Here is a 144,179-nt window from a genome sequence, read left to right as displayed (position 1 = left end):
AGTGTGTATGACTTCTGAAGAAGGCTATATTATTATAGCAGAAACCATTGTCAAAGTTTAAAATAAACATAATTTAATGCAACTGTAGGCTGTTTTTCATTCGAGACAATCAAACAAAAACCTCAATTTGTGGAATAAATTTCTGAAATGTTCGTTTGGAGCACAGCATAGGATGTAAGTGAACTACAGACTGTGGAAAAACCGGAAAAGAAGAGAATCGAAGCATTTTGTATATGTGTGACGTCTCTCCTTTTGGACGTGTCCGAAAGAGCAGACACAATTTTTAGTCCTGCAGCCGTACATAGAATTGATGAAATGAAGTGAAAATTATGATGTTGGCCAAAATCGGGCATTGAAATGAGCTCAATGGGACAAGTGAAAATTTGTGCTGGACAGGGACTCAAAGTCGGATTTCCCATTTTAAGCGAGCAGTCGCCTTGACCGAAATGGCTATCCGAGCACATTTTCCGTTCAACCCAAATCCCAGTCTTCTGTACACGACTCAGATAGCGCCCCGTGTCCACCATACTCATTGCTCACAGCCTCCTAATGATTCCCGCAAGAGTTCGGGAGAGAGAGGGAGAATACACCTGCAAGAAAATGAGAAGTGGACATGTCCGAAACAACCGACACCATACGTAGATAAATATGTAGGCCTAGATGATCATTAATATCATTTCTGCGACAAAACAGTCTCTCACCCGAACTCCTTTGAAAATCAGCGTGAGGCTGCGACCAATGAGTGTGGTTTACAGGGACGCTACGGAAGTAGTGTGCGACAGGCGAGGATTTGGGTTGGAAGGGAAGTGTGTTCGGGTACCCTAAACAGTTCAGGCGAGTGCTCACATAAAGCAGGTACGAATCCCGATCCGGCACAAATTTTCTCTTCGCGCCATTCAATTCATTTCGGCTGGTGTCAATGTCTCTGTTCCATCATGAAGCTGTTTAGATGGGGTGCTACGGAAAGCTGCCGAAGGTTAAGCGGAGTGATAAGACGAAGAAGATATTCGTAGAATCCACAATGAAAATAATACCTCGAAATCACTGTTAGGGTGATGGACATTTGTATCAAGGATTAACGATGATGTAAGGGCAGTAATGGGCAAAAGACAGAGATTAAAATATATCCAACAAACAATCGTGGAAGCTGGGTAAGATGCTCCTTTCAGAGGCAGTGGTGATACCAGCAGAGGAGACGTGTACAATTAGGAGTACAATATTAAATACGTAATCTCAAGTTTGTAGACTGTCAAACATGTCAGAGATATCTGCATCGCTACTGAATACCTTCTCGCCCAGCACCACTGCGCGTCCCTGGCACGTATTTTCTAAGATATCGATATGTGTTTAAGCAAGTTAACTCGGCTGACTTCTTCAAGTCGTATCGCCTAATAGCAATTTTCAAATCATCCTGATCGCATTAGTTAATGAAAAGTGTCAGATCAGAATTATCTGTTGTTTTCTCAACCACCTACTATACGTTATCACAAAGTTTGAGGATGTGTGTGTGTGTGTGTGAATTCCTAAGGGACCAAACTGCTTAGGTCATCGGTCCCTAGACTTACACATTACTTTAACTTATGCCAAGAACAACACACACACACACGCGTGCCAGAGGGAGGACTCCTACCTCCGGGTGGGGGGCAAGTTTCTACATCTACATTTTGCATCTACACTTATACTCCGCAAGCCACCCAACGGTGTGTGGTGGAGGGCACTTTACTTACCACTGTCATTACCTCCCTTTCCTGTTCCAGTCGCGTATGGTTCGCGGGTAGAACGACTGCCGGAAAGCCTCCGTGCTCGAATCTCTCTAATTTTACTTTGTTGATCTCCTCGGGATGTATAAGTTGGGGGAAGCAATATATTCGATACCTCATCCAGAAACGCACCCTCTCGAAACCTGGACAGCAAGCTACACCGCGATGCAGATCGCCTCTCTTGCAGAGTCTGCCACTTGAATTTGCTGAACATCTCCGTAATGCTATCACGCTTACCAAATAACGCTGTGACGAAACGCACCGCTCTTCTTTGTATCTTCTCTATCTCCTCCGTCATCTCGACCTGGTACGGATCCCACACTGATGAGCAATACTCAAGTATAGGTAGAACGAGTGTTTTGTATGCCACCTCCTTTGTTGATGGACTACATTTTCTAAGGACTCTCCCAATGAATATCAACCTGGTACCCGCCCTACCAACAATTAATTTTATATGATCATTCCACATCAAATCGTTCCGTACGCATACTCCCAGATATTTTACTGAAGTAACTGCTACCAGTGTTTGTTCCGCTATCATATAATCATACAATAAAGGATCCTTCTTTCTATGTATTCGCAATACAAAACATTTGTCTATGTTAAGGGTCAGTTGCCACTCCCTGCCTATCCGCTGCAGATCTTCCTGCATTTCGCTTCAATTTTCTAATGCTGCAACTTCTCTGTATACTACAGCATTATCCGTGAAAAGCCGCTTGGAAGTTCCGAACTATCTACTAGGTCTTTTAAATGGTTATAAGTTTGAATACCTACAACTAAAAATTACATAGACGGTTTACGCTTTTGTAGCACTTATGCGTAACTGATTTTTTTCCCGCTTTTCGAAGATCTCAACTTCCTCTATAGGATTAACATCTACTTCAGTAGATGCTGTAACACAGTAAACTGAAAATGGCTGAAAACTAAATCTATGCTACTCTGTTGCATCTTATTCAAGTCTCAAATAGAACAGAAAAGTGTTTGACAGTGTAAAAAAGTACGCAAGAAAATTGTCGCATCGGATTCACACTTGAATAGCAGCCATGAGAAGTCCTCCATATCTTTCACAACGTTGAAAACCACTTTCCAGCATATGATGGCCGATTAGCTGAACACAAATTTATTTATTAAAAAAATTCATTAACTTTTACCGGATACACTGGATTTTGCTATAAAGAGTTACTGCCAATATCGACCTGAAAAATTAAATTTGCTGTTATTCACAACCACAATAAAAGCAAGCAATAAACAATAAAATGTCATTGTGGAGTAGACTGTAGTTCCTGTGACTCCTGTCAGACTCTTGTCTCCATTTTGTCATTTTTAAAATGAGATCTTATGAATTCAGTTTTCTAGTGAAGAACCGTTATATAATATAAAATGATTACAGGAAAGGTAATCTAGAGAGCTCTTAGGCGTTTTAAGGGCTGCTTACTAAACCAACCGTGACACGGCACAGCAAAATTTCCTGGATATAGCTGACTTCAAATTTCAAGTACGTCAAGCAATAATGTGGATACAGACGTAGACGAAATCAGTACTTTACTACACAATAATTTTGAGTTGGACGTGATCAGTTGCAAAGGATGGGTTATTATTCGTGTATTGTGTCACATTCTGCAGCTTAACGTTTGGTTCTAGCGCTTAAAGAAGTGAATTTAATGTATGAGTCTGTACTATTAATCTTAAAGGCTCTCCACCGCAAAATGCGTTGTTCGAATATTGTTGATAATTTTTGCTATAGAAAGAGTAGATAATTCAACATCCTGTCACGTAAACGTCCTGGAAAGTCTTCAAACAGGAAAATAGGTGTCTAATGACCCCAAATTAGGCATAAATATATCCAGAAGGTTGCGCACAGCATTCCACTTGATATTCAGTTGACAACTGGAAAAATAACAACGTTCTCGTGTTTATGCTGCAGAAGGTGAGAAACCAACATCATTTCATGACGTTTCTGGAACACAATACAAAGGATGTGGACGTCATTTCAATATTTTATTCTTATCTCCCTCGCTAGTTGTAAAACAGTGATATTTTTCGAGCTCTGAACACTTGCTACCTCTATCTCAACAAGTGCCCTCACACGCCGAATAATATTTCCGAAACTTCTCTGTCTCTTACCATTCTCCAGTTTTATCAAAGCCTATTGGTATGAATTCGCAAAATTAATGTAGTTATGAATAATGTAAATTTATTGTTGGATAAAGTAGAAGTCAGATAATCTGACAAATAATTGACATTTGCTATAAAATAAGAATTACAGGAGCTAGAAAGCTAGATGTTTGTGATGTTGAACCAGGTCAGGTCAACAGTACTGCAATGAATTGACACTATCCCATCATTAAGTGTATCTACAAATGGCGTTAAGCATTTCTGAAACCTCTTCAATGATGTAGATCATCGCCATTAATAAAATCATCATATGGAGAAGCACGCTATATTTCAGTAGTCTTCAGACGTAAGGGTAGAAAAAGGTAAATTGTTTGATGAGTACTGTGGTGTAAATTTTATGAAAATAAAGTAATTTTACTAACAAATCAAAGACTGGTGTCAGCGAGAAAATCAGGTATGTTTTATGTGTTGTTGAAATCAGTGTTGTGTCTCAGGTGTATCTGAAGTTCCACCACATACGAAGAGAGACTGTTTTCCCTAATAAGAGCTTTGAGGCAATATAAAGAAGTTTGAAAATGTAAAAGTTTTCATGAAAATAAAGATTACTGATGTTAAGGTTTCTTGTGTGGATCTGTACTGTTCGACTGGGAATGGTAACAACCTTCTACGCAAAATATATATGACTTGAAAGTATTGTTCAAGTATGTAGAAACCTACTCTGTCATCTGTAGTCCAAAGCATGCTACATTTTCCTTGATATATATGCTGTAATCCCATAATGCCATTAAATAAAATAAGGTGGACTGCACTACAGAAAATTTAATCAAGCCCTGTTTTTTGCTCTCCTCTCCTGTATTGTTTACGTAATATTAACTGCTTGCGTATGAGTCGAAATTACTATGAGAACAATATGGAAACTGATTTTTTTATATTCGTCTATAGTGTCTCAGGATAACATTTGCCACACCAGTTCACCTATGTGAAGAAACCAGATATTCATCAAAAGGAGAAATGTAATAAATTTGATTTACAGATACCATTAATGATAATGGCACGTCTCCATGATCAGCAGACTGTGCACTGTTGTGACAATGAAAACGTATCTTCTGTACTTTCAACACATATACGTTAAAATCTCTACACGTTTCGCGTACTGTGAGTTACTGTGCACTAGTTTTCCAGCCTATGGGATCCTTTCGACACACATTATTTGATTCTTGGCCGTATTTTGAGTGGTACGGCTGACATGCCAGATGTTTCTGGTTAGAGTTTGTTTCAGAGTAGCATTTATGAGGTCCCTAATTTTACACGTAATTTTTTCTTACACCCGCAGTTAACATGCTGCATGCAATTCATAGCTCCTTCACGGCTGTATTTCACAGAGAATGACACAACAGAGAGTTAATTTTTTTTTTTTTTTGGCAAAGATGTTCACGTTTTAATCAGTATCAATGATATTAGGTTGTTTGGGCTCATAACAGTTTAAGAGAAATAAAAAGGGCCCTTGGATTAAGATTACAAATCTTGATTTAAAATCCTGTATAAGTAATGATACTACTTTTATTCGTACCAACATCTGCTGTCTTTACATCGAACTGTCCATACCTGTAATGACTTTTGGTTCTCACTTTTTTTTTAAATAACGTTAGGACATCAGTTCCTTTTAAGAGTAAGTGAGTGAAATTTAGTATACAATGATGAAAATAAAAAATGTGCTTTTTGTTCATTTCAAGTTTAGCTCTGGAAGCCTTAGGTTGTTAACGGAACGCAGCGGAAAACTTGTGTCAGAGAGTGTGGACATTCGAATGTTGTCAACTTTTGTAAATACACAATACAATGGCGCAGAAGACTCTTTAGAGTCATTTGTGTTGAATGCCGTTATATATCTTGCAGCGTTACGTCTGAAAATCCTGTAGTTTCTAGGAAGGAACAAATAAGCTTTTGTTATCTCTACAGGCCAGTTTTGGAGCAACAGTTACTCGGAAAAAAAGAAAAAAGTATCATGTGTTAAGATATATTTCCATAATTGTATGGGTGAGATGTCGTTTTCTTACCTTTCTTCTCCCTTCTACCTTCGGTTATTTGTTCGCTGGATGGAGCCTGTTATCACCCTTCTTCATTCCTTGCACAAGGTGAAGTTAAGACTAGGCTTTCCGATTCTTGCTAGCATCACTGGTATAACTAAATAAAACATGAACAACTTTCGACAGAATTTATCGACTGCCTATTATTTTTAAAGTTCTGTGAAGGACATTTCAAATAAAAGTTACTTAGCAGTTCCAAAATAGATGTTGCCTAACGCTTACAAGCCAACCCATTTCGGGGTTTCTCATAGAAGAAAGTGACTCCTCAGACTGTCAAGTTTTATCTGTTCAGTTTTATCTGTTTCAGTATTTCTCTTACATTACTTAATAGTATGGCAGACTGAGAAGTGGTTGGTCAGGTAGCGTCCATGATAAATCAATAAAGATGTAACAAAACTGAAAAATATGCTGGTTTAGGTATCAAAGCAAATAATTACTAAGATTGTAACTGCAACGGTTGAACAGTCATGACAAATGATCTAACTGATAGAATTCTGGCACACTGGCTGCTACTGGATGAATTAATATGTTCCTTATTTTTCTTTCATTAGCACTACTAGTTGGTGTACTGCCTCCCTGACATTCCAGTATCGATTAGGTATTATATTTTTAACTGCGAACTGGGTCGGTTGGGTCGCAGTTCAAGTCTATCCATTTTCATGTATTGTTGTTGTTGTTGTGGTCTTCAGTCCTGAGACTGGTTTGATGCACCTCTCCAAGCTACTCTATCCTGTGCAAGCTCCTTCATCTCCCAGTACCTACTGCAACCTACATCGTTCTGAATTTGCTTAGTTTATTCACCTCTTGGTCTCCCTCTACAATTTTTACCCTCCACTATGCCCTCCAATTTTTAAATTGGTGATCCCTTGATACCTCAGAATATGCCCTACCAACCGATCCCTTCTTCTAGTCAAGTTGTACCACAAGTTTCTCTTCTCTCCAATTCTACTCAATACCTCCTCATTAGTTATGTGATCTACCCATCTAATATTCAGCATTCTTCTGTAGCACCACATTTCGTAAGCTTCTATTCTCTTCTTGTATAAAATATTTGTTGTCCACGTTTCACTTCCATACTTGGCTACACTCCATACAAATACTTTCAGAAACGACTTCCTGACACTCAAATCTATACTCGATGTTAACAAATTTCTCTTATTCAGAAACGCTTTCCTTGCCATTGCCAGTCTAGATTTTATATCCTCTCTACTTCGACCATCAACAGTTATTATGTTCCCAAAATAGCAAAACTCCTTTCCTACTTTAAGTGTCTGATTTACTAATCTAATTCGCTCAGCATCACCAGACTTAATTCGACTACACTCCATTATCCTCGTTTTGCTTTTGTTGATGTTCATCTTATATCCTCTATTCGAGACACTGTCCATTCCGCTCAACTGCTATTCCAAGTCCTTTGCTGTCTTTGACACAATTACAATGTCATCGGCGAACCTCAAAGTTTTTATTTCTTCTCCATGGATTTTAATACCTACTCCGTATTTTTCTTTCGTTTCTTTTACTGCTTGCTCAATATACATATTGAATAACATCGAGGAGAGGCTACAACCCTGTCTCACTCACTTCCCAACCACTGCTTCCCTTTCATGCCCCTCGACTCTTATCACTGCTATCTGGTTTCTGTACAAATTGTAAATAGCCTTTCGCTCCCTGTATTTTACCCCTGCCACCTTTAGAATTTGAAAGAGAGTATCCCAGTCAACATTGTCAAAAGCTTTCCCTAAGTCTACAGATGCTACGAACGTAGGTTTGCCTTTCCCTAACGTTTCTTCTAAGGCGAGTCGTAAGGTCAGTATTGCCTCACGTGTTCCAATATTTCTACGGAATCCAAACTGATCTTCCGCAACTTCCGCTTCTACCAGTTTTTCCATTCGTCTGTAAAGAATTTGCGTTAGTATTTTGCAACTGTGATTTATTAAACTAAGAGTTCGGTAATTGTCACATCTGTCAACACCTGCTTTCTTTGGGATTGGAATTATTATATTCTTCTTGAAGTCTGATGGTATTTCGCCGGTCTAATACATCTTGCTCACCAGATGGTAGAGTTTGTCAGGAGTGGCTCTCTCAACGCTGGCTCTCCCAAGGCTGTCAGTAGTTCTAATGGAATATTGTCTACTCCCGGGGCCTTGTTTCGACTCAGGTTTTTCAGTGCTCCATCAAACTCTTCACGCAGTATCGTATCTCCCAACTCATCTTCATCTACATCCTCTACCATTTCCATAATATTGTCCTCAAGTACATCGCCCTTGTATAGACCCTCTATATACTCCTTCCACCTTTCTGCTTTCCTTTCTTTGCTTAGAACTGGGTTTCCATCTGAGCTTTTGATATTCAAGCAAGTGGTTCTCTTTTCTCCAAAGGTCTCTTTAATTTTCCTGTAGGCAGTATCTAACTCCTAGTGATATGCGCCTCTACATCCTTGCATTTATCCTCTAGCCATCCCTGCTTAGCCATTTTGCACTTCCTGTCGATCTCATTTTTGAGACGTTTGTATTCCTTTTTGTCTGCTTCATTTATTGCATTTTTATATATTCTCCTCTCATCAATTAAATTCAGTATATCTTCTGTTACCCAAGGATTTCTATTAGCCCTCGTCTTTTTACCTACTTGATCCCATGCTGCCTTCACTACTTCATCCCTCAAAGCTACCCATTCTTCTTCTACTGTATTTCTCTCCCCTATTCCTGTCAATTTTTCCCTTATACTCTCCCTAAATCTCTGCATAATCTCTGGTTTAGTCAGTTTATCCAGGACCCATCTCCTTAAATTCTCAACTTTTTACAGTTTCTTCAGTTTTAACATACAGTTCATAACCAATATATTGTGGTCAGAGTCCACATCTGCACCTGGAAATGTCTTACAATTTAAAACCTGGTTCCTAAATCTCTGTCTTACCATTATATAATCTATCTGAAACCTGTCAGTATCTTCAGGCTTCCTCCATGTATACAACCTTCTTTTATGATTCTTGAACCAAGTGTTAGCTATGGTTAATTTATGCTCTGTGCAAAATTCTACCAGGCAGCTTCCTCTTTCATTTCTTCCCTCCAATCCATATTAACCTGCTAAATTTCCTTCTCTTCCTTTTCCTACTATCGAATTCCAGTCACCCATGACTATTAAATTTTCGTCTCCCTTCACTATCTGAATAATTTCTTTAATCTCCTCATACATTTCTTCAATTTCTTCATCATCTGCAGAGCTAGTTGGCATATAAACTTGTACTACTGTAGTATGTGTGGGCTTCGTGTATATCTTGGCCACAATAATGCGTTCACTATTCTGTTTGTAGTAGCTGACCTGCACTCTTATTTTTTTATTCGGTATTAAACCTACTCCCGCATTACCCCTATTTGATTTTGTGTTTATAACCCTGTATTCACCTGACGAAAAATCTTGTTCCTCCTGCCATCGAACTTCACTAATTCCCGTTATATCTAACTTTAACCTATCCATTTCCCTTTTGAAATTTTCTAACCCAACTGCCCGATTAAGGAATCTGATATTACACGCTCCGATCCGTAGAACGGCAGTTTTCTTTCTCCTGATAACGACGTCCTCCTGAGTAGTCCCTGCCCGGAGATCCGAATGGGGGACGATTTTACCTCCGGAATTTTTTACCCAAGTGGACGCCATCATCATTTAATCATACAGTAAAGCTTGCATGCCCTAGGGAAAAATTACGGCTGTAGTTTCCCCTTGCTTTCAGCCGTTCGCAGTACCAGCACAGCAAGGCCGTTCTGATTAGTCAATCATCCTCACTGTGGCCCCTGCAACTACTGAAACGGCTGCTGCCCCTCTTCAGGAACCACACGTTTGTCTGGCCTTTCAACAGATACCCCTCCGTTGTGGTTGCACCTACGGCACGGCCATCTGTATCGTTGAGGCGCGCAAGTCTCCCCACCAACGGCAAGGTCCATGGTTCATGGGAGGAGGCATTTTCATGTATTGAACCAATAATAATTTGCAAATCGGTTAGCAGCTGAAAATACACAAAAATAAAAGTTTCATAAAGGAATTATTTGCCTTTTTCAGTGCCAGATAAGGAATCTAAATATCAACATTTAGACGAAATAATTACTACCATACACATACAAATATCATCCAATACGTGACACATTTCCATACAGTCGACAATAGAGTGCTGTAGTGGTGGTAATGCAGAATGCACTCAGTTTATAAGCATTGTACGTTAACTTATTAGTGAGTTGATTATGTTAATCATTACGTTAAATTTAGAGGACTTGTATTTGAAATCCCAGTCCGGAAACGAAAGTCGTTTCTCTAAACATTGATTATCGTCTAAAAACTCTAATGTTCAGTTTTGTGGACTGGCAAGACAGCCAATCCACTACGACGGGAGGCCGAAGGGCACGCGTTTAAGCTCACGCAGGATGGCGTGAGGTCTGGAACAGGACAAGGTCTTTATAGTAGCAAAAATAGTACGTAGCTTCTGGAATACTTAACTTTAATCCATAATTGGTGAACATCGGTCTGACGGTACATGCATCACAAGACAAATAGCAATTGATAATGGTGCCTTGCTAGGTCGTAGCAAATGACGTAGCTGAAAGCTATGCTAACTATCGTCTCGGCAAATGAGACAGTAATTTGTCAGTGAACCATCGCTAGCAAAGTCGGCTGTACCACTGGGGCGAGTGCTAGGAAATCTCTCTAGACCTGCCGTGTGACGGCGCTCGGTCTGCAATCACTGATAGTGGTGACACGCGGGTCCGACGTATACTACCGGACCGCGGCCGATTTAAAGGCTACCACCTAGCAAAAGTGGTGTCTGGCGGTGACACCACATTCAGAACAATTATTATCTTGCTTGCAACATTAGGAAACGATTCGAGAAACAGTATTTCAAGTATTTATGTTATATTATTAAACAGATGTTTGTCGGTATGATCTGCCTCAAGAACACTCTTTTTTCTATGAAATGACGTATAATACGCGAATTTCGCTTAGGCATGAAAACTATTTCTAATAATAATTTTCTAAAAAAACCATAGCTAACAGAAGGTTTTTTATATTCTCTTAATTTCAGTGTTTTTCTCTGTCTGAATAGCACATGAACATATGCATCTGACAAATGGATTTTTATGAAATTCATTCGTCAAAAACTAAATACACTCAAGTAAGTCAGTGACGATACTTTTGAAGCACTTTCCCTCTTCTGATACCAGATTCTCTTTGTGCTCAGAGATCTTAACCCTTCTCGCCTCTTCTTTGCACGAGCCTACATTTATGACTGCCACGTTTCTGTTCTCAGCTCTTCTGTGACATCTCTTTCACGATAACTCAATCACGATATTAGAAGTAGGTATCAACCTATCATTAAGTGCCTCGACAAACGAACGGCTCTCGTCGGTTCTGTGCTATTCGCTTGTTGCATGCTTAAGAACTTTCTTTTCGGTGCTTTTATACGTAGTTCTCTCCTGTAATAACGAGACTGATCTGAAAAGAACTGTGGATTCTCTCCAAACGGAACGATTACTTATTCACAATCACGTTTAAGCGGTACGTCTTCCTAAAGGAAGGCTTACAGGAAATTTGTCTCTGAGTTCGTGTTCCGTTGCGCCCTCAAGGCGTTTCTCGTGATTACGTAACCTCTCTGGCGCGAATTCCGCTATCGAGTAGCGTCGCTGTTGTTGTTTCTCATTCAGACAACATCCATCTTCTATGATTCGCTTATCCGTTTCTCCAACTCGCTCGGAACATGCGGACATATAGCAGGTAAGTGATTCAAAGTTATTATACCCGAACTTTAAAATGATCACATAACTGCAGTGTTTGTACCACTTTTTATACGCTCATCGGACACTGAAAGGGAGCCGGCTGAGTAATAAAGAAACTATATTAAAGATTTGATATTACAATAGTATTTTGCGCACTTTTGCGTTTTTCTAATATGATGTTGAAAAATAACCTAGCATAATTTGTGAGACATGTTCCTAGCCGCAGTTGGCAGATGGATACGAACGTATTTTAAAACTATAATTCCTGCGTATTTACTTCTACTCGAATTAAGCATATCGTTGCAAAGAATGAGGTAGAGGGTACATTTATTTTACCGTATTTTATAGTTTCTTAGCTTTCCATTCGCGAATGGAATATTGAGGGTGTGTACTCAATGAAAAATTGTTCAAAATTTCTGCTTCGGCAATTAATTCGTGCAACATTGTACGTAGACATTAAGCGTGCTCCTTCATTTCTCTACTGGTTTAGATTATTTTTGATTATGCAGCATTTTCCTGATGCTTTCTCGTCTCTCTAAGTAACCCATGAGCAGTCTCACAGCCCGTATCTGCGTACTATCAATGGCTGCTATTGCTCCAACATGATGTAGATCCCATGTTCTTGAACAGCAGTCAATGACGCTCGTAAAAATTTTCTTTATATAGGAAATTTTTCAGATTCTATCAATACATTGAAACTTGTCATTTACTGTATCTGCAACTTACTCAGTGTGATCATTCTGCCTCTTATACAAACGTGTTATTATTATTATTATTATTTGCATGACATCTGCAGGAAAACACAGTTCGCTAACCGCAAGTGAGTTTTTGACGAGTTCCAAATTATAGTACTTTTATGCCAAGTGTTAAATCATCTGATCAAGCTTATTTGATTCTTATACCAGTTTTTCCTTCATGATTCGAACTTCGGTTTAAAGTATTAACCTTTAGACATTACTGTTACACGTTTTTCGCTCTTACTGTTCCATGCACTCACTCTCACTTTAGTTTAAGGCGAGTCACTAATCGCATACTAAATGTTTCAAGGTAAATGTAGAGTTTCAAGGCTTTGTAGCACTTATTATATTTAACTTAAATCATAAATGACGCATCAACTCAAAGAGCAACTCAAAAACTACAGGCCATTAAAATTCCTACACTAAGAAGAAATGCGGATGATAAACAGGTATTCATCGGACAAATACATTATACTAGAACTGACATGTGACTACATTTTCACGCAATTTGGGTGCATAAATCCCGAAAAATCAGTAGCCAGAACAACCACCTCTGGCCGTAATAACGGCCTTGATACGCCTGGGCATTGAGACAAAAAAAACTTGGATGGCGTGTACAGGTACAGCTGCCCATGCAGCTTCAACACGTAACCACAGTTCATCAGGAGTAGTGACTGGCGTATTGTGACGAGACAGTTGCTCGGCCACCATTGACCAGACGTTTTCAGTTGGTGAGAGATCAGGAGAATGTGCTGGCCAGGGCAGCAGTCGAACATTTTCTGTATCCAGAAAGGCCCATACGGGACCTGCAACTTGCGGTCGTGCATTATCCTGCTGAATTGTAGGGTTTCGCCGGGATCGAATGAAGGGTAGAGCCACGGGTCGTGACACATCTGAAATGTAACGTCCACTGTTCAAAGTGCCGTCAGTGCGAACAAGAGGTGACCGAGACGTGTAATCAGTGGCACCCTACCATCATGCCGGGTGATACACCAGTATGGCGATGACGAATACACGCAGTTTGCGTTCACCGCGATGTCGCCGAACACGGATGCGACCATCATGATGCTGTAAACAGAATCTGGATTCATCCCAAATATGAGGTTTTGCCATTCGTTTACCCAGGTTCATCGTTGAGTACACCATCGCATGCGCTCCTGTCTTTGATGCAGCGTCAAGTGTAACCGCAGCCATGGTATCCGAGCTGATAGTCCATGTTGCTGCAAACGTCGTCGAACTGTTCGTGCCGATGGAAGTTGTCTTGCAAACGTCCACATCTCTTGATTCAGGGATCGAGACATGGCTGCACAATCCGTTACAGCCATGCGGATAAGATGCCTGTCATCTCGATTGCTAGTGATACAAGGCTGTTGGGATCCAGCACGGCGTTCCGTATTACCCTCCTGAACCCACCGATTCCATATTCTGCTAACAGTCATTTGATCTCGACCAACGCGAGCAGCAATGTCGCGATACGATAAACCGCAATCGCGATAGGCTACAATCCGACCTTTATCGAAGTCGGAAACCTGATGGTACGCATTTCTCCTCCTTACACGAGGCATAACAACAACGTTTCACCAGGTAACGCCGGTCAACTGCTGTTTGTCTAAGAGAATTCGGTTGGAAACTTTCCTCATGTCAGCACGTTGTAGTTGTCGCCATCGGCGCCAGTTTTGTGTGAATACTCTGAAAAGCTAATCATTTGCATATCACAGCATCTTCTGCCTGTCGGCTAAATTCCGCGTCTGTAGCACGTCATCTTCGTGGTGTAGCAATTTTAATGATCAGTAGTGTTAATTGAAAAAGCGTAGGAAAGAGGACTGGTGAAGTTTGCTTTGAAATCTTCATCAAACGTTTCGAGATTATCAGTCACTTTTTGTTGTGTTTCCATGTTTGATTTTGGCGTGACGAGTCGTTGCGAACTGACAACAGAACCACGGTCTAATACATACAGTCGCGACACTCACTGGTGAGAAATCCACTACCGTCTGATAGCTGACGCGACGCTTGCGATTCCAGCGGTCAGCTAGGGTAACGTCTGTTAGCGTCATACACATAATAAGAATAATATTTTATTTTCTAACCTTTTTCTACGTCATTTACAGGTATGATTGTTTTATATTTGATCAGAAAGCTTGAATGTATTTAAATTCTACGGTAAATAATTGAACAATCTGAAGAAACGAAGTAAAATGACAAAAAAAAACAAGAAAAATTAGGAAATACCTGAGTTTGATCTCAGGTCGCCTGTTTTGTATGCAATGCGCTTGACCATTACGCTACACCATTAACGACAAAGAGCGCGATGAATAAGCTATATAGTGCTATCGGAAAAACTTTCGAGGACATATTCTCCTTTCCTAAGGCCCACTCAGGCGAAATATTTAAGGCACGTGATGTGGATACTCACCTCCTTCCACACACGCAATTTGGGCGAACTCGGCGTGTCCCGATTGGCTACCTCACCTTGTAACGGATGTCCGTAGAGCATTATGTATGGGCCAATTTTATGAGATATTGCCTGGGAACCATTACTACAACTGATCGAGGAAAGTGAACACACAAGTAGAGTCATTGCTTATGCAGACAATTTACTGGCGATAGTAGCGACCGACCCAAGATGTCACCTAGAAAGTAAATCAAACAGTCTATTAAAACAGATAAACAGCTGATGTAAGAACAAAAAATTAAACATAATAACCAACAAAACAATCTACATGATTTTAAAAGGCAGATTACAAAAACAAAGAACCTGATCACATTAGACAAAATGTTATGTCACGAAAAACTGTAAATTTATGATTTGATTTAAAGTACTATCAGTGGTCTCTAAATATGCGTTAAATGAAATAAAATGGAAAACAAAGATCCCAAACCGTCTGTTCGACGTACATCGAGAGCATATCTGCCAACGTCTTATTAAAGTGTTCTGTGAGGCCCTTCTACTTTAGACAGTGTGCAGTTGTCATCCTTGTATATGATGTCGCGGCATATTACCTTTCTTACTAACATCGACTGGCAAAATTTTTCACGACCAGCGATCATCACATGCCGTGCTAAGTGTTTCAGAATGATGTCTTCTACATGGAATTTTATAGTTTCTAGAACTTTGAAAATGGACATAGATTTGTCGACAGCATAAAAGGTGAGGTCGTCAGTGTACACTATTACACATCGACTCCAGTGTGCAGACATAGGGAACCACCCCTCGAGTCGATTCCACTTCGGTGGAATGATGCTGCTCCAGGCGGAATTGGAACCAGATCCCCAGGAGGTAACTGTAGCAAGTGCTTCCATTATTGGAATTCCCTTCAGTATCTCACATAGTGTCGAACTGATCGCCAGAAACCTAACCAGTGATCACTGCGTCTGATTCTGTCTGGATTCTGTGAATGTTTGCCTAAGCACTCTTTTCGATTTGTTGGCATTATCTAGTGCATGGGCAAATGACCACGATGGCTGCAATTATTGCTGAGACTTGAACAAGCAACCGGTGTGGGGAAATTTCGTGAATGCTGGTAAACATATTGCAGAAATGTCACTTGTAAAAGCTATGCTGCCCTGGTTGATCAGTGGATCGAGAAACTGGCTCCCTAAGAAGCGATCAGCGATAGCAGCTATACTGTGGGTCAGTGACCTTGGAGACTTGAACAGAACATCGCTGAATAAATTAATACAAAACTTAATCCAATGTAACCTTGCGTTGGTGTTCATCTTGAAGTCCTGTTAATTATGTAGCAAAATGCTAGATTTTATTACTAATGTATTACCATTCAAGGCTGGTTAGGGAAAAGCTCAGCCATGGATGTATTATGTATGAAATGTAATCGAAGTTGTGTTAATGCAGACATTTTTGCTTACCATTAGTAGCTCATTTGTATATCTGCTTGGCTGAAAGTCACGCTAAAGAGTTTTACCTAAGAAATACTGAGGAAAACTATTGAATAAGAGCTACTGTGTTTTACCCCTTGGAATTCATACATTCCTTGGAATTTGTTAATTTTGGAATTATCAGCGAGATCAGGAACTTTTCTGTAGCTGAATAAAGTCAGATTCTGATAATAATTCATGGGCTAATTCACTAATAAATAGTGATCTTTCTTAGAGGATTCAAGCCACTTAAGGGGTTGCATTTCCCTGAAGTGCCATTTGGATCGTGAAACTTCTTGAAGTTAAGTAGATCCATGGGTGGACTCCTCTAGTCTATGCAAGAGTCCCTTGATCAACCACAAGTCTTCATGAATCCCAGGTGACCAAATGTGTCACGAAAATACTTCGGGATAAATAGCCACAGATGAGCTGGGGCGATGAGCAACCATTTCCACCACTTTGTATCATAGTTCATCTTAAACAATACTCAGTTTCTAGAATGAAATTATCACTCTACAGCGGAGTGTGCGCTGATATGAAACTTCCTGGCAAATTAAAACGGTGTGCTTGCACTTGCCCGCGAAAGGCAAAGGTCCCGAGTTCGAGTCTCGGTCCGGCACACCGTTTTAATCTGCCAGGAAGTTTCATATCAGCGCACACTCCGCTGTAGATTGAAAATTTCATTCTAGAAACACCCCCCAGGCTGTGGCTAAGCCTTGTCTCCTCAATATCCTTTCTTCCAGGAGTGCTAGTTCTGCAAGTTTCGCAGGAGAGCTTCTGTGAAGTTTGGAAGATAGGAGACGAGGTACTGGCGGAATTAAAGCTGTGAGGACGGAGCCTGAATCGTGCTTGGGTAGCTCTGTTGGTAGAGCACTTGCCCGCGAAAGGCAAAGGTCCCGAGTTCGAGTCTCGGTCCGGCACACCGTTTTAATCTGCCAGGAAATACTCAGTTTGTTAACTGGAATTCTCCTTTGGTCGGTTCCTCCTCCTTCAGAGTTTCTATGGGTTTCAGCAACACTTTCATGCAGTACTGCGATGACTGACAATTCATCCACACTGCTGAGTTCCGCCAAAGTATTCCTCTTAAGGCAGTTAGCGTCCTTCTGTTTGCATCGACTTTTGTGTGTAGTCTTGAAGCCTCGGTGCCCATCTACCATCCAAACTGATGAATCTTTCAGGTTAGTCAACTAGCATAAAAAATGGTGGTCTGCCACAAAAATGGATGGTTTGCCAGATAAACGAAGCCATAATTTTTTGATAGTCAAGACAACTGCAAAGCACACTTTCTCACTCTTACAGTAGTTAATTTCAGAACGAGACAATACTCTGGAAGCATAAGGTATCACCTTCTCAGTACCTTCATGAATTTGCCCTAGAACTGCATCTAACCCCTACCCACTAGTGTCGGTGCGAAATTCCGTCTCGATCTTCTCATCACACAACGCTGAGACTGGAAAACACGTCAGAGCCTCCGTAAGGGCAGGATAAGATCTATCTCGCATCTCTGTCCAGGAAAATTTAGTGCATACCTGCAGTAGTTCCTGAAAGGGGTGTGGTTCGGTACAGAATTACTTTATGAATTGCCAGTAGTCTGAACACATTCTGAAAAAATTTCTCACACTGTGAATGTATTGAGGAGTCGAAAAATCTGTGACTGTCCCTATTTTCTCTGGATTGGTAAGGACTCCATCCAATTCACAACATGCTACTAATTTTTTATTTATTGGCTGGTAAAGAGGCAGTTCCTGTGATTCAAGTGGTGGTCTGTAGTCTGAACACACCTAAATTCCTTTGTCAGGAGCCTTAGATGCTTGTCAAACGTCTTCAAAATAGTGTCAGTCTCATTAAGACACCAATGACACATCGTCCATTGAAGGTTCAAGTAAGGTTATCCGTTACATGTTCAAAGGTGTGTGGAGTATTACGCAGTCAAAAACTTAATACTTTAAACTCAAGAGGCCATGAGGAGTTATTAATACAGTGTTTTCCCACCCAGTCTACCAATCTCGATTGGCCAGTAGTCTGTCTGCATGCCCGCAGTTGTGAAATATTTTGCTCTTTTCAGGTAGCCTAGAGTGTCAGCAATGTAAGATACGGATAGACATTATTCTTCGTGATTTTGTTCAGTCATCATTAGTTGATGGAAAGATGCAATGTCCCATCTTTCTTCTTTACGTAGACCACAGGAGAGGTGCAAGGGCTTTCTGAAATTTCAGTGATGTCATCCCGCAGCATCTTCCCCATATCATTCCGGATTATCCATCATTCAGACGGCAACACTTTATACTAGCTCTGTCTAATTGGAGGTTGATACCCACTATTGATACGGCGTTACCGTGCACTATTTGATCTGTCTATTCCCCACTTTGAAAGGTTCCGAAAACTGATGAGGGATGACTATCGCCAGTGTTGTTCCACAGTCAAACCAGATGCTATTGACAGTTTGATAGTTCCTTGCTCCTCTGTTTTATCTGTAGTGGTAGTGGAGCACAATGCCTCGTCAGTATCACTAACCAGCCCTTCCTGGACTGGTTCAGCTATCCCTATGCGCATACCTTTTCGGATGAGTTGGGGTGCAAGTTATAGTTGGTGATCCAACTATACTAACAGTACTTATGATCATCGCTGACATGTAGATTTCCTTTGTGAATATGAGTAGGTTTTTGCTACAAACAGAAGCTTTACAGTTGAAATGAGTGTTTCAGTTGGCAACTGGAATTAGCCTCGCTAACTATGGCGGAATAACAACGTCGTCAATGACAAACAACTGTCCACCCCAGTCTTTTTGTGTGTTCGTGCAGGAACACCTTCGTCGATCTGGAGCTCAGATCTAAAATCTACGACTTCTTGTGACGTCTGCAACTAATCCCACCAGTGAACAACATTACGACGAAATTCTGTTAAAACAACTAATCCGGAGGGCAGTGTTTTGTCATTGACAGAGGCCGGCGGTGGTGGCCGAGTGGTTCTAGGAGCTCCAGTCCGGAACCGCGCGACTGCTACGGTCGCGGTTCGAATCCTGCCTCGGGCATGGATGTGTGTGATGTCCTTAGGTTGGTTAGGTTTAAGTAGTTCTAAGTTCTAGGGTACTGATGACCTCAGATGTTCAGTCCCATAGTGCTCGGAGCCATTTGAACAATTTTTTGTCATTGATATTCTTATAACACATGTTCCTGTTGGCTAGCCGTTTTTCCCGTTTTCGACTTTCAGCAGACTCACTTTCGTACCACAGAACATAGTCACCTTTGAAACTTCTGGCAGATTAAAACTGTGTACCCGACCGAGACTCGAGCTCGGGACCTTTGCCTTTCGCGGGCAAGTGTTCTACCAACTGAGCTACCGAAGCACGACTCACGCCCGGTACTCACAGCTTTACTTCTGCCAGTACCTCGTCTCCTACCTTCCAAACTTTACAGAAGCTCTCCTGCGAACCAAGCAGAAAGCTGTGAGTACCGGGCGTGAGTCGTGCTTCGGTAGCTCAGTTGGTAGAGCACTTGCCCGCGACAGGCAAAGGTCCCGAGTTCGAGTCTCGGTCGGGTGCACAGTTTTAATCTGCCAGAAGTTTCATATCAGCGCACACTCCGCTGCAGAGTGAAAATCTCATTCTGATAGTCACCTTTATTTGATGATGATAAGCATCCGACCATACAGGAATCTCCTGAGTCGACTAGCGTCCAGACGGTTTGGCCGTCGATGACGATGTCACTGAGATTTCTTAGCAAATTGTTGACTGTCGTCCATGGAGGATTTGCATCCGTGGTGGCCTCTCCTCCACAGATGGTCGCCACACCTAGCTTTTCTGAGGTCAGCGGTTAAGCGAGTAGCTGGTACCTCGTTTTGCAATGTGGTATGGCTACAGTACGTTGAGGATTGTCCTTGCTCAAAGTACAGCAATGGGTTTGGTCCTGCAGGTCGACTGCAGTCGCCTCCAGTTGACTGGCGTAAGTAGAACTGTTGGGATGGTTGACATCTAGGAGCGTAGTAATCAATGAAAAGTCGCGTTCTTACTCCGCAGCAGCGTACAGCGTGTCCAGAGCGTCCACTGTGAAAAGATACTGATGTGTAGTTTTCCGACCTGAAAACATGAATTCTTGTACTTAGTGGAGGAACTGGTTCCACCTGCCTGTGTTCTTCAGATGCTGTGTTGTCGTTCGACTTTTGCGGCATGCCGGCGGAGGTTCGAGTCCTCCCTCAGGCATGGGTGTGTATGTTTGTCCTTAGGATAATTTAGGTTAAGTAGTGTGTAAGCTTAGGGACTGATGACCTTAGCAGTTAAGTCCCATAACATTTCACACACATTTGAACATTTTCTTTTCTTTTGCGACATGAGTCCGAGTTCACTGAGTACTTTCATCATGTCGGGTTCGTCAAATTGCGGAGATTAATGCTGAAGATGGATACTCCTCTTCTTCGAGTTTCTAAATTACCTCGTGTTACATGGGGTCCATATTTATGGTTGCTATCCCTTGGGCACTCCGTCCAACATTTCTGCCTGCCATACACTGCTATAATTCTCTTTCTTTTTATTGTCTGTCGTATGAAAGAGGCGAGGTTCTGGTGGTGTTCCACAATTGCTATAGGGACCACATTCGGCAGTCGGTCATACCTCGTTCGATCGACTGTCTATCGTTATGGTATCCTCTATCTCTAGAGCCTGGTACATGTTTTCTGCGACCTCTTTCATCAATTGGGAGAGTTCTGGCGTCAAACGGGTCAGCCAGGTCAGTTTCATAAATATCAGACGTACAAAACGTTCAAGCGTACGTGTTCGATTCAACACACGTATCATCCAATTCTAGAGTGGCAGTCACAAAATTAGGCACTTCAAGGTCACACCTCTGCCAGCAGTCTACAGATGCTATGCGCCGTGATTCACCCGTGTCACATTTTTTTTATTTTTTTTTTTTTCGAATGTGCTGAAGCACTTTACTGATATGGCATATTTTGTGTAAGTACATTTAGTATTTCTGTATCAACTGTATTCCATATTAGTAGTGCAGTAACGTCGGAAGAATCTCTAGATGTGAGGAAGTGTTTTGATTCTTCAAGAAAGGGATATAAATGAAACCGGAAAATCTACGGAATGTGACGATTTTGGCAAACCGTTAGTGCTTAGAACTGTACTAAGACACCACAACCAATGAGAGTATCCGATGGCCATAAAAATACAGGGTGACATTCGAGAAAAAAAAAATCTTGGCTCAGAGACCTCCCTCCGCTCTTTGTCTTTCCCGTCACTTCGTTTTTGATACAGAAAGTGTAATGGTGAACAAAACTTTTAATTGATTGCAGAGACATTGCTGCTTCAAGATCTAAATTTTGTGTGCAGTACACTTATTATTTGATGAGGATAAGGCTAGTGTATACTTCGAAGAAATCTAGCTTTCACAAAACCACATGCGCAAATGTATTTTGATCGACTTAAATGGAAGTATGGGCCTGAAAGTACTTACTTTTCTGAAGCGTATACCGGTGATTTGGGTGATGCATGCAGTGACGAAGGGTCACTAAGAGCTGCGAATAAAAAGTTTTTAGGCGGTAGATAATAGATTCACGGTCCAACTGAGGCGAGTCGTTGGAACTAAAATGCTGGTGGTGTCACGCAAGTAATCGCGTGCTGTTGTGCACGATGTCTCTCGCAAATAAAATACTTTGATAGGTGAATATGGAATTGGGTTAAGGAATGAAAGAGGAAGCCGCCTGGCAGAATTTTGCACAGAGCATAACTTAATCATAGCTAAAAATTGCTTCAAGAATCATAAACGAAAGTTGTATACATGGAAGAAGCCTGGAGATACTGGAATATGGAACTGGGTTAAGGAATGAAAGAGTAAGCCGCCTGGTAGAATTTTGCACAGAGCGTAACTTAATCATAGCTGATACTTGGTTCAAGAATAATAAACGAAAGTTGTATACATGGAAGAAGCCTGGAGATACTGGAAGGTCTCAGATATAATGCTAAAACAGAGATTCAGGAATCAGGTTTTAGATTGTAAGACATTTCCAGGGGCAGATGTGGACTCTGGACCACAGTCTATTGGTTATGAACTGTAGATTTAAACTGAAGAAACTGCAAAAAGGTAGGAATTTGAGGAGATGGGTCCTGGATAAACTGAAACAACCAGAGGTTGTACACAGCTTCAGGGAGAGCATTAGGGAACGATTGACAAGAATGGGGGAAAGAAATACAGTAGAAGAAGAATGGGTAGCTTTGAGGGATAAAATAGTGAAGGCAGCAGAGGATCAAGTAGGTAAAAACACGAGAGCTATTAGAAGTCCTTGGGTAACAGAAGAGATATTGAATTTAATTAATGAAAGGAGAAAATTTAAAAATGCCTTAAATGAAGCAGGCAAAAAGGAATACAAACGTCTCAAAAATAAGATCTACAGGAATTGCAAAATGTCTAAGCAAGGATGGCTAGATGACAAATGTAAGGGTGGAGAGGCGCATATCACTAGGAGCTTACTGCTTACAGGAAAATCAAAGAGACCTTTGGAAAAAAGAGAACGACTTGCTTGAATATCAAGAGCTCAGATAGAAACCCAGTTCTAAGCAAAGAAGGGAAAGCAGAAAGGTGGAAGGAGTATATAGAGGGTTTATACAAGGGGATGTTCTGGAGGACAGTATTACAGAAATGGAAGAGAATGTAGATGAAGATGAAATAGGAGATATGATACTGCGTGAAGAGTTTGACAGAGTACTGGAAGATCTAAGTCGAAACGAGGCCCTGGGAGTAGACAACATTCCATTAGAACTACCGACAACCTTGGGAGAGCCAGGCCTAACTAAACTCTACCATCTAGTGAGCAAGATGTATGAGACAGGCTAAATACCGTCAGCCTTCAAGAAGAATATAATAATTCCAATCCCAAAGAAAGCAGTTGTTGACAGATGTGAAAGTTACCGAACTATCAGTTTAATAAGCCACTGCTGGAAAATACTAACACTAATTCTTTACAGACGAATGGTAAAACTGGCAGAAGACGACCTCGGGGAAGATCAGTCTGGATTCCGTAATGTTGGAACACGTGAGACAATACTGACCCTACGACTTATCTAAGAAAATAGATTAAGGAAAGGCAAACCTACGTGTCTAGCATTCGTAGGCTTAGAGAAAGCTTTTGACAATGTTGACTGGAATACTCTCTTCCAAATTCTGAAGGTGGCAGGAGCTACATACAGGGAGCGAAAGACTATTTGCAATTTGTACAGAAACCAGATAGCAGTTATAAGAGTCGAGGGGCATGAAAAGGAAGCTGTGGTTGGGAAGGGAGTGAGACAGGGTCGTAGCCTATCCCCGATGTTATTCAGTCTGTATATTGAGCAAGCAGTAAAGCAAACAAACGAGAAATTTGGAGTATATATTAAAATCCATGGCGAAGAAATAAAAACTTTGAGGTTCGCCGATGACATTGTAGTTCTGTCAGAGACAGCAAAGGACCTGGAAGAGCAGCTGAACGGTATGTACAGTGTCTTGAAAGGAGGATATAAGATGAACATCAACAAAATCAAAACGAGGATAATGGAATGTAGTCGAATTAAATCGGGTGATGCTGCGGGAATTAGATTAGGAAATGAGACGCTTAAAGTAGTAAATGAGTTTTGCTATTTGGGGAGCAAAATAACTGATCACGGCCGAAATAGAGAGGATATGAAATGTAGACTAGCAGTGGCAAGGAAAGCGTTTCTGAAGAAGAGAAATTTGTTATCATCGAGTATAGATTTGAGTATCAGGAAGTCGTTTCTGAAAGTATTTGTATGGAGTGTAGCCATGTATGGAAGCGAAACGTGGACGATAAATAGTTTAGACAAGAAGAGAATAGAAGCTTACGAAATGTGCTACAGAAGAATGCTGAAGATGAGATGGGTAGGTCACATAACTAATGAGGAGGTATTGAATAGAATTGGAGAGAAGAGGAGTTTGTGTCACAACTTCACTAGAAGAAGGGATCGGTTGGTAGGGCATATTCTGAGACATCAAGGGATTACCAATTTAGTATTGGAGGACAGCGTGGAGGGTAAAAATCGTAGTGGGAGACCAAGAGATGAATACACTAAACAGATTCAGAAGGATGTAGGTTGCAATAGGCGCTGGGAGATGAAGAAGCTTGCATAGGATAGAGTAGCATGGAGAGCTGCATCAAACCAGTCTCTAGACTGAAGACCACACACACACACACACACACACACACAGACGAAACAATGCAATAATGATGTCTCAGATGTTACCAAAATAAACATAATAGTTCTCTTAATAACTTTCTCTCTGTAAGTTCCTGCAACGTCCAATACAACACTAATTCATCAGCGACGACATTTGTCGTTACACAGGCGAAAGAGTTTCACACCTTTTATGGTACTTTATTTTTTCTCTCGGAATACCTTATCGTTTCCAGGATAAAATATGCATCAAATGCATCTATCAAATTCATCTGTAAGATTTCAGATTATTCATACATTTTTTTCAGTGCAGATATGTAACTGACTCTGTTTCGTCAACAGGTTGCAATAAAAAAAATTTTTTCTTCAGAATTTCGTGCAACGTTGCTTTTCATTATTTGTTCGTAGCAGCTGTGAAGAAACTTGTTTTAGTATGTATTGCACCATATTCCAGACTTAAAATAGTGATATTTAATATTTCTTTCGGAATTTTTAGTAACTGAAAATGCTGTAAGATGATGCCTGTACCTATGTTCGTTACGACCACTTAGTAATAATGAGCCTCTGGAGATGGAATGAGTCAACCTGTTCATTTATTTCACCTATGCAAAACTTATTGGTTCCCCATTCTTTCTTATAAATGACCACGTGTGAGAGTGAATGGATGCAAGAGTGAGTGTGTTCCTAATGTTCATACAGAGCAACCACAGTTAGTAAGGCAGAGGGTTAGCGTTACCAACTTGACATGGTAGAAGTGAATCACAGCGTTGAGAGAGTGTTAGCAGAGCTGACCACTAGGTCTGGATGTCATGGGCTTGCGGTTGGCTATACTCTTGTTAATGGGAACTCACCCCCACCGCCTAACCCGGAGGCTGATTTGTCGAGTCCGGACTTTCTCGTCACTCTTCATCGGGGGTGTCATAAATACAGGTCACTCCTGTGAGAAGTACCCTTAGGACATGAATAAAGCTAATAGAATTGTATAGTTTAATTTATGATTGTATTTAATTCCTTACATTTCAATTGTAGTGCCGGCCGGTGTGGCCGTGCGGTTCTAGGCGCTTCAGTCTGGAACCGCATGACTGCTACGGTTGCAGGTTCGAACCCTGCCTCGGGCATGGCTGTGTGTGATGTCCTTAGGTTAGTTAGGTTTAAGTAGTTCTAAGTCCTAGGGGACTGATGACCACAGATGTTGAGTCCCATAGTGCTCAGAGCAATTTGAATCACTTCAATTGTAGTACACAGGGTAGTGATCGATGACCACATTTTTTTTTTCATAACTCTTTGCATCATTTTGTGTGATTGAACCTGACTTGCTATGGTGCGCTTTCTCCTATCATAGAAATCATCACTGGTGCATCCTTGTCTGAAATGATAGATTATTTTGATCAGTGTTATTACTAGCTTCACTGTATTTTCTTTCGTAAGCCGCTTGCTAAGATTTGATTAATGTCTTATGTGGGTAGCGTTCAGTCCGCTAGAGCAACTCCTGTCTGTTAGCCCGAAGTTGAACTAAACTACCCACGAATACCTATGTATCATTGCCTTATGCAACTATTCCTTCAACCACTTTTTTCAAAAGCTGAGTTTCTGTCTTACTAGATGAGCTATCAGTACTTACTCGGATTCAGAGGGCATGAACCAGTCCACACGTTCTAAATTCAATCGCTATCGTTCACTGCTGCAATTCAAGTTGTAGGGCGCAAAGTAGTGAATCTAAGGAATAACTAAAACATTTGGTGAATTTTCATTTGTTCCCAGTATTTCCATTCTAACATGATTTTTTATGCCGTATGTCCCTGGTCCAATAAGCGCCCCTCGCCCCTCTTTTTGCTCTCTCATTAGTTCATTGCTGGCAGATTGTAAATGAAAATGTTGCCTGACTTTTTCAGTAGGCGCGTGGATGTGAATTTAATGTTCATGTCCCATCTTTTGTGTTGCCTCCTCTACTCTCTGCATGGGACTGGAGTCAGTTATAACGCAACCTACGTTTCCTGGGTTCTTATTACAAATGTATCTCAAGGGACCATTCATTTAATGAGTTGTCACAAAATCCAGTAGAATGTTAAATAATATATCACTACTTGTCTTATAAATGCCCTAAGCTGAAAATAAATTTATTAAATTAAGTTTGATGAGAACTTTTTTTTAGAATAAGTTCTCATTTGTAATCAATGAATCTTTCTCTCGTGAGATGTATTCCGTATCAAGCAATCCCTACCCCATCCTGATGTATTCCATGTCATGCAATTCCAGTCCCTATCTGCTGTAGTATGGCTACTCCAAAGTAATAGCAGAAACGATGGCTGTAAGTGTCATGAAAAGGAATAAGATTTAGTTTAATGAACGCTTAATGAACTTAAATATAAAGAATAACCTGTAATGCCACCTTCCCCTTCCATGCCTACATAAACGTAAAAGGCTTGTCCCAGTTATCAGTTGAACGAAAGAATAATCGCCTTGTTTATTCCGCTTTGTTAATACCGTGACTATTACTGATGCTAGAAGCATGACCGCTGATGAACGTTGCATGTGCGGAAAATCGTGAATTTCACCACAATCAGTCGAAGGAACCATTGCAAGCGTAATTACTATCAAAACTTCCCCCATAACTGCACGGTCCTGGTCAACTGCAGCAACCTGAAGAACGAATCACCTCCCTTTCAGCCAACTTCTGTCGTATTCCGATTGATGTGCCATAGAGCCAAAACGTTCTGTATGTTTGACTTGTTTCCTTGTGACGTTGGGCCCTTTCTTTTTAATTCTTCCTTCTATAAGTGTCCTTGTTGTTGAGGGTCGTGAAAGTTTTCTTCAGTTTGGCCTGCAGTTCGTCCCAGTTACTGAACTTCGTTTCGTTGTTGTCGAACCACTGTTGGGCTCTAAAGTACAGGTAAAAACACACATCTTCCAAACACATCACGTCATTCCACCTGTGGTATTTGGTGCCTTGGTTGAATACCTTCAGCCATTTCATTGGGTCCTCATCAGTGTCTACGGCAAACATTGACGCATGCCTGATGTGCAGCTAACCTGCTGCTTTGGAATCAATTTGCCTACTGAATATAATAAGTATCTTAAAACGATGTACTGCTTATATTCCGGTTCCTGCCCATGACGGCGATTACATTGCCTAACTGGAACCGCAGTGAGGCAGATTTTTTGTAGTGCCTGGCACTTCCCCAAACAATCTTACATGGAACCCACAATCAAGTCCAAATTCGAAGGCAGGGTCGTCAATAAATACATGTAGAACAGAAGATACGTTTATTAACTGATGCCAACGTGAAGCCAAAACACATTTGGGTCGAGAGTACAGCCGCTTATAGAAACATCGAATAATCCTGTATGCTTCTATTTACACAAACGTTAAATATTAAATACATTAGATGTTTCAAGAACCTTTCAGAAATGATAAGAACTCAGTAACAAATAATTCCCTGAAGTCAGGTTTAAACTGATGATCCACAGCATGCCAGCAAATGACAATAATCACTTCACTGCACTGCATGCACCACAGATCGTGGCAATATATTACAGAGGGAATGTAAGGAATACAGTTTTCCATAAATTTTTGTTGTGTAATAGCAGATGATGGCAACAATTTGAACTGCAAGGTGATGTTCATACCACAGTATGCGTTACTATAATATTTGACTGACTTCGATGTCGCACTAGTTTCTAATAAATTTAGATTAGGGAATAACATTGTTTACTTTGGTAATCATCGACAAGCGCACTTTCAGCTGTAAATTAGGACATCGGTAGTGCCCATGTGTGTTTTACAGTGTTAAAAACCATTTTATATGTATGTATATGAATTATATGAGTTGTACTAACATCAAATTACCTCAACTAACTTACAATATATTTCAGTAGAATCAGCAAGCAAGGAGTGTGTATTTTTATGTGTACTACAGACAACTTAGATACGAAAATACTGAATTTGAAGTTCCACTGTGCATGCAAAGTGCAGCACAGATATCGAACTTCCAGTTTTAGAGACGAGATTTTGACGAACGTAGAGGTCAGAATGACTTTTTTTTTTCCTTTCTTGATTTTAGTCGACAAATGAACTTTCACCTTTAAGTTACATGAGCAGCAATCAGCATCATCGATTATATTTTTCTAGCGGGGAACATGACACATTATCTTCTTTCCCGATAAACTGGCACTTGCAAAGGTAAAACATTACTTGTAAAGCGATGACACTGCGTTCCCTGTAACACAAACAACTTACCTCAGATTGAAATGACAACACCTTTGTGTATTTTAGCTATGTATATACCTTTGTAAACTTGACAAGCATCAATGAACAATTTAGATGTCGCACTATGTAATTTGAAGTCCATTGTGACCTACATCAAGTGTAATATTAATACTTCCTTCGTAGGGCGCTATTTAGTGGTCCACATTTCTGTTAAAACTGTGTAGTCAGGAAAATAGGAATGTGTTACTTAATTTGAGCGTTCACAGTCATGACTAGGAACCGATCTCACGAATGTGTGTGTGTGTGTGTTTTGTGTGTGTGTGTGTGTGTGTGGGTGGGTGGGTGGGTGAGTGTGTGTGTGTGTGAGTGTGTGTGTGTGTGTGTGTGTGTGTGTGTGTGATAAGCAACATTGTGGTATCTGACATGATCATTCCATTTTTTTGTATTGCTGATATATTTTTGCAGGCATTTTGCATGTTGAACTGTAATAATTGACAAACATCATACAACAATTTATATGTGAAAATATTTAATTTGTAGGCCTATTGTATCTTATATCAACAGTAGACGTAAAAACTGGGGTTAATTACATTCTTCCGCTAGCTGGCAGCAATTCAGACTGCTTCCTTGTTTCTGTGTTTGCTTGCTTAGTGCCTTGTTTTAGAAACATGTTTTTGTGTAGTTATATATCTGGTCCAGTTTAGTTTTACTGCATCGCTCTATTAGGAGTGACTTGAAATGTCAACCATTTGTTTGGCATGCCATTTTTAATCATTTAGGCATGGAGATAGAATTGGGGGACCTACTTTTGAGTTCACAAACATTTCTTAGTGACCAATTCAAAGGACGTGCGTGGACGTCTGTTAAAAATAATATTTTGATACTTAACATAAATAATTATTTTTTTGTGTTGGTGACATACTTTAAATACACTTTACACACTGAATTAACATTAAGACACTTGACTAGCACCACAGAACTATCTCTATGATGGAGTATTTTCTTATCTTTATCAGTTTTATAACTATGTAGACGTGAAAAGGGTATTTGTGTACTTAATTTGAGAGTTCTAACTTTTGTTTTGGGCACCAATTTGATAAATATGAGTGTGTTAAAAACAATACTTGTCATAAACATTGTGTTTTGTGTTGTTGGCATATTTTTGCATTAATTTTTTGAAGTGACGTTCTGGCACTTGACAAGCACCACAGAGAAATTTAGGTGTGGGATGGTAATTAAATTGAGGCTTTGTTGCACTTTACACAATGTATGGTACACAGATCGAAATTCGAACACTCACTATTGCTTCTTAACCAGAGTTCTTAGTTGTCTCTCTCTCTCTCTCTCTCTGTGTGTGTGTGTATGTGTGTGTGTGTGTGTGTGTGTGTGTGTGTGTGTGTCGCTGACATGTTTTAGACATGGAAATACTGCGAAGTACTCCCTTTAAGTAATTATTTGGATAAATACTTTTGACCATGCCACATCAAATTCAGGTTGCATTTGAGCACAACCAAGATGGATAATTTGGGGCTACATTGTGATTGGTTGTTTCATTTAATGGAATGCAAAGTATGGGATGCGATTAGCTATTTCGTTTTAATGACGCCCACCTTTCCAAGAAATGAGGTGTGGCTTCGTGGAATGTGACTTATGTCATACATAATGACAGGTGTCAACTGTCACGTGATAGGTGATGTATAAGGTGAGTACAGCTGCCACCATCTTCAATTGTGACATCTTCAGTGGGGCACTGACCAGGGTCATATTACATCGCCAATGCGTTCAAACGTAGCCAGGTAGAACACATAGTTTTTTAGTAATAGTCACTATTTTCATAAAATTTTAACTGATATGTATCTTAATAACACAAACTGATGTTCATGTGGATGTCTGTCATCTGCAGTACATGTTACTTTGATACGGTTTGTCATCTGCAACTCGTAAGGCTTGCTTTATTGCACACTACTTATATTGATTGAAAATGTTCGGCCTCAGAAGAAACTATTGGTGTTAGCCTTATTCACGGTGTATGATAATACGTTAATTAACTATAATTATTTATACATTCCATTCTCCTGTCAACAGTGCTGTATTAATGAACTTTTCATATTTATTTGGTTGATTATTCTGTTTTCGTAAACATTTCTTCTTGGTTGTCAAGCCATATTACTTGTGAATAGCTTTATAAAGTTGTTACTGCCGGTCAGAGAGGGTATGCCATTTTAATTTTACATCTACTTGCATTGCGATAGCTCTATGAAAATTGTACTTCCAAACACTCTGTGTGTCACTGTTTATGGAAAGCTATAATGGCAACATATGAAATGGCAGTTAAAAGATAATTAGCAAATCAGTGTTGGCAGCACAACATAAGGTAATTACAGTGTTATAACACGACTTTAACAGAGTGGGAAAGAAGCAATAGTTTAATTTAGGACTAAGTATTAGGAAAATAAATATCATATACTATAGAGGTATCATGATTGGTTGCACATGACAAACTTGGACAAAAATAAGCTGTACTTCAAATGACAGTTAGATGAACATCAATGTGGGATATTAAGATATATATTTTGTCAATAAATACCACAATCACAAAGCTGTATATGTTATCATGCTAAAAAAATATACTTTATTAGATCGAAAATAAACTGAACACACTGACGACAGTGAAACTTCGCCAAAATAATGATTGGAATGCAAAGAGGAGATTGTGGTTGTTCAAGGCACAACCCACTTTTATTAATATTATATATTTCCGCCTAAATTTCCACAAGTTGTTTGACAGAAAATAAAATTAATCTACTGTAAAAATCAGAATCTTATAGAAACACATATAAGTGAAAAAGATCAAAATATGAGACATTGGTTGTAAATGTTGAGTAACAAATTAGTTGATTTGAGAGATTATTCAGTTAAGTTCAGTTAAGTTAATTTTATCCAAGTTCAGTTAAGTAAGATATTTCAGTACACAGTTATGTTTTATTTATTCAGAAAAGTCATTAGTTTCAAATATTTCTAGACGAATGATATACTTTTCAAATTGCGAATTTTGTACAAAATTAAGGGGTACATAACATCGTTTACTTCCAAACTGGGTACAGGTACCTTGACCTAGCATTAATTTACAACCTGTTCACTTCCCACGCGAGTTAACGAACACTCCCGCGAAACCTCTCAAAAAAAGCCAATAATACAGTATAACAGCCCAAAAATTAATCTCTGATTCCGCACAACACAAAACTAATGTTAATGCACTTAATTACAGCACATAAACGATGCTAAGAATGGCCCTTAACATGTCTGCCATCACACTGTCACATAAATACATGTAAAACTTGCCAAGGGACATATTTTAACATTGTTTCCTTGTGTAAATAATTATTCACGTTTACTTGATTAGCCAAACGTTTTGAGGCACATATGCGTTCAGGAACTTTTTCAGGGTCTTTATCTGTGTCGTAGTTATCCATATCATCATTCGTTTTGTACAAATAGTCCCTGAAAATCATATTACTGGCGTGAGCATCACACACGTTAGTACAGCTGGCAGTTGTGTTTTCAGCACTTACTGCCGTTAGCATGCACACATAATGACAAAGTTGCCAGTAGTGAGAATCTAATATTAGAAACAGAGATTCCATTTGTGAAAAGATTAACTAATGTGGATAAAGTACATCACAGGTAGTAACTCAGTTTCTCATTGAGTGTTCCTTACCACAGTTTACAGCGAAATTCTTCACTTGTGTTTGCCCAGATCAGAATCTCTTAGAAAACACATTTATTTGAAAACAAAACTCGACAAAAAGTGACGTTTGTCTTCAACACTTAGTTGCCCAGGTCTTCCTTTTGTCACACAATATACCAGGTGCGCTCTGGGTGACCCCTATATCTAAATAGACACGAAAATTGCATTCAGAAATTTCAGTGGAACAGTTGACATTTGTGTAAAAGGTTGCATTAATACCACACAAAAAATACGTACAAATAAATTTTAAAGTTAATTTTTTATCAAAAAAATGCGTTTCAGCAAAAAACTGTACAAAATGAACATAATATTACATGATAATGTTAAGGCTCTGAAAACTTGGGTACTTGTCTTGCTTTTTATCTATGGTGTCACCAACGAATTTACAAGCTTCTTCCACAATTAAAGCGGTTCTTATGAGTATTGTCTTTGTGAAGGACAAGCGCAGTCATTCCATATACGCCCAACATGCGGCAAATAATCCCATTGCCCATCGTTGCAAGAGGCTTCAACGACGAATGGTATTTGTTTCGACCCACTGTAATGTGTTTCTAGCAGAACCTTTAGCTGAAGATTTAGTTATCATACATGTGTCTTCACCACTTTTATCACTTACTTCATTCAAGGAATTCGTAGATGGAAAACATATTTGTCGTCGCATTTGCCCTGTTCCTACGCTGTATCATGTTCACTTCCAATTTCGTTGTCCAACATCGCTACCTAAACTGTCCTCAAACCAGTATCATTAAAATCAGTGTCGGTAACATCAATGGTAGACGTAGATCTGGCTACTGAATCGATGACAGAAAGTCCCAGGTATGGTCTCAGTCACAGCTAGCACGGAAGAAACTATAGGTTGCTATTGACAAAGGAAACCACGTCAGCTTTGGGAAAGGATGATTAGACAAATCTGTAATTTCCTAACCCACCATCATTCATAATCAACAGAGTAACAATACATGCCAGCAGTCTGTGAGACTGCATCTGGGACGTCAAGGGTCAAGATGAAAATCCAGTCAAATTACTCAGAGAACTCATAAAGGGAAGTGGTAGCTTCTTTTACAGAGTAACTAGAAATTAAATGTTGGAAATGAGCATATAATTTTCGAACCTGTTTTAAAGAATGGTTTGAGTTAGAAACTGAAATCAAAATGTATGATGTTGCCCATTTCATTAGAATTATTATGTAAATTCTTGTCTCTAGAATACATTTCAAGTTGCAAACCTATATCGACCGTTAAAGATATTTTTATGTTCTTGATCCCACCACCATCCTTTCCAGGGTGTTAATCAAATCAGCAGGTCATTAAGTCGGCATTCGCCACAGTGTCAGCTGCCACTGTGAGGCACTACCATCTGACCATCATCCTCATGGGACCTACTGCCAATGGCTCCAGCCGTAGTATTGACTGATCAGGGTTCTAAATGAAGTCTTCCTAACCACCAAGCAAATCCATCATCCGCCAATACCAGAAGCCAACAACTAGATGTTGGGTCAAGGTTCCCTCTTGAGAAGTCTATGCTCCAGTCGCCCACCATGGCTGCCAAGTTGCCAGTAAGTTCTACTCTGCTCTGTATTGCTGTACCAGTCTCCAACACCTTCTGCTGACGTAACTCGGGCCACCAGCCAGGAATATTTACGATTCAAAGGTATGCTGCACCTACGGTGCGCTGGGCGTAACCATTATAGGCTTTTTCACAACACTTCGCAGCTGAGATCCGTGGGTCGTTCTCCACCTTCCAGTGTCAATCGTATGTGTCCTTGAGATACTAATGGAACTGTTGGAAAGTAATAAATGGATTTTACTGTCATTTAGTGACCTTTATTCATCATGGCCGATCGTCCTAGATCTGACAACATATGCCATACTGTCTAGAAATGGTTAGAAATAGGATCGGTGAGGTACTACTGCCATCGGCAGCACAATGTTATCGTTGTGTCCATTGCTCCTGGATTTGTTCTCTTCATGTTGTCTTGTATGTCTTGATTGCGTTAAGAATATACTGGGTTGTGGTACATGGGACGTGCCCAAGGGACGAACAGATGAAACTATCTATATGTACATTGAGTAAGCTTGAGTGGCTTCATGCCGCCTGCAGCTGTATTTTGGACAAGCCAGCAAAGAGGGCAGGTTGCTGGGCAGCGTAAAGAGAGTGACATGACAGACTATGAGTATCAGGGAAGTTTAGCCTTATGTAGAAAGCAAGCGATTGAAGGTGTACCTTATTGTAAATAGTGTTGTCATGTGAATCATGAACTGAAGAGTCCTACAAAGGTCTGTGCTATTAGATTAAACGTGGTTTGGCGTCCACAGAGTGCCAGAGTCAGATGCGGAACTTACCTCTTGCACTCCATTTCTACACCACAAAAGCGCTGACTGAATAAAAAAGATCAGTGTCCCAACCATGTCTTACTATTTGGGTTTTTCTCTTCTCATCATACGACGCTAGCTCAAAACAGCGTAGCAAGGCAGTGAGGTACCACAGATGTCAGATGGGTCATTGGCTATGATGTCAACCCCTGCTTCTGATCCCTCGAAATTCAGTCCGCGTGTAATATTATTGATCAGATATACTCAGTTCACAGCTTGTACTCTTCACAATATACTATACTGCATCACTCAACTGATCAAAATACTGCTGTTGACCACCAGATCATCAGGCTGGGGCTCCTCTTTTAATCTGAAAGCCCCTGTTTATGTCTAAATTCCAATCGCTACCTAAGCCCCTGCACCTAAAATAACGGTCGGAATCACTGCAAGAAATAATGGGAGAACGTATGGGGTTTCAGGTAAATATAATGCGGAGAAAATGTTATCAAGTAATAAAAGTTTAATTAAGGGGCACATTTTGTTGCTGGGTCGGGGGTGTTTATGATGGCACGGACGCCCTCCGGCACCAGATGGAGCAGCGCGAGATGGGAGCGAGGAGTCTTGGGGTCACCAGGACTAAAGTTGTTGGCCTGATCTGCGTGCGAGCAGACACAGGAGTCAGATTCTGGGCTGTGAGCAGTGGCCATTATTGGACTTTATTCCGGTGGCAGCAAGGAGCGGTTACCTGGAATTGTTCTGCAGACAGCAGACATTCCTGACGCTGCGTGTTCCACAAGCAGGGCGGTCAAAGTAGTGAGGTTTTTGCTGGCGGAGCAGTTGGTAGTGAAAGAAGAACAACAAGCTTTCTCCGAACTGATACGCCAAGGATCTAGCTACAAGAAAAAATAAATGTCAGCGTGGAGCGTGGCCTTCGTGTTGACACAAGGAATCCAGTGGAGCGATTAGTGTATCTTTCCTGACGAAAAGGTAGCGATTCCCATTGAGACATAAACAGGGGCTTTCAGACTGAAAGAGAAGCCCCAGCTTGATGATCTGGTGGTCAAGAACAGTATTTTTATCAGTAGAATTATTCAGAATAGTATATTCTGAAGAGTACAAGCTGTGCACTGAGTTTATCTGATCAATAATATTACACACTGAAGGGCCGTGGGTACAATGCGGCCATTATTCTGAGAGTGAGGATGTTTTCTCTAATGAGTGCGTCGTTGATTTTGTTATATGTATGCTGTTAGCCTGTTTGACGTTGTGTGTGCCATTGTACAAAGATGACATTATTATTATTATTCTGTGAGCATGACTTTCTGTTAGGACCATGGTATCGAAGATTGTTTTGTAATTTTATTCTGTAACTGTTACCTGTTTTATATGTTGTACAGAATTTTATAATGAGACAATTCCGTAGGTACGCCCACAGATCGTTGGTAGTAGCTTTGCCTTAGTGACTAGTTGGGAGTGAAATTGGTAGTAGATCTATATTTCACTGAGTGCTAATGTAACTAGCCTTAATTAAGTCTGAAAGTTGTCTACTAGTTGTTTTCCAACAGTTCACTGCAGAAGTTAATTTTTCTGTCATTTTTATGTCTGTGTTCACTGGCCAGACATTGTAAGCTACTATTGTAAATTATTAGTGACCCAAACCCATCTGCTGGGACAAAGCCGATTTGAATTTTGTTTACATTGTGTTAAAGATGTTTCCTGTTCATATTCTCTTTTTGTGTCCTCTGTATTGAACTGTAAATTAAGTTGTTGTTGTTCTCATTTCTTTACTGTCAAGACGAATATTTTATGTTTTATAAATTGTTGAGATCCCAACTGCACAACACCCTTCCGGAACTCCACACCATCAAAATCGTACGCTACAAGTTTTAGATTCAATTGGTAATTCTCGTGACGTAATGATCAAAAATGTGAGTGCAGTGACGTAATCACGGATTCCTTTATTTTTTAAGTAGTTTATGTTAAGCCCATGTAGCTGATATTTTGTGATTCTTTCGCGATGTAAAGACAAGATGTAACATGCTATTAAAATAACTTATCACATGGGAAATAGGATGACAAGGCTAAAATGAAAATATTATAGTGATTTTAGGTCATAAAAAGCCTAACCCTAATCATTACTTAGGTTGAATACGTCAGGATTTTTCTATTAGTATTTCATTCTAATTAAGTACTTTCCTACAGAGAGCTTGATTAGCTGCTCCACTTGCTTTTGAATATGGAAAATCATTCAAAATGCTTTTCAAATATGTGTGTACTGAAAGAAATTATTGAAGCAACCGCGCTGTTGTGTTTGTTGCTACGTTGCACCCACCAGAGGTAAACTCACCGTGGTCGGAGTTTTATAGTTTCAGTTCAAAAATTATATATTCGTTCTACAAGCTGCTGTGGAGAAACTGTTCGACGAGGAAGAGTCAAGCTGGTTTTATTGTACCTAATCTAACTGTGTGGTTGGTGTACCAGATCTTAACGAATATTCCGTCCAAACACTCATTAATATCAGCAATATTGAATTCACAGTTGGTAAGTATGGGTGTGCCATGACAGCATGCTGTTCCGTTGGTCTACATGGTTCGCATTTATTCTTTATTTTTAGTTTTACCTTTCTCTGTCATTTCCTAGTACCGACAACATAAAGTATGTTCTCACACCTATACGAATTCCTAACGCTCTGAATGATCTGTTTGTTTGCTTGTTAGGTTTTACGTTTCATACGTAAACTGAGTTATAAGTTCGCTCTACTCTGGTACATAGTTATACGGTACTACGTACAATTAGATTCTATCGATGTTAAGTATTAAAATGTTGCCACACTGCTAAAAAGTGTAATTTATGTGGTAGTTTTTCATATGTTATATAGAGATCTTGTTATTAATATAAATTTATTTAATGTTCTTTGTATATGATTCTGAGACTATTTTTTGGACACAAATGTTAGTTTAATATTGTCTATTGCGATTATAATAAAAGCATTATTTAGAGCAGACGCCTTTCGCTTATTTTAAACCATCTTCAGCGGTCAGATTTCTCGTTTCATGTGTCATTCTTCAAGTTTTTTTGCGTACGTATGGTAATTTAACACACAACACTTTCACTAATACTAAATATATTCATATTTCTATGCTGTTAAGGTCTGCTGTCATCTCCATCACAGCATAAAATTGTGAATATATTAAGTGTTACTGAAAGTACTGAGTGTTAAAACCCACCACGTATGTATAGAAGAACGTGAATGACAAAAGAAACAAAAGTGTCTGCTGAAGATCGTTTAAAATAAAATGAAACGTGATTGGTCTTAATTAAATTTTTAATACAGCTGTGAAAGGCGCTATTGATATACATAACATGAAACGTTGTTACTGTGGAGAAAAGAGTTCGTAAAACAAGCGAGGTTTTAGTTACTTATGTGGCTTGTCTCAATGTCACTATTCGTCTGATCGTTTCCAACAAGCTGCGTCTCGTGTAGTGTTATCAGTGTAGTTATCTTTTGGATCACTTGAAGAAATTCAGCTACCAGCTGCCGCATTTTTTTCATGTAGTTGAATCCACAGCCACGCTGTTCAGCCATCATTGACATGGATATATTAATTGTTTTTTAGTGAATGGTTGTTTAACAGTTCAGTGAAACCTATGTTCGTCTTTTGCGTTAAAGTCTGGGTGTGATATACATATTTATGTATATGTGTCTATAAGTTGTTGTAACGTATCATCTACAATAGAATAAGCGGAAAAATTCTTGAAGTGGTACCGATTGAACAGGCAGGTTTTCGACCCAACCGCAGTTGCACCGACCAGATCCTCTCCCTAGCAACTCATATAGAGGCGAGCTTTCAGAAAAACTCAAAACATCAGTAGCCTTTACTGACCTATCAGCCGCTTATGATACCGTTTGGCGACAAGGCCTGATATTTAAGTTGCTGCGGGTCATACCATGTAATAAGCTGGCCAACCTCATTGATAACATGCTCACAGATAGAAGTTTCAGAGTCATAATGGGCGACTTAAAAAGTGACCAAATGAAGCTCAACAATGGTTTACCACAAGGCTCCGTTCTGGCGCCATTGATGTTTAACCTCTACATATCTGACTTACCTGAAACCACTTCTCAAAAATTCGGATATGCCGACGACTGGGCAATAGCTGCAAGAGGCAGATCAATGGAGGCAACGGAAAACACATTAACTGCGGATCTAACAAAGCTGGGAGATTACTTCCGAAGGTGGAGATTATGGCCAAACGCGACAAAAACGGAGGTGACATGCTTTCACCTCGACAATGCCCAAGCAAAAAGAAAGCTCAACGTTCATTTCGAAAACAGGCAGCTAAACCATAATAATTACCCCAGATATCTAGGCGTCACCTTTGACAGAACCCTAACATTCAAGGAACACCTACGTAATACAGCCGCAAAACTTAAAACTCGAAATAATATCATACAGAAGCTATGTGGGACCACGTGGGGCTCTTCCGCGGATGTACTGAGATCTTCGGTTCTGGGACTTGTCTACACAACAGCAGAATATGCCGCACCGGTATGGCTAAACAGTAAACACATAGGCTTGATCGATGCTTAACTAAACTACACAATGAGGATGATATCAGGAACAATAAAGCCAACGCCTTTACACTGGCTACCTATACTGAGCAACATTCCCCCACCAGACCTGCGCAGAGAGAACGCTCTCTTACGCGAGTATGGAAAAGTGCTGAACAACGAGAAACTGCCAATCCATAAGGATGTTCCTGCACTGGAGATGAACAGATTGCGCTCAAGACACCCCTCTCTAAAAAAGGCAAAAAATACGCATCCTCTCAACCCGGATTATGGAAACCTCTGGAAAATGGGGTGGAGAGAATCTGTGCCCCAAAACCTGCAGAATATGCCATGCATCAATGTCCAACCACCAGGATTCAATTTGCCAAGGAAAACTTGGACGACCCTGAATCGAATTCGGACAAATAACAGCAGATGTGCAGACAGCCTTCACAGGTGGGGTAAAATCACCACCCCGAGATGTGACTGCGGTGCGGACCGGCAGACGATTCGTCACATCGTGGAAGATTGCCCTCTGAGACGTTTTGCAGGAGACCCCAATGAGTTTCTGACCGCGACTGAAAGTGCAATAGACTATGTCACAAATCTGGATGTTTGTTTGTGAACTTTTGTTTGTTATATATACTATTTTTAAACACTTTTATATCTACAACTATATGTTACACACTGTGACTACTCTTTATTTCTGTGTCTTATGATTTTTATGTCTTTTCTATATGATGTGTTATATGCCATAAGCTAAATAAATTATGTTCTTCTTGACTTTGCCATTGTTTAGAGAATTGTTACAGAAGATTTTTGTGGGATCTACTATCCTCGTCATCTAATTTCTCTGTTAATAGAGAAATAACGTATCAGACTCACAACAGGAATTTTTTATGTTAACAGGCACTTCGTTTTTAACGGATTCTTCTGATTTTTCGCCCTAATTTTCTTCCTTTATTTACTTTTTTACCAGGAATCAGTAATTCTCCGTTTTACCTATTTATGTCTATTACGGACTACATTTCATGGAATAAATATAGTCATAAAACATATCCTCTTGAAAAATGACTTTTTTATAATTTATTTAACTATGAGTAAGCTGGAAATTGTTGATAAAAGACTAAGAAGCTCTGAGAAGTGTACTAGAGGCTAACAAACAAAGTAGATTTCCAAATTCTAAAACTTACCGTAGATGGAAAGATAACTTGTTTGGTAGCAAAGCAAAATAACGCCTAAATGGATTGTTTGTCATTTCAGAAAAAAGTAAGATCGTAATAGATTTTATATCAATGCGCTTCAGTATCATGAAGGTGTGATATGACAGATGACAGACCCTATACATTCTTTGCGGCATTTTCTCTACAGGAAGGGAATGTGTTCCCAAGATTTTGAAAAGGTTGTTCTTCTTCACCTAATGTGAAAATAATTGCACAGGAGACCTGTATGAGAAGTTCAGCAGTCTTCTAGATTAAACTAGCAGCATTTTCAACAAAGATTGTGTTTATGTTACAAATGGCTTTAATTCATTTGTTCAGTACTTGAACAAGATGTATCAAACATTTTCAAAGGAATAGAATATTTGCTTAATTTCCATGGTTTCAATGTCTTTGTGGAGCTAATCAGTTCATTTATGAAGGCTAAATGGTACGACACAAAAAACAGATATTTAACAGATTTAATCACTGATAAGAAACTGACGTTCGAACCCACGACGGGTCTTGCTTCATATACCCCTACAATTGCCTTATATACGCCTACCAGTGATGAATTCCAGAACATACCAAACAGGCTTTAAATTGTCGGCATTGTTCCAGAACATTCTACAACATTCGAGAGTCCTCTGATATGTTCCACAACGTTTTCGATGTTCCAGGATTTTAGCGAACATTTTGGAATCTTCCCGATTATTCCAAACTAATCTTGAATATTAAAGAACATCGCAGATCGTTGTGGAACATTCCGGAGCATTCTGGAATGTTGTGGAATGCTCTCAAGTGGTCTCGAGTGTTGCGGAATGTTCTCTATTAGGTGAAGGCAGAAACTGGAAATCCGATCAAAATATTCTGAATCGGGAAGGCCTTTACCCGGCTGTCAGCCTGCTCGGACATTTGGCTGAAAACAAAATAGTTCTAAAACCGCCCTCGCAACTTTCACGAGTAGGGAGCGAATAATAGAAAAAATGCGCATATTTCATACATGTAGTTCACTACGAAATGGAGCAACATTCTCATTTGTTTAATTGCAGCGAGGCAAGTACATTATACTTCAGCTGTCCGCACGCGTAGTTAAAAAAAAAAAAAAAAAAAAAAAGTGTGTGAAATCTTATGGGATATGGGATTTAGCTCCTAAGGTCATCAGTCCCTAAGCTTGCACACTACTTAACCTAAATTATCCTAAGGACAAACACACTCAACTGTGCCCGAGGGTGGACTCGAACCTCCGCCGGGATCAACCGCACAGTCCATGACTGCAGCGCCTGAGACCGCTCAGCTAAACCCGCGCGGCCGTAGTTTACAGATGAATACCACTGATAACAACTCATACAAATGTTGTTGTTGTAGTAGTAGTTGTTGTTGTTGTTGAGAGCTTCAGTCCACAGGCTGGTTTGATGCAGCTCTCCATGCTACTCTATCCTGTGCAAGATTCTTCATCTTCCAGTACCCACTGCAACCTACATCCTTCTGAATCTGCGTAATGTGTCCATCTCTTAGTCTCCCTCTACGAGTTTTACCCTCCACGCTGCCTTCCAATACTAAATTGGTGATCCCTTGATGCCTCAAAACGTGTCCTACCAAGTGATCCCTTCTTCTAGAAGTTGTGCCACAAATTTCTCTCTTCTGTCCAATTCTATTCAATACCTCCTCATTAGTTATCTCATCTACCCATCTAATCTTCAGCATTCTTCTGTAGTACCACATTTCGAAAGCTTCTATTCTCTTCTTGTCTAAACTATTTATCCTCCATGTTACACTTCCATACATGGCTACACTCCATACAAATACTTCCAGAAACGACTTCCTGACACTTAAATCTGTACTCGACGTTAATAAATTTCTCTTCTTCAGAAACGCTTTTCTTGCCATTGCCAGTCTACATTTTATATCCTCTCTACTTCGACCATCATCAGTTATTTTGCTCCCCAAATAGAAAACCATTCTACTACTTAAAGTGTCTCATTTCCTAATCTAATTCCCTCAGCATCACCAGACATAATTCGACTAAATTCCATTATCATCGTTTTGCTTTTGTTGATGTTCATCTTACATCATCCTTTGAAGACACTGTCCATTCCGTTCAACTGCTCTTCCAGGTCCTTTTCTGTCTATGACGGATTTGCAATGTCATCCGTGAACCTCAAAACATTTATTTGTTCTCCATGTTGTTGTTGTTGATATCTTCAGTCAAGAGACTGGTTTGATGCAGCTCTCAAAGCTACTCTACCCTGGGCAAGCTCCTTCATCTCCCAGTACCCACTGCAACCTACATTCTTCTGAATCTGCTTAGTTTTTTCATCCGTATTTTTCTTTTGTTTCCCTTATTGCTTGCTCAATAAACAGACTGATTAGCATTGGGGATAGGCTACAACCATGTCTCACTCCCTTCTCAACCACTGCTTCCCTTTCATGACCCTCGACTCTTATAACTACCATCTGGTTTCTGTACAAATTGTAAATAGCCTTTCGCTCCCTGTACTTTACCCCTGTGACCTTCAGAATTTGAAAGAGAGTATTCAAGTCAACATTGTCAAAAGCTTTCTCTAAGTCTACAAGTGCTAGAATCTTCCTTAACATGTCTTCTAAGACAAGTCGTAGCGTCAGTATTGCCTCACTTGTTACAACATGTCTACGGAATCCAAACTGATCTTCGCCGAGGTCGGTTTCTACCAGTTTATCCATTCGTCTGTAAAGAATTTGCCTTAGTATTTTGCAGCCGTGACTTAGTAAATTGATAGCTCGGCAATTTTCACATCTGTCAACACCTGCTTTCTTTGGGATTGGAATTGTTACATTCTTCTTGAAGTCTGAGGGTATTTCGCCTCTCTCAAACATCTTGCTCACCAGATGGTAGAGTTTTGTCAGGTCTGGCTCTCCCAAGGCTGTCAGTAGTTATAATGGAATGTTGTCTACTCCCGGGGCCTTGTTTCGACTTAGGTCTTCCAGTCCTCTGTCAAAGTCTTCACGCAGTTATCATATCCCTCATTTCATCTTCATCAACATCCTATTCCATTTCCATAATATTGTCCTCAAGTACATCTACCCTGTATAGACCCTCTATATACTCCTTCCACATTTCTGCTTTCCCTTCTTTGCTTAGAACTGGGTTTCCATCTGAGCTCTTGATATTCATACAAGTGGTTCTCTTTTCTCCAAAGCTATCTTTAATTTTCCTGTAGGCATTATCTATCTTAACCCTAGTGAGATATGCCTCTACATCCTTACATTTGTCGTCTAGCCATCCCTGCTTAGCGATTTTGCGCTTCGTGTGTTTCTCATCTTTGATACGTTTGTATTCCTTTTTGCTTGCTTCATTTACTGAATTTTTATATTTTCTCCTTTCATCAATTGAATTCATCATATTTTCTGTTATCCAAAGATTTCTACTATCTCTTGTCTTTTTACCTACTTGATCCTCTGCTGCCTTCACTAATCCATACGCCTACGACATTATATTTTAAGCAAGTCTGCAGTCGATTTTCCCCGTTGGAGTTGGGGTTCTTCCGTTGTTCGTCACTTTCAATCACAACTGTTTTTCAGCAAGTGTGTGTCATAGGAATTACTTCGCCAAGGTTTTTAATATTGTGACAAACCTTGCTAGTACTGTCCTTATAATGCGGTTTACCTTACCAAAAAATGTTAGCATGCTGAAGAATGCCAAATCACACTGTATTCTGGATATGTCACTAAACCATTATAGAGAAAAGACACAGTGTTATATGAAATAAAGACAGTGAACGTTGCAGCAATGTATAAAAGTGTGGCAGATTAGTTGCATTTTCCATACATCGTGTGAACGACTTCTTTTTTTTTTTTTTTTTTTTTTTTTTTTTTTTTTTTTTTTTTTTTTTTTTTTTTTTTTTTTTTAATGGAAAGGCGTGGAACGAGTATACATGATTAATTTTATAATTAATGAGTATATTATTTTTCAGTCGTACTAATGGAAGTCTACATCTACATCTACACCTACATCTACATGGATATTCCGCAAATCACATTTAAGTTCCTGGCAAAGGGTTCATTGAACCACCTTCACAATTCTCTATTATGTCAATATCGTATAGCGCGCGGAAAGAATGAACACCAATATCTTTCCGTACCACCTCCGATTTCCCTTATTTTATCGTGGTTATCGTTCCGCCCTATCTAGGTCGGTGTCAACAGAATATTTTCGCATTCGGAGGAGAAAGTTGGTGATTGGAATATCGTGAGAAGTTTCCGTCGCAACGAAAAACACGATTCTTTTAAAGATTTCCAGCCCAAATCCTGTACCATTTCTGTGACACTCTCTCCCATATTTCGCGGTAATACAAAACGTGCTGCCTTTCTTTGAAGTTTTTCGATGTACTCCGTCAGTCCTATCTGGTAAGGATCCCACACCGCATAGCAGGACGGACAAGCGTAGTGTGGGCAGTGTCCTTAGTAGGTCTGTTACATTTTCCAAGTGTCCTGTTATAAAACGCAGCCTTTGGTTAGCCTTCCCCACAACATTTTCTATGTGTTCTTTCCAATTTAAGTTGTTCGTAATTGTAATTACTAGGTATTTAGTTGAATTTACGGCTTTTAGATTGGACTGATTTATCGTGTAACCGAAGTTTAACGAGCTCCTTACCGCGCTCATGTGGATGATCTCACACTTTTCGTTATTCAGGGTCAACTGCCACTTTTCGCACCATTCAGACATTTTTTCTAAATCGTTTTGCAGTTTGTTTGGATCTTCTGATGACTTTATTAGTCGATAAACGAAAGTGTTATCTTCAAACAACCGAAGACGGCTGCTCAGATTTTCTACTAAATCGTTTATATAAATAAGGAACAGCAAAGAGCCTATAACACTACCTTGAGGAACGCCTAAAATCACTTCTGTTTTACTCGATGACATTCCGTCAGTTACTACGAACTGTCACCTCACTGACAGGAAATCGCAAATCCAGTCACATAACTGAGACTATATTCCATAAACGCGCAATTTTACTACTAGCCGCTAGTGTAATACAGTGTCAAAAGCCTTCCGGAAATCCAATAATACGGAATCGATCTGAAATCCCTTTTCAATAGCACTCAGCACTTCATGTGAATAAAGAGCTAGTTGTGTTTCACAAGAGCGATGTTTTCTAAACCCATGTTGACTTTGCGTTAATAGACCGTTTCCTTCGAGGTAATTCATAATGTTCGAACACAATATATGTTCCAAAATCCAGCTGCGTATCGAGGTTAACGATATGGGCCTGTAATTTAGTGGATTACTCCTACTACCTTTCATGAATATTGGTGTGACCTGTGGAACTTTCCAGTCTTAGCGTACGGATCTTACGTCGAGCAAACGGTTGCATATGATTGTTAACTATGGAGCTAATGCATCAGCATACTCCGAAAGGAACCTAACTGGTATACAGTCTGGACCAGAAGACTTGCTTTTATGGAGTGATTTGAGTTGCTTCACTACTCCGAGGATATTTACTTCTACGTTACTCATGTTGGCAGCTGTTCTCTATTCGAGTTCTGGAATATTTACTTCGTCTTCTTTTGTGAAGGCATTTCGGAAGGCTGTGTTTAGTGAATCTGCTTTGGCAGCACTGTCTTCGAAAGTATCTCCATTGATATCGCACAGAGAAAGCATTGATTGTTTCTTGCCGCTAACGTACTTCATATACGACCAGAATCTCTTTGGATTTTCTGCCAGGTTTCGAGACTAAGTTTCGTTGTGGGAACTGTTATAGGCGTCTCGCATTGAACTCTGCGCTAAGTTTCGTGCTTCTGTAAAGGATCGCCAATCTTGGAGATTTTGCGTCTGTTTAACTTTGGCATGTTTGTTTCGTTATTTCTGCAACAGTGTTCTAACCCATTTTGTGTACCAAGGAGGGTCAGCTCCGTCATTTTTTAGGTTATTTGGTATAAACCTCTCAATTGCTTCTGATACTATTTCCTTGTATTTAAGCCACATCTGGTCAATTTGGAATGGGTAGAGATTGTCTGTCAGGAAGGCATCAAGTGAGTTTTTTTCTGCTTTTTTGAATAGGTATATTTTTCGACGGTTTTTCTAGGATTTGGGGATTACAAAATTCAATCTCGCTACGACAACCCTGTTTTCACTAATCCCTATATCGGTTTTGATGCTGGTTATTAACTCAGGATTATTTGTTGCTAAGAGGTCAAGTGTATTTCACAACCGTTTACTACTCGCGTGGGCTCGTGAACTAACTACTCGAAATAATTTTCAGAGAATACGTTTAGCACAATTTCGGATGATGTTTTATGCATACCTCCGCAATTAAACATGTGTTTTCGCCAACATATCGAGGGTAAATTAAAGTCAACACCAACGATTATCACATGAGTCGGGTACGTGTTTGAAATCAAATTCAAGTTTTCTTTGAACCTTTCAGCAACTGTATCATCTGAACTGGGAGGTCGGTAAAAGGATCCAATTATTATTTTATTCCGGCTGCCAACAATGACCTCTGCCCATACTAACTCACAGGAAGTATCTACTTCAATTTCGCGACAAGTTAAACTAACAACAGCAACAAACACGCCACCGCCAGCAGTGTTTAGCCTATCCTTTCGCAACACCGTTAGGCTCTTCGCAAAAATTTCGGCTGAGCTTATATCCGGCTTTAGCCAGCTTTCAGTGCCTATAACGATTTGAGCATCAGTGCTTTCTATTAGCGCTTGGAGCTCTGGTGCTTTCCCAACATAGCTACGACAATTTACAACTGTTATACAATGGTTCCTGTATCAATGTTCATCCTGTGTTCAGCCTGCACCCTTTGTGACTGAAGCCCATCTTGTGTTTTCCCGAGACCCTCGAACCTAAAAAATCGCCCAGTCCACGCCACACAGCCCCTGCTACCCGTGTAGCCATCTACTGCGTATAGTGGACACCTGACCTATTCAGCGGAACCCGAAACCCAACCACCCTTAAGCGCAAGTCGAGGAATCTGCAGCCTACACGGTCGCAGAACCAAGTCGAGGAATCTGCAGCCTACACGGTCGCAGAACCGTCTGAGCCTCTGATTCAGTCCCTCCACTCGGTTCTGTACCAGAGGTCCGCAATCGGTCCTCTCGACTATGCAGCAAATGGTCAGCTTTGCTTTCATCTTGCAAGCAAGACTGGCAGCCTTTACCACATCTGTTAGCCGCTCGAAACCAGAGAGAATCTCTTCTGATCCAAAGCGACACATATCATTGGTACCGACGTGAGCAACTACCTGTAGTTGGCTGCACCCTGAGCTCCTAATGGTCTCTGGGAGGACCCTTTCAACATCTGGAATGACTCCACCCTATATGCACACGGAGTGCAAATTGGTTTTCTTACCCTCCTTGTCAGCCAGTCTCTAAGGGATCCCATATTACGCCTAACGCTGGATCTCCCAACTACCAATAGTCCCACCCTCTGCGATTGCCCGGTTCTTGCAGGCTGTGTGGTTTCCTCTGTAACAGGACTGGCGACTGCATCTGGCTCAGCGACAGTGTCAGCCACAGACATAACCTGGAACCTGTTTGTCCGACAAACCTTATGTGCGGCCGCCTGGGAAGTCTTTTGCCGCCTGCTTCACCCCGGTGCGACCTCCCACTCAATCACAGGTTAGGGGTCAGCCTCAGTGCGAACAGTAACTGGGTTGACCACCGGTGAGGACCTATTGGAGGGCTCTGATGTGCTGGACGTTCGTTGGATCCCCACGGCCAGCCCACAACAGTGGCGCCCATTAACTGCAGCGTCAATCTGTGTAACCGAAGCCATCACAGCCTGAAGCTGAGAGCGAAGTGTCACCAACTCGGCTCGCATCCGCACACAACAATCGCAGTCCCTGTCCATACCAAAGACTGTGGAAAACTAAACTATGCTGATAAACGGACTATGGGCACGTGCTGGGCAACTCTAATGTAGACGCTGACGAAAACGCACGAACTGTGTCTAGTAATACACAGATATTCAAGAACCTAACTACCAAAGCACTCAGGTGAAACTAATTTGCCCCTGATAAGGAACTTGTAATATGTCACAAAGTCGGTTTACTTTCTGACAGCCGGCCGTCGTGGCCGAGCGGTTCTAGGCTCCTCAGTCTGGAACCGCGCGACCGCTACGGTCGCAGGTTCGAATCCTGGCTGGGGCATGGATGTGTGTGATGTCCTTAGGTTAGTTAGGTTTAAGTAGTTCTAAGTTCTAGGGGACTGATGACCTCAGAAGTTAAGTCCCATAGTGCTCAGAGCCATTTCAACCATTTACTTTCTGACGCAAACAAAAACGCGAGAACTGTGGTTAATAAATTTTAAAATTACACGTAGAACTCAAGAAACTAAAGTATTAAAACACACAGATGATATAATAAAATTCGCTCCTGGTTAGGAACTCGTAAAAGTCACAAAAGCGGTTTACTTTTCTGTTGTTGCGTCTGTCGCGGTCGGCTACTACTGCCTGACATATAAAAATTAATTTTTTAAAATAAAATATCAGATTTTAAACAAAAATTCGTCCGTGGAACAGAAATGGTTCGCAACAAATAATTTTAGGCTAGATTCAAATCTTTGTTTGGCAACTATCAGACATATTATGTTTTTGGAAAATGATCGAAAATTTTCGTTGGTTAGTATTGACCTCTTTTCTGAGCCACTGTCAGCCTTAACAATGCGTAAGAAAGGAAATTTTTTCTTCTAGTTTTGTAGGTATGGGTATAGCTATTCTTCTTGATTGCGTTGGATTGTTTATGACGAATGTCACTAGCTAATATGTAGAGGGTGTTCCAGAAATGTTGCGACAAACTGCGAGGGTGTCTTTAGAACAACTTGACAATAGAAGCCATGTCCAGAGACGTCATCCAGCAACACTACAGAGCGTCAAAGTTGTACGCCATACATTCAGCAGCAAACGTGCCTTTGTATGGTGACGGACCATAGACGGAACGTCTCCCATTCTCATTTCTTATTCAGTGATCGCGGGTGACTGCCACGATCGCCAGCCCAAAAGATGAAGCTAAATGCTGCTTCCATCCTCAGTTTATTTTTTTCCTGCGGCCTTATAAAATCTTTTTTTTAAAAAAATCTTATGTTACTTAACTGCTAAGGTCATCAGTCCCTAAGCTTACACACTACTTAACCTAAATTATCCTAAGGACAAACACACACACCCATGCCCGAGGGAGGAATCGAACCTCTGCCAGGACCAGCCGCAACAGTCCATGATTGCAGCGCCTTAGACCGCTCGACTAATCCCGCGTGGCCCTCTAAAATCTCCATTGTTGTTCGAATTACAGGAGAAAAATAAACTTCGGATGGAAACCCATGTCCAAAACAGTCAGCCACTAAGGGAAAACAGACCATCGCATTCGTAGGAGACAAGGCCTATCTACACAGCAGCGACCCCCATCTTCTCCACTGGCAATCGTGTCAATTGAGATCCCATCACTTAACATGAGTAACAAACAACATTGCTGCCGAAGGGGTGGCGTAGTGGCAGGCGCTAGTACTTCTAACTTAGACACACTGAAATGTTTTCGTATGATGTCCTACAGTTGTTGCTCAAGACACCCTTTTGAACCCCTAGCAATTTGTCGCAGCATTTATGGGACATCCTATATGTTGTAAAGTTGCAGCTCAAGCGCCCAACTCCTTGAAGTGGTATCTACAAGAGAACTCCCAGTGAACACAACATATTATTTTATATTATTTTAATTTTTCGGTTTTGTGTCATCAATACTTCCTCTCTACCTGATGAGTTAGCGGAAAAAATTATTCATAAGTCATTACCGGCTGGAAATATGCAGACTATTACAGGACGTTAAATCGTTTCCTGCACTAGCAGTTATAGAAAAAGCAAAAATAGACCAACTCAATAAACTTTGCCCCAGAGAGAACGTACATGATGAGACACAACTTATAATATTAGAGAACAGTAGTTGATATATGTCTGATAAACTGTAATGATAAAAGCCTCCACTTGTTCCAAATACAGCCTCTGAAATTCGTGGCACGGATTCGAAGATAATATGCATACATTCTTGGGAAAAATCTTCCTCCAAGCTGTTTATTTGCGAGGCCACAAAGCAACGGTAAGGACTGTTGTAGTATTCTGACGAACAACATTCGAATAACTACATTCCAGACTTGCTCGACGAACTCCACGTCAGTCATATTTGCAGGCAAAGCAACCAGTGATAGACGTTGTCCTTCGGAGCACCTGTATATTTCTCACCACATTTGTCCAGAGATCTTCCTGCTAAACTATGGTTTGTGGATTGCTTGAAAGAGGGGTTAAATACGCCTGTGTAGCTTTCCCTGTTTAAATTTCCCGGAATACATAGTACTTGAAATGGATAAAGTCGACACAGCGATGCCCTATATCGCTAAACCTGGCGTTTTTCTGATGCAACAGTCGATGCAGTATGTGTGAATGCAGTCGCCACGTCAGCTTCTAAAATATATGCAGCTATCACTGTTTGACAAAATGAAGTGGGATACGACCCCAAAATATTAGACAATTCGGCTCTAAAGAGGTCAACGACAGCGTTCAAGTATCTATTGCGACGACAGTGAAACTCGATATTGTTCGCTGCAGAAAGTTCACACTACATACGCAGACTAGTCTACACACATGATAGTGCTGCAGCGACGAATAAACACGACAAGTTACGTTCCGATAATACGACAGTCGTCTCTTTCTGTAGCCGCACTTCGTGATTCAATAATGGCTTATCACTGCGTACCAGCCTATTCTGTCCACTGGCAGCAGTATCCCTCGTAAAACTGAAGGAAGTAATACAAGTCATTAGGATGGTATTGGGGGAAGATGGGGTTTGAACTCGGCTGTGTCCGTTCAGTAGAACTATCCCGGCATCTGCCGTTAAAACTTTAGGGAAATGATGGGAAAAGCCTAAATCTGGATAGTCGAGACTTAATTTTAACTGACGAGCTCTCGAATGTGAGTCCAGCGTCTTAGCAATATCCCTTGAAGGAAACTAAATGTCATGGGAGGGAAAACTCATTTGCCAGGGATCGATCACATCACTCTGCCCCCCTCCAACGCCCTCACATGCTGATATCGTGCCCTTTGACGTCGCCGAGACGCTGTGGCTACCGCCTGTTATTAGATTCACCAGTGTGACCGTTCGTCGGATTTTCTTGAAAACAGACCGGTCGCACAAGTGATACTGCGATTGGGCCAAATTTAATGACTTGTCATAAATGTAGTAAAATACTTTCGGTCATTATAACGAGCCTTTATGTAAAACTTAATAGAAACCGTTAATATCAACTGAAATGCACAAACTGCCTTAGCGAGTTGCCTGGCATTAACCTTTCCGCTACGTGTTTCGGAGAATTCTACATCCACCATGATATGGATTTTATTGAAATTAATAAAACATGGAATATTTGCATACACGAGTGTATGGGCAACTTGCGACAGTCTGTAGAAAACGGAAAACAATAAATTTCGTTCAATGCGCGAAAATATGAGTTTTGAGGATGTTTTGATTGAGCAAGTATGTAGCGATATAAAAAACTCTCAGTGGTAACACTTTGATTTTCCCAGTCGTATCTACAGTATCACATCTACAGTACGCATTTCACTTTTTTATGTATTGAAATAACAATAAATTGTAGACTAGGACGAAACAATTGAAAATAATTTTTAATCTAATGCCGTTGTCAACTGCGCTGAATTGGACGTAATATATAATTCTGTGTCAGTAATTATCCCGTACTGTAACACGGTATGACCGCTACTGCTCGAAATTAAACAATCGTATTCGCACTACTTTTGTACGTACCACCAATTTTTTTAAACTGTTACTTTGGCAATTTAATGTTCTTAAGGCATACAATGGTAGTCACTTGCAGTGTACATGTAACCTTGTAAAGTGACCTGTGAGGTCACTTTACTTTGCTGCTTGAGGCAGTACTTTGGCTTTAAAAACATCGTGACTTTTTACCAACGTTCTAGTTTCAAATGTTTTAGATTTATAGTTTAATTCACTTGGCCAATTGTCACATTTCCAGAAACAACTAATTCACCATTTTCTACAATTATCAGTTATTGAAAACACGTCAGATACGTGGAATCTGCAGCGATGTGGTGTTTCACAACCACGTCATTCTCAAACGGTGAAGATGTACTATCATCGAGTGAAGTACAAGCCTCGCGACATTGTAGTAATATGGTGGTTGAAGTACAATAGGCAGTTATAGATAGATATTGTCTCAGAACCTGCAGAGGGATTCCTACCTTAGCAACGTCTACCGAAGTGTGCAAAAAGAACGGAGGTAGAAAATTTAACATACGTATCATTTATTTATACCCGTGCGTAACGGTCTGCAGCAAGTGTTCAAGGAGTTGCGATTAAAGACAAACATACATACAAACTCGCACGCAAAAACGTTCATGAAACATCGTGTTTGCGTTAACAGAGAAATTTCGTAAAGTGGAAGAACAGTTTCATTATTACAGAGACAGTACCAAAAGTCCGAAAAATCACATTAAATATGTGAAAAAGTAGAGATACATAAATCAGATAATGTAGTGCAGTTACAGCAGTTTGTCTGTAGCAAACAATAAACAGGGAACTTTTGAAACCACAACGGAAGGGAAAAATAATGTAACTACAACTTCTACGCTATGTTGACATGAGAATGACCAGCAAAATACCAAGCGAAAGGACGAACTCCAGTCAATACAAGGACCATTGCATGGTATCCAGTGTTAGGTATTTGATATGTGACGTTTGTAACAAAAATTGGTTTCATACAACAGTGAAAAAACTACTTGCTCAAGGTTCTGTACCACATTTCTGTAATTTGTACTTACGGAGCTGAAAGCGTCTATAGAATTATCCAGCATTTGTGAAATCTAAAAACTAAAACTAAAGACTGTCGCTGTGAGTCGGGGTGCCTTCTAAGCCAGTCACCAGTTTTGCTATCTTCGATTCTGGTGCTAAAATTATTTTAATTTTATGCACAACTGTAACATCATCATCTGCAAATATTACGTTGTTTCTCTGTAATACACTTATCCAAACAAAACGCTTTATGTTACCTCCAGCTCCAGCCACGGTATTCCTTTCTTAAGCTGTTTCAAAGAATTCCGCGTAGCTGAGAACACAAAATTTATTTCTGAACTGTGATGCTGCTCCATCTCACCACTAGTACCCTTCCGACACTGTCATTTTTGTCTTTAATGTCATTTAGTATCCTCCCGTTAAACGTAACAACAGTATCTTTCTCATGCTTCAGCGGACCAGACACTACACTGTATTAGACTAACGAAAAATCTGAACTCTCATCTGAATGATAATATACCACTGTTAAGTACAGAATCACAATTTTGTTGTCCAGTTAGTTTCCATTACGTCACCTTGATGTCTCCACCCTTAATCCTCGGAAAAGTGGACATGAAACACAGGCTCTAAAGACATCTGTAACCTGGATGTCACCTCTTTATGGTATGTAAATGCGTATTCTGATCTTCACGGTACCTTTACAATCTTAAAGGTCTTTTGGCACCTTACTATTGTGCACACCATCAGGTTCTGCGGAGGACTCAATTGATCGTTCTTGCAGATCAGATATATCACCAAGGTTTTGGTAAATCCTGTTCCCACTGCACCTATCGCCCACTTGTTTCATACTTCACCAAGTTTCTGGTTGCAGAACAGCATTAGTGATAATTTTTAGGTCTATAGGAAACTCAGGTTTGTCTAACAGCAACTCTGCACGTCACAAAGTTACAGAGTCAAACATTTTCACCTTCGTTTGTTTTCTTGTCAGCGAATGATGTGCTTGCGCCGCTTCTACGATAAAATTCATGGACTGATTTTCGTATTTCACTGCTGGTTATATCACTATGTGTTTTGTGTTCATGTTTTACAGAAACTACAAGACTTATTTTTGTAGGACAGAGGCCACTTACAGTAGTTACCTGCTCTCGTGGTGGTTTTGGTGTACTACTGGATATTGTTCTCACTGCCTTGCCCAGAGCTTGTGGAATACTAACACACTTGTGACTTTGTGATACATTTCATGACCGATGACCTCGCTGTTTGGTCCCCTCCCCCAGATTATCCAACCAACGTATTTCATTTATTAGTACAGGCATATTACGCCTTTCAGTTTACTTTTCCTTTCTACAGATCTTTTCCTCTACATTTTCCTGCCTTGTGTACCCACAGCTGCTTTAGAAACTCTTTCTTACACTTTTTGAAATCTTTCTATTCTCAACAATTGTGTTTAAATCATTTTTTATGGTTTTGCTTCTACATTTTTTCCACCTTACTTTCCCTGATTTTGAACGTGTTATGTAGCACTTTCATTTGTCTGATAAACTGTTTTAGAGAATTAGTCACTTCTTACATGCAGTACAAAATTTATCACATCCCTACCGCAAATAGAATGTGCGTAACAAACTCCTCGCTTCTTATGACGAAGCTTCACATCAAGTAAAGAACAATTGTTTATTGTAGTGGCGTAGAAAGACAGCCACGCCACTCGGAAGTAGCAGAAAGGCAAGCGCTTAAACTCACGCAGGCTGGCGTGAGGTCTGAAACAGGATACGTAATAAATGCTATAAAGAAAAGTACGTAGCTTCTGGAATACTTAACTTTAATCCACAATTGGTGAACATTGGTCTTGTTACTGTACATGCTTCATTAGATACATAGCAAAGGATAAATGGCGCCTTGCTAGGTCGTAGCAATTGACTTAGCTGAAGGCTATGCTAACTATCGTCTCGGCAAATGAGACCGTAATTCTCAGTGATCCTTTCCTAGCAACGTCGGCTGTACAACTGGGGCGAGTGCTAGTAAGTCTCTCTAGACCTGCCGTGTGGCGGTGCTCGGTCTGCTATTACTGACAGTGGCGACACGCGGGTCCGACGTATACTAGCGGACCGCGGCCGATTTAAAAGGCTACCACCTAGTAAGTGTGGTGTCTGGCGGTGACACCACATTTATTACGTCCATTGTCACCATAAAATAGTCATAAGAAGTCTGTGGTGTCACCGCCAGACACCACACTTGCTAGGTGGTAGCCTTTAAATCGGCCGAGGTTAATATACGTCGGACCCGCGTGCCGCCACTATCAGTGATTGCAGACCGAGCGCCGCCACACGGCACGTCTAGAGAGACTTCCTAGCACTCGCCCCAGTTGTACAACCGACTTTGCTAGCGATGGTTCACTGTCTACATACGCTCTCATTTGCAAAGACGACAGTTTAGCATAGCCTTCAGCTACGTCATTTGCTACAACCTAGCAAGGCGCCATATTCAGTTACTGTAATTACTTCATGAAGGTATTCTGAACAGATAATATTGTGAGTCCTGTACCGTCAAGAGCGACATTCATCGTTAATGGATTAAAGTTAAGTACGAAACTAATTACGTCCGCTTTCTGAATTCTCATTCCTTGTCATGTTCCACACCTCACGTCAGTATGGTTCTTCCCTCCTCACGCGTGAGCTAAAACGCGTGCATTTCGGCCTCCACTGGTAACACGGTGTTGGCTCCTCTGCTAACACAAAAAAGTCTATCTACACAAACATAGCAATGAACAGCAACTATGCCAACGGAAACTGATGTTTGAAGAAGCATGGACGTTGTTGTGAACATGTGTCCGATAGCGTATAGTCCTTTATTTTCACTATCACGTCCCTAGACCATTGTCATCAAGAATAAGTATTACATCAGTAAAATTACCGTAATAATGAACGCTTACCCATAAAAAGCTTCACGTCGAAAGGTCTGAACGTTCTTTTATTGTTACACAAAAATGACACCACAGAGCGAATTTTTATTTTTTTGGTGCTGATAGAAAGGCCCGCCAACAGAAACGAAAACTGAAATTCAAACAAAAAAAAAATATAACGTTAGTAAGCAACAGAAACATTATTTGCCACATGTTCTGTAGCAGCAATAATTTGTAATTACGTGCGTTAAACATGCGTGGTGATATAGAAGTTTAATGAGCTGCAGCACGTTAAAGCCCGTACATTACACAGCAAATCAATAAAAAGCAAGGAACACTGAAAAATAATCTTTCAGTTCCAGTTAACTTAGTCGCTTAATATGACAGCATTATCGCTTAATATGACAGCATTACCATTATTTCCAGCAAATTCATTTAGTATATAGTAAGCCAAAGGTCTGTACATGTCCCCTAGGTGTTCTAATGATTTCTTTCCAAAGACAACGTACAACTACCTGTGCTACGTATGATTGAATAACAAATTAGACTAAAGATGTACCGGTTTAATGCTATACGTACACATCTCCGCGTGATGCGTTTTCTAAATTTCCTTAGCAACCCAAGTAATAGCGTTAATACAACCCAGAGTTAAAATTGTGACACAGTGTCTTTCTATGCGCTAACCACTCACCCGTGCACTATATTTTCCTCTAGTAGTCAGTTTGTTGCTTAGTGTCTAATAAGCAGTTTCTGATTTGGTGCTATTTTATACAGAATAGAATGATAAGTCTATATAGGCTTCTGCTTTTACATTAGTAGTAGGAACAGTGTCAGAAAATTAAAAACAGGGTGCTCAAATTTACGTATTCTCTAGCGTTCTTCTTAAGCTCCACAAATTCCATTATGGTCACAATTTCATGTCACAGTCATATAGTCTTTTATAGCATTTTGTGAAACATTTCAGACATTTAATGTTTGCTGTGGTGCTTACGAGAACATAAAAGAAGCTCCCTTCATATTTGGTAATCACTGGAATCTGTTAAATAAATTCAAACCATACAGAAGACATTTCAGAACTCTTTAAAAAGTGGTCCATAATCTTCATAGTAAAATGATAACAACTGGTTACTCAAAGATAAATAGAAAATAGTAGGTGCAAATCAGAGCTTAAATATTTCTAACTTCGCCATAATTATTGAACCAGCAGAAACAACAATTGTAAGTTATTCGGTTTTGTCCACGAAGAGAGTTTCATACATGGTTTGTTTGGCATCAGCGCAAACTAGTTTTAAGGTTCCATAAAAAGCAAATCAGTGGTGTATAGTCAATGTGCACTGATTTTTACTGCTGACTTCTGCGCAGATCACGAGAGTTGCAAGTGTTTAAAAATGAATCAACTATATTAGAGTATGCATAGGTGCACAGAGTTACAAACAGAATACTTACGTGGCATTCTGGTGAAACTACAATATCATCAGCATTAGTGTTAGAAATGTTGAAGCTGTTAACTATTTCAGCAAACTCTTCACGTACAGAAAATGTGGAACGTTACAAAATGTAGTATAATCTTAGATGAATAAATGCTCAGTTAAAGTTGTTTTATACTTTTAAATATTGTCTGGTGTAACTCTGACTCTGTAAAATTGGTAAAACTGCAAAGTGACTCCAGATGTGTGTTTCCAGCAGATAAGTGCTGCTGCATTTTCTTCTTCACAGACGTTGTCGTTGCTGGTCAGCGATTTTTCATGTGGCGTAGAACGGTGTAGAAAGAAAACGACGCGTTTATCAACTGTTAACAGAGAAAATAACAAACTGTTTCAGTTTATCGTACTGCACACTGCGAGTCCTGACAAAACATAAATAACTTTATTATGTACTGATGTGGATAAAATAATAATTGCAAAGAATTGTAACATAAATTAAAGAGGAGATAAAAGCACAACGATATTCTTATTTTTCGCAACATTATTCCTAAAAGTGTGTCAGATGTCTTCTTCTGTTTCAGAGGATTACTTTAAACACTCCTTATAAGTGAATTCACCTTTTGGTGAAATTTGAGTATTGTAAGTATTGCTGTGCACGTAGGCACAGTTTTACATCTAATGTTCCATGTGCTGCGGGAGACAGCGTCATATACTATACGACTATAGCAAAACGTGTATCACGTATTTGTTATAGACATCGTCAGTAACCGACAACAGAATTTTGTACTCTGTGTCCTGTCTCTAAAACACAATTAGTGTCCACGCCTAAAATCCGTAAGACTACTGAGACAACTTATTCGAACTTAGGCACAAAGGTTGTCATGTGACATTTGATAATTCGAGTGGAAGCTCAGTTTACGAGTAGTCAAAGACTGTGTAACTAGGTTGTTGCTTTGTTGATGAAATCATTCTAGCATTCACCTGTTCAGACTGAGAGAAAACTGTAGAACAGAACTGTGTATATAAAGTCCCCCCCCCTCCCCCTACCATAAGCTTGCTGAAGATTTGGGAGAGTAGGGGGGGGGGGGGTAATTTCTGTTCATCAGCGATACACATATCCGTACCATAGAAGTAAGCACAATGGTGGGATATCTAGGAGAGGCCAGACAAACCTGTGGCTGAAGAGCCGCTGTAGCCTTTCAGAAGTTGAAAGGCTAATAGTCCGCATGATTGAAATGCAAACAACTGACAGCAAAGGAAAAAGTACAGCCGCTATTTTTCCTGGTGGCACAGCCAGATACCGAATGTCTTAAACATGACAACTTCATCTTGGGTAAAATATTCCAGAGATAAAATAGTCCTCAGTTCAGATCTCCGGCTGAGGGCTATTGTGGAGAGTGTTTTCATCGAGAAAAACAGAAGTGGCCTTTTACAGGTATGCGTGTGGAATGTTACATCCCTTAATCGGGTTGGTAGACCAGGGAATTTTAAAACCAAATGGATGGGTTGAAGTCAGACTCATTAAGAATTAGTGAGGTCTGTGTCTGGAAAGACAGGACTTGTTAAAGGAGAGTACAGTGTTTATAAATACAAATCATGTACAGATAAAGCAAGATTAATGAAAATAGGAATGCAGGGCGACTTAGGACAAAAAATGTGTCCAGCAGTTCCTTGGATTAACTCAAGCGGAGATTAGGACAAACGCTGGAAGCTTTTTCAGCACAGCTCACGCAGTTTTATCAGCATTTGCAGAACACATACAAAGCTTGATCACCTTTCGCAGAACAAACACGACTTTCACAGCATTCACAGAATCCACACGGCTTTTCCGGCGCGCACTCACAGACAAGTTGACACACACACACACACACACACACACACACATTCACACATTTTGCCCTCCCAATCACAGTTCAGTATTTTAGCATGATAAAACGTTAAAACGGCCAACAATAAGTATCCCAAACCTGCCTTCGTGTTTTCTGTACCCTCATTTGGCATCAGAGACCAACATTAGGTTATCTTCATTCCAGCCTGGTAGCAGGCTCAATAGACCCACAAATTACATGCTACAATGTTATTACCACGTCTTAATTTTCTGTGTTATATATCATATTGGTTAAAAATTTGTTCCATAACAGTACCAAACACAAGTGGTACACTTTGTAGTACCACTGACGTAACTTACATGTTGAGGTACACTCGGCGCTGCAATGCGCAGTGCGCCCTCAAGTTAAGTGCCAGTGTTATTTCCACATCTAAACTGTTCATCTTATTTCCAGAAAACTCCCCTTAGTTTAGCTAAAACCAACAGACCAATTGTCATAGCCCAATGATGTAAACAGTGATAGGAGCGTGCGTCCTCGCACTCGAATCCACACAGCAACATGCACGGCACTCGTGTGCACCCATTACAACTCTTCTATCAGCATACAGCATTCAGGAATACCAGTTAAGACTTCTATTTCCCACTTAGAGTTATTGTTAATACATTCGACATCCTCAAGTGCATATGATGCTAAATCTTCCCCATATTCTAGCGAAATTTGCGTGTCGAACCCTACATTTACCACCTTAGCAACGAATGGTCGTTAAATATAGTTGTTCCATCAGTTTTAATGTCTGGAAATGACTTTTCTGTTACTAGATGAACAGTGTCAGGACCACCACATCTACAAACAATGTAACCAGGCTTCCTTATTAGATCGAAATAGCGATGATGGTTTAGAAACAGATTTTCCTGTATTCTCTACTGCAGTAAACGACCTTGAAGTCATCATTTTGTGTGACTACTCCAACGTATCCCACTTGCCAATAATATTTACAGTAAGTGCTGAGTTACTAAATTCAGATTTTTCCATCTAGTGCTTTTAAAGTAATTTGTAAGTCTTGTTGTACATCTGAAAAGTAGTGTTCTTTTTCCAATAACAGTTATAGTCTTCTTTTGTGGCAGCTGTTGTCGTCAAATACTCCTGTTTATCCAGAATGAATTTTCACTCTCCAGTAGACTGTACGCTGATGTGAAACTTCCTGCCAGATTAAAACTGTATGCTGTACCAGGACGCGAATGTGAAATTTTTTACTTTTTTCAGGCAAGAGTTCTACTGACTGAGCCAAGCATGACTAATGACCCATCCTCACAGCTTTACTTCCGGTAGTACCTCATCTCCTACCTTCCACACTTCACGGAAGATTTCCTGCGTCACTTGCAAGACTAGCACTCCCGGAAGAAGGGAATGGCGCACACATCGCTTAGCCACAGCGTGTGGCATATTACCAGAATGAATTCTGGATAGCTAGTACTGTAAGTTTCGCAGGAGAGCTTCTGCGAAGTTTGAAAGGTAGGAGATGAAGTATTGGCGGATGTCCAGCTCTGAGGATGAGTTGTGCTTGGGTAGCTCAGTCGGTAGAGCACGCCGTTACAGAAGGCAAAGTTCCACATTTGAATTATGGTCCATTACATTGTTTTAACCTGCTAGGAAATTTCACCATAGTTTATGTTTTTTTTCATTTCCTCTATTCTATTTCCATTCTTCTTTTGCACACTCGTATTACATTAACCACACTTACAAGAAAAATTTCGGTAACATGAAATGGTTTATGTCGTTTCAATACATTGCTTCGTTTATTAAGACCTGTAGAGTAATATTACTTGTGGGAGATGATTCTAATTTGGCAGTAAATATTTTTCACAGTATTGTTGCGAACAATGACCTGGATTGAGAAAACCGTCTCTCTCTAGCTTTAATTTAACAGTTTTACGGTCCTTATTGGTGTCTAAATTAAGAACCTACACATAACTTGCAGGTAATCAATTAAAGCACCAGGCATTCATAATATAGTTAATAATATTTTCTCCGTCTTGATTGTCTACAAAGTTTACTTGTACACCAGCTAAATTTTGTGTATTGTTATTGCCCCCAATAGACAAATTACAGAACTCTGTTACACACAATACAGAAACTTTTCTATAAGCTGTCTGAGGGTTTACACCACATAGGAGAGAATGAGAAAGAGTACATATTGCTTGAAAGTGGTTAAGTGCAGTGTAACCGAAAATTCCGTTAACATTGGAAAAGTCAGTACTTCATCGAATAATGTAGGTAAAGAGACAAAAAATTGACACACAAGATTTAAATGAAATGGGGATTCTTTGAAACAAAAAAAGTATGCAAAACGACCAACAGACAGGGATTCATATGATGAAAAAGCACTAATCAACACTATAACTGATTCTTATGAAAAAGGATGGTCTTTATGACAAATGTTCAAAACGTCTCCCATCATTCATCAACAATACCCGTAGTCGAGAGACAACTTTATAAACAGCACTGTACAGCGAGGCACTTAGTATGTGAAAAATTGCGGCCAGATGTCGTCTTTTAATGTCCTTAATGACGTCGGACGATGGCGGTAGACTTGCAGCTTCAGGAAACCACACAGTCAATAACAGTACGGATTGAGACCTGGGGCACTGGGAGGCCAAGCAAGGCGTACGTGGCGGCTCATCAGGCGGTCCTCACCAAACAACCCGCTCCACTTGTGGATGTTGACTAACCTTCGGAGTCCATAATTCATCAGACAGCCAATATTCATTTTACCCCATTTTTTGAAGTGCCCCTCCGCAAATGCTCTCCACGTCACAAAATCATTGGCCAACACTTCGTACTGATTCTTGATTTTGTCCAGATAGCACTGACTGGTACCTCTTAGTGCTCTCCTAAACAGTAGTGCGTGGAATGCCGATGCAATGTGCGACTTCATGAGCTCTGACTTCACAATGCGAAGATGAACCCACTAAAGTCTCCATTTCTTCTTGAACTGTCCGAGCAGCACTAACACTTACACTACATGATCAAAAGTATCCGAACACCTGACTGAAAATGTCTTACAAGTTCGTGGCGGCCTCCATCGATAATGTTGGAATTCAGTATGATGTTGGCCCACCCTTAGCCTTGATGACATCTTCCATTCTCGCAAGCATACGTTCAGTCAGGCGCTGGAAGGCTTATAGGGAAATGGCAGCCCACTCTTCACGGAGTGCTGCACTGAGGAGAGGTATCGACGTCGGTCGGTGAGGCCTGGCACGAAATCGGCGTTCCAAAATATTCCAGAGGTATTCTATTGGATTCAGGTCAGGACTCTGTGCAGGCCAGTCCATTACAGCGATGTTATTGTCTTGTAACCACTCCGCCACGGGCCGTGCATTATGAACAGGGGCTCGATCGTGTTGAAGGATGCAGTCGCCATCCCCGAATTGCTCTTCAACAATGGGATGCAGTAAGGTGCTTAAAACATCAATGTAGGTCTGTGCTGTGGTAGTGCCTCGCAAAACAACAATCGGTGCAACCCCCTCCATGTAAAACACGACCACACCATAACACCACCGCTTCAGAATTTTACTGTTGGCACTAACACACGCTGCCAGATGACGTTCACCGGGCATTCGCCATAGCCACACCCTGGCATCGTATCGCCATATTGTGTATCGTGGTTCGCCACTCCACACAACGTTTTTCCACTGTTCAGTCGTCCATCGTTTACGCTCCTTACACCAAGCAAGGCGTCGTTTTGCATTTGCCGGCGTGATGTGTGGCGTATGAGCAGCCGCTTGACCATAAAACCCAAGTTTTCTCACCTTCCGCCTAACTGTCATAGTACTTGCAGTGAAACCTGATGCAGTTTGGAATTCCTGTGCGATGGTCTGGATAGATATCTGGCTATTACACTCTTCGAGCCTCTTCAACTCTGTACTGTTACGTCTACATCTACATCTACACCTACGTGGATATTCTGCAAATCACATTTAAGGGTCTGGCAGAGGGTTCATCGAACCACCTTCAAAATTCTCTGTTATTCCAATCTCGCATAGCGCGCGGAAGTAACGAACAACTGTACCTTTCCGTACAAGCTCTGATTTCCAGTATTTTATCATGGTGATTGTTTCTCCCTATGTAGGTCGGTATCAACAAAATATTTTCGTGTTTGGAGAAGAAAGTTGGTGACTGGAATTTCATGAGAAATTGCTCCGCAGCGAAAAACCTACATCCCAAATCCTGTATCATATCAGTGACACTCTCTTCCCCATTTCGCGATAACACAAAACGTGCTGCCCTTCTTTGAACTTTTGCGATGTACTCCGTCAGTCCTATCTGGTAAGGACCCCACACCACGCAACAGTATTCTAAAACAGGACGGAAAAGCGTAGTGTACGCAGCCTCTTTAGTACATCTGTTAAATTTTCTAAGTGTCCTACAAGTGAAACGGAAACTTTGCTTAGCCTTCCCGACAACATTTTCTGCGTGTTCCTTCCAATTTAAGTTGTTCGTAATTGTAATTCCTAGGAATTTAGTTGAATCTACGGCCTTTAGATTTGACTGATTCATCGTGTAACCGAAGTTCAAGTTATTCCTTGTAGCACTCATGTGGATGACTTCACACTTTTTGTTATTTAGTGTCAATTGCCAATTTTCTCACCATACAGATATCTTTTCTAAATCGTCTTGCTGTTTGATTTGGTCTTCTGATGACTTTTTGCTAGTCACTAAACAATAGCGTCATCTCCAACGAACATAATACGGTTGCTCAGATTGTCTCTCAAATCGCTTACATAGATAAGAAAGAGCAAAGATCCTGTAACACTACCTTGGGGTCTGTCAGAAACCACTTCTGTCTTACCCGAAGACTTTATCCCAATTACTAGGAACCGTCACCTCTCTGACAGGAAATCACGAATCCGGCCACATAACTGAGACGTGGTACAGTGTCAAAAGCCTTCCGGAAACCCAGAAATACGGGATCAATTTGAAATCCCTTATAAATATCACTCAACACTTCATGCGAGTAAAGAGCTAGTTGTGTTTCATAAAAACGATATTTTCTAAATCCGTGTTGACTGTGTGTCAATAGACCGTTTCCTTCGAGGTAATACATAATGTTCGAACACAATACATGTTCCAAAATCCTGCTGCATATCGACGTTAATGATACGGGCCTGTAATTTAGTGGATTACTCCTACTACCTTTCTTGAATATTCGTGTTACCTGTGCAACTGTCGAGTATTTGGGAACGGATCTTTCGTAGAGCGAACGATTGTATATGATTGCATCAGCATTCTCTGAAAGGAACCTAATTGGTATTCAGTCTGGACCAAAAGACTTGCTTTTATTAAGTGTTTGAAGTGGCTTCACTACTCCAAGGATATCTACTTCTACGTTACTCACGTTGACAGCTGTTCTTGATTCGAATTCTGGAATAATTACTTCGTCTTCTTTTGTGAAAGCATTTTGGAAGGCTGTGTTTGGTAAATCTCCTTTGGCAGCACTGTCTTCGAGAGTATCTCCACTGCTATCGCGGAGAGAAGGTACTGATTGTGTCTTGCCGCCAGCATACTTCACATACGACTAGAATATCTATGGATTTTCTCCCAGGTTTCGAGACAAAGTTTCGTTGTGGAAACTATTATAAGCATCTCGAATTGAAGTCCGCGCTAAACTCGAGCTTCTGTAAAAGATCGTCAATGTTGAAGACTTTGCGTCTGTCTAAATTTGGCATGTTTTGTTCGTTATTTCTGCATCTTTCTGACTCGATTTGTGTACCAAAGAGGATCATCTCCGTCGTTTGCTAATTTATTTGGTACAAACCTCTCAACTGCTGCCAATACTGAAACTTTCTGGCAGATTAAAACTGTGTGCCGGACAGAGACTCGAACTCGGGACCTTTGCCTTTCGCGGTCAAGTGGTCTACCATCTGAGCTACCCCAGCACGACTCACGCCCCGTCCTCGCGACTTTACTTTTGCCAGTACCTCGTCTCCTACCTTCCAAACTTTACAGAAGTTCTCCTGCGAACCTTGCAGAACTAGCACTCCTGAAAGAAAGGATATTGCGGAGACATGGCTTAGCCACAGCCTGGGGGATGTTTCCAGAATGGCATTTTAATCTGCCAGGAAGTTTCATATCAGCGCACACTCCGCTGCAGCGTGAAAATGTCATTCTGCTGTCGATACTATTTCTTTGAATTCATGCCACATCTGGTCTATATTTATATTAATTTGGAAGGAGTGGACACTGTATCTCATGAAGGCGTCAAGTGAATTTTTATCTGCTTTTTTGAATAGGTATATTTTTCGTTTACTTTTGGAGAATTTGGGGGGTCACAACATTCAGTCTCACTACGACAACTGTGTGTTCACTAATCCCTGTATCCGGTTTGATGCTCATTAACTCAGAGTTATTTGTTGCTAAGAGATCAAGCGTGTTTTCACAACCGTTTACTATTTGCGTGGGCTCATGAACTAACTGCTCGAAATAATTTTCAGAGAATGCGTTTAATGCAATTTCGGAAGGTGTTTTTGCATACCCCCTAAATTAAATATGTATTTTCGCGAGATGGATACGTGTTTGAAATCAAACTCACGTTTTCTTTGAACCTTTCAGCAATTGTATCAGCTGAGTTGGGAGGTCGGTGAAACGATCCAATTATTATTTTGTTCCGGTTGCCAACAATGTCCTCTGCCCACGATAACTTATAGGAAGTATCTACTTCAATTTCGCGAGAAGTTCAACTACTTTTGACAGCAACAAACACGAGACCGCCAATCGTATTTAGCCTATCCTTTCGAAACACCGTTAGGTTCTTCGCAAAAATTACGACTGAGCTTATATCCGGCTTTAGCCAGCTTTCAGTGTCTATAACGATTTTAGCATCAGTGCTTTCTATTAGCGCTTGGAACTCTGGTACTTCCCCAACACAGCTACGACAATTTACAACTGCTATACAATGGTACCTGTATCTATGTTCTTCCTGTGTTCAGCCAGCACCCTTTGTGATTGAAGCCCTTCTTGTGTTTCCCAAGACCCTCTAACCTAAAAAACCGTCCAGTCCACACCACATAACCCCTGCTACTCGTGCAGCCGTCTCCTGCGTTTAGTGGACACCTGACCTATTCAACGGAACCCGAAACACAACCAACCTTTGGCGCAAGTCGAGGTATCTGCAGCCTACACGCTCGCAGAATCGTCTGAGCCTCTGATTCAGTCCCTCCACTCGGCTCTGTTCCAGAGGTCCGCAATCCGTCCTCTCGACTATGCTGTAAATGGTCAGCTCTGCTTTCATCTCGCAAGCAAGACTGGCAGTCCTTAGCACTTCTGTTAGCTGCTCGAAAACAGAGAGAATCTTTTCTGATCCAAAGTGACAAATATCTTGATACCAAAGTGAGCCACCACCTGCAGTTGGCAGCACCCTGTGCTCTTCATGGCATCCGGGAGGACCCATTCCACATCTGGTATGACTCCACCTGGTACGCACTTGGAGTACACATTGGCTTTGTTACCCTTCTTGGCCGCCTTGTACTTAATGGGCCCCATAACGCACCTAACATTGGAGCTCCCAACTATCATTAATCCCACTCTATATGATTGCCCGGAAATTGCAGGCTGAGAGGTTTCCTCTGAAACAGGACACTCATTGGCATCTGGCTCAGTGACAGTTTCAGCCACAGACAGCACCCAGAACCTGTTTGTCAGACTAACTGGGGAGGCCTTACGTGCGGCCCCCTGGGAAGTCTTTCGCCTCCTGCTACACCCCAGGATGACCACCCATTCGACCACAGGTCAGGGGTTAGCCTCAGTGCGAGAAATAACTAGGCTGGCCATTGGTGAGGACCAATCGGAGGACTCGCATGTGCTGGACGTCTGTTGGCTCCCCACGACTGGCCCATAACAGTGGTGCCAACCTACTGCAGCCACAAGCTGTGTAACCGAAGCCATCACAGCCTGGAGCTGAGAGCAAAGTGTCACTAACCCTGCTCAGATCCGTACACAACAATCACAGTCCCTATCCATGCTGAAGACCATGGAAAACTACCCAGATAATAGGACTATTGGCATGTGCTGCAGAACTATACTGCAGGAACTGTGCAGGAACTGTGAGTAACGAATTAATTTGATATGCAGAGATTCAAAAACCTATCTACCAAACCCCAGGTGAAAGCATATAATTCGCCCATAATTAGAAACTTTTAATATGTCACAAAATCGGTTTGCTTTCCGAATCAAAGAGAACACGAGATCTGTGGCAGTTAGATATTAAATTAACATGCAGAAACTCAAGAAACTAAACTATTAAAGCACGCAGATGATACTATTAAATTCGCTCCCGGTTAGCAACTCGTATAAGTCACAAAATAGATTTACTTCCTTGTTGCTGCATCTGTCTCGGCCAGATGCTGCTGCCTGCAGCCCTGCAGGATTCATGGTGTCAGTTCCCTCCAGCACTATTATGACATTAGTCAAGTCCATGACACGTCATGTTGCAACCTTTCTGCATGCTCACAGAAGCTGTACACGATATTATGCAGGTGTATATTAAGGCAGTAACCCTGGTGTCATTTGCGTGTGGCAAAGAGAGAGTAGGAGGAGGTGCTAAAGGAACCACTATAGTTCTGGAGGCACTAGAGAAGGTTTAAGATATGTTATATATTGATAAGACACAGTTTATGAAACCAGATTGTAGTTGCAGATGATGATGCTGACTCTGATCTTAATTAATTACTACGAAATACACATTAAAATTGAAGAATTTGCAGAGCATTAGGGAAGTAAGGAGATAGGACCTGGATAACTGAAAGAACCAAAAGTTGTTGATATTTTCAATACGTGTAGCAATGCTTGACTGAAAGAGAAAAATGAATAGAATAGTAGACATATGATTAACTTGAGAGATGAAATACTGAAGGCAACAAGAGGATCAAATAGCCAAAAGACAAGGTCCAGCAGAATTGGATAGCAAAAAAGGAACTTAATTTAAATCGTGAAAGGAGAAAAATATGCAGCAATTGAAGCAGGCAAAAAGGTATATGGATGGCTAAAAAATATTTGAGACAGAGTTTAAGATGGCTAGAGAACAAATGCAAGGTTCTAGGAGAATAATGTATGATTAAAGAAAAAGATAGGTCACCTGTAGGGAAAAAAATAAGAAATTTTTGGAGAAAAGGGATGCAGCTATATAAAAATCAACAGCTGAGATTGCAACCCAGCACTAAACAAAGAAAAGAAATCTGAAAGTTCGAAAAAATACAAGGAGGGGGTACATATGGAGAACGCATTCCAAGATAATAAGTACAAGGTGAAGAAGGAGTAAATGAAAAAGAATAGTGATGAGGCGTATGCTAATGCGAGACGAATCTGTCAGCACTCAAAACCATAAATCGAAATAAGGCTACTGTATCTGGTGTGCAAGATATATAAGACAGGCTAAATACAGTCGGACTTTAAGAAGAACGGAGTAGTTCCAAATATTAAAAAAAAGACGCTGACAGGTCTGCATGTTACCGAACTATCTTTTTGCTACGTCATAGCTGCAAAAAATTACGTTAATTATTTGCAGAAGAATGGAAATAATAGTAGACGTCGATCTCGGGGATCATCAATTAGCGTTCTGGTAAAATGTGGGAATACACGAGGATGTATTGACGTTTGACGTATCTTAAAAGATATGTTCTCAAAATGCCGACATACATTTATAGTATTCGCAGATTTAGAGGAATTTTTTGACAAATTGAACTGAATTTCCGAAGGTAGGAGGGATGACATTCAGAGGACGAAAGCCAGACTGCAATTATGAGTGTGGAAGAACATTGAACGGAAGTAGCGGTCAAGAAGGGAGGGATCAAGTTAGTGGACTATCCCCGATGTTATTCAAACTTTTCATTGAGAAAGCTGAGAAGAAGACCTAGGAGAAATTAGAAGAGAGAATTGAAGATCAGGGAGAATAAACAAGAATATTAATTAAAGTTTCCAATGTATTAGTAGTTTTGTCACAGGCGGCAAAGGACTTGGAAGAGAATTTGAACAAAATGGATAAAGTCTTGAAAATAAAAGCTGAACATCAACAAAAGTAAAATAAGGTTAATAGAATGTATTCGAATTAAACAAGTTGATGTTAAGGATACTGTATTATTATTTGAGGCACTAAATTTAGTATTGCTATTTGGAAAGTGAAATAACTGATAAAGGCCAAAGTACAGAGGGTTAAATGCAGACTGGCAATAGCGAAAAGACATATCTAGAAAAAAGAAATTAATTATCATCGAATTTAAGTTTAAATGTTAGGAAGACTTCTGAAGCTATTTGTCTGGGACATTTTCTTGTACAGAAGCGAAACGTGGGTAATAGGTAGTTAAGACAACAGGAGCGTAGAAGCTTTTGAGATGTGGAGCTACAGGAGAACGTTGAAAATTAGATGGAAAGGTCGAATAACTGGTTAGGAGTTACTGAATGTAGGTTTGAATAAAGGAAATATATGGCGAAACTTGGTTAGAAGAAGGGGTGGTTGGTATGAGCCAGCAAGGAATGGTCAGTTAGAGTAAACAAGTTCACATGGATGGTTGCCGTAATTATGCAGAGATGGAAAGACATGGACAAGATAGGCTATCGTGGAGAGTTGCATCAATCCATTCTGCGGAGTGAAGGTCACAACAGCAGCAAGAATGGCGATTCGATCTTGGGTCTTAGATTATCGGAGGGGTAGTAAACTGCCAAACACACCGTTCGGGAACGCTTCACGGACAGGACCAAAACTTTCAGTTCTGCAGTATGTTATATATCTTCACGGAAGCATTACCGATGCTCTGGGTTTAACTCAACTCCACTCTTCCTGTATTTCAATTTTTACGTAAATAGTTCTTATTAGTATTTTGCAGCCTTGACTTATTAAGGAGATAGTTCTGTAGCGTGCGAACTTCTCAGGGCCTTCTTTTTTATTTTAGGGATTTCACCATTTTTCTTTAAGTCTGGTAGTATTTAGTGTGCACACCACATGGATCAGTTTCGTCGTGGATGGCTCTCCAAAGGATCTCAGTAGTTCTGAGGAAATGGCTTCTTCTCCAAGGGGCCTCGTTTTGATTTAAGGTTTTTAGAGCTTAACCAAATTCGTCTCACATTATTATATGCTCCATCACAGCTTATCGTCATTTACTTCCTCTTCCCCTTCTACATACTGTCTTGGAATCCGTTCACCTTATGTAGCCCCTAAGTGTATTCTTCCGAACTTCCGGATTTCCCTTCTCTTATTAACATTGGCTTGGAAGCTCAGCTGTTGATATTCATACCCCTGCTTCTCCTTTTTCCAGAGGTCACTTCAATTTTTCTGTAAGTGGCCCTCAATCTTCTTTCCTGATCATGCATTCTCCTACACCCTTGCATTTGTCCTTGGCCATTTGGCATTGTCCGCCAGTCTGATTCTTTAATCATCCATATGCCTTTTTGCCTGCTTCATTCGGTGCATGTTTTTCTCCATTTGCCAATTAAATTAAATTTCTTGTCATATGTCTCTCAGAGGCCATTGGCAAGTTGATGTTATGAGTGGTTATGTGATGCGTGTTCGGACTGTGTTGTCAACGTGAGTATGACTACGGGACTCTTATGTCGCCGCTTGCACCACGTGCACTTAGACACTCTGATAATGACGTTTGGCTGGTTGAATCCTGTAAAAGCTTTCGTGATTGTTGTCGCAAGACAATGAAACACCATAATAATAACTTTGCAGTAGAGCAGTTTTGATGACCAAAATAATTATTTAATATACTTTTTATGGGATCTAAAATTTAAAAACCTCTCTCACACCGGCCTGATTTAGCTTCACTGGTCAGGATAGTAAAAACATGCGTATATTAAGGGAATTTTCATTGACAAAGCAGGCTTATCACATTCACACAGTTCAATACTGTTCTATCCTGATTAAATTAGGCTTAACTTAAATTCCATAAGGCAGTGAAGCAATTTCGAAGTCTCGGTGCGACGAAAATTGTCAGTCGATCTCCTGGAAACATTTGTAATAATTATTAACTTTCGGTGATCACATGGGGAAGACCGAGATCTGCTGGTAAGACCGTGTTAGCCTATTTATTTGAAGTAACTGGATATCTTGAGCATACAAAACGGCAGGTTCGTCCTGTGTAAATCAGACGTTCCCCACTGATCCCGTGTGTAACAAGTAAAACGGCTTCTGACATCAAATGTAACAGTTGTGTTACTAAATGTGACAGTTCTGTCACTCAATGTAACTGGGTTTTCTCTTTTGATGCTGTCAATTGTCAGGATGAGCATTCTAAAGCATTCTGTCAGGGTGAAAATATTAAATAAATTAACTTTTCTCTCTTAACAACATGTGGGCAGGGTGGGTTCTTCCTTGGCTCGGGTATGAGGTCGAATGAAACATCATTTTTACATAAGATAACTTTTATTGAAAGTTTCGTGCAACTGTATCTTACTGGGACGTTCTGGTTCGGAGAGCGGCAGCCGTGTCGTTTGCGTAGCCTTCTGCTGCGACAGCGGCGGCGGCGGCGGCGGCGGCGGCGTCTGATTACGCGTAGCGGTGTGTATCTCGTGTCGCCGTCTCGCCCAGCTGACGGGAGACGCGCAGCGCGAGGTGGCCGGTTTTAACTATTGCGAGCGAAGTCGTGCATCGGATGATACCTTGGGTGTGGCGTCCCAGTGTTTCTCTTCTCTAAGCGGCCGCGTGTGTTGTGTGTCGGCCAGCGGAGCGGTGCGGCGGGAGAAGGCCAGTGTGGCGGACTCGAACCACGGACTCCCGCTTGCCAGTCTTCGGCTGTCAGCTCTTCATCCCAGCTCACAGGTGACTGCTGAGGTGAGGCCGTCTCCTTCCCGTCCTCACGAGTCACCCGGGTACGTAAAAATCAGACTTCAAATACCTGTCTTCTGGCGCTGCGGCTGCTGCTTGCTATTCCATTACAGCGGCGGACTTGGTGCGTCTGTGCATGATGCAGTCTCTTCTTGCATGACGGTCTTCAGCACCGAAACTGACTGAAAACTACTGCTACTCTTCTTCCTTCGTCTCTCGTCTTCGTCTCTGTCTCCGTCTTCGTCTTCGTCTTCGCCCCCGTCTTCATCCGTCTTCATCTGTCGGGCCCTCCGCGTCTCACGTATTTATACACTTCAGTTTACTGGAGGTGAACGACTTCACGGCCATTGCCTCTTCTGTCACGTTGAAAAGCTTCTCGAAGAATCTTCTTGACCTCGGTCATTGGCTCTTGGAATGTAGGCGGGGGCCTCTGATCGCATGTGACGACTGAGAAACACGTGAGCCGGTCATTGCCTCTTCCGTCACGTTGAAAAGCTTCTCGAAGAATCTTCTTAACGTCGGTCATTGGCTCTTGGAATGTAGGCGAGGGCCTTTGCTCACATGCGACAACTGAGAAACACGTGAGCCGGTCGGGCGATGCCCTGACAGCTGAATCGACAGCGCCCGCTTATGTGGAACTGCTGACTACACGGTCATTGTCTCTTCTGTTCTGCTGTTCTGCACGCTGAATGCCAGTATGTAACTCTCTAAACTAAACCAAGTTTTCCATTTATATTCTAATTTCTAGTTCACTTTGATTTCACTAATTTATTTACTTAAGTAACACTCAACATTCCTCCACCCTTCGGAGAAATTCGCCCTCGAATTTACCACTCAACATTCCTCCACTCTTCACACGGCAAAAGCACAAACACTGAAAACTCTCGACTTAGAAGATTACACACGCTTCACATTAAGTATGTGGAAAATACTTTATCACTTTACAAAAGCACTGTACGGTCATGAATCACATAGTTCTTACATAAATGGTTGTAATAAGTGTATCAAATCTTGATGACAATGAATACACAAAAAATAGATTTTGCACTTAGAAAATTACAGGGCAACAGCTGTTTAATCTACCCTATACTAATGTAAGAATATCTATTCTACAGTATTGTTTATGTTAACAAGAGACTGTTTAATAAAGAATGAAGTACAATAAACAAAATTAGTACACTAATGCTCAAAAGTAACTGCTGAAGTACACCAGTTAAGAGTGTGGTATCCAGTTAACAGGGATTTGATGAGGTGGTGTATTATTATTTGGCTTATTTTTTCGTCTTAAATAAAAGAAAACTGTACAAAGCAGAAACACCAACACAAAGGTTCCAGATATTCCCGTTCCTGGCATTATAATTTTAGTTTTGCGTTCACCTTTTAATTTTAAGACATGTTGCATCATAACATTGGCATCAATTTTGCCTTGCTGCGAGTTTATGAACATATCTAATGACTTCAGAAGGGAACTGTCAAGGGAGTCATTGAGGTAGGATAGGTTTTGTGTAGGAAATGCTTGCATGGCGTTTTCTGAAAAAAGCAAACAACATGGTTATGAACCTACCAACCTAGTAAAAACAAAAATAAAGAAAAGAGGAAATACATTGTTAACTACAAGATCTACATGTTTCTACGTTCAACTTTTCTTTCTTAAAAAATAAACCATTATAATTTATTAATTATTTACATTTGTATACTGTCCACAGTCTACTAAGATTCAACTAGGACATTCGCACCCTTGAACGAAGATTGTGTGGTGCCATGTCTGTATGTTGTGCTGGCGTGGCCACTCTTTTTCCTTTACGGGAACTTCCTCCACCCTTCGGAAAAGCAGACACTATTGTTGAAGGAATTACATCTGGAGCGCCCTTAAAAGGTTTTAGACGACTTGCATGGACAATGGTAGTTCGGGTGGGCAGTTGCAATTTAACGTTGACTGGTGACGTGATCTCAATAATTTGATAAGGACTTCTGTAGTTTGTTACAAACTTCTTCGTTTTTCCTTTCGCTATGTAAGGAGTTGAAAGCATAACCCACTGACCGATTTTGTAATTTGGATATTTAGCTTGGGTATTACCTAATCTTTCCTGTCGTTCCAAAGCCTTTGTATTAGATTTTTGAACCTTTTTCCATACATCCTTCATCATTCGACTGAAATCTCTTACTGTTTCTCCGACTTTTCCGTTTTTCTGCCTGATTACATCAAAAGGGGACGGCATTTTTTTTCCATAGACCACTTCATTAGGTGACATGCCAGTTGCTTCATGCGTTTTGGCGTTGTATACCGACACGATTATTGGTAAATACGTATCCCAATTAGAATGTTGTTCGTTAATATAATAACTAAGCATCTTGCCAATTGTCCGATGAACTCTTTCTGTGCGCCCGTTGCACTGAGGGTGTAACGGAGTTGTGCGTAATTTGCGTATTTTTAGTAAGTGGCATAGCTGTTTCATTAATTCAGACATAAAATTAGATCCCTGATCTGTGATAATAGCTTCAGGTACTCCAAATTTAAGTATCCAGTTGTTAACTAAAGCTTGGGCAACTGTATTTGCTTGCTGATCTGGGAGACTCACCATAGCTAGATAGCGTGAAAAGTGATCGATAATTGTAAGAACATACTTATTACCAGCAGGTGTTTTATGAAATGGCCCGTAGAGATCGACTCCGCAGGTTTGAAATGGACATGAAGCCTCGGGGAGCCTCTGTAAGGGTATTTTTGAACGAGAAAGTTCAGCTCTTTGTGCGCACGCAATGCAATTACGAACGTACTGCGCAACATCCTGCTTTCTGGTTTGCCACCAAAATCGCTCTGCTACTCGTCTTTCGGTTGTCCGCTGTCCACCGTGTCCTGCAAGGATATGATCGTGGGCCTCTGCCATTATTTCTTGTCTAAGGTGTTGGGGAACAACAATTCGCAGTCCAAGTTTTGTTTTACGGCATAATACACCATCTTCAAAGCAAAATTGTTTTTGAGTTGCGTATTTTTTACATTCTGTATCCTCATCTTGTGCCTTTCTCCAGTCCTCAGTATCTCGGCCTGTTGCTTCCAAAAGTGCTATTTTCCGACTTAGGCAATCTGCATTCGTGTGTTTTTTGCCTGGTTTATGGATAACTTCGAAATCCATTTCGGAAAGACATAGGGCCCAACGGGTAAGACGACTAGATGGATCCTTTAATCCAAGCAACCATTTTAAAGCTGCGTGGTCTGTAATGACCTTGAATTTCCTACCATACAAGTAGCATTTAGAGTATTTGATACCATAAATAACACTTAACAATTCTTTCTCCGTTGTGGAATAATTTCTTTCTGCCGTTGTTAGTTGTCTCGAAGCGTAGGCTATGGGGTGTTCCGCGCCATTAATATTCTGACTCAAAACAACTCCTACTGAATGACCACTTGCGTCACAGGATAAAATAAATTCTTTATTATAATCTGGGTAGGCTAATACAGGACTGTGTGTTAACTTATCTTTAAGGGTTTGAAATGCAGATTCACAATCTTCAGACCAATGAAATTTTGCACCCTTTTTCAATAACTGGGTTAAGAGTCGGGCAATTTCAGCAAAATTTTGAACATATTTTCGGTAATACGATGCGAGGCCAATGAAACTTTGTACCTCCTTAACGCGTTGTGGTGTTGGGAAGTCCTTAACTGCCGAACTTAATCGAGGATCTGTTTTAATTCCTTTTTCACTAATGACATGCCCTAGGTATGTAACCTCTGTCAATGCAAAAGTACATTTTTCCATATTTAATGTTAATTTAGCTTTTCTAAGTCTCTGAAAAACATTACGCAGACGCACAGCATGTTCATTAATGTCTCTGGAGAATACAATAATATCGTCTAGATATACACAACATTGCTGAGTTTTGAGTCCTCGCAATACTCCATCGAGTAGTCTTTGAAAAGTTGCTGGTGCATTTTTCAAACCGAAAGGCATTCTTTTAAATTGCCAGTGGCCTCCAGGGGTAGAAAATGCTGTTTTATGCCTATCTTCAGGTGCAACTTCCAATTGATGATATCCGCTACGTAAATCGATTGTTGAAAAGTATTTACTGTTACCCAAACTGTCAATGATACCTGTAATGTTTGGAAGAGGATAAACATCTGAGATAGTTTGTTTGTTAAGGTGTCTGTAGTCACAACAAAATCTATATCGTTTCGTACCGTCGGGAGACTTCTTTGGAATAATTACAATATTTGAATTATAAGGCGAATCAGAATATTCTATAATTCCATCTTTTAGATGCTGTTCTATAAATTCATCCAGTACTGGCTGTAAGTGATGCGCAACTCTATAAGGCTTCCTATAAACTGGGGGGGCTATTTCCTGTTGGGATCCTATGCTGTGTGATGTCTGTTGCTGGCAATGGACCTTCTGCATTAAATAAATCTTGGAACTCAACTAAAACTGCTTCTATCGTGTCTCTATTCTTTCCTTTCAAATGCTCAATCTTCTGGCGCAATGCGGTTTTATAGGCGTCTGGTTTCTGACCATCATTAATATCTGACCAAATGAAATCTTCTTCTTCAAAAGTACTGACTGTAGCTACTAATATTCCCTTATGCAACTCTTTGTCCTCCACTCCGAAATTGTCAATATGTACCGGTACTTTTCTTTCTCCCTCAACGTCTTGAACCCGTACAACAAGCCTACGTACAAAACAATGTGATACATCTAATTCCTCATTTTCCTCTAAAGGCTCTATTAGACACACTGTATCTGTAGGTACTTCGTGGTCAACGGTCATCCAGAGAAGTTTTCCTGGGCCAGATGGTATCTGATCCCGCGAATCAACCTTCAAGGACGTTGCACGCAGTATAGTTGATTTCGCCTTCCGGTTAGGGAAATCTTGCGGCAGAGGGCCCTTTGCAGCGGTGTCACCTAGCTGAAACACTATTCCGCTAAGTTCTACAGTTTGCTGTCTGAGGTCGATTTTAGCGTGATGTTTATTCAGGAAATCCAACCCTAGGATCGCGTCGTACCCGTCAGTTACCTTTGTTACCACTCCTACATCTTCTTGAAATTGTACACCGTGAATATAGAAAATCAATGATGTACATCCTAATGACTTAACTGTACCTCCTCCTACTCCACTCAGTCTATACCTTGGAGGGTCATATTTCTTTTCTCCAATACATTCATTACGTACTATTGATACGTTTGCGCCTGTATCAACTAGTATCCTTGCCTCTTTATCCTGTATGGTAGCAGATAACCAGCATTCCGCCTTCACATTCGCCTTAATGGCATGTAATTTAATTGGGAACGCCTGGCGGCGGGTCCGACATTCCCGTTTGAGTTTAACTGATTTCTATTTCCAAAAACTTTCTTAGACCTGCATTCCTTGAATGTGTGACCTATTCTTTGACAATTAGTGCATGTAGGTTGTCTGCAATTTTTTGCTATATGTCCCTGTCGATCGCACCGAAAACATCGTACTCCTGCTGAAAATATATTTCGCTTCTCCTTGTATCTGGTGGCAATGTCAATTTCTTCAAAAGCTGTCGCCACAGATACAGCTTCTGCTAAATTTTTAGGAAACTCTGCCCTGACACGACGGGACGTTTCAGGAGGTAACTCATTTAAAAATGTATCCAGAGCTCTATTTTCTGCCTCTTGTAGAATAACTTTATTTGCTTCATCACTAGTTGTCAACTGATAGGTGTTAATATTAACTTTTCTAATCCTATCTACAAAGCTTTCTAACGACTCGTTTTGCCTCTGAGTGATAGTGTTTAACTGTTCCCTATAAAATCTACAGCTGTTCTGTTTTTGAAAACGTTTAAGCAATCCTTTCTTCAATTCCTCAAATGTTGGAGCATTCCGTAGTTCTTCATGGTATAAGACGTGTGCTTTAGCCTCTCCTGTCAATCTTAACTTTGTCATTTGTAAGAGCTGTTCATCTGACCATGATCCTAACTTTGCAGCTGCTACTAAATCATCAAAAAAGGCTGTTATGTCCTCGCCAGGTTTACCTGAAAAAGGAGTTACTAAGGCTGCTGCTGAGGAATCTAGGGTGGGAGGGATTGAACTGGTTTGCCTAACCTCACTCAACTGTTTAAATAATGCATTATTATCACTTTTAAGCTGTTCTATCTGATTAACTAAGATCTGAATAGCTTCATCAGTAGAAACCGCTTGTGGTGCTGACTCTGACTTTGTACGATTTCGTGTCATCATTTTACAAACTGTTAGTTACACAATCTTCCTATACTGAATTTAAAAGATGTTTAAATATTTTCGACAAACCCTTAAAATCATGAGAGAAGGTACACTTCTACATAAAGAAAATATTACGACTGCTATGCAAACCTCTATCCCTTCACACATTAAAAAATACTAACTGTGGACCTTTAGTGACTGTCATTCACACCTCATATTGAGCCAAGGGTTTTTTCTCTGACACCATTGTAACAAGTAAAACGGCTTCTGACATCAAATGTAACAGTTGTGTTACTAAATGTGACAGTTCTGTCACTCAGTGTCACTGGGTTTTCTCTTTTGATGCTGTCAATTGTCAGGATGAGCATTCTAAAGCATTCTAAAGCATTCTGTCAGGGTGAAAATATTAAATAAATTAACTTTTCTCTCTTAACAACATGTGGGCAGGGTGGGTTCTTCCTTGGCTCGGGTATGAGGTCGAATGAAACAAGATAACTTTTATTGAAAGTTTCGTACAACTGTATCTTACTGGGACGTTCTGGTTCGGAGAGCGGCAGCCGTGTCGTTTGCGTAGCCTTCTGCTGCGACAGCGGCGGCGGCGGCGGCGGCGGCGGCGTCTGATTACGCGTAGCGGTGTGTATCTCGTGTCGCCGTCTCGCCCAGCTGACCGGAGACGCGCAGCGCGAGGTGGCCGGTTTTAACTATTGCGAGCGAAGTCGTGCATCGGATGATACCTTGGGTGTGGCGTCCCAGTGTTTCTCTTCTCTAAGCGGCCGCGTGTGTTGTGCGTCGGCCAGCGGAGCGGTGCGGCGGGAGAAGGCCAGTGTGGCGGACTCGAACCACGGACTCCCGCTTGCCAGTCTTCGGCTGTCAGCTCTTCATCCCAGCTCACAGGTGACTGCTGAGGTGAGGCCGTCTCCTTCCCGTCCTCACGAGTCACCCGGGTACGTAAAAATCAGACTTCAAATACCTGTCTTCTGGCGCCGCGGCTGCTGCTTGCTATTCCACTACAGCGGCGGACTTGGTGCGTCTGTGCATGATGCAGTCTCTTCTTGCATGACGGTCTTCAGCACCGAAACTGACTGAAAACTACTGCTACTCTTCTTCCTTCGTCTCTCGTCTTCGTCTCTGTCTCCGTCTTCGTCTTCGTCTTCGCCCCCGTCTTCATCCGTCTTCATCTGTCGGGCCCTCCGCGTCTCGCGTATTTATACACTTCAGTTTACTGGAGGTGAACGACTTCACGGCCATTGCCTCTTCCGTCACGTTGAAAAGCTTCTCGAAGAATCTTCTTAACGTCGGTCATTGGCTCTTGGAATGTAGGCGAGGGCCTTTGCTCACATGCGACAACTGAGAAACACGTGAGCCGGTCGGGCGATGCCCTGACGGCTGAATCGACAGCGCCCGCTTATGTGGAACTGCTGACTACACGGTCATTGTCTCTTCTGTTCTGCTGTTCTGCACGCTGAATGCCAGTATGTAACTCTCTAAACTAAACCAAGTTTTCCATTTATATTCTAATTTCTAGTTCACTTTGATTTCACTAATTTATTTACTTAAGTAACACTCAACACGTGCAACACAGCGTAGTAAGCAGACACTGTCAATAATAATAATCCGTTAAATAATACGCGAACACACATACTTTAGTTCATGTATTAAATTCCTTCTCATACAGAATCTCATCAAGATGGCGACTAGCTCAACAATACATACATATACACCCTTCTTTCATGACTAATCGGCAAGAAGTCCCCCATTCTTTTCATAAGAGAAAACATAGATAGCAGAGAAGCTATTCCATGGAGTAAATGGACGCTCCAAGGAATAACTGGGCTTGAAACTACTTTGCCTTGATAATCGGTAAGATAAGAAGAGATATTTCGAGATATGTACTGAGTTATATGATTTATAAAATTTCTGTAAATGTCGCGGAGAGACCGCTGCAAGAGACATTACAATTAGTTGGGACAGTCCTCCCTAAAGTAATTCAGTTGTCAGATATTATTAAAATTTTGGTAATTCTAAATAAAGAGAAATGGAGTAACCAGTTGTAATTGTTTATTTTCGCTGTCTACAGATCTCTTTGTGTTACATCACGTCCACATAGTCCTGTCGTGATTATTCATCTGTTCAGACTGTATCATGCTACAAAATTGAACTTAAATAAAAGATTTCATGTGTGTCGTAGGGGAATCTCAAAAGTACACAAAGAGGAAATTAACTCAACGATTCAGTATAGAGAATAAATTTTTTATCTTTATCTTTTTTTTTTTTTTTGCTTTTATATTTAGAAATTTCATCATCAGAATAAGGTTTCCAGTGATTTCCTTAAATTCCTTCATGTACATGTCAGATTGATTCCTTTTGAAGAAACAAAGCTCATATCTTCATTCGTTCCCGTTTGATGTTGTGTTTTGTTAAAGGAACACGTTGCCTTTCGGATGTTAAATCCTAATTTTTTCATTTATTTTGCTTCGTACCTGCAAAATGTCGAGTGAATGATTAAGCAATCAGTCGGACTTTACTGGGGGTTTGTTAACTACGAGGGTTGGAGCCTTAATAGTGGCAACTATTTATTTACAGCTCGTACAAAATAGATACGTGTTTCAAAGTTTTACTGACATTCAAAGTAGTCACCAAAATTGTGTGTAACCCGTTGTCAGCGATGTGAAAGTCGTAGGATACTCTTATCAGCGCCAGTTGTGTTGACAGTTCGAGCGGCGCGGTCTATTGCCAGACGAATTTGTAGCAGTTCTGTAGCGAATGCCGTGAAGTGTTTCCTGCAGTTCAGAAATCGAGTTGAACTCACGAGGGCTTAAGTCAGAGGAGTGCAGTAGGTGGTATAACACATAGCAGTCCCACCAGTCAAACAAATCAGTAACAGTTTGCACTGTATGTGCTTGAGCATTGTCCTGCAAAATGATGGTCAGGTCCTGCAGAAAGTGTCATCACTTCCGTCTCTAAGCTGGTCGTAAGTTGTGTTCCAAAAATGAACAGCATAGAGATAGAAGTGGTGACACTTTCTACGGGACCTGACCATCATTTTGCAGGACAATGCTCAAGCACGCACAGTACAAGCTGTTACTGATTTGTTTGGCCGGCCTGTGTGACCGAGCGGTTCTAGGCGCTAGAGTCTGGAACCGCGCGACAACTACGGTCGCAGGTTCGAATCCTGCCTCGGGCATGGAAGTGTGTGATGTCCTTAGGTTAGTTAGGTTTAAGTTGTTCTAAGTTCTAGGGGACCGATGACCTCAGAAGCTTAAGTCCCATAGTGCTCAGAGCCATTTGAACGATTTGATTTGTTTGACTGATGGGGCTGCTAAGTGCTGTACCACCTACTGCACTCTCCTGACTTAAGTCCTCGTGAGTTCAACTTGATTTCTAAACTGAAGGAAACACTTCACGGCATTCGCTTCAGAACAGCTACAAATTCGTCGGGCAATAGACCACGCCGCTCGAACTGTCAACACAACTGGCACTGCTAAGAGTATCCTACGATTTCCACATCGCTGGCAACGGGTTATACACAATGCTGGAGACTACTTTGAAACACGTGTCTACGGTATTTGGTACGAGCTGTAAATAAATAGATGCCACTACTAAAGTTCCAACTCTCGTATAGTATTAAGTTTGTGTTATCATGAGTGAATAAGGAACTTTATTTGTCGCACAACAAGATCTTTACTCGTTTTTTTTCGTACAATTGGTGCAAAAAACATTAAATCAGAAGTTCGTAGTAGTGCTAATACGGTTCTATCTGTAGGTTATTGGAAATGCAAGTCATGAATTCCTCCAATGAAGAAAGTATTGTGCCTTCATAAGCTTGGAGATTCGGGGATAAGGGTTCAATTTTCGCTATAGTGTTTCCTATCAGTTGTTACTTTATTCACCTCTCCCTTTTATTTCTGAAAGAGATAAATCGCAAGTTTCGCGAAAGTCCGTATTTCACTTTAATTGACGAGTTCTACGGTAAGTGACTGGTTCAGTCAGTTCACATGTAAGTGAAGTGCGTAACTTATCCAGTAAGAACATGTGCATGACGTTGGTGCTGAAACCAACTTTCTAGTTGAAGACATCAGCTCTTTGCATGCAGTTGCATTATTGAAGAACTAGGGTTAAAACTAGAAATCGTACAACATTATTGTCTGCCTGATTAACTTCCTCATAGTTGACAAGTCTGGCTGACTTGACTTCTCATGATTTATAGCTATTATATCCTGTAATGTGTACGTATAACAGTGGTCTAAGTGGTTTAAGTTTTCTTATGGGTAATTATGGGCTATTATTTACAATGGGTTTCAATCAAGATCACCGTTTGGTGACAGTTCTTTGCTTTCTGAAAAGACAGAGCTGACTATCATAACTGACACACTCCGTCAGGAATAAATAACTCTTGAAATATTGATGCCTCACTAATTTATACTGCAGTGTCACACTTTTTTATTAATTCTTCAAATGCTGTTGTTTAGTCTGAATTGCAACAATTCTATTGTAGTTAACACTAGAATAGTATGGGTGCACAATTCTGACTGAACTACAATATTTGGAGAATTATTTTAAAAATAGATGATACTGAGGTAGAAAGGAGATAGGCATCAGTATTTCAAGACCTATTCATTTGTGTCTTGAATAAGTCATTTCTGGTAGTCAGGTATCTCTTTTCAGAAATCAGAGAATCGTCACCAACTGGTGATCTTCATACATAGAATATAATGATTCTTAATATTTACTTTATGTCTTAAGTAACTTACAGCTGCTACAACTTCAAATGAAAATATTTATTTGATATATTTATAAAATAAAGTATGAAGGTAACAGTTTAATACTTATGTTCAATTGATTAGCAGCACAGTGGAGAAAGAATTGAAGCCTTTAATATGGAAATGTCTAAAAAATTATAGAAGATCCTCATTAAAAGCTGTTTTCTGGTCGATTCAAGGTTTATCAGAACTTTAAACAAATAACTAGACATTTCAGGAAATACATTATACACATTTGAGACAAAAAAGATAAATTATATTTAGACAAATAAGGGATAACAATTACTCAGCGAGAAGATTATGGAAAAAGAGTAATACAAGACTTTCGTAACAAATACGAAAATTTTAAAAAATGGTTCAATCACAGAGATTAAAGATATAGATAAGTGTCACTAAAAAAGTCTTACAACACTTGCCTAAATATTTGACTTTACATTAAAATACGATTTAAATATTTAATGCAGAGCTTTACATCACATTTGAAGGCAAAATGTATCGCTAAGAGGTAACAATAAAACCACATTAATATCAGTAAGTAGTTCAAACTATTTTGTAAAAAAAAAATGTCAAATACTTTTTTACAGCGCTTGTGGAAGATTGATAGTTAACACAGGTGATCTGATCAGTGGTTATACAGTAGTTTCATAAACTATACTACTTGAGAATTAAAGATGCTAGATGAAACCTAAGAAACAGATTGCTAACGCAAATGAATTGTTACGAAATTAGTGATAATGTAAAACCTTTTTGACTTTGTTTGACAAAATACCTTTAGATAATTGAAGTAATAAGATGAGCGTAATTGTTCGCTTCTAAAAGGAAGGAATCCAGTGTTCAAAATTTCGGGTAAACTAAAACAAAATTTCCAGAAATATGAATTATATGAAAATATTCGTTATTGTGATATTCCATAATGCTTTTTACATATTAAACACGCATTTTTACTCTGAAAGGATGTCTTCCTGAAGTCTTAGAAAAATTCTTTCTTGTTATGAAACAAAAGTCCTTCCTGCTTTTCGGGGATAGACTTCATTAAAAAATTCAATGTACACGATAATATTTTATTCTGTGTAATCTTCATTGGAATGTCACATTTTCTCCCGTTATAATCCGAATTTCATTTTTCCAACCACACATTCTTCGTCGGTACTGGTAACGTCTGGCTCATCCGGTGCATTGTTTGCGTGTACGAGGCTATAAATGACAGGACTGATACTATCACAGAGTAGGTACACATGCGCCAAAGATGAACGACGAATAGCTGTGAAGCGTGAAGCCTTCTCAATGGAATTCGGCACCGCTGGTGTCTGTAGACAGATCAGAGCGCCTGTAGCCTTAGTTTCGGTAAGAGCTGCTTTTTGTTTCGCCATAAAAAAGACAAGTGTAATAATAGAGCAAAGAATTGTATGAAGTTTTACATAAAACTTGGAAAACCTGCTGCTGAATCTACTTTTCAATAAAATAAGTGTGTGGCGAAAACTAATTATCATGTAAGCGAGTTTTTGAGTAATTTAGGCGTTTGCAAAATCGACAAGATGACGTTGAAGATGACTCATGCCTAGGACACCCTTCAACATCAAAAACGAATGAAAATATTGAAAAAGTAGGTAATCTGATTTGATCTGACAGTCGGTTGAATATTCGACAGATTACTGAAACTGTAGGAACAGACTACGAGTGTTTAAGGCAAATTTTATGTGACCAGTTTAACATAAGGAAAGTGTGTGTAAAATTGTAGTGGAAATTTCTCACGATCGAACAATAAGGGGCACCTGAAAATATTTGCATTGACATTTTGAATACCACTGAAATTGATCTTAATTTCTTCGAAAGAGTGTAACATGTGACGAATCTTAGTTTTACACTTACGCTCCAGGAAGTAAGCGCCAACCCATGCTCTGGAAAAATACATCATCACCGAGAGCGACAAAAACTTGAATGAGCGAAACCAGCTTCAAAGTGATGATCGCTGTTTTTTCCGATATTCATGGAATTGTGACTCTGCACTGAGTCCTTGAAGTCGAATTGTTAATGGAAGTTACTACCTCGAGGTTCTTGCTCAAGTTCGTCGGAGAGTAAGGACAAAACGTCGCGAATTGTGGAAGAACAAGTATTGGGCTCTGCTTCAAGGCAAAGCACCGGCTCGTATCGGATTGTCTGTTTACAGATTTTTATCGAATTACAGCTTCCCAGTGGAGACCAACCACTCGTGCAACTTTTATCTATTCCCCAAGGTCAGACCTGTAGTAAAAGGAACAAGATTTCAGTTCGTTGAAGCAGTGTAAGAAAAGGCGGCATGCTCCACCAAGATGTGCACAGAGGAAGACTTCCAGAACTGTTTCCATCAAAAGAAAATTCTCATGGACCATTGTAGAGATCACCCCTTAGTATATTGAGGGTGACAATAACTTATTATGTACTTTCCTGAAATAAAACGTTTTACAGCAATAGTCCCATTATTTTACAGCCACACCTCGTTTTCGGCTGGAAAAACAGTAACGATCATGAGATAGGGCTGCAAAAAAATTAAAAAAAATAAATAAATGGTTCAAATGGCTCTGAGCACCATGGGACTTAACTTCTGAGGTCATCAGTCCTCTAGAACTTCGGACATGTCCGAAAGAACAGATACCATCTTAGTATATATATAGTTAAGGCTCACCGGCCACTTGACCACCTTCTTCTTCTGTGCGAATGCACAAATAGTGCCCGAACTCTTACGGGAATCGGCAACGCGCCGCGAGTAATGAGCATAATGGGCGGGGGCACTACGAATGTAGTGCGGGACAATACGTTGAGTATATGGGTTTCGCGGGAGGCGTGCCAGAGATAAATCCCTGCAGTCGCGCTATCCTCTGTGTCCTCGGTGGCTCAGATGAATAGAGCGCCTGCCATGTTAGCAGGAGATCCCGGGTTCGAGTCCCGGTCGGGACACACATTTTCATCAGCTAAGGGTGTTCATTTCATTGTAATTTCATTCTAACGAGCTGCATGGTCACCGATGGTATCTGTCCTTTCGGACATGTCCGAAAGAGCAGATACCATCTTCAACTTTTGTAGTCCTGTCTTCCTCAGTTGCGTGTAATATTACGGTATATTGATAATTTTTACTTATGGACCGTCTGACAGCAACTGAATAAAACACAATTTTAGTGACATACGCGTTTCGCCCTTATTTTCTGCAAGGCATCATCAGTGGCCTGGAATATGTACATATGTTAGCTATTTTATTTACATTTTTGTCACTGTGCCTATAGGTTATAAACAGTTCTGGTTGTTGCTATTTCCTATTAAGTAGTAATGTTTTGAACTGTACTTACAGGTTGCATGGACAATTTCTTACATATTACGCTCCTGTTGCGTTTTTGGTGTTGTTCTTCTTCTTGTGAAGATACCATCTTAGTATATGTAAGTACATGATGAGTTACAACGTAGGGTCTGCTGTAAAGGGACTGTAGGATGCCTTGCTTTGCAGTCTGAGTGGTATCCTTACACACCACTGTCCTGCCATATATTCAGTTACATGGGACGTCAGTGTGATATGCATATTCAGTATGGTTTGGCATTGATATTTCGTAGCAGCAAGAACCCCACCAATGTCCTTGAAGCTTTCTGCCCTATACAGGGTGTTACAAAAAGGTACGGCCAAACTTTCAGGAAACATTCCTCACACACAAATAAAGAAAAGATGTTATGTGGACTTGTGTCCGGAAACAGGAGTAGTCACATCTCCATTCTTCATCTTCGAAAACAAGGGGAATTCAAGATATCCTGCTTAAAGCAGATAATTCTAGCCTACATGACAGTTATTTAAGTAGGTATTTTCGGTTGTAAGAGGTTGAGAGGGCATGTAAAAATATTATTAATTTCACATACAATGGTACTTACAGGACGTCTGAATTCTAGAATCAAAAATCAAACTTTTTTAGTCGAAAATTTGCGTCATCTTAAAAATGAGTATTGAGACCTACACCTCTTTTTGTCAAGAATAAAATTTGTCTCACCCCCTTTCGTTTTCTGCAAGGATTCATTTACTCCACATGGTGGTATGTGCACCTAATTTGTTTAATATATTTCTCTTCATTTCCTTACATTCTGTTGTCTGAATAAACTGAAACTTTATATGCCATATTAAATTAATTGTACCTCAGTATTACACTCCACAATCATGGATGAACTCAGATATTGTCTGCCAAGTTAGGATAACTGAGTACTAAAAGGCATGTTTCATGAATTTCTGTCGCTGTCAATATGAAATTATATTTTTTTAAAAAGCAAATACATCTGCCTAAAATCAATGTCTTAACTTTGCAACATTCGTCTGAACTGAAATCATGTATTTGGTTGTTGAATAAGTTCGTAGAATTTTTCCGTAAGTTAATAAACGCAATAGATGGACATGACAGAGACTTTAATCATCAATAATATATTCTCCTTCACTGTTTACAATAGTTTGCCAACGTGGAGGTAACTTTTCGATTTCGTGACTGTAGAAACCACGCGGTTTTGAGGGGAAGAGTTTGTCTAGCCAAGTTCGCAGCGCATTTTCGCCTGGAAACAAAGTTCCTTGAAGGCTGTTTCACAGAGAGCGGGAAAAGTGGAAAATCCGAGGACACACGTTGAGATGAGAAGTTTGGTGCCGAAAGTCTTCCCAACTCAGCTCCTGTACTGTGTTTTTGACAGTCTAGCAGAATGTGGGAGGGTGTTATCGTGGAGTTGCATCACTTCACGCGGTCTGCCTGTACATTGTTCTTGGATTGCGTCTGCAGGATATCTCAGTCGTTGACAATAAATGACAATAAATAACAGTGATGGTCACACCTCGGGGAAGCAATTCGTAGTGCACCATACCTTCGCTGTTCCACCAGATGCGTAACATTATCTTTTGTGGATGCACTCAGGTCGTTTTATGGAGAGTTGTTGTTTCCTTTGGGGTCAACCACCCCTTTCTTTTCCTTACGTTTGCATAAAGACACAATTTCTCGTTACCAGTAACGATACAGTATAGGAATGGTCGGTGTTGTTCACGGACTAATCGATGCACGTATGACCACCAGCTGATTTTTGTGATTTTGCCTAAGACCATTCTATAGGAATATCGTACAATGGCGGTATGATCATGTTCATAACATTTCCGAGTTCTCGAGTTCACTAAAGTGTATCATTGGGGATTAATCAAACCACGAGAGATATTCCTGAATGTGACAAGTCACTAATGTCAAAACAATCCTCCTTAAAACGAGAAAACCTTTTCCTTCCCGTGCTCTGTCCAATGGTGTTAACCTCATACAAGCCGAAAATGTTTCAGGTTACCTCTGCTACTGTCATTCCTCTACTGAAGTCGAACGGAAGAATATGTCAGAAATGTTCCGATTTCTTCACTTGGCACTCCATTTTCTAGCATCTACAAATCCACTCACTATCTACAAATGACATGACAGTATGTAAACTCGAATGGCAACAGTGAACTACAAATAAAAAACGACAATCGATAAGTAAACAAATTTGAACCGGAACACCAACGTACATAACAAAAATGTTACGAACTTATGCGCCAATCTAATATAAGCAGTTTTGTTATTCAGAGAACATAGAAAATGCACTTACATATGTTATACAGGGTGTTACAAAAAGGTACGGCCAAACTTTCAGGAAACATTCCTCACACACCAATAAAGAAAAGATGTTATGTGGACATGTGTCCGGAAACGCTTAATTTCCATGTTAGAGCTCATTTTAGTTTCGTCAGTGTGTTCTTCCACCTACGCTCAATGGAGCACGTTATCATGATTTCATACGGGCTACTCTACCTGTACTGCTAGAACACGTGCCTTTACAAGTACGACACAACATGTGGTTCATGCACGATGGAGCTCCTGCACATTTCAGTCGAAGTGTTCGTACGCTTCTCAACAACAGATTCGGTGACCGATGGATTGGCAGAGGCGGACCAATTCCATGGCCTCCACGCTCTCCTGACCTCAACCCTCTTGACTTTCATTTATCGGGGCTCTTGTCTACGCAACCCTGGTACCAAATGTAGAGACTCTTCGTGCTCGTATTGTGGACGGCTGTGATAGAATACGCCATTGTCCAGGGCCGCAACAGCGCATCAGGGATTCCATGCGACGGAGGGTGGATGCATGTATCCTCGGTACCGGAGGACATTTTGAACATTTCCTGTAACAAAGTGTTTGAAGTCACGCTGGTACGTTCTGTTGCTGTGTGTTTCCATTCCATGAATAATGTGATTTGAAGAGAAGAAATAAAATGAGCTCTAACATGGAAAGTAAGCGTTTCCGGACACATGTCCACATAACATATTTTCTTTCTTTGTGTGTGAGGAATGTTTCCTGAAAGTTTGGCCGTACCTTTTTGTAACACCCTGTATATACAGGGTGGTCCATTGATAGTGACCGGGCCAAATATCTCACGAAATAAGCATCAAACGAAAAAACTACAAAGAACGAAACTCGTCTAGCTTGAAGGGGGAAACCAGATGACTCTATGGTTGGCCCGCTAGATTGCGCTGCCATAGGTCAAACGGATATCAACTGCGTTTTTTTAAAATACGAACCCGCATTTTTATTACATATTCGTGTAGCACGTAAAGAAATATGAATGTTTCAGTTGGACCACTTTTTGGCTTTGTGATAGATGGCGCTGTTATAGTTACAAACATATAAGTACGTGATATCACGTAACATTCCGCCAGTGCGGACGGTATTTGCTGCATGATACTTTACCCGTGTTAAAATGGACCGTCTACCAAATGCGGAAAAGGTCGATATCGTGTTGATATATGGCTATCGTGATCAAAATGCCCTACGGGCGTGTGCTATGTATGCTGCTCGGTATCCTGGACGACATCATCCAAGCGCCTCGACCGTTCGTCGGATAGTTACGTTATTTAAGGAAACAGGAAGTGTTGAGCCACATGTGAAACGTCAACCACGACCTGCAAGAAATGATGATGCCCAAGGAGGTGTTTTAGCTGCTGTCGCGGCTAATCCGCAAATCAGTAGTAGACAAATTGCTCGAGAGTCGAGAATCTCAAAAACGTCGGTGTTGAGAATGCTACATCAACATCGATTGCACTCGTACCATATTTCCATGCACCAGGAATTGCATGGCGACGACTTTGAACGTCGTGTAAAGTTCTGCCACTGGGCACAAGAGAAATTACGGGACGATGACAGATTTTTTGGACGCTTTCTATTTAGCGACGAAGCGTCATTCACCAACAGCGGTAACGTAAACCGTCATAATATGCAGTATTGGGCAACTAAAATCCACGATGGCTGCGACAAGTTGGCGGGTTAATGTATGGTGCGGCATTATGGGAGGAAAGATAACTGGCCCCTATTTTATCGATGGCAATCTAAATGGTGCAATGTATGCTGATTTCCTGCGCAATGTTCTGCCGATGTTACTACAAGATGTTTCACTGCATGACAGAATGGCGATGTACTTTCAACAAGACGGATGCCCGGCTCTTAGCTCGCTTGCGCTTGAAGCGGTATTGAATAGTATATTTCATGACAGGTGGATTGGCCAGAAAGTTTACCGGATCTGACGTCCCCGGATTTCTTTCTGTGGGGAAAGTTGAAGGATATTTGCTATCGTGATCCAGCGACAACGCCTGACAACTTGCGTCAGCGCATTGTCAATGCATGTGCGAACACTACGGAAGGCGAACTACTCACAGTTGAGAGGAATGTCGTTCAAGTATTGCCAAATGCATTGAGGTTGACGGACATCATTTTGAGCATTTATTGCATTAATGTGGTATTTACAGGTAATCATGCTGTAACAGCATGCGTTCTCAGAAATGATAATTTCACAAAGGTACATGTATCGCATTGGAACAACCGAAATAAAAGGTTCAAATGTACCTACCTGTTACCAACTGTTCGCCTAAAATTGTGAGCCATATGTTTGTGACTATTACAGCGCCATCTATCACAAAGCGAAAAAAAGTGGTCCAACTGAAACATTCGTACTACACGAATATGTAATAAAAAAGGGTTTTCTTATTTAAAAAACGCAGTTGATATCCTTTTGACCTATGGCAGCGCCATCTAGCGGGCTAACCATAGTGCCATTTGGTTTCCCCCTTCGAGCTGGACAATTTTCGTTCTTTGTAGTTTTTTTCGTTTGACGCTTATTTCGTCAGATATTTGGCCCGTCACGATTAATGGACCACGCTGTATAACTAGAATATACAGTGAAATAGCAAATTTGTAACTGTGACGAAATGTATGAATCTGTTTATCAGAATAAAGGTAACAAATTTTCGTGTGATACCTGAAGGTGGATGTTGTTAGTTTCGAGTACTATTCTCTTGTATTGTACAAACTTTTAAGAAATATTCCATCTATCACAACTTTGGTAGGTTGTAATTCACTATAAACGTTTCATAAGTAAAATAATGAATGGTGAGTTAGTGATATAAATACTACAATATTTTTTCAATGTCGCTGCCTGAACGTCTTAAAGCGGGCTTTGTGGATCTCAAATCCTTATTAACGAGAGTGTGAGGCGTAGCGCCGTATGACGATCCTGCCTTGGAGGCAGTTAAGTCGGAGATGTGTCTCAGTGCTGGATAGTGACGGATGGTGACGTGAGACTAGACGCGCACGTAGTTTATGTATCAGCCGACAAAGGACAATATTGGATGGGGGGACTGTGATTTTAGTTTCGATTGTGCCCACTAGAGTGCACTAAAGTAATAGAATGTGTTTCGTAAACTGTTCTAGTATTTTCATAAAGTGTTGTTATGTCTTTTTGTGTATGTAAAATGTTATAAATGTGTTTTAGCAGTATGAATGATCCTTGAGTGTGGATTAATGTTAATATGAAGATAATTGTTTAACGAGTTATGTAGTAGGATTTAGTGTGGGAACATTTCGAAGAAATATGGATATTGAAAAAGGGGATTTTTGTAGAATAGTTTTGTAAAGTAAGTTTGTGGTAAAGGAAAGTTAATTCAGATATAAATAACAACAGTAAATAACTTTATGCATAAGCAAAACTTCAGCATATTTGATAATCACGTCGGTAAAAAGTGCAGTCGTTAGGTTTACTACTTTGCGATTGGTTATTGAAAAGCGCGAACTGACGCCGGAGAATGTTGTTTTGCTATTGACTGTTGAGTAAACTGACCAATGGTAAAGCAATATTCTTCATGCGCCATTCTCAGCTGATAGAGAAGACTGGGAGTGTTCTAGGGAGGAGTCGAACCCTAGCCATGAAAGAGATCGGACGTGTGCAGTAGTAGTTCCGATGGAAATGATAAGTTGCCGGATCTAGCAGTGTTTCATACATCAAAAGTGTTGGAAAGTGACGGCATAATTATTCCGATGTGTGTGTAGAAATTTCGATTTTTTAAGTGAACTTTGTGACGAGATAAGTCATATATTCCGCCTGGCGTATTGAGCAGGTCGGTGGCAAAAAGCTGTGACTGCATTTGGTACCTACAGACTTAATATTTGGCGAGCATTATCAATCAAAAACAATCAGTATTTTTGTAGCTATTACGTTTTCGGGAAATGCAACACCATAAACTTGCTAACGAGAGTGAAAGGGTTGGTGAGTGACTGTGTTAAGACTAGCACAGGCTTGGCAGTGATACTTGTTCACCTAAGTTTCAGAATAACTTAATTGAGGACAAAATTTCCAACCTTTCATTTCGTGTTTCTCCCGAAACGTAGATTAGTGATTTTAATTGAACCCTGCTTCACGTCGAAGTACAGTAGATTTCACTCGGCTTTCCTACTGATGATCTGCTGAGACAATGTTCACAGGTAGGCGCAGGTTCGTCGTAAAGGGACGGAAAGAACCACGCCACCGCAAGTGTTTGCTAATGAATCATTTCATTTCGGTGAACTATATAATTTACATGGCTGGAGATAAGGACTTAGAGTAAAATTTAATTCACGATTCGAAACTTTTCCACGACGCGATTTGCAAGTGGTCGGTTCATGTGGTTGCTGGTAGGGCTCCTCGTTGTGCAGCTACTTCACTCTGTTACAGGTGTCACGTCCCTTGGTTTGCTGGAGTCCTAACTTTTTCCTAAACTGCGAAAACGTGCTAAAAATTATTTCATTTTACAAGAGGACGAGACACCACCGCACTGGCACTAGTTCTGGCGGAAGGAGCATACCGCACGACGCCGCGTAGCAACAAAAGTAAACGCTTTAACTCCAGAAATGCTCGCAAATGTATGGAACGCGAAAGTATCCTCCACACAGAATAAAGGTAAAAAATTTTCGTGTGATACCGCAAGGTGGGTGTTGTTAGTTTCGAGTACCACTCTGTTGTCTCGCACCAACTTTTAAGAAATATTCCTTCTATCACAACTTTGGCAGGTGCACTGTGAACATTTGTGAAATGTAAACGAAATTTTTGAACCTAAGCGTAATTGTAAAGAGTTCCCAAAGGATGCACGTGAGTGCATGTAAGCGATATGCCCTTCTAAAATCGGATGATTTTTTTAGAAATTGTAACAGTTTCGTGTACAGGCAGTTGAGCTGTCTCGAGTGGCTCACTACTTTGCTGTACCTACCCTTCACTCCCCCAAGTCGTGGCATACAAATATTATTTTTAAGACGCCACTAAGAAACCGTCTTGCGAGAAGTGCATGATGGCATTTACTGGGTGAATTGGTGCCATTGTTAGTTAGGCAGTATGGAAACTCACGGAGACGAAGGTGTCCCTGTTGACGGGGTAGAGCTTCCCGGCATGCAGCCGCAGCGGCCGCTGTGCCCGGCACATGAGCATGCGCAGCGCCCTGGTCACGCGTCTGCCGGCTCCCACCCACTGACTGCTGTACGCCGACAGCGACACCGAGAGCCCCTGCAACACCGGTGGATAGATGCACAACTTCACATCCGTGACCCTCGTTCAGATGTTCATGTGACCACTGCTAAGTTACCGTATCAATAATTTAATAAGTACATTTGCGACGGGGGTTTCTCGGTCAATTTCAGATGGAAAAATGTGAAGTCAGTTGTGGAACATCGTGGAATATTACCGCTTCAGCCTTCGCAGTTCCGTGAAGTTCCGATGGGTAGTAACCCTAAATGTAGGTTTCAAAATGATGTCTGTGAAGGAGGTGCGTTCCAAGCAGAGAGCTATCATTGAGTTTCTTTTCGCGGAAAACCAGAGTAGGCCCTTGCAGAATGTCTACGGCGATTTGTAAGTGAACAAAAGTACCGTGATTCGTTGGGCGAGGAGCCTGTCATCATCGCAACAAGCTCGCGGAAAGCTGTTTGATCTCCGTTGTGCCGGCTGGCCGCACACATCTGTGACTCTTGCAGTGTTGGAACGTGCGGACATTTCCGTTAGAGGTAATAGACGGACCACACTCAAATACCTCGCTGCACAACTGAATGTCTCTGTTGGCAGTGCTGACATACTCGTCCACTTTTTGGGATGCTCAAAGTTGTGAGCCCGCCGGATTTCTCGCCGCCTAACAGAAGACTATAAAGAGCAACGAAGGATCGTCTGTGTGGAATTACGAGACTGTTCGCCACAATTTTTTTAGAACGTCGTACGGGCGACGAAACATGGATTCATCACTTAGAACCGGCAATCCGTGGAGTGGTGCCACCCGACCTCTCATCCGAAGAATAAGTTCATAGGCGCACCCTCAGTCGGAAGTCGTGGCGACAGCCTTCTCGGACCCTGAAGAGGTTACTCTGTTTGATGTCCTCCCTCGTAGTGCAACGATCATCTCTGTAGTGCATTGTGCTACCCTCAGGAAACTAAAGAAACGATTTCATCGTGCTCGTCGCCACAAAAATGCACACGAGCTTTTCCTTCTCCACGACAAGGCCTCAGGAAAGTCTGAACGCCCGAGAGGAGCTCAGGAAACATCATTGGACTGTCCTTCCTTATCCACCCTACAGTCCAGATCTCAAACCTTCCGACCTCCAACTGTTTCGCCCAATGAAGGATGCACTCCATGGGAAGCAATACGTGGATGACTGGGACCTTTTCAATGCAGAAAGACGTTGCCTCCGGCGTCGATCAGTAGAGTGGTACCGTGCTGGCACACAGACCCTCCCTGTAAGGCGGTGTAAGACCGTCGCACTGAAAGGAGATTATGCTAAAAATGCGATTTTGTAACCAAAAGAGCGGAGAAATATATGGGGTATTGGAATCCTGAATAAAAGCAACAAGCTTTCGCAAAAAATTTGTTCCCTTACTTGTTGAATGTCCCTTGCATAAGATTGTTTTTTGATGACGGATCGGTTGTATTCATTCTAAAGCTATGATAATACTGAGGAAAGTTTGTAAAAAATCCGCTTTAATGCAATATCTTCAAGGCCAGGTATCGAACCCGAGTCACCTTACTAGGCAGGTGCGTTAGCCACTAAGGCTCCTTGGCACAGAGGTTAGCACAACTGCGCAGATTACCCTGGGACGCTTTTCTGCTCCATCCAAATTCCCACTGCCACCCCAGACTACTTTAAATTCCTACTCCCACTGGAGTCAGGTCGGAACTCTGGGTAGGTTAGCTCATTTCAACAACGTTCTTATCGACAAATCAATGCCTTATAGTTGCTGCTTCGTCACAGGATATGTTGTCATGCTCATACAATCATTGTCTCCAAAATGTTCCTCTACTATACGCAGTGCACATTGCTGTAAAATGTGTTCCACATTCAGAGTTTTCTGAAGTGCAATAAGGGGACCACACCCTACATCGAATCACCCCCCCCCCCCCCAATACTGTCACACCACCTACTCTGTACTTCAATAGTGGAACTCCTCTTGCTATTAAGTAATGTTCTCCAGGCAATCGTAACACCCAAGGCTCCCCGTCGGAATGCTACAGCGTGTATCGTGACCTTTCACTGAAATTCCCAGTCATCCACCGTCCAATGGTTTCGCTCATTACACCATCTCAAACATCACTTAGCACTGATTAGAGAAGTGTGTGGACCACTATACCCCATTCATTTTAATTCCCCATGCACAGAGCAATTTTGCTAGTCTGATTACTGGTAGCACTTTGAAACTTAACATTGTTTACTTCCACTGATTTCATACCACTTTTGTTACAACAATTTGTCCCTATCAGTGAGAATGAGAGGTCCTCTCTGGTCTTGGTTTAGCTGCGGTCCTACCTTCGCGTTTCTACTTCACTATCACATCACCAGCAGTAGTTGACTCGGTCAGCTTGAGAAAGGTTGAAAGGTCCCTGATGGATTTGTTGCTCAGGTGACATCTAGTGGCTAGTTCACATTAGAAGCCACTGAGCTCTCCTGATGGACCAATTCTGCTGTTGCTATTGCTCTTCTGACAACACAACACTCCCTTTCTTCTTCTCTATTGGAGGGTTCGTTTCTCGCGACATTTAGTAGGGTCAACTCCGCATTACATACTTCCGATCAGACACACCTACAGCTCCAGCTGGGAATATATGGCGACTTGAGGATGAGGATCAGATATAATTTGCCTGTCGAAAAGCACATCCAAGACACCTATTTGAAAGAGAAAGGCGATTAATCAAAAGAAAGATTAATCATAATCCGCGGTTAATACAACTGCAAAAAAATGGTTCAAATGGCTCTGAGCGCTATGGGACTCAACTTCTGAGGTCATCATTCTCCTAGAACTTAGAACTACTTAAACCTAACTAACCTAAGGACATCACACACATCCACGCCCGAGGCAGGATTCGAACCTGCGACCGTAGCGGTCTCGCGGTCCCAGGCTGTAGCGCCTAGAACCGCACGGCCACTCCGATACAATTGCAATCTAGCTGCTGTACGTACTTGGCAAGCAAGTAAGTGAATCAACTGTCCGGACGATTACAAGAGAGGAAGACTGACAAGGGAACGCCATCGTGAGCAAACCGAATCGAGACAAAAGACTGTAGTTCCCAGGGGAGCACATTAATGAATGGCCTGAATGTGAATTGATGTTACTTTTACTGATGAGAGTAAATGTAATGCCTTTTCAACAGAACGAACACCAGGATATAGCGACAACTAAATGCCTAATTACAGATTAAGCATTTGCAATCTACAGTAAAACATGGTTGTGAAGCGGCAGAGGGGAGGGTTGTTGAATGGGGGTTTTCTTTCGTCTTTTGGTGTGAGACCGAGTATCTTCGTTGACAGTACGCTAAATAAAGAGCGATATTTTAACATCTATATCTGGATACATAGTTCACATGTCATCACTTTTCTGTTCATTCGCAAATGAAGCTGTGAAGAAAGGGAAACACGACCGTTAATATACTTGCGTACAAGTCATAATTTCTCTTATCGTCCCATTGCAGTCCTTATACGAGATGTGTGCTGATGGCAGTAGGATCCTTCTGCAGTCAGTCGCAGGTGTTGGTACTCTAAACTTTCTCAATAGTGTTTTGCGAAAAATACGTCTGCTTGCCTCCGTGGATTCCAATTTCAGTTCTCAGAGCATTTGCATAATACTCTAGTGCTGATAGAACCTGCTGGCAACATATCTTGCACTGTGAATCTGAATGCATCGATATCTTCCTTTAATCCAACCTGGTGGGGGTGTCAGACACTAGTGCTCAATAATGGTTTCCTCAGTAGATGAGCAATGCTTTCCTAGATTTGTCCCATTAAATCTAAATCGACAGTTCTCATACCCTAAAAGAGACGATACGTTCTGCTTCCTTTTCATGTTGTTTTGGAACATTACGCCCAGCTATGTAACAGATGTCACTGTATCAAGCAGCATACTACTAATTCTATATTTAACACTACAGTAATGTTTTCCCTACTCATCTTCATTAACTTCACAGAGCATATCCGTAATACTCTAGTGTTGATCGAACCTGCAGGCAACATACCTTCAACATGAATCTGAATTCCCACATTTAGTATAAGTTGTCATTCATCACGCTAAATAGAAACTCTACATAAGTCATCTTCTATCTTTCTACAGTCACAGAAGACGCTTTCCCGGAGATTACAGCGTCATCGGCCAACAATCCGTCAACCCTGTTCGTCAGATCGATTATTTACGAACAGAAGAAGAACGGTCACTTTACACGTCCATGGGGCTCTCTGGATGATTCCTTTGTCGCTGACGAAAATTTGTCGTCCAAGACACTGTTTTGGATTCTATTACTTCAAAAGTCGAATTATTTACGTATTTGAGAAACTATTCCATATCCTAGCACCTTCGTCAAATCTACACTGCGTCTCTCCGTGAAACGCCTTCATCCATGGTTCAAAGATAAAGTGCGAGAGAAAGGCGTGCTAAGTTTTGCACAAGCGCTGCTTTCTATTTCCGTGCATATTTATGGACATTAGCTTTACTCTCTCGATCTTAGAATATGCTCAATAATTCTATAGCAAAACGAAGTTACAGATATTGGTCTGTAATTTTGCATGTCTGTTGTTTTGCCGTTTTTATGTGCAGGAGTCATCTGCACATTTTACAGATGTTTGGAACTTAGCCCGTAGCGGAAGATTCGCTATCACAATGTAAGTAAGGGGTCAATGCCGAGGAGTTCCCGCCTAACCAAACTGGTATTCCATTCAGAAATGACTAGATCTTTTTCCCCAACTCTTTCAAATGCTTTTCAGTGCAACGGATGCTTATTTCTACTTCTGCTGCGGTCAAGCCATGATATGGCTCTGAGAACTATGGGACTTAAGATCCGAGGTCATCAGTCCCCTAGACTTAGAACTACTTAAACTTAACTAGCCTAAGGACATCACATACATCCATGCCCGAGGCAGGATTCGAACCTCCGACAGTAGCAGCAGCGCGGTTCCGGACTGAAGCGCCTGGAACCGCACAGCCACAACGGCCGGCAAGCCATGATATGTCTGTACGATTCTCCTGCATGAATGATTTTTTTAAACGCGGCATTCAAAACTTTAGCTTGCCTTTTGCTGTCTTCTATTGCCCACCAGACTGTTGCCCGCATCTCGTGGTTGTGCGGTAGCGTTCTCGCTTCCCACGCCCGGGTTCCCGGGTTCGATTCCCGGCGGGGTCAGGGATTTTCTCTGCCTCGTGATGGCTGGGTGTTGTGTGCTGTCCTTAGGTTAGTTAGGTTTAAGTAGTTCTAAGTTCTAGGGGACTGATGACCATAGATGTTAAGTCCCATAGTGCTCAGAGCCATTTTGAACCAGACTGTTCGACAGGTGACTTAATAAACAGTTTCCGCTCACTTGCTGATTTTACGCAGGACCTGCATTTTATTAGGATTTTCGGCAAGATCACAATTTTGCGGTGGAAGTTGTCGTACAGTTCGCACATCGATCTTTTTATAGATGCACGAATTTCTACTAAATTTTGGCTGTTGACCTTTAGACGTTTTCTTTATCCTTGAGTGCAAAAATCTCTGTTTCTCCAGCATTTTCCGCATTTTGTTATTACGCCCAGTGTTTTTTTTCCGTTCTTAACACACTTAGTGGGCTCATACGACTCCCGAGCGCGAGTTACAATCAGCTTAAATTGTCTGTAATTCCTCTACGCCTCTCATATTCGAACTAAATTGTCTGCAGTCGTCGTCTAAGTAGATAGAATGCTAAATGTTATTTGGTCTTCACAGCATAAATACTCACGTAGCGCTCATTGCGGATTTACTTTTAATAACTATCGTAGCTAAAATTATGATATCGTGATTCTTAATCCCTGACTAAACCGACACTGTCGGTAAATATCACGCCTGTTTATAGCTACTTGGTATAAAATATTTCCAATGGATGTTTATTATCGATGTAGTTGTTGAAGACAGTCCTCGGAAAAAGAAATAAGTGTGTGTGTCATTTGGCGCAAACTGAACCGAATCAGAAGTGGGACTGGGAGAACAGCTGCGGCTCCTTAAAGCTGTGTATGGCAAGACTTTCCAAGTTGTGCTGCGGCAGGCGGTGCCACACAACGTCCGGGACTGTCACTTTTGTGCTTTCGCCGAGACCCTAGAACCTACATGAATTACATCAACATGTTTAGAAATGCTGTGTTCAAATGGTTCAAATGGCTCTGAGCACTTAACTTCTGAGGTCATCAGTCCCCTAGAACTTAGAACTACTTAAACCTAATTAACCTAAGGACATCACACACATCCATGCCCGAGGCAGGATTCGAACCTGCGACCGTAGCAGCAGCGCGGTTCCAGGCTGTAGTGCCTAGCACCGCTCGGCCAGTCCGGCCGGCAAATGCAGTGTGTTCCTACATCGTATTGCGGATCCGAAGCCGTCAACAAAGTAATCTTTAAACCGATCATCAATTCAAAATAAATATTTAAATATGGTCTTGACTTTGAGACATTTCTTGCAACAGTGTGTAAATAAGCTGTCAAATTCGTTTGGTATAAGTAGCACATTTGCTGTAGGCAGGGAAAAGAAGGGAACCAGCGGGAAAGCGCTGCTGTCGGAGAACAAAAATGGCGAACAAGTCCCTGTTTAAAAGATTTTGACATGAGAGCATGTTTGCGCTTTTTTGTGCTGGAAAAGATCAATAGTGAGACAGTGACAGTGGAAGAGAGAGGAAACAGTACCAGTGGGAGAGAAAGAGAGATGAGACACTGATGTCTGGAGAGAGTAAGTGTCAACGAAACAGAAAGAGAGACAGATTAAGACATTGTCAGTGGGAGCCAAAAAGAGAAGAGATAGTGTAAACGAAAAATATAGATGTGTGGAGACCTTACGTACCCTAGGGGGGTCCCAAGCCAGCAGCTAACATGTAGTACGGGAAGGCGCAGTTTGCACCGAAATTTTAAACACATGGGTGTAGAGGAAAAATAGGTTGGACACCCCAGAATTTTTGAGCTGCCGAGACATGGTGGATCATTGGCATTGGGAAAGAAAGACAAAAGGAGACAGAATATGTGAGAGAGGAGACAGCGGCAGTGAGATATACTGTAAATCTAAGGGAGAAAAAGGAAACAGTGGGTGAGAGACACATATAGACAGGGGCAGTGAGAGGAATATGCTGAGTGTGAATGGTTAAGTAAAAGAAGAGACTGGGTAAAAAAAATTAGACTATTTTGTGGTATAAGAGAGCGATTATGTTCACATGCCAAAATTTTTGGTGAGGAAGGCGGAATGAGCAGCTGGTTGCCCACTTTTCTGTCAGTCTTTTAAAGAGGTATATGTTCGTCTGTTTTGTGCCCAACAGGAGCATTATTTTGCTGCTTTAAAGCAGAGTTTGTTGGAAGCGATGTTAGTACTTCAGTTCATGGAGGATGTGGCAAATACCCTGAAGAAATCTATACCGTATGTATCGCTGGCTTTTAATACTGCTCTGAAAGCAATTGTTGCAAAAGCGCACATCAAAAACTGGGTAAAATAATTTTCCGCGAGCTGCTGCCACATGCAGCCCTAGATAAAGAGGCATGCGGCGCCACGGCACAGACTATTTATATGCTGTACAATCGTTCAGAACATGTAACGCGTTGTTGCAGCAATCTTGTGGACATATTGGGAAAGCGAAACTTAAGACTGACACGTGTGCATTTCCAAAGTCACATGTTTCGTACCGTATCACAGTATTCCATATGAAGGTCAATTCTTGCCACTATGCTGCTACAATTATGGAGTCGAATCCATTTCACTTTGCCGCGTGGGGTAGCCTCGTGGTCTGAGGCGCATTGCCACAGTTCGCGCGGCTCCCCCCGTCGGAGGTTCGAGTCCTCCCTCGGGCATGGGTTTGTTCAAATGTTTGTGAGTTCCTAAGGGACCAAACTGCTAAGGTCATCGGTCCCTAGACTTACACACTACCTAAATTTACTTAAATTAACGTATGCTAAGAACAACACACACACCCATGCCCAAGAGAGGACTCGAACCTCCGGCGGGAGTAGCCGCGCAATCCATGACATGGCGCCTCTAACCGTGTGGTCACTCCGCGCGACTCGGGCATGGGTCTGTGTGTTGTCCCTAGCTTAAGTTAGTTTAAGTTGGATTAAGTAGTGTGTAGGTGTAGGGACCGATGACCTCAGCAGTTTGGTCCCATCGGAACTCACCACAAATTTCTAATTTCTATTCAACATTTTGTAAATGTTTGTGGGGTCTTGACTGGTGAGTTCTGTATTTAGAAACGATCTTATTTTGCCACGTATATGCTTCTTCCTCATTCCTGAGAGTCTCTCCCACATTCAAAGAAATACATAGCAACATTAACTCCTTAACTGACTTGACGAATTCTTCCAGGGATTCCATCCTCGTGGCTGCGTTGAAATTCCGCGACGTTTCGATGATTATCACTCTCATTATCTTCTGTCACCTTCTTGAGAAGATAATGAGAGTGACAGTCATCGAAACGTTGTGGAATTTCAACGCAACCACCTGGATGGAAGACCCAGAATATTTTTTCAACATCTTTTGCTGGTAAAATCTACATCCACATATAAACATGCAATTACTTTCTTCTACTTCTGAACAATATGGATAATGAATGGTAAACGTACTGGTTGTGTCTTTGGTAATCTATGATAATCAAATTAAAGAGTTTGAGCATATTAAACCACTAAATAAAAATATTTCAGAAAACCCTTCACACATTTTCCATGAGTTCGTGTCCGCCCCAGCAGTAGACGAATATTTGAAGCGCCGGAATGGGTAGGTACATGAGGCACTTGAGACTCGAGTTTCCTTCAGGATTCTGAAACAAAATAATAAGGAATCAGTCCTCGGCAATTTTTAGCTTCAAAATTAAATTCAGAGTGTACAACATAAACACAAATTTCCATCATTGTTACATGTAAGTGAGATAATCTGTGTAATGTGTACGGTCATTTTCGTAACACGATAGATCGACAGTGTATATTGAAGTGATACTTGTAGAATAAGCGTAGCTCTTGCGAAATAACGAAAATTTAATTAAGCTCTAATTAAGAAGTTCATAGCACTAAAATTGCAACAGCTGTTGCTGTTCCATACAGTTACAGGAGCAATAAGGAAGCGGGTAGTACTGTTTCAGTATTTTACTATGAACTTGTGCACTCCGTTACAGACACTGTATTGACTTCATTACTGAGAGACATACCAAAATGTGAGGATCTGTAAGGCCATAGAATAGGCGCAATAGCATTTTCCTCCAAGAACCCATGATCAGAAATGAGGAATGGATTATATCAATATTGTGAAATATTTCTCTTTTGTCCTTGTAATGAGACAGACTAGATTTTCCACTTTCAGAACTTAAGTTAAGCTAATTATGGCAGCTGCGTTTGGCATGCAAAACAGTTCAAGCTTACCACTATCATACTACAGCTCCAAGAACCCTTGAGACAGACCATCCACGATTATCCTTCATATACAGATAATACATCCAATATCCAATATCAGTACGTAGGTATGAGATTGGGGGTCCTTGATCTTATAATCACATCGAATGTGGACAAGGACACAGTTCAAAGTGACTTAAAAAAGCTTTCTAAAATCAAATGTTGCTCCAACGATCTGGGAAGAGAATCTCTATATTTAATTTCTCCATACAAATCATGACACTGCTGGTGTGACTCGCCTGCCAACTTCCTCCTTTCGATTCATCCTTATAACCATTGAAATATGCTGCGTCCGCATTTATTGCACATTTGGGTACCAGCCCGAGGAAAATCGATTTTTTTCATGAGATTATGAGGGCTATAGAGACCTTTAGTAGATGATCGTAGCACCAATTACCGAGCTTAGCGAGGTTGTGGTTAGTGAGTAGTGCAGCTGAGGTTGTGAGTTGCCACGATAAGTTGAACCAGTCATACTCTCACGTGTCTCAAAGCCGGGTTAGTGGAATGTTAAGCAACTTCTGGATACACAGTGGGGACGACTACGACGAACTCGAAGACAGCATCCGAAAAAATCGCTGTAATAAACTGCTTCCTGTCAGAAAGTGCAGAAGCATATGGGATACTTATTTAACCGGTCTATGTGAGTGAGGACTCGAACAGGCTTTTCAGATTTCGCACGCAGGGCGATGACACTCGCCATTCTGTACCGAAAATGGAATCCGGAACGCGGTCAAGGTGGCGGAAAAAAGCATTCAATTCTGGGTGTAGTGTTACCGCTGTCACCGCACGGGACACTGTCGAAGAGGTTGGTGTATTATTTATTCTCTTGAAACTATGTTAGGACGTGTTACCGGTGACAAGAATATAGGCAAAGACGAATCTCTGCACGGAGTACATTGGTCATGTGACGACCTGCATGCATTGAAACGGACGAGGAACTGCAAGGAGCACGGAGCAACGCTTGTAGTAAATAAAACAGTCGTCAACAGTGCGCGGTGTCAGTAGCAAATATTAATACAGGGAGGAAACAAGTACGCGTACAAAACTTTAGATTGTGTAGAAGTGATGAAAATAAACACATCTTTTACATATGTGACTAAAGTGCCACAGGTGTAGAGTTTTCCTGCTAGGGCTTAAAGAAGGTTTTGCTGCTAACGATGTTCAGAGATGGTGCTCAGCCACTGTGTGATGACTATTGTTTTAGTGATAGTGCTGAAAAAGACGCTGGTTTATATTAATACGCAACGGGCATCTCTGTGCTGATGAATGTCTAACATGCTCAAAACAACCGTTGATTCACGAATTATGGCTACAGCTTTAGCTAAACCGCCAACTGGGTCTTCTAGGGCGTTTATCTATGTATCGTATACCAAATGCTTCGTCTCCCCCGACAAAATCTAATTGTGTTGTACATTCGATTCCAGAGTCAACGCCTTGCATACGAAGCAGTCAAACTAACTGTGAACGTTGGCCTTAGAGGAAGTCTACCGCAAACACTTCAAGGTCCCATTGCAGGGAGCGATATACCTGTGGCATTTGTGTCACATAACAAAAGTATATCGTATTATTTCGTCTAACAACTCTACAATTCTACATACTCGTTTGTTTTCTTCATCCTGTATAAGAGGTAGGATAAAATAGCGAGACCAGATCAGAACTGTCGGTTATTTATTTGTCGCGAATGGGGTTATTCGTTGTTGACTCAGCGAGATGATGGAAATGGCAGCAACCTAGCATGGGTACAAAGGGTTAACTTCCATTTACTGATGGAAATACTTCCCCAAATATACAGTGGTTAAGATGGTATCATTGAACTGCATATACGCTGGTTGTAAAATTTACATATCAAGAATTTCGCAGATACATGAGTACTCATAAATACAGGGTGTTTCCCCAGAGAGTGTTCATGCACATTTTCTCTGTTGCTTCGGCAGGTGTTTGTCACATCTTTCATGCTACTCCCAGTTTCGACAGAAAGCATAGGTTTGTTTCCCATTACGAACAAAATGATTTTCAAACCGAAATTTTACGTGCGCATTCGATAGAGCGATAGCAGTTAGTCTAGTGCGATATTTGTTCTATCGATATGTGTTATCAACGACATTAAAACTCTATTATTTATCAGACGATATTTGTTTTATCGACATGTGTTAACAGGGACAGTAAAACTCCATGAATTATCAGTACTCCACCAGCAGCAGCAGAGTCCCGGCCAACGCTGACTCCTACCGCCAAGCATTCAGCCCTACTGGGTCGCTTCTGGATTGTTATTATTCTCCACGTTTTACTGTCTCTGTTAAGACATGACGATAAAACGAATATCACACTGGAATAATCTGAAACCGCTCTGCAGAATTGTCACGTATCTCCGGTTTAAAGACAATTTTATCTCTAACTAGAAACAAACTGACGCTTTCTGTCGACGCTGGGCGTTGCAAGAAACGCATGTCGAGCAGTAATTGTTTGGGTTGACTCGAGCTATGCAAATATCTACGTAAAAACTAGAGAAAATGTGACTGATGACTCTTAGGAGAGACAACCGGTATGAGCTTTCTCAGGTACACTTGCCTTTCTGATTTAGCATGTTATCTAAACATCTAGGTCCACAGCTTATCTTAGTATTATGGTGATACTTCAACGTTAAATTACCAAAAATAAAATCAGTTCTGTTTTAATGCTTCTTCACTTTCTTCTTGAGTTCAAAATAGAAAATATACTGTAGCGCAGACAGTGGTTAAAAGTTTTAAGTTGTACACGTCACTGGTGCCTGAAGGTGGTACTGACTTATTAACATTAGCCATTTTGTTACAGCAGAAACAACTTTAGTACGTGAAAAACTTGCTTAAAGAGGCAAAGAGCTTTTAGTTGGAAGGAACGCGTAAGAGATGGTCTAGTGGCGGCAATAAAACTTTGTTAAATACCAGCTAGCTGAAAAGTATGTCACAATGCCCTGCTTCTAAACATGTAGTACACCCAGTGTTGCTGTGATAATCTCCAGATTCATAGAATTAAATTTGTCTCAACAGATAATCAAATGAAAGAAAAATTACTGTCGTACTGTTCACATAAATCACAATGAATACCGTGTCATAAATTGTAAAATGAAAGGTGATTGATGATCTATCATAAAAGTTCTATGTATTAACAAAAATGGTGTGTGGTCCAATTCCGTGTCTAACATTATAAAAAGACAAGTCAACTATATGCACGCAAGAGCTTAAAGTACTTGAAACATCGTGTCTCACGAACAACAGAATTTTTTTGGAAATTGTATGACAGATCGTAACGAAAATACATGTTATTGTAAACAAGTCATAAATCTGAAAACATGGCTGTGTAATAAATCATAATAAACAAATATAAAGATATTTACATTTCCTTACATACTAGTCCAATGCATAAAAGCATGAATATGATCAGAGTAGTGAATCAGAATGTGCGCTATGTAAAACGTACTGTTATATAAAAATATATTGAGCTACAAACTAGTGCACATGTTACAAAATTGAAATATACACATATGTAAACAGATGAAGATAAACATAAGTAAAAAGAAGAAAAGGCGTCTTTTTCTATCTTTCTGTTGTAGCGAAAACCTATCAAGCTATCTACACATTCCTGGTATAAGCTTTGGATGATTCATCTTCTTAGTGATTAAATGAGATTTTGTAATGTATTGAAACATTCGAATTCTTCATGAGATATTGATTAGAGAATTTGAAAGTGGCTGCTTGCAACTGACAGTACGGGAGGAAAGAAGAAATGTTTAAGTTCTATTTTCTCGTGAGCAGTGTTTCTCGCCATATCTTTTAGGTAATCATGGGTGCCTTTGATTGTTAAAATAACTTTGTTTAGAACCTTCACCACTCGAGGATCAGCATGCGCCCATTTTAACTGGAGCAATTTCATACTTTAGCACATCCAGTAATTCAAAACTATCAGACAAAGTATTATATGAGATGTACCATGTGACGATGACATATAAACCAGTGTCTACCTATGCTAAAAAATGATATTTTTCCCCTTGAGAATGGTCAGACACTGAAAATGAAATTGTGAGATTTTGTAAAAATAGTTATTTTAAGAGAAGAGGTGACAATGATGGCTTTAAAAAATGACTGAGTTCTGTTACACTAACAAAGAATATTAGTATGCTACTACTCGTAAAATTGTGTGAATTTGACAGTTATCGTGATGCAGAGTAGTAACGATAAATTTACAGTGAAGTCGAGTGTATTGAAAGGAGTACATCACTGTGAATAATAGTAATTAGCCATGGTGGACGACCTGCCCTAGCTCACGAGAACAAATTTGTAGATGTTATGAAATAAATATACCAAGTAATTTCCTAGGTAAGGAATGGTTTCAACGCCTGCGAATGGACTCAAAATATAAAGACCGTTAACCGTTCATCATATTAAACAAGTATGTTGTATATTTACTATTTTCTTACCGTTATTCATTAATTTCTCAATAATAGTGATACTTTCATTAAAGCGAAACTTAATCCTGCTATGCCATCTTTGAGACGTTATTTAAGTAAATAATAAGACAGACCGCTAATTTAGAAAAATGTGGTGAACATTTGAAAAAGTTTGATGTTCTATTAACTCTGTCCTAAGCTCTTGATATGAAGATTTTACTGTGTTGTCGACTAGTTTGTTCATCCTTCCTTTAATCTATTGATTATTGTTAAATATTCCTTTTTTATCTCTTTTGCATATACTGTTAACTAGTGGAAAAATCTAATCATTAATTTATCATATCTTGCAAAGGACAGTAGTAGGTGTAGCTGGCATATTCAGATTTAGTGATTGGCGTGGGAGAGTTGTCAATGCGTTCGGTATCGAACCAGCTCACGATTACTATAAAATCAAATATTTTTACTGGACACGTTATAACAGGTGGAGGAGGGCGCATGGCGCACCAGAATCCATTTCTCTTCTTCCAGTTTCATTCACGAATGGTGCATAATAAGACAGAACGTCGGTAGACTTCGAACATCTCAACGTCCGCAGCTAGTGGTCTAGTGGCTAGCATTGCTACCTATGGATCACGGAGTCCCGGGTTCAATTCCCTGCCGGGTTTGAGATTTTCTCTGCCCGGGGATTGGGTGTTTGCATTGTCTTCGTCATTTCATCATCATCATAATCATCATTTGTGACTGTGGCTAGTTTGGACTATGTAAAAAACTGGACTGTGTAGAAATTGGGACTTTGCACGGGCGCTGATGACCGCGGAGTTGATCGCCCCCCAAACTAAATATCATCATCGAACATCTCAACCATTCCAGCCGTGGTCCTTATTCCAGATGAATTTTGGAGAACATAATAAGATACTTTTCTGGAACAAGGACAATGGTAATTTGGCGTAAAAGAGTAATCTTGGTTTCTTGAGCTTTTATACTTTCAGATTAAACTCGTGACGAATCGCGTATCTCTTCTTTCAGTCTTCTCTGTTTAACGATGTTGAGTGTTCGATGCCAAAGTTTACATCAAAACGCATTCCTTCTTATATCAATTATCAAGAAAGTTAATAAATATTTTCTTTTGCGATAGACTGATTTCACTAGTCGTTTCCCCTACATCTACCATATAAATCATCGCTCTTCGGTGTTCGTTTTCCATCCGCAACTATAACGGCTTTCCAGGTTGCCTCCACACGTTGTGGCAGACTGTATAACTGTTTTGAGTGAGAGGAGTACCATCAGGAGGAAATAAGAGTTTCAGTTCAATCTCGACTCAATGGTGCAGCCAAGATACCAATTCAATCTTCGGATGTGACATACCCCTAAATTGAAACATTCCTTCAAGTGCCCACTATTTCTATTCCACTCCCTTGTCATAATTTCCATTCTGAAATTTATTATCCGTTGACGTCTCCATAAAGGGGTACGATAATCATTTAAAAGATATATTCTAAAAGTGTTAATTTCTTAAAATTTTCTCAGTTCGGACCAGATTGTGGAAAATGTAGAATAATTCCAAGGAGCACACTAACCCTGCTTCTTGAGTTTTGTATACTAGAAATTCTATATTGTATTCCATATTGTATTACAAGTAACAACCACTCTTATGAGGCAATATAAATAACCCTAACTAAATTCTAACTTGTCTTTCAACTGCACATCATTAGAAATGCCGAATGTGGGTTTACATTTTCCTCGAGCTTCAAGTCGTATGACACTAAACGCTCACAATATTTGACAATTTTTTCCTTTGAGTTCATCACGCGCCACAGACGTGGAAACTAAATATGTAATAACTGCCACTTTTTCAAAAACATGTTTCCAGAAATTTTATGTTCTCGATATTCCGGTGCATGTCCCTAGACTTGTTCTAAGTGTCAAATCATGGAGAAAATGTTTGAAAGATTCTTTATTAGAGGCTTCGTGGTTTTTTTGCAAGGCGATAATTCACTCAGGAGCTCCGTTTGCCATTCCAATGCGTGCAAACGTCTTCTTTCATTTTCAGCACGCACCTGCAACATTGTACTTAATGCAAGCGTGTAAGGTATCTAAGTCAATGTGATCAAACGCTCTCATACTCATCCAGCTCAAATAGCAATTAAAAATATTACTTTGAAACAGGAGAATGGAAAAATGTCATGTATCACAAAAAGAAAAGACCATGACACACGTGTGCAATGCGTACTTCATCTGAAAGACCCCCCACATCTATCAGTAGCAAAAGAAAACGACTTCTTCAACAGCTCTGCGAATTTTACAGCAAATTTAGCAATGTCTGATCGTTATAACTGAGTTGTGTAAGAAACAGAAGACAGTACTGAGAGATTTTTATTCATTAACTTAATTTTGTTAGTCACTCGTACAAATGTAAAAGAAATGAGAAATGGTTTTTGTTTTCTACAATTCTGCTAGCTAAAATATTTCGGCACTTGTATTATCACAAATAAAAAGTACTGCTGTTGTATTAACGAGACTTGAAACATAAACTTTCTTCCTGGTGTATAGAACCAGATAGTTTCCTTGTATGGCACATAGAACGTTCTTAATAAATTATTAATTTTCTAATTTGCCAGAGTATATTTTGCTGTGATGAGATGGCCAGCATAATTCAATGGTATAATAATATCTTCTTAATGTTTTTGGATACAGGTAAGCTATGTACAAAAAATAGATTTTTTATTTCCTTGACAAATGTGAGCGTTCACACCTAAGACGTTTTCCACGTCCACTCTTCAATAGTAGTTTCAATTTCCAGTTAACTGATGCAAGGTGGGAGATCTTCTTTGATTACTCAAAGTCAGAGAGGGTAGCCTAAGACGTAGAGAAATCAGCTGTGGTTGAATAAGGGGTCTTCCAAAAGTATGTCACACATAATCATTGCAGGCCAAGTACGCTGCAATACACATAAAAGCGACACATACACGCTACACTATTTTTCAACGTGTTCACCAGGTTTCTCTAAACAATGCTTGGAACGTTCTTCCAACCGTTCGATTCCTCAGCGATGTACATCTCTTTTTTGCTCACGAAGTCATTGATGAACCACTGCGCGAACGTCTTCTTTCCCCCACAAACGTTCTTTCCTTTCGCCGAAAGTATTGCCTCGATATTGTCGTTTGTAGTGGGTGTCAAACGCCTTCCTTCCCGATCAGCATCACCCACCTCTTTGTGGCCTTGGTCAAACTGTTGGGGATATTTCACTAGGGATGAGTGCCATACTGCGTTTGGTCCATATGCTTCCAGAATTTCACGGTAAATCTGTGTGCAATTTAGGCGTTTGCCCACAAGAATTGTACTGCCCCGCGTCAACTCGCTCGCATCCTCTGATGTACCTGTTATCCGCAGCGCGGCAGAACTGTGTCTGCAGTAAACATTGAATGTGTACTCTTTCCTTACAAGACGCCACTTACGTTGCCCGATGGTCTTAGCATAAGAGACGTGTGTAACTTTCTGTCTGAAATCTTTGTGTATTTTGATCTGCCTACGTCTAAATCTACATCTGAATTTATACTCCGCAAGCCACCCAACGGTGTGTGGTGGAGTGCACTTCACGTGCCACTGTCATTACATCCCTTCCTGTTCCAGTCGCGTATGGTTCGCGGGAAGAACGACACCCGGAAAGCCTCCGTGCGCGCTCGAATCTCTCTAATTTTACATTCGTTATATCCTCGGGAGGTATAAGTGGGGGAGGCAATACATTCGATACCTTATCCAGAAACGCACCCTCTCTAAACCTGGACAGCAAGCTACACCGCGATGCAGAGCGCCTCTCTTGCAGAGTCTGCCACTCGAGTTTGCTAAACATCTCCGTAACGCTATCGCGGTTACCAAATAACCCTGTGACGAAACGCGCCGCTCTTCTTTGGATCTTCTCTATCTCCTCTGAAAAAACATTTCGCGACAATCGACCTAGGCACTAGTGGGTAAAATCTTTTCTGAAAGGAAATAAAAACTGTTAGAGTAAATGAAAATGTGAAGAGGACAAAGGCAGCAGTTACCCGAGAAACAGTGATTGGTTAGTTTAAAAACCTTGAAGTGACCTTTAGTGTTGTCCTCCCCTCCAACACTATAAACTAAGACGAGACAAACTTTTGTGACGATCCTGGACAAGTGAAAGTAATAATGAAGCGAGGCACAAGACATCCTGAAAGGACAGTGGATAGTTCTAAGTCAAGTATCAGTGTGATGATAGCAGCAGCTGCCGAAGGCTCAGTCCTCCCATCATACACAGTTTAGAGAGCAAAACACCTCTACGATACTTGGACAGAAGGTGCAGTTTATAATAGGAATCAAAGTGGTTGGTTTGACCTAACAATGTTTGAATCATGGTCAGTTGAAATTGTCTTGCCTTATGCCCGGCAATTAGAGGGATCTAAGTGATTATAGGTGACAATTTCTCGAGTCATCTAACGCGATTAAATTGTGCCAGGAACAGGACATTAAATTTGTGCTTCTACTACCTAATTCTACTCATTTGTGTCAGGCGCTTGATGTGGTCCTTCTTAGTCCTTTAAAACTTGCTTGGAGAAATGTGCTAGACGATTGGAAAAGGAAGACTAGAGGACTGGTGCAAAAATCCCAATTTCCTAGGTTGCTGAAAACTTTTTTGAACATATAGCTATCACGTCCAAATCAAATGTAATATATGGGTTCAGAAAAGCAGGAATCTTTCCTTTCTGTCCCGATAAAGTTATTTCACAGATTTCAGAAGCAACCGATAGCAATGCACATGGCACCAGCTCATCAGAAGTTTCTTGAGCAGCAGCCTTCGAAAAGCAATTGAAACAAGTTCGCTTTAATGAAACAAAAGGAAAGCCGCGCCATGCAAAGCGTTTAGCATTAACTCCAGAAAAAGGAATTGTTATTAGCGACTTCAATTAAAATGATATTGACAGGGTTGCAAGCATGGAGTCCCTATCTGGAACATCTAACAGTGATCTAGAACAGCACGAGTCAAATGCAAATGGCAAATGAAGAAAATGACAAGGAGGAGGATAGGGATTGGCATGAATTTAAAGAAACTGACTTCACGATGGTAAAATTTCCTACGTAAAAAAGGTTGATGTTTTTTATTGGTAAAATTGAAAGGACCTCTAGCGACACCTAAGAAATGGGATTTCTGAGAAAGAAAGTTCTTGATGGTAATGTTTATTTTTTCTTTCCCGAAATTGACGATGCAACTGAGGTAGAAAGAGCTGAGATTATTAAATAAGTTGTTCCAGAACATAGAAGGCGAAGTAAATTTAATTTTGAAGGGATAGACGATTATGACATTGAGTAAATACCTTCCGCGTTTATTATGACATACAATAACTAAAAATTAATATTTGTTTGTCAAATTTCGTGAATGCCAGTGTTTCTATAGCAAAAATTTCAAGCTTAGCGTGCTTGTAAAAATTTGTTTAGTCTAAAAATTGTAAAATTTTGATGCAAATACAGCAATATATTTTAGAAATCAGAATAGTGATCGACTTAACTCCACTGGACAACTTATTCCGTTCCTGCATACAAAATACAACGGCGATCTTATTCGCCCCAATTGAGGAGGTTAAACCGATCAACAATTAACTTCAAATAATAACTGCAGTTATAAACTAAAAATAATGGAATACGTGATTATATCATTACACAGGTTGTACAATTAACACACTGAATTTTTATTCCTATATCAGAACAGTAAAAGGACGAAATTTTTAAAAAACTGCCGTTTCTGATCGGATTCACATCATTTTACGGCCCATCACGATTCACATGGTCGCCTCATCACACTTTCAGTCCACATACCTAGGTCATACTACCCAAACCAAACAGCTAGTGAAGAAAAATGCATACCTACTAACATCAGATAGCAAATCTGTCAGGAACATGAACAACTATACTGGTGCTCAAAATTAAAGCAACAAACAGCTATTTCCCCGTTCTGTGTCTGTTCACGATGTATTCATAGGAACTGTCAACAGATGTCCGTACGATGGTGCTCTGCACGGAAGGTGCATTCCGGTCAACTGACAACCACGTCAGGGCATCTATCAAACGGAGTAGTGCTTTTCGGCAGAGTGGCCTTTATTGTCGGAGACCTGCTGTATGTGTACCTCTGACACGTCCTCACAGAAGGTAACGTCTAGAGAGGAGTCGTCAGAATGCCACCTGGACGGTCTAACAGTGGACCAATGTTCTTTTCACAGACGCGTCCCGAGTTAGTCTGGATAGCGATTCTCGATGGATTTGCATCTGGAGGGAAAGTGGAACTCGATTCGGGACCCAAACATTGTGGAAAGAGACCGATATCGAGGAGGATCACTACCGTTGGGGCAAGGATTATGTTGACCGCATGAACACCTCCTCATGAAATTGTATGGGTGAATCGGCAAAGTTGAGCTGCTGTCAGGTGTCTTGACGATATCTTGGGACTACAAGTGCGATTGTTGCGAGATGGTGTGGGCCCAGACTTGGTACTGATGGATGATAACGCTCGACCTCGTAGAACACAGGTGTTTGATGTTTTTTTGGAAACGGAAGATATTGCACCGATAGCGTGGCCTGCTCGCTTTCCCGATCTGAACCGCATAGATCATGTCTGGGAGATGGGCTGCATCACGTCAGCTTCACCACCCACTCTCCAAGACTTGTGAGCAGCTCTGCAGGAGGAACTGTCGTTATTGCCTCAACATGAGACTGATGACATCATTCACAGCATGCCCCGTCGTCGTCATTTCTGTATTTATGCCAGAGGTGGTCACACCCCTTACTGAGCACATTAACCAGTTATCAGAATGTGCGTGCAAATCCGTTAAGTTGGAAAAACGAGAAACATCTTTGTCTACCGTTATGGATGTTCCAGCTGTTTACGTCCTGTATTCTTTACATTCTTTCTGCTTTACTATCGCCTGTGTATACTGTTTTGCGGCAAAAGAAACGCAGCCTTGCAAAATTTCCATTTGTTGCCTTAATTTTGGACGCCAGTGTGTATTTCCACCATTTACAGAAAACAAACATTTAATGAAAACAAATTTCTTTCATATTATTTTGAGAAGGTTTCTATGATGTAAATATATGAAGCTTTTGATTCAGTAACGACAGTCCCTTTTAATTAATTACTCTGAAATGTAGTTTTATATTGTCAAATTCTAACAACAATATTTTGGTCTAAAATTATCCTATGGTTGCAAACTTATCTGACAACAAAGCTTGTTTCTAGCCATTCTACCATGGTGAAAAGGCTCACTGAGTCAGAAAAAACTTTAGCGGCCAAGGTATCGTTTACCTGCACCCAAAGTTCCAGTTTCAAAAAGAGTTATTGGTGTCAAACTGCACATTGAAATTAACACCTCACAGAAATCTCCACTGATGTTTAGAATAGAAATAATGGAAAAACAAAATCACGATACACCATATGTTGTTTTGTCTGCGAAATAGAAAGACTGAAGCCTACATTCAGAACCTTCAACGATGTGAAACACTGACTAAAAGATCTGTCTGAATGACTAGCTTGAGAATTATAAATAGATCCCTGTAATCTTACTCAAACTGCTAAAATCTAAGTTCGCACAAAATGTACCAGCTTACAAACGTTGCCTGGTACAGTGTGACACACGCTGCTCCGACGCTGCACATGAACTGCGCCATGGCCACTGGACTCATCACCTGCTGCAGGAACTGCACGAACCTGCGCAGAAAAAGAGGAGGCAACACTACTCAAAAACCACTCGTGAACTGTTCTTACATAAACAGGGCTTTAATGGTTTGTAGCTCAAGTGTACCCGATGAGAAATAGCAAAAATTTTAAATATTTTCGTGTGTTAATACTGATTTTTCTGCAGAATACTGGAAACATCGATGTATCTACGTAACTAGATAACGAAGAAATATTTACCAATATTAGCAATTTTGACAATAAAACAAGTATTAACACAGAGATAGATTCTTCCCTAAAGTAATTGCAACCAGACGCTGTTAATAGCGCTATTGAATAATATTTAGTAAAAACAATAGTCGCTTTACTTGTTTCGGACCGATAGAACTACCTCAGAAAGTAAGATACAACATAGTGGTGTCTGTGTAATTCCAAATTACGGTGCAAAGTTCCTTCAGACATGCATGCATTCAAATCAAATGGCTCTGAGCACTATGGAACTTAACGTCTGAGGTCATCAGTCCCCTAGAACTTAGAACTACTTATACCTAACTAACCTAAGGACATCACACACATTCATGCCCGAGGCAGGATTCGAACCTACGACCGTAGCAGTCGCGCGGTTCCAGACTCTAGCGCCTAGAACCGCTCGGCCACCTCGGCCGGCACAGATTATTGGGAAAGGCGTTCACCATTATCCAGCAACTAACCGCTCTGGAGAAGTGCGCTGCATAGTTGGTCGAAACGTAGGCATTTAAGTGTTTTGGTGATTTATAATGATCTGGTCTAATACCCAAAATTATTTTATTCAAAATGACCACACAACCCAAGTTCTGGCCCGCCGTGTTTACGTAAAGAATTAACAACTTGAAAAACTACAAGTCCTTGCATAAAACCCAAGGCAGAAATCCAGCCAGAATCGAACGACAAACATATTCCAAATTTAAACGTCCTGGTGGTTTAAAACTGTGTATCGGGCCGAGACTGGAACTCGGGACCCTAGCCTTTCGCGGGTAAGTGCTCTACCAGCTTAACTTCCCAAGCACGACTCACGCCCCGCCCTCATAGCTTTACTTCCGCTAGTATGTCGTCTCATACCTTCTAAACTTCACAGAAGCTCACCTGGGAACCAAGCAGAGCTAGCACTCTTGAAAGACAGGATATTGCGGAGACATGGCATGGTAGAGTTCTTTCCAGCGAATGGAAAAGATCACGAGTTCGGGTCTCGGACCGACAGACAGTTTTAATCTGCCAGGAAGTTCCATATCAGCGCACACTCCGCTGCAGAGTGAAAATCTCATTCTGGAAATAGTCCAAATTCACAATATTGCTCACCAACAAGAGGACAGCTGCCTGTTAAGGTGCAAATACGTAGACTGAATACGAGACTGTCGTAATTCCACTGTGGGGCAGCCTTATCCCGCTCCAGAGACCACGGGGTTACGTAGCGTAACGTAATGCGGCGAAGGAGAACGTTTCCCCCTCCCGTTGCGGTGTGCTCACTGTCTGCTGGTCCTCTGTGGCGCCGCTGGTTATAAGAGCGCGTAGATAGTATCGGTATTTCAAGCCATTGTGGACAGTATGGCGGAGGATGTTACTCTACAGCACAAGGCTATATAACTAATCTAACTTGTTTATTCTAAATGCACGCAGCAATGTACTAAAACAATGTAAGTACCTTTCTCTTTGGAACAGAGAACAGGATTTTTGTTTTCAACAAATAGCATTATTAGCAGCGTCTGGGTACTGTTTTATTTCTTGGTAATAATTAAGTTAATATACTACGTAGCCATGGTATCACCAAGTCCGTTCTGCTTCAGTGTGTTGTGTGAGACCGTTTTACAGTAAATAGCACTGACTCTAACCGCTGCTGAAATTCGACTAAAATACGAGAAGTATCCAAAAACTAACGGGAATTTCAGCTTTATTTGTTCGTTGAAGGAATTAATTACTTCGACTACATCAGCGTTACCCCTTCAGAAAATCCCATCAGGTATTATACTCTTTTCCAGTCTTTTACCAACGGCTGAAACACTTCTCGAACTCGATGTTTGCGAGAGCCCTCAGCCGTCTGAGCGATACTTCTTCAATATCACCGGTGCTTCTAAAATGACGGCCCTTTAAGTTTTCTTTAATCTTGCGAACAGAAAAATGTCATATGGAGCTATGTCTGATACATGCGATGTTGGGTCATCATTACAGTACTATTTTTAGCCAAAAATTCGCAAACGAGACTTGAAGTGTGCTCAGGTAAATTATAGTAACGTAAAAGTCATGAATTGTTTCCTCACAAATATGGACACTTTCTTCAGATTTTTTCACGTAAACGGCTTTGAACTTGTAAGTAGTACTTTCTGTCGATCGTTCGACCTTGTGGCAAGAAGGCACGGTGAAGTATCCAGTTAAAACGACGGAATACAGTGGCGTAACACATTTGAGCGTACCTGACTGGCCTGTTTTAGTCTCGGAGATCCAGAATGCACCCGCTGGGACGATTGAGCCTTAGTTTAGATATCATATCCGCAATCCCGCTTTTCAACCCTGCTATGACACATTTCAGTAGCTTCCTTGGGCTTCGTCTAGCGATTCATGAGCAGCTTGCGCTCGCCGCTGTTTTTTCCGAAATTCAACGATACTCGAACGTTTCATGCTCAGAACTTCCCAAACAATATCATGGAATGACTCAGTTGATATGCGAAAAGCATCAGCGATTTCTCTGATTGAGATTCGGTGGTCGTTCATAGTCATATTTTTCACGTTTTTTTGGACTTCAACGCTCGATGATGTGCTGGGGTGTCCAGGGTGTTAATTCTCTTCCACTTCTTCGAAGTGTTTATACGACTCGTAAACAGTTGTTTTACTCATAGCACACTTGCCACATCATTATTTTAGATTTCTAAACTTCCGATGCAGTTTTTTCGGGCCCTATAAAAAAAGTTAATACAAATTCTCTGACACATTTGTACACGACACAAACAATCTTCCATACCATTAAAGTAAATGTAACTTCTTTGACAGCTGATGTTGTTGTTGTGGTCTTCAGTCCAGAGACTGGTTTGATGCAGCTCTCCATGCTACTCTATCCTGTGCAAGCTTCTTCATCTCCCAGTACCTACTGCAACCTACATCCTTCTGAACCTGTTAAGTGTACTCATCTCTTGGTCTCCCCCTGTGAATTTTACCCTCCACGCTCCCCTCAAATACTAAATTGGTGATCCCTTGATGCCTTAGAATATGTCCAACCAACGGATCCCTTCTTCTAGTCAAGTTGTGCCACAAATTTCTCTTCTCTCCAATTCTATTCAATACCCTCTCATTAGTTATGTGATCTACCCATCTAATCTTCAGCATTCTTCTGTAGCACCACTTTTCGAAAGCTTGTATTCTCTTCTTGTCAAGCTGATAACTGACAGAATATCTGAAATGGTTAACACTTTACAGATATCCTCACACACATTTAAAAACATAACAACTAAAAAAAAAAACAAAAAAACACGCTAATTGGAGTAGTGCGACACGCCAAAGAACAAAACTTCTCGTTACCTTTTGAGCACTCGCGTACCCTACCATCTATACAGATTAGAGTCGTGGAGTTCTTGACTAGATTTAAGATGAAAATTTATTAATTCAAATAGACTCATATGTACTGTTAAACTTACTTGAGAATTTCCTGATGCGTCGTGATGCAGTTTCGAAGCTCCGTGTACATCTCGTCAGACATTGGTTTCCTCTCACACGTGCCACAGTCCTCTGCTCTACAACTGTAGAGCCGCCCAAATTCGTTGTCGTTTTCCTGTCCTCCGCCCAGTTTCGACAGACGAACATTGAGAATCTGCAGCTGGGCGGCCACGTGAACCATGCTCGTCACGAAGAACATGTCCTGCCCGATACTGATGAAGCACCAGTAGAAAATCGAGTGGCACTGCACGAAATAGATGACAACGTATAGAACGAAATCGTAACAGTCAACTCCGTGGAGGGTGAAGAAAGGCAGGAGCCTCTTTTCCGAACCGGTGGCCCAGGAGATGACGGGTATCATGTACCAGCCGAACGCCAGAAGGTTGAGGTATGCGATGGGCCAGAAGGTGAGTCGCAGTGTCTTGCGGTGGGCGCCGGTGAAGACGGCCATGAGGCTGGGGGTGCTCTCGCAGTGCGGCCGCTGAATCCTGATGACGTCACGCAGCGCCGCGACGAGCCGGCAGTAGGCGGGCACGTGCGTCGAGAGGTGCGCCAGCTTGAGCACGCCGCCGACCAGAGTCATGGCGTTCATGAGCGCCTGCGTGATCTCGTGCATGTCGCCGCGCGCCGAGTACATGAGCTGCAGCGCCATGGCGATGCTGGCCACCTGGCTGAGGTAGACGGAGGCGACGTGCAGCGGGAACAGCCGGCCGAGCCCGCGCGGCGACGACGGCGGCCACACGCCCGCCAGCTGCAGCAGCCGCACGTTGCTGCGCAGCACGTCGTCCGGAGACACGTCCGGCCGCTTACGCCCTCTTGCTGACATCCGCTCCGGTGGACCCAGTTCTGTCAACTGATATTAGTTTACATATCAGCTCGCGCTATTCGTCCACAAGACTCAGAGGGTCATAGACACGGGTTCCCCGGTAGATGCCGTGTTTCTTGACTTCCGCAAGGCGTTCGATACAGTTCCCCACAGTCGTTTAATGAACAAAGTAAAAGCATATGGTGTATCAGACCAATTGTGTGATTGGATTGAAGAGTTCGTAGATAACAGAACGCAGCATGTCATTCTCAATGGAGAGAAGTCTTCCGAAGTAAGAGTGATTTCAGGTGTGCCGCAGGGGAGTGTTGTAGGACCGTTGCTATTCACAATACACATAAATGACCTTGTGGATGACATCGGAAGTTCACTGAGGCTTTATGCGGATGATGCTGTGGTATATCGAGAGGTTGTAACAATGGAAAATTGTACTGAAATGCAGGAGGATCTGCAGCGAATTGACGCATGGTGCAGGGAATGGCAATTGAATCTCAATGTAGACAAATGTAATGTGCTGCGAATACATAGAAAGATAGATCCCTTATCATTTAGCTACAATATAGCAGGTCAGCAACTGGAAGCAGTTAATTTCATAAATTATCTGGGATTAGGCATTAGGAGTGATTTAAAATGGAATGATCACATAAAGTTGATCAACGGTAAAGCAGATGCCAGACTGAGATTCATTGAAAGAATCCTAAGGAAATGCAATCCGAAAACAAAGGAAGTAGGTTACAGTGCACTTGTTCGCCCACTGCTTTAATACTGCTCACCAGTGTGGGTTCGGTACCAGATAGGGTTGATAGAAGAGATAGAGAAGATCCAATGGAGAGCAGCGCGCTTCATTACAGGATCATTTAGTAATCGCGAAAGCGTTATGGAGATGATAGATAAACTCCAGTGGAAGACTCTGCAGGAGAGACGCTCATTAGCTCGGTACGGGCTTTTGTTAAAGTTTCGAGAACATACCTTCACCGGAGAGTCAAGCAGTATATTGCTCCCTCCTACGTATATCTCGCGAAGAGACCATGAGGAGAAAATCAGAGAGATTAGAGCCCATACAGGAGCATACCGACAATCCTTCTTTCCACGAACAATACGAGACTGGAATAGAAGGGAGAACCGATAGAGGTACTCAAGGTACCCTCCGCCACACACCGTCAGGTGGCTTGCGGAGTATGGGTGTAGATGAAGATGTAGATCATAGCAGTTCATTCCAAGAGAGGCTTAAACATGGTGTTGTCGTGGGCCCGTTACTTTTCTCACTGTACACTGTTACAAAATGATACTGAGAAACTTCGAGGGGTCGCCTTGAGGGACAAATTCAGGATAGGAACCTCGGTCTGGAAACGTCGTCCAACGACACGATAGAGGCGCCTATTGCTAGGACACCACTTCCACAACGATGTGAGTTCGTAAGCGGAACGTCTTGCAGTGTAGTTTGTTATTCGGTGACCGCGACTGATTGCCTCGATGGACAGAGGAGAAGATGGAGTAGCTACTGCATAGCCAAGCCTTATCTCCTATGAATGCAATGCTTTGATGCGTCGGTGGATGACGCTTCTAATAATACCACCACTTGCAAAGTAGGTTAGAAATCAGATTAATAATGTTGCTCACGCAGCATATGTTCGCTTCATCGGGCAACAACAAAGTTATTGACTGTGGATGGTATCGTCAGAATGAAAATATTGAAGTCACTGTAAAAAAGTCATTAATTTTGGCACTTATCTTGAATGGATTCCCACGTAGATTTCGTCGAAGTTGTTATGGCTTATCTTGTTGCTTCTAGGGTGATTCCACTTTGACTGCTAGAAGGTCCAGATCTGTATTTTAGCAATATTTTAAGACCTAACAAATACGTTTTTCAGGAAATTCTTAATGATCAAACAATCCCAGATCAGAACAGTGGTATGGTAGAAATAATTTTTGACTTGGTTTTCACGATCCACATTTTTGTTAAACTTCTTGTAAATTCACATATACTTCTTCTTAATTGTCACATCATCAAGAAAACAGTTTTGTACCAATATTCATATATTTAATTTTCACTTTAACCAAACACAAGACTTGACTGTTCTTTTACAAAGCGAAATAACAACTTAACTTCTGCAAAGTGAAACAAAGACTGCTCTTTGCGCATTCGCGCCAAAACGGTTACAAGTAAGTCAAAGATTATGACAGTCTCACAGAAATGAAAACACACAAGAACCATATCACTGTAATATATCGGTACCTCGGAGTACCTATACATTAATAAAACCAAATGTGAATATTGTCACAAAAATATGTCTGTTACTTCGCAGAAAAGTAGTACGATATTACTGGTATCGAGAACTGGGGTTGGAGTGCCGTAATGGTCACGTAAATAAAGAACCATTACACGCTTTCGGATGCGGGTTTCCATCTGTAGTTTATTTTTCTCATGGAACCCTCTAAAATATGCTTTTCGTTATAAAGGACATAAATAAATTACGGACGGAAAACCGCGTCCGAAACCGTCCTCTACCATGGCAACAGAATATCACATTCATAGGAAACAAGGCCTGTCTATATGGCACCTAGCTACATCTTCTCCATGGCGATCGTGGCAATCAGTGGTGATCACTGAATAACAAACAACATTGAGAGACGTTCTGCCTACAGTCCGTCAACGTAATAAGTCACGTTTGTTGCCGATGGGGTGGCCTAGTCGCAGACGCCAGTGCCCGTAATTCCGACGCTCTGTAGTGTCGTTGGATGACGTTTCCATAAAAAGGTTCCTACACTCAGATTTTTCCTCTTGCAGTTTGAAGGTATAGTTTGTATGTTAATGATGTGTCAACTGTTCCCTCCCATTCCCAATATCATCTACACACCGACGCTCATCAGTTATATCTAAGTGCAAGTCCAACAAACCTGCGCCCAGCCATACAGCATGAAAATGCTGATTTATTGCCCTATCGTAATGGATATAGAATATAGATTGGAAACTTAACCCAACTAAAACCTAAACAATGTTATTCCCTCGCAAAAGAGTCATTACCACTGCATTGAAAGAATCTCTTTCACACATAATCCTAAAAGGCACAAAATTACTTTCTCTTCTTCATCAAAGATCTTGGGGATAATTGTGGACTGCCCCTTACACTCGATTGCACACAGAATTGTAGTCACTACAGAAATGTAAGGAAGTATATCGTTTCGAATTTAAAATGAAGCTTGACTGTAGTGGTGCTATTCTCCAAGGACTTTTGCATGAGAGCTCATATGGGCGAGAATTGGCAATGCATGCTTGTGTACGATACACACGTGATGTACGTTACTTCGGCCACAACACTCCTGCTTATGAACAGTTATCATGGCTATGTGCCGATAAGTGTGGAGACTATTACAATCTATGTCTGCTCTATCGTCTTCAAATTCATTTCACTCCCTCTTATCTCCAACTGTTACACTATAATCTCAACGCCGGCCGAAGTGGCCGAGCGGTTCTAGGCGCTACAGTCTGGAACAGCGCAACCGCTACGGTCGCAGGTTCGAATCCTGCCTCGGGCGTGGATGTGTGTGATGTCCTTAGGTTAGTTAGGTTTAAGTAGTTCTAAGTTCTAGGGGACTGATGACGTCAGAAGTTAAGTCCCATAGTGCTCAGAGCCATTTGAACCATATAATCTCATCAGCACAGCAGAAATATTTGTTCTGAACAAAGTAAAATTCTCTCCGTGTTGTCACATAACTCTGTCATATTCTATAATTCATTTTCTGTAGCAGGAACCTGACTTTGGAATAATCTTCCTCAAAATATGAGAGAAATTAAATTCCTTCCAAATTCCTAAAGGCAGCTAATGTCCCACCTCCTATCATAATCGCCATTTCTTCGATATTACTTGCTTGCAGCTTACTGTCGTCATTGATACCCCCTTCGCCACACCATCTCCCTCCTGCATATCTCCTGAGTTCTTTATTTAAATTCTGTTCTTTGCCAACAGCCACTGTTACTTTCATTTCAATCTTCTCTTTCTTTATCCCTTCCTCTTCCGATAATATTAAACATGGTTTCAAATGTGCTAAACTAATTTATATCATTCTTACTTCCCTTTCCTCTTATTATTATTATTATTATTATTACTGTTAGTGTTGTTGTTGTTTCTATGAATGTTTTTGTAATATCACTGGTATGTGTTTCCTGGAACAGAAGTGAGAGAGGACCTCAAGCCTCTAATCTGGTCAGGCCAAATGAGCAATAAATAAATAAAATAAAGTCACTGTTAGGTGAAGAGTTTGTTAGATTACATGATGATCTAATACTAATAGGTGGGGGTAAGATAGTGTTTAAGCTTTAAATGAAGAAGTAATGAAACCATACACATACAACAAATATAATAGTGTCTGCTCTGAATATGTATCGAGTGATCTTAGCATACTGTGCGTGACACAAGAATTGAACTAGCATTGTTTTGTGACGTGTCTACCACCTTTTGTTTAAGTTTTGTGCTATGAGCTAGACTGTAAAATTGCATATATTAATTTAATGGTAACAGCAAGAATGGAAAATGATACATGTCAAAGGCCAAAAAGTACAACAAGGAAGTGTTTCCTATTTATTTGTTTTTATACACAATCACAAGATAAACTAATTTTAGCTGACATACGTTACCTTGTTTATGTTTGTAACCACGTTTGTAAGCGGTGGATAAATCATATATACTAACCATCATAAAAAGAACAGCTCCCAGCAGGACAAGGCCAATTGTGATCATTGATTGCAGGCAGGTAGATGGTACCATACATTCGAAACGATTACTTTTTCAGCTACAATGGACCAACACTTATTGCAGCACACAGCCACAAATCGAACGTGTTAATGCGGCGTCCGGGCTTCATAGTTCAGAATGCAAGAGTTCGAAAGTCGTGGCATGGAATTTTACAGGTTTCAGATGTAGTCCTATGATACACCTTTCCATTCTGACTATGCCTAAGGATGTAGTTCTGACAGACTGGTGAGTAGAGGTGGAGTCGTGATGACACATTCCCTGACACCTCACACATGGTTGAGTGAGGAGAGATACGGCGATGCTGCAGGCTATAGTGGAGTATCTACAGCCACAAGTGACACTTCGGAGGTGGCAGTGGTTTTATTTATTTATTTATTTATTGTTCCGTGGGACCAAATTAAGGAGAATTCTCCATGATCATGGAACGAGTCAATACATGAAATTATAACACGATAGTAGAAACAGATAAAATGAATTACGAGAAACGCATTCAGGCGACAATTCGTAAGTTTAAATAAAGAAAATCAACAATGTAACACTGGAATTTGCTTAATTTTTCAGCTCTTCCAGGAGCTCCTGGACAGAAGAGAAGGAGTGAGCCATGAGGAAACTCTTCAGTTCAGACTTAAAAACGTTTGGGCTACTGCTAAGATTTTTTATTCTTGTGGTAGCTTATTGAAAATGGATGCAGCAGAATAGTGCGCTCCTTTCTGCACAAGAGTCAAGGACGTGCATTCCAAATGCAGATTTGATTTTTGCCTAGTATTAACTGAGTGAAAGCTGCTAACTCTTGGGAATAAGCTAATACTGCTAACAACAAACGACATTAAAGAAAATATATACGTATTAAAAAACTAGAAACCCGCCTCGATTGCGAAAAAAGCACCTAGTGTTAACCAAGGTTTCGGTGTAGATAACTACACCTTCTTCAGAACAATGAAACCGACAAGTGCCTAAGAAGACCTTTGTCAATGATTAAAAGAACACCATAGCTATATATTTATAAACGAAAGAAGGAAAACACAAACAGTACATATGTACAAAGACAAAGCTATACTTAACTTAATGGTGCACGCTCCACCTCACACCGACCTATAGTCCTACAGGCCGGTGTGAGGTGGAGCGTGCACCATTAAGTTAAGTAGTGGCTTTGACTTTGTACGTATGTACTGTTTGTGTTTTCCTTCTTTCATTTATAAATGTATAGCTATGGTGTTCTTTTAATCATTGACAAAGGTCTTCTTAGGCACTTGTCGGTTTCATTGTTCCGAAGAAGGTGTAGTTATCTACACCGAAACCTTGGTTAACACTAGGTGCTTTTTTCGCAATCGAGGCGGGTTTCTAGTTTTTTAATATATTAACCAACGATTCCTGACGGGATGCGATGTTGAAGGTTCGAAAATATATACTGCGAGGGCAATGCCAGAATTCCCAGACTATTGAATAGGGGTCGACAAGAGGTTCTCGAACCTACACCACATATAGCTCGAACAGCCCGTTTTTGAGCCAAAAAAACCCTTTTTGAATCTGAAGAATTACCCCAAAAAATAATACCATATGACATAAGCATATGAAAATATGCGAAGTAGACTACTTTTCGTGTTGAACTGTCACTTATTCCAGATACTGTTCTAATGGTAAATAAAGCAGCATTTAGTTTCTGAACAAGATCCTGAACATGGGCTTTCCACAACAGCTTACTATCTATCCAAACGCCTAGGAACTTGAACTGTTCCGTCTCGCTTATAATATGCCCATTCTATCTCATCAAAATATCAGCTCTTGTTGAACTGTGAGTTAGAAACTGCAAAAACTGAGCCTTACTGTGATTTATCATCAAATTATTTTCCACAAGCCACGAACTTATTTCATGAACTACATTATTTGAAAATGTTTCAATATTACACACAAGATCCTTCACTACCAAGCTGGTGTCATCAGCAAACAGAAATATTTTTGAATCACCTGTAATACTAGGAGGCTTATCATTTATATAAATAAGAAACAGCAGTGGCCCCTGCACCGACCCTTGGGGAACGCCCCACTTAACAGTGCCCCATTGAGACTGAACATCACTACCACTCTCAATATTGCGGAGAATTACCTTCTGCTTTCTGTTCTTAAAGTAAGAGGCGAACCAATTGTAAGCTACTCCCCTTACTCCATAAAGGTCCAACTTCTGCAGTAATATTTTGTGGTCAACACAGTCAAAAGCCTTCATTAAATCAAAGAAAATACCTAGCGTTCTCAACCTTTTATTTAATCCGTCCTAAACCTCACAGAGAAAAGAGAATATATCATTTTCAGTTGTTAAACCATTTCTAAAATCAAATGGTACATTTGACAGCAAATTATGTGAATTTAAATGCTCCAGTAACCTTGTATATACAACTTTCTCGATAACTGTAGCAAACACCGATGGCATAGAAATAGGTCTATAATTGTCAACATTGTCCCTGTCTCCCTTTTTATAAAGTGGCTTTACGACCGAGTACTTTAATCGGTCAGGAAACCGACCACTCCTAAAGGAAAAGTTACAGATATGGCTAAGTACTGGGCTAACATACATAGAACAATACTTCAGCATTCTACTAGATACCCCGTCATATCCATGAGAGTTCTTGGTCTTTAGTGATTTAATTATTAATTCAATCTCCGTTTTGTCAGTATCATGGAGGAGCATTTATTGTGAGGAAGAATGTTGTCCTGTTGAAATGAGATGTGGGAGTTAGCATTCATGAACAGCCACTGGTTGCAGGATACCTTCCATTTACTATGCAGCTGTCGTGGAACCCATAAAGAACACTAAGAGAGAGCTGGCACCATATTATATCATTCCACATACCATCATACAATGGTGTAAGGGAGTCTGATGGGAGACATGCTTCCCATGGTGCTCTCCATTTTGCCTTCAAGGCAGAAGCGCTAATCATTACTAAAGGTAACCCCCTGCCAATCAACTGGAACCCATGTCAGTCACCACTGACACCAGGCGAGTCAGGAACGATGTTTCAGGGGTGAGAGGTGCAGGCATCAAAATGGTCGGCATGTGGTTTCAGGCAACCACTGGCCAATGGTGCTAGTATTTATGGGATGTGACATAAAAGGCATGACAGCAAGCTGACTTGCCCCTATCGTTGCTGTTGAATCTGTGCACATATGGTGGACAATGCATCAGTCCTGCCTCATTGTAGTGCATGTCGGATATACAGGTCCTACATGTCGTGTTTGTGTGCCTTCCTCAATCCATTTTCACTAGCAAGAGGCTATGGTGGTGTCTGCATATCATTGGAAAATGCAGTACGACAATAGGACCATCCAGGCTCCTACAGCCTCACGATGCAGCTCCTCTCAAACTCGACCAGCTGAGCAATCCATTGACAGATATGTCACCTTAGCTTATTGCATGTTCAGGTGATGCTTTAGTGACCGTCCCCAGTAACAGGTACAGTCATTTGGGGCCCTATTACATCAACTGATGGGCGTCACATTATGGCATCACACATTCTCCCCAAGAGTGCTGCTAGCAGTTCAAATTTAATCATTGAAATAGCTGATAGTGCGCATAATACTCAGCTAGTTTGCAGTGGATCAGCTGGGTCCTTCTGGGTGCAGCTATTTTTATATCGAATAGTTTCCAGTGAACATGCATCTTTAAGTGTTTGTGAGGTAACTTTGAATGTATGAGCCGCCACTTGAGACAACACAAGTAGGTACCACCAGCAGTGGCGGTTTTTTTTTTTTTTTTTTTTTTTTCAAATGGAACCCCTGGAAGACAAGCATAGCTCAAGCTACAGGTGGTGACATTGCAAGATGCAGTTGACTCCCACCACAGTGCTGCACATGAGTTGGCAAGCAACAGTGTAGCCAGTACAATTCAAAAGTATCTGAGTTTTGTGTTAATTAACGTTACAATCAAAAGCAGCTGAATGATCGGAATGTGATTTATACTGGCACTATGTTCAAAACTATTCAAACGATTTATTTGAAGGTTTAATAATGCTCCAATATTTTTCATGATCAACAATTATACCGTAGACTTGGGTTAATATATGATGCTTGACAAAATAATTCTTTGGAAAGTAACGAACAGCTCACGATTGTTGCCTGTACATTTGACTTGGCTTGATGTAAAATGCCATGCATCCTGATTCCTTTGTGTAGACACGCCGGTATAAGCAAGTTTGATCTCGCTGACTGGATCCCCAAGTTTTATCTTGCTAACATTGACAAGTATGGGCACAGATACATTTTTGTCAGGTTGACGAAATATGACATGCTTGGTGACTAGCTGACTAAGTTAAAAAAATAGATATTGAATCGAGGCAATGAATCATAACAGGTCACTGAATTGGTTGTTGTTGTCCTCTATCCATGTGTCAACAAGACATTTTGTGCACACAAATGCAGCTTCAAAATGTAAGTATGAAGTATGTTACAACAAATAGTCTTGATTTTTGCTTATCTTTTTTCGTATTTTTTAGTCTTGCAGACAAAAATATGTCCAGTGGGAAGTCATATACCAGAGCGAGAGGAACTTACTGATGTTTTTGCGTTGTGTGATACAAATGAGTAAAATTTTAATAATTTCTGCTATTTTTGACAAGTGCTAATGATGAATTGATAAGCAATTTGGAGAAGAATATTTTAACTTGAATGCAGTTGACTTCGATTAGTACCATGTTTATGTAATATTTATAACGGCTTTGCTAACATTCATTTAGTCTTTTATACTGGTGACGTTATCTCTTCGTATCAACATTCTTATGAGCATTAGTGTTTGACTGTAAAGTGTCAGATTTCTAGTCCTCCTATTAAACTGAATTGTACAACATATAAAAGAGGTAATGTGATGAAAATAAAAGATCAACATTAATTATTATAATTTAATTTATTTTTACGCATTACAATCAGTTACGTCGTAGTGACCGCACGCTAGGGTATTAACTTTATCTTCCAGTACTTTCCAGTACTTTATCTTCCAGTACTTACATCTAAAGTTTTGCAAAATAGTGTATAATATTTAGCTGGCCTTAATATCAGTTTCGGAGGCGAGGGGATGATTTTGTATGATGAATTTAGACACGGGAATAACATTTTTACGTTAGTAATTCTGTCAACAAGAGCTCTAAGTTGGATGGGCAGTAGTGTGCCTGTGTGTTTTGTAATGCCATAAAACGTATTTTTACGCATTTGTATGAGTTAAATGCCTGCTACAGCTACGTTCATATGGCGTTAACAAATTCAGATAGTTTTGAACAGGGTGGGCTGTGCACATTGATTAACAATAAAATATTGTGCTGTCATTGGCTGTTTCATTTTAATGAATACTGGAAAAAATTACCGCCAGCGCCGTTTTGCTTTTTTAAGCATGTTGATTGGCTATTTCATTTTTGACTAATGCTAAAAAAAATTCCGGCTATCGCCATTTTGTATTTTTTCAGCTGTGATTAGATGTTTCATTTTTAATGAAAGCTTAAATATTTTTAAAAAAACTTCCAGATGAAATACAGAGATAGAACGTTGCTGCCACGATATTTCCGTGCAGAGTCTCCTGGACCTTTCCTGTGAAACTGGTGAAAATTCGCTGAACTGCCCTGTTAAACACCCCGTGGTGTGCTCGGTTGTCACAGGGCACGCACAGCTTTCAACGCATATGCTTCCGCTGCCTGATAGAGAACTGCAGCACGTGCCATCCATGGTGATAGCTTGTAACATCGAAATGAAATCGTAAGATCACAGAACGACGTCTGTTACCCAGAGCACTAAGTTTTTATGTCAGAGGATTTCATGATTAACCTAACGGGAAGGCGCCATCGCGGTTGATAAGGAACTGAGACAGTCGTATTTCCATTGATGTTAATGGCGGAACTCCAAAAAATTTAACGTACGGGCCATAATTTTTCTTCCATTGAGTCTCAGAGTTCGGCCAGTAGAAATACAGCGTTTCGCGATAGCGGATTTCCTGTTTTCAAAAATGGTTCAAATGGCTCTGAGCACTAGGCGACTTAACTTCTGAGGTCATCAGTCACCCAGAACTTAGAACAAATTAAACCTAACTAACCTAAGGACATCACACACATCCATGTCCGAAGCAGGATGCGAACCTACGACCGTAGCGGTCGCTCGGTCCCAGACTACAGCGCGTAGAACCGCACGGCCACCCCGGCCGGCTTCCTGTTATCGAGGAGGCGAGTATGCCACCGGTATTCCAAAATATTCTCCTGGACAGTGCGCGTCTTTTGTTCTGTATATGATTTGCCACATTCACACTGAATCTTATAAACACTCATCTTGCGCAGCTATAAGTCACCCTTGATTGATTCCAAAAGGGCTGAGACGTGATGGAAGACGAAAGGTCACATTTTGTCTTCTTAATACTCTGCTAGTTTTTACGGACGCACGTTTTATGAAAGATTTCGAGGAAAAGTCTCAGCACTTTTAAAAGCAACAGTGTTTTGGCGGTACGTTGATGATACATTTATAGTTTGGCCTCGTGGTTTGGACAGCCTCCGTGAGTTCGTTGAACATCGGTACTGTAAGCGTGAAAACATAAAATTCAACATGGAGATGGAGAAGGAAGGTATTTTGTCATTTTTGTCGTCTTGATACGACGTACGAGCGATGGAACCGTTGGTCACTCCGCTACTTAAATCACCATCCGTAGCCGGCCGGGATGGCCGAGCGGTTCTAGGCGATACAGTCTGGAACCGCGCGACCGCTACGATCGCAAGTTCGAATCCTGCCTCGGGCATGGATGTGTGTGTTGTCCTTAGGTTAGTTAGGTTTAAGTAGTTCTAAGTTCTAGGGGACTGATGACCTCAGAAGCTAAGTCCCATAGTACTCAGTGCCATTTGAGTCCATCACCATCCGTCACAAATAATGGATGATTTGCAGGTCACGACACACCAAGCCCACACCGTCTCACATGCCGATAATGTGTAAGCGTAACTAGGACACCTATGAACTGAGTTCCTGAACAGTGGATAGTCGTCTTAGCAAGCACAGAGGGAGTTGCATCGTGTGAACGGCAGAACAAGAAGAAGATAAAGGTCTTCAAACCGACACTTTATCTACCATATACACAAATATGTGTGTAAAATTAGGCAGAGTATTAATAAGACATAATATGATGTTTCGTCCTCAATTGAAAAATCTCGGCGGTCTTGGGATCAGTTAGGGACCACTTACAGCTGACCGAGATGTGTGTTTATAAGAGTCAGTGTTAGTGTCCCAATGATACACCGTCCAGTCAGATTGACATGACCACGACTTGTGTTCGCCGCCAACGTGTAATAACCACTTAAAGACGGCAGGTGGCAGCACTACCAGTGGAGGCTATATAAAGCGTGTCTGGGGGGCGTGGAAAACAGTGCAGTCGTTATCGCAATGCAGAAGCGGAACGATTCATTTGGCGCCCCGACTGGCACGGTCATTGGTTTCGTTACAAGACTGGAAGTACGGGGTGTTCAAAAAGTCTCTCCGCAGTGCCGTACGATTGTTAGCCGGTTATTTTCAACAAGATGGTGCAACCGCGCGTACAGCTCGCGTTTCAGTGTCACTGCTTGCTGATTATTTGGGGATCGCATAATTTCACAGGGACTTTGGTCTCCACTATCGCCTAACCTAACACCATCTGACTTTTTCTTCTGGGGTGCAGCGAAAACAACTGTCTATAAAAACCGCCCAAAATCCATCGATGAATTGAAAACTGCAATATCCACTTTCACTGTTTCTGTTACAGAATAAATGTTATAGCTTATGTTTCGAAACAGGATTAGACAAATTGAATTGTGTATTCAACAACAGGTGGGACACTTTCAACATATAATGTGAAGATTTGTAAGTAAAAATGAATATTCAATAAATTAATAACTTGTGTTTCACTGAGTTTCATTTGGGTGTATTCAATGCGGCATACGGCACGTGCGGCTAACAATCATACGCCATCGCGGAGTGAGACTTTTTGAACACCTCGTATTTCCGTAACAGCTAACCTTGTAAGCCATAGGTAACCATAGTTAACGTATACCGTGCAGGTCAAAAATGCGCTATCAAAAACCGGCGCCGAGGCAGCTGTGAAGCTTCACGGTCCGTAGATGACGGGGATGAACGACGGCTGCAGAATCTGTAGTGGTGAACAGACTGAACAGACGTGCAACTGTTAAGCAACCAACCTTCCAAATGAACCAAGGGGCTACCAATAATGTCTCCTCAACGACCAGTCAGCGAACTTTGCTGCGTTTGGGCATCCGCAGAAGGCGTCTGTTTCACGTACCCGTGCTGGCCCCTGTTGATTGGCGGCGAAGGCTGGAATTTGCACGCCAGTACCGCAGCTGCACATCCATTTTTCAGATGAATCACTTTTCAAGATCCACCGGCGTGAAAATTCTGAAAGAAAACACCCTGCAACAATAAACGCTCCAGGTCAGAGGAGGGAGCTATATGGCCTGGGGAATATTTTTGTGGTATTCTCTGGGTCATCTTTTCATTGACCATTTCTACATTTACATGTAATTCGTTTCTCCACGGCACGATGGCATCTACTACACGACAGTGCGAAGTGTCACACGGCTCGGAGTTTACCGTACTATCCTCGCCACCTAACTCCCGGATTTAAACCCAATAGCGAATCTATGAAACCATCTTGATCTGGCTGTTCCGTCCATAGATCCTCAGCCGTGGAACCTAGCGCAGCTGGTCCCAGCACTGATGTTGGTTTCGTTCCGCATCCCTGTCGGTTCTCTCTAGAATCTCACTGACTCTCGTTCTACACGTCTCACAGCAGTCCGGAGTGTAAAAGGTAGTTATTCAGGTTTCTGACAGGTGGTCACTTTAATGTGACTGGACAGTGTATATACGGAAAATTACGCTCACCGTTCAGGAGAGTATTGTGGAACACAAGCGGCAGATGGCCATACTATGAGATTCAATGAAGACAAAATTGTGGCCCGTACGTCAAACTTTTGGACCTGCATCATCGATGAATATGTGAAATTAACGACTGAGTGCATTATCAATCGGGTCGGTACCTTCCAGTTAGACCCATCGTGGAATCCTGCCAAGAAAACTTTGCTCTCTGAAACTTCCTAGCAGATTAAAACTGTATGCCGGACCGAGACTCGTACTCGGGACCTTTGCCTTTCGCGGGCAAGTGCTCTACCAACTGAGCTACCCAAGCACGACTCACGACCTGTCCTCATAGCTTTACTTCTGCCAGTACCTCGTCTCCTACCTTCCAAACTTTACAGAAGCTCTCCTCCGAACCTTGCAAAACTAGCACTCCTGAAAGAAAGGATATTGCGGAGACATGGCTTAGCCACAGCTTTGGGGACGTTTCCAGAATGAGATTTTCACTCTGCAGCGGAGTGTGCGCTGATATGAAACTTCCTGGCAGATTAAAACTGTGTGCCGGACCGAGACTCGAACTCGGGACCTTTGCCTTTAGCGGGCAAGTGCTCTCTGCTTAGCTGGCGTCGTTCTGCGATTTTACGATTTGAAGAAGATCGATTCGACGTCGACGAGGCAGGCTTTCGCCTTGGAGGACGAGCGGCGCAGTGCACTGACTTGTAAAAAAAATGTTCAAATGTGTGTGAAATCTTATGGGACTTAACTTCTAAGGTCATCAGTCCCTAAGCTTAGACACTACTTAACCTAAATTAACCTGAGGACAAACACACACACCCATGCCGGAGGGAGGACTCGAACCTCCGCCGGGATCAGCCGCACAGTCCATGACTGTTGCGCCCAGACCGCTCGGCTAATCCCGCGCGGCACTGACTTGCAGCAGAAGCGCAAGCTCTATTACAGCGTATGCACTGTGACAACTGGGTACACTACACATGTGCTGACGGGGGTTTTAAATAGGGGAGCTCAGCTTATTTTTGCCAATATTCAGCTCGTGATGGCCAGAAAACTCTGCGTCGAAATATAATGGCAGCAAGTAACAAACATCCTGCATTTCATCCGAAATTTAATGGAACAACAACAGAATAGCTTTGAAAATGCTCCTGATGAAGCTTGTGGAAATGCTGCAGTATAACTTGATGCTTCTGATTACGACGGGCTTTGGTAAGAAGAAAGACTCGCTGTAATTGGCTGTAAGAGTTTTTTTCCGCCACGTTGCATTTTTAAGTGCTATGAGTAGCTGCCACTACCTAATTGCCCATTTTAAATATATGTCATTGAAAATAAGGGCATGGCTTGAGACGTCATGCTGATGATGTCGAATGTGGTGAGACATGTCTTGTGATGTGACAAATGTAAACAAAGTATTCCACAACACCCAATGCAGACAGAAAGCACTGGAGTCCGCATAGCATTCCCATTAAAGTTTTTGCTACCTTATGTCCCTCGTAGGCTGATTCTCTCAGCATCACCTGATTCAATTTGTCTACATTCTGTTACCTGCGTCTCACTGGTGTGCTGTTCTTTTTATAAATTCTTCTCAGGTATTATCCATTCTGTTCAATTGATATTCTAATTTCCTTGGCCTCACTGAGAAAATTACATTGTTGTCACCAAACCTCCAAGTATTTACTTCTTCTCTTTTTTCCGTTAAAATTTTTTTCTTCATTTTCTTCATAGCTTACTCAGTTCCAATACTGAACAACGTGTGATGACTACTTAACTTAGTGATTCCCAATTCTCATGTTAAGCTTGTCACTATTCTCATAATTTTCTGCTACTTCACCTTACTTTCGTCCTTCTTCGATCTACTCTCAATCCATATTCTGCACTCAGTAGACTGTCCATTCCATGCAAGAGATCTTGTAACTCTTCTTCACTTTCAGTAAGGATACCAACGTCATCAACAAGTGGCATTGATGTCTTTCACCCTGAATTTTGATTCCACCCTCGAACTTTTATTTTCATTATTGGTTCTTCGATTTGTAGACTGAACAGTAAGGGCGAAATACTGTTTTCCTATCTTACATCACTTTTAATCTGAGTACTTCGTTCTTACTCTTCCATTCTTATTGTTTCCTCTTTGGTTTAGTATGTATCGCATATTACATTTCTTTCACTATAGCTTACACCTAGTTTTCTTAGAATGTCGAGCATAATGCTATATTTTACACTTTCGAAAAGTTTTTTCTAAATCTACATAGTCTGTAGAAGTACCATCATTTTTTTAATTCCTACTTCCTTTATCAAGTATCTAAAGCAAATTTCGTCATCTAAAAGGGGCTCTATTTTGTTTAAATCTGCAAATGCTATACACATCAGTCTACCCTTTATCAGTCTCTCTTCGCTGATTCCTACATTTTTTCTTAACCCAGGCTATATTTCTCAGTCTTTCCATTCTTCCATAAGTAATTCATGTCATTATTTTGTAACAATGAGTTATTAAATTGACATTTCTGCAATTTTCAGACCTGTCTGCACCTGCCTTTTTGTATTAGGAATTATTAGATTTTTCCTTAAGTCTAAGAATATTTCTCCTGTACATTATATTTACATTGCTTATCAATTGGAAAATTTCTGTCTTGGCTAGCTTTCCCAAGGATATCATTAATGACGAGTGAATGTTGTAAACTCCATGGGCCTTGTTTCGACGTAGGTGTTCTCGTGCTCTGTCAAATTTTTCTCGCAGTATATCTACATCTACATGATTACTCTGCAATTCACATTTAAGTGCTTGGCAGAGGGTTCATCGAACCACAATCATACTATCTCTCTACCATTCCACTCCCGAGCCGGCCGAGGTGGCCGAGCGATTCTAGGCGCTACAGTCTGGAACCGCGCGACCGCTACGGTCGCAGGTTCGAATCCTGCCTGGGGCATGGGTGTGTGCGAAGTCCTTAGGTTAGTTAGGTTTAAGTAGTTCTAAGTTCTAGGGGACTGATGACCTCAGACGTTAAGTCCCATAGTGCTCAGAGCCATTTGAACCATTTGAACCATCCACTCCCGAACAGCGCGCGGGAAAAACGAACACCTAAACCTTTCTGTTCGAGCTCTGATTTTATTTTGGTGATCATTCCTACCTATGGAGGTCGGGCTCAACAAAATATTTTCGCATTCGGAAAAGAAAGTTAGTGACTGAAATTTCGTAAATAGATCTCGCCGGGACGAAAAACGTCTTTGCTTTAATGACTTCCATCCCAACTCGCGTATCATATCTGCCACACTCTCTCCCCTATTACGTGATAATACAAAACGAGCTGCCCTTTTTTGCACCCTTTCGATGTCCTCCGTCAGTCCCACCTGCTAAGGACCCCACACCGCGCAGCAATATTCTAACAGAGGACGAGTGTAGTGTAAGCTGTCTCTTTAGTGGTCTTGTTGCATCTTCTAAGTGTCCTGCCAATGAAACGCAACCTTTGGCTCGCCTTCCCCACAATATTATCTATGTGGTCTTTCCAACTGAAGTTGTTCGTAATTTTAACACCCAGGTGCTTAGTTGAATTGACAGCCTTGAGAATTGTCCTATTTGTCGAGCAATCGAATTTCAACGGATTTCTTTTGGAACTCATGTGGATCAACTTACACTTTTCGTTACGTAGCATCAACTGCCACCTGCCTCACCATACAGCAATCTTTTCTACATCGCTTTGCAACTGATACTGGTCTTCGGATGACCTTACTAGACAGTAAATTACAGCATCATCTGCGAACAACCTAAGAAAACTGCTCAGATTGCCACCCAGGTCATTTATATAGATCGGGAACGGCAGAGGTCCCAGGACGCTTCCCTGGGGAACACCTGATATCACTTCAGTTTTACTCGATGATTTGCCGTCTATTACTACGACTGCGACCTTCCTGACGGGGAATCTCCCATCTCATCTTCAAATATTTTCTCTTCTCTTTCTATAATATTGACTTCAAGTCCGTTTCCATTTAAGGGCCTTTTCAGATGTTTCTTTCACGTTTCTACGGTGCTTTTTTTGCGTAGTACTGATTTGCCTTCCTAGTTCTCGATACTCATACAGCGGCTCCTCTTGTCTCCATTTTTTTTTAAATTCCCTATATACGGCATTTATGTTTGGTAGGCCACAAATTTACAATCCTTTTGCCTGTTTCTGTCAACTATTACGTAATGCTCCATTTTAAACAAATTCTGATTCTTTCTATTTATCCAGTCCCATCGTCATAATTTCTTACCTTTTTGCAAATTCTTCAGCCTTTTTGCAGTTCATAACCAATAAATTATGCAAGATTAGATAAATCAAGACACCCGCCGCATTCGGGCTTGAAATAAATTCAGTGGTGAAAGATGAAAATTTTTGTAGGTCCTGGACTCGAATGTGAATCTCGCACTCGCGGTTGCCGTATCTAGCTCGGCCGTCCGGTCGCGAAATACGACAGACCGAATTGGCACTGTGTCACACGCTAGTAGCCTCTCTGTCCATTAACCTTAGTGCTCGCAGCATTATCTGTATTACTGCAAGCGTTCAGACGTGGTGTGAATCTGTACTGAAGGTATTAGGAGCCTTCTCCGCTCATTACTCTATATAGGATGCAGATGCACGTCACGTCCCAACACTTGCAGGAATACAAATTATACTGCGAGCAATAAGGTTAATAGACAGGGACACCACTAGCGCGTGAAAGGCTGAGAATTTGGGTCGGCTCTGAAGCATAACTGGGATCTAAAGTAGTTACAGCAACCACTCGTATCAAGCAGGAGATCTAGTTTGCAGTCCCAGTCCTGCACAAATTTTGAACTTCCACCATTGAATATATTTCAGTGCCCAATTTAGGCTGATGTTTTGATTTTCCTTATCTTGCGTATACACGGGCGCTCTATAACAAGGTGATGTCTGTCCTGTTGGGCATATCCGCCAGAACAGACAAAAAATGGTTCAAACGGCTCTGAGCACTATGGGACTCAACTGCTGAGGTCATTAGTCCCCTAGAACTTAGAACTAGTTAAACCTAACTAACCTAAGGACATCACAAACATCCATGCCCGAGGCAGGATTCGAACCTGCGACCGTAGCGGTCTTGCGATTCCAGGCTGCAGCGCCCTTAACCGCACGGCCACTTCGGCTGGCCCAGAACAGACACCGCACATATATACATTACATTTTAGTTACAGTTCAACATCTGCCCCCTGGAATGTTTTACAGTTTAAATCTGGTTTAGAAACCTCTTTTTAATGTTACATAACCTATTTTAAACAAACTGAGGGGTCCATTATCACTAAGTAATCAAACTGAATCCTTCTGGTATCCTCACGGCTCTCCTCATATACATCCTTCTTTCATGATTATTGAACCAATTGTTAGGAAAAATTAAATTGTTCCATCCATATCTCTAACGTACAATATTAGCAAACAAAATTTCAATACAAGGAAGTGAAACATGAACCCTCTGAAACTATCATTATGTTTTATTAAGATGTTACACAGATTGTGCATTGTATGGGAACATTATCACACAGTCATATTAATGTGAGAGGAGTAGCTCTGAGACCTTCGGAACTCTCTGATCGACCTTGAACCCTGGTAATGTAACGTGCGGTCATTGATCTTAACAGCATGAAATTACAAGCCATGTTCCCCTCACCTATGACATCATAATCATGACGTCACAAGCAACGCCAGGATCTTCCCTGATGTAATATTCATGGCGTCACGATCGAAACCCCTTTTCTATGAAATCAGATTGACGGGATATTCAAAAACACCGACGAAACAGGCAATCAGTATGTAGCCTGAATCTACAAAAATGTATCCAAACAATCTGATTAGCCTTTTTCGAAAGAATTTGAAATACGTATGTTATTTATGAAAATAGGTCAGCTTCGCCTAATAATGTAAGTTGCTGTCATGATCAGAAAAGTATTTGAATGAAGTTTGCAATGTTCAAAAGTATTTGAATCACCTGTTATTTATTAAATATACGTATGTACATACATAAACACACACACACACACACACGCACACACACGCGCGCGCGCGCGTTGCTTAAGGTTCCAGCACTGTAGTCTTCATCAAGATTGTTTACGTCAAAAATTGTATTGGTTCATCAGTATAAAACACTTCCCACTTTCTTTCACACATCATTAAAAAGCGCGTACGTCATATACTGTATTGTATCATCAGTAAATGTCATCTCATATGTGCACACATAACATCGGAAATCACATAATGTGTGTAACTTACAGTATCTCCACATCTGTATTATTTATCAACAATAATTGAACACTTCAAATTCTGTCTCATCAGTTTCATATCAGTAAATTTAATATTTCACTAAAAATGTTTATGGCAAATACTGTACTTTACTGCTTCATAAGTAAATCTCATCTTTCTATGTCTCTCTCTCTCTCTCTCTCTCTGGTACAAACCACTTGTGGCTAAAAATAACGTGGTAAGTAGGCAGCTGAAACTTAATTTTAAGCCCAAATAAGGATATGTACAGAAACTAACATGACCACCACACTCGTATAACTGTAAAATGTACACATTGACTGAAATACTATATTAAGAAGGCAAGCAGTGATATCTGACGGATACAAGTGGGCAATCTGAATTACTACCCTATAACTGTCAGCTACAGTAACAATGCAGTTAGTATGTAACATTCACTTGACATCTGAAACATGAGCGCACACTCTCAAACGAAGTGCCAAAAATGCTATTTCCTTGTCTATAATGTCTTCGATATTTATCTAAGTATGTAAAGATATAGTCACCTCGACATTAGGCGTTATTGAGGTAGTGTACCCTAGGTAAGGTCGAACTTTCATCACATAATACTTTGGAAGTTTTTCAGTAATTCTTCACCTCACTAACTAAGAATACATTTTCCACCCTAGAAAAATGTGACCCATGTTACTGGAGATAATGTAGCTTTTTTATTACATTTAATCTGGGATCTACATGTTTATTCATCAATATTACATTTCTCTGACACTTTCGCTCAACAAACTGTACTAAAAGTGATGCATTGTGACAAGATATTTAATTCCCTGCATCATTTGAACTACGTATTTTCGTAATACACAAAGGTAGCTTCATAATGCTCCAAACAAGAAATGTAAACAAAAACTATGGCCCAAGACAGAGATGGATGAGGTTCTGCTCAGAGAGGAAAGTTCTTCATCTCAACAATATGATCTTTACACTAAACTACATAAAGATTTAGAGGCAAAACATACGCAGGTTGCTTTTCGTAGTACTCAAATATAATAACAGATTTATCATCAAGAATAAAATTCGATCTTTGCACCAAAATAAAAATGTATGTATTATTAGCAAATTTTCCGTCGTCATGTTACTCCAAAATTGTATAGTGAATCCTCATAAATCTTAAATGCATTTACTCTACAGTGATGACGGTCACCATTGGCAGGGTGACTTTAGTTACTTCTCAGTCACACTTACCCAAGATACTCGAGGAGCAGTAAAAGTCAATTACAGAATGACTGTCTTTACTCCAGATACTGCTGGGTGAGACAGTGATGGTCGGTTGACATGGTAACTGAAAATACCCCTTCTGTCGTGGTTACTGCCATTACACCAATCACATGATAGATAGCGTTGGGGGGACGGGGGGGGGGGGCAGTGACAGTCAGATGAGAAGGTGATTACCATTACCCTGAATGCATATGAAAATATAACAAATTATCTCATATAGCATCACGTTACAGATAAGCTTCAAACGAAATTTTAACGAATTGCACCACGCACAGCACATTGCAGCGCCGTCACCTCCTACATAATCATGACGGGACTCCTACTTATACCTGCCAGTTTATAACAAGTTTCTACATATATGTAACTTTGCTAACAAAGTATACATACACATTTCACTATTTTCCGCCTTGACCCTACCCCGCAATTGGCGACGGGATAGGGATCGGACTGGGAGGGAGTAACTCGTGTGTGACATGAAGGGGAACTATGCTGAAATGTGTATTTATGCCATTATCTCCAAACTTATAAATGATTCGAGACATGTTCGTTCTAAGTTTAGGACGCATAACAGAATTCGAACCTAGATTTTTGAAATTTTGATAAAAATTATCAGCAATGGAGGCCAAAGAGTTTTGACATAAGAAGTTACCCTCATACCGCTAATGGCCTTGTCGATGATGGCGGACGAGTGGAACAGAGATTGGCGGCACTGTCTTGTCCTTGGGATGGAAAAACGCACCTACGTAACAGAAGTAATAGCAATTATCAACGGTATGGGGATGCTAGAGGCAACGGAATCAACTGCATAAAAGACAAATCTATAAGAAATGAGGCCTGCAACTGAAAAAGTGGCATAATGATCCCTCCATTGAAAAAAGATTCTGGATTAGTACCCCAATCCTATCTCCAAAAGGACAGTGCTAAAAGGGAGAAGCCCATAAAAAAAATAAAGACTAACCAACGAAAACGTAACATTCAACGAATCAGGGAGTAGAATGTCAGAAGTTTGAGCGTAGCAGGAAAGATAGACAATCTCAGAAGGTAAATGTAAGGCTCAATCTAGATACAGTGGTGGTCAGTGAATAGAAATGGAAAGAAGATAAAACCTTTTCAGACGAAAACAGCAGACAGGTATAAAGCAAGTGCCATTTCTTATGACCTACTTTAGTGGGCAGAGAGTGAGATAGTGTGAAAAGTTCAGTGACAGAGTTGTTCTCATCGTATTCGACAGCAAACCAATGCCGACAACAGTACTTAGATATACATGTCAACGTCACATGCAAAATAGGAAGAGATAGAGAAAGTAGGTGATGGTATTGAGCAGGTAGTTCAGTATTTAAAGGAAGATGAAAATCTCATAAAGCATAAGGGATACATAACGTTCCATAGGAATTTCTAAGATCCTTGGGGAAAGTGGCAACGTACGTCTATTCAGCCTGGTGTGTAGACCTTGAGACTGGTGACATACCATCAGGCTTTCAGAAAAACATCTTCCACGCAAATCCGAAGATAGCAAAAGAAAGATAAGTGCGAGAACTATCCCACAAGCAGCTTAACAGCTCTTGCAGCCAAGCTGCTGACAATAATAATATATATGAAGGAACAAGCAGTCTTGGTTCCCAATGACACGTTTCACTTTCATTAAGGCATCTTCGTATTGCTGAGTGATATATGAGACGCGGCGCATAAAAATATCCCAGCAGCTAAATGTCCCTTGGCAAAGCTTTAAAAACACTGTACGGTGTTCTTATTATGTCATGTGGCGCAGTTCAGTGCAAACCAAATGGAATCAGGCCTACAGTAAGTCTTTACAGCAATAACATGCTGGAGCTGTAGTGCATATCTTGGCTTCCCACACCACACAATAATATATAGGAGAGTGGAAACGAATATTGAGGATCTGTTAGATGACGATCAGCTTGGCTTTAGGAAAGGTAGAAGCACCGGAGAAGAAGTCCTAACGTTGCACTTGATAATTGAAGCTAAACTGTAGAAAAATCAAAGACACAATCACGGAATTTGTCGACCTAGGAAAAGATTTCAACAGTGCAAATTGGTGCAAGATGTTTGAAATTCTGAGAAAAACATGTGTAAGCTATACGGAAAGTCATGTAATATACAAATACTAACATGAATCAAGAGGGAACAATGAGACTGGGAAACCAAGAACGAAGTGCTCAGATTAAAAAGAGTGTATGACAGGAATGTAGTCTGTTGCCCCTACTGTTCTGTTTATACGTCGAACGATTAACGATAGATATAAAAAGAAATTTTCAGGAGTTGGATTAAAATTAAGGTGAATGGATACCAATGTTAAGATTCGCTGATGAAATTTCTATCGTCAGTGGAACTGAAATAGAGTTGCAAGATCGGTTGAATGGAATGAATAGTCTGATGAATATAGAAAATGGACTGAAAGTAAACAGGAAATACCAAATCAATGAGAAGTAGCAGGAATTAGAATAGCAAGAAAATTAATATCAAAGTTGGTGACCACTAGGTAGAAGAAGTTAAAGAATTCTGATCTGTTGAGATGAAAATAATCCCTAATGGACGGTGCAAGGAGGACGTAAAAAGAAAACTAGCACAGCCAAAGAGGGCATTCCTGGCTAACGGAAGTCTGCTGGTATGAAACATAGGACTTAATTTGAGGAAGAAATGTCTGGGAATATACGTTTGGATCACAGCACTGAACCGCTATGAATCATTGTGTGAAAACAAGAACAGAAGAGAATCGAAGCACTGAGATGTGGTGCCAAGCAAGAATGTTGAAATTTAGATTGTAAGGAATGAAGCGGTTCTGCACAAAATCGGTGAAAAAAGGAACAAATCCTAATCTCTGACAAGAAGAAGTGACAGGAAGAATGATTGTGTATTAACGCACCAGCGAATAACTTTCATGGTGCTAGAGAGAACTGCAGAGGGTAAAACTGTAGGGGAAGAAATACACTCCTGGAAATGGAAAAAAGAACACATTGACACCGGTATGTCAGTCCGACCATACTTGCTCCGAACACTGCGAG

The 144,179-nt window shown here is 40.9% G+C and overlaps 1 protein-coding gene across 1 annotated transcript; it reads right to left on the bottom strand.

Moving 5' to 3' along the window:
* Nucleotides 1-35,280: 35,280 nt before the first annotated feature.
* On the bottom strand, nucleotides 35,281-120,035 carry LOC124622954 (odorant receptor 7a-like). Its single transcript, XM_047148745.1, has 4 exons — nucleotides 119,191-120,035; nucleotides 115,465-115,564; nucleotides 93,902-94,057; nucleotides 35,281-35,406 (listed from the first exon to the last, which is right to left on the bottom strand). Exons 1-4 carry the CDS (start codon nucleotides 120,033-120,035, stop codon nucleotides 35,281-35,283), a joined length of 1,227 nt encoding a protein of 408 aa, XP_047004701.1.
* Nucleotides 120,036-144,179: the final 24,144 nt, after the last annotated feature.

This window comes from Schistocerca americana, chromosome 7 (assembly GCF_021461395.2).
Source record: "Schistocerca americana isolate TAMUIC-IGC-003095 chromosome 7, iqSchAmer2.1, whole genome shotgun sequence".
Lineage (NCBI taxonomy): Eukaryota > Metazoa > Arthropoda > Insecta > Orthoptera > Acrididae > Schistocerca > Schistocerca americana.
This window is presented reverse-complemented; position numbering and strand designations above follow the sequence as displayed.

What these genes read in the sequence shown, in the direction of transcription:
- LOC124622954 (XM_047148745.1), bottom strand. Translation starts at nt 120,035, where the DNA reads ATGTCAGCAAGAGGGCGTAAGCGGCCGGACGTGTCTCCGGACGACGTG. An exon ending in CACTGTACCAGGCAACGTTT is followed by an intron (nt 94,058 to 115,464) that starts GTAAGCTGGTAC and finishes CCGGTGTTGCAG; the next exon opens with GGGCTCTCGGTGTCGCTGTC. An exon ending in ACAGGGACACCTTCGTCTCC is followed by an intron (nt 35,407 to 93,901) that starts GTGAGTTTCCAT and finishes CACGCAGATCAG; the next exon opens with GCCAACAACTTTAGTCCTGG.